The sequence below is a fragment of the Centruroides vittatus genome, unplaced genomic scaffold, assembly GCF_030686945.1.
Source record: "Centruroides vittatus isolate TY-2023 unplaced genomic scaffold, ASM3068694v2 contig_1450, whole genome shotgun sequence".
NCBI lineage: Eukaryota > Metazoa > Arthropoda > Arachnida > Scorpiones > Buthidae > Centruroides > Centruroides vittatus.
In genome coordinates, this window is record NW_027120902.1 from 635,342 (window position 1) to 779,520 (window position 144,179).

Consider the following 144,179-nt stretch of genomic DNA (forward strand, 5'->3'; position numbering starts at 1 on the left):
GGCACAGGAGATTGGTGTTTTTGAATGTTGAAATTTTGGTCTATATTGTAAATTTTTAAGGAAAAATTATATTTTATTGTAGTGTAAAGTAAATTATATTGAAATGCTTTTGGGGGTGTTCGTGGTGGCTGTCGAAAGGAATAATTATTCTTTACGAAAACAATGATTTGTCTGAGGAGAAACCACAGCCGAAATGCGCAACCAAAGTGCTAAAAAGAAAGCTATGAAAACTTTGAAAATTTTTTGGCACTGATACACTTCTATAGAATCCATTTATTTAATGTTTCTTTAGAGTATTACTATACAATTTAATGTATCCTCTAGTGAATTGTCTTCTTAAGTTTGTTCAGATTATATTGCATTAACTTGAAGATTACGTAAGCTAATTGACTAAGAGTCTCAAGTTATTAGATTATTAAAAACGTAATAAACATTAAAAAAATAAAAACAAGAAAGAAAAAAGAAACTATACAGCTGTTGTAAATGACAAATTATGTAAGAACTGAAAAATTCCTATTTACTGTTTCATTATTTCACTTAACTAATTAATAATTTTTGAATATTAATATATTTCGTTTTTTAATGAATATGTTGGAGGATTTTTATACAGTTAAATGGCGCAAAGCATAGAAAAATATAACTGAAATTTTATGAGTCGGAAAACCTGTACAAAGCTGTGTACATTGCAACGTGACGTATAGGAAAAGATTTTTCCTCGCTGAATTCCGGCTTAAAATTCACATTTGACGTACAAATAAACAAAATTTAAAGTAAACAATGTCGAATTTACAGAAAAATAACTTGTTCAAACAACAAAAATTCACATTAAAGTCTCAATAAAGGGAATAAAGTTATAATCGCGTAATTAAAAAATAATAATAAAATAAAAAGAAAACTTAAAAGTTATTTACCAAAATAGAAAAATTCGATACTTAAGTAATTTAACACGTTAATAACTTTAATAATCAACAATTTTAATATTTATTAGTTTAATATGTATTCAGTCAATATAGTAAATAATTAATCTTATATATAAATGTATCTCACGTAGAGTCAAAGTAAGGAGTGAAATCTTCATACTTCTTTTAGACTTTAATAGCTAGCTTATGTTATAAATTGGTAAGATGTTTGGGTAATTTCAACGTCGGAGATACGTTGCAACGATTGTGCAGAACTTAATGATGTTAACGTAGCAGCAGGTAAGGTTCACATCGATTAGTTGGTAACAAGTCGCCTGGTTAATGCAATAGTGAACAAAGAAGCGACTAATAGCCCGGGGTACAATCAAACTTTACGGCTAGAACTAACCATTGATTAGATAGAAGGAATTACCGAAACTACGTCCCCGGATGTGGCACCAACGTTAAAATTAGGACTGCAGTTGTAGAAGGTAACGAATCGTAAATATGATGTCATCTGTAATAACATCATTCCTCCAAAATGTTTCCATAAGTTGTAACCTTTTCGATGATGTCTCGTGACGTAATTCAGTTAAATATATATATATATATATATATATATATATATATATATATATTCATTTTACTTTTTTCCTATCTTTTTCTCAGTTTTTTCACCATTCACTTTCTCTCTCTTATACCCATTATGATAATTAAAGAGATAGAATATAAAACTCTGGGTTATATAAGATATAGAAAAAGTCAGAATTAATTAATTACGGAATGGAAAACACACGACAAGAAGCTTATTCTAACGAGAAGAGAAAAAAAGTCTATCTTGTGACAAGGTGAAAAATGTATTTTTTCCTCCTTTTTTCAGCGCTTAAATCGGGTTAAAAAGTCGAAAGAACCTCGATGTAAGACAAGACAAATTCGCGTGCGACTGAAGATAAATAAAACAACCTGTGTAGAATTTCAAGAAAATGCATATAAATAGAGGAAATTTTCAAAATTCCGAAATAAATCAAATCTCTGAGATTTTTCTAAGCAGTTCCTTCCAATCTAAAAAAAAAGAAAAGAAAAAGAAAACTAAAATAAATCTAGACAAATTAAGATAAATTCCCTTTTCGAAAAGTTGAACGAAAGGCAAAAATAAATTGATGAAATAAATAAAACACAAGCTTTATTTATTTAAGGCTACTCTATCTACTAAAAGATGATAGTGGAATATTTTCATAATAAATACCCTAAGAAGGGAAAAAAATTTCTTGTGGATACAACTGGAAGCATCGTTTAGGATAAAGACGAATTCGAAATAATTTAGAACGAGTTTACACATATTTGATAATTATCCTTAATTTAATGATTTATTTATAAAATATTTCCATTAATTTCTATTTGCTTGATTGAATTTTCCTGCTGTTTATTAATTGAAATTTCCAGAGATAGGATATTGTTTGTTTAATGTTTATCTCCATTCATCCGTAATCAGCTCCAGAGCATTTATTAAAATCAACGAAAGATATACTGTATTTATTATTTATAAATTTACTAACTTCGTAATTATAATTGCTAAATCCATTTTAAAGTTAAAATACGTAGTTGAAAGCTATATAAATTCAGTAAATATAACTTGACCACTTATACCGATATTTTCTTACCGAAAATCCTTTTCTAGACGATCTTTCTTTCATTAAATATTTACTTTTATTTAAATAAATAAAACTTACCTCATTTTTGATTTATTTTGGAATTTATAACGTCCTAATCGCACGAAAAGATGCTCAAGTTTTTGTTTGTTTTTTAAAAATCATCTTTAAGAATTGTTATTTTAAAATTTTATTGAATTTGTAACACGTAAAATGCCCACCCATCCCCCAAAATATATTGAATTTCGAGAAAAATGAATAATTTAGATTTCATGCTTGTTTGAAAAGGATTTCGATGAGATTTTTAAGGATTTATAGAAGAATTTCTAGATTTAAACGTAATAACTAAATTGAATTAATCCAAATTGATGTAAAATTTTAAAAAATCTTTAAAAGTTTTCAGTTTTGAATATTTAAGTATTTTTTCTTGCTTCTGCGGCACAACTTTACTATCATTTACGAGATTTTATGTTTTATTTTCTTTAATTCTTATATAAAATTTAATAAATGTATGATCTTATAAAACCATTTTTGATTTTTTTCCATCGAAAAATAATCTTATTAAATATTAATTTTAATTTAATAAGTTTATAGAGTTTGATAGACAATTTTAATTTTAAACTTAATTCTTTATTCCATTAAAAGTTTCATTTTAAATGTCAAAATTTATTCGTGGTAAAGAAGATGAAAGAAAATAAAAATGTAGAAAAATATGTACTTTTATGAAATGTCGATATATTTGTAAAGGAAAGTATCTCTTCCACCAATTCCGACAACTATGACAAGCAGACAACTGTGTCACTTTGAGCTTCCTGCAAGAATGCTTTAACTTAACTGACGCCATTGCAGCCATTCTATCAGAAATTTTTTCACTCGACGATAACAAACAGTATATCACTTTTAAGTGAAAAAACGGGAGAAACTATATTAAATCATCCGAAAAATTTATCAATAATTTGATTTTATGAATTTCGATCTAAAGTATAACAACCGAAACCTATAATCGAAGAAAGTAAAAAACAATACATATCGATTTAAATATCACGGAAGATGCAAGATGCCCTATAATTACTGACAAACTTGTAAGCAATTTCTGAAACTTTGAAACTTTCTACCTGTTCTAACAGATAACAAGTTTAAGGTTGATTTTTTTTTCAAAAAAATCGAATTTTTCAAAGAAGAAGAAGAAAAAAAAGAAAGTGAAAGTAGTATAAGAACCCTTTCTTTTCGAGCGGAAAATTAACTTTTAGTAGAAACAAGTGAAAGTTTCATCACTAAGTAATATCGATAGAATTCTGTATTTCGCATCTTGCGCAATCTGTCGGAAATTGTGGTAGAGATGATCGGAAAACAATCCATCTTCAGCAGTCCGTTTCTGACCAGAAATTCCTTCAGGGTAAATTGTTTGCTGCCTACTGGTTCTTTACCTTCTTCGTCCCATCCATCATTTCGGCACGAAGCTCTGCTTCTTCTCAACCCGTCCATTATGGGTCGATCGTTTTAAAATCGTTTTCACTCCATTGACCAACTGCATGTGTCCGAGAACATTGTTCCTCTTTGTGGGAACAACCTGAAATTCACCAAACGCGACTGCACTTCTATATAACAAGCTTACACTTCCTGGTAAATTAATATCATTTTAACGCTTGATCTCTCTTGCGATTTCTATAAAAAAACAGATATAAAAAAGTTAGAAAATATGCTTGGCTTTGGAATTCTGTTTAAGTTATGCAACGATATAGGTATTATAATTTTCTATTAAACAAATAAAATTTATTTGGGATCATCGCGCTTGCGTGATTCATCGGTCGTGACCTGGTGTATGTGTTATAGTTGCTAGGCAACTATAACAGTACAAATCTGATAATGGAAAAGCAGTGTTGATAAAAAGTAAGGTGGCTTGACATTATTCTCCATTTCTCTACGATTTTTATACCTTGGGAATATTTTTACTTTACGATTTTTCCTTTGGTTGAGTTTTGAAGAAGAAAACATCTAAAGAAAGAAAATCTTTAACTCGCTCCTCATCAATTGATAACAATAAAGAATTGATGAAAGTGCGGCAATCATTAACCTTATCACTCCGATTTGAAAGATTTAATTAAAGAAAACATATATCTTAAGAGCGTATGGATGACATTCGTAACTTTTTAATCACCCAAGTTAATTAACTTGTCGTTGTCACTTGGGGTTAGAGTAATTATGATCGTGTCTTTAAATACATCATTATTGTCTCGGTTAACTCAATTTAAAAATGCATACAAATATTTTAAAATGATCTGCGTATATAAAATTAATTGAAATTTTTTAAATCCCTATAAATGTGTCTTCACTGCGCGACGAGAAGTCACGCAGTGAAAGCTGATTTATGGGGAAAATATATTCATAAATATAAAACGGATAAAGAAAATCATTATTAAGTGATTTATTTCCTTGTATAATATAGGAAATATAACCTTCTGTCTTATTGGTATCAGTTGACCTATACTTGGAGGTGCAATATTTGTTCATGTGCTCTGTATGTTGACTTAAACGTAAACCCGTGCCAATATTTCGAGATGTATGTTGACGTTCTGTGCCTACTGTATTGCTTCAGGCCGTGTTTATTCACGGAGAGATTCCCAGAAACGATTAACGGGAATACAATTTGACGTTAGTATTGCATTATAATGATGCACCAAATTGTTTCGGAATGATACACGTAAAATCGATCAGATCATTATAATTTTACAATTCAACAGAAAAGCGATCCTCTACAACATTATTTTTTGCCTATTCTTCAATTCTTTATATATATAAAAATATATAATTTATTCCTGCCAAGCGCTAACTATGTATATTTTATGCGAATTTAAAATTTTCTTGCAAGATACGAATATCGGTTTGTGAACAGTAGGAAATAATTGGATGTGTCCACTTTAGTATTCTGACGAATCAGCAGAAGTAAGTCATCGATCTGGTTTCTAGAAGTCAGAACGGACACACATTAGATGGCTGAGGATGTCGACTGTAGATGTTCAACGTACCACTAAACATCATGTTGTCGTCTTTATTGATCCAATGCATTCACCTTCACACGCGACTATCAAACGCATTCGTAAGTGTTACATAGGCAGACCGTTAAAGAAAATCATTAAGAAGTATTGCTATACATTAAAATTATACCAACCAATATAGATAAAACAGAGAAAAAAAAGCTTATTATCTATCCGAAAATATTAATTCGTTATCGTTCGCTATCTCCACAAAACTCCTAAGATTTTTTTCCTCAACTTGTCCATTAAGTAAAACAAGCAAATTCCACCAAAATTACCCAAGAGAAGGAAGTTGTATCAAGGGAAAAAATTCTTTAATTGAAATCGCCAAATTCATTTCCTTAGTTATTTAAATGACGTCATTGGTTCGAATGATGTGGTTAATGAGAAATCGATGCAGTAGCCATCATTAACTGTCTGTAGTCTGCCGATTTAATTTATCATTCAATTCCGACTTTTGTTAGGTAACCTATCTTACTCTTGCTCACCTTTTACCCAATGAAAACGGATAAATCTCTATCCAATCTACGTAAGCTGATAATTCCCAAATTGCAGGTTATCTATGCAATTAGTGCGATTTTTTCCCGATAAATTGCTGTTTGTGCATGTTCAAAAAGTATGTTTCGGCAAACTTTATATTTGGCGAAAATTATTATAGAAAAACTTTTAAATTTTGTAAAAAGAATTTGAGTTTTTGTTCTCTAAAAATTCAAAAATGTTGATCGGATATTCTAAAGACGTACAGAAGAATGAATCTTATCTAAAGTTGATGGTAAAGGTTTTCTACCACGTTATGTAAATTTTAAATCCGATCCTTCAGCTTTTTTCCAAAATGGTTGATGACGTTCTGACGGGTAAATCCTTTATAACGTCAAGTTATAACGCAAAAATTTTATAATTCATCACCTAAAGGAATCGTTAGAAGCAGGTCAGACATCACTTCCACAACTTAAACACCACACGTGACACGGAAATATCCGGAATTCCGGGACGCAGACACGTTGTGACCACGTGATTAATAGTGTTTCGGGTTAGATTTCAGTTAGAAGTGGAAGATCACAGCAAATGTTATTAATGGGATGTCAGAGTTATGCTGGTCTCCCGAAAGTTTTCATGATAAACGATTCTCGAATGGGGTCGGTTAGATTTTACAAACGTCATTTGCCACTTTTCATAATTTGCACTTTAATGATCCAATATGTCAATTTTTTAATTTAGAAATAATTTTTTTAAATAATAATTATTATTAAAAATAAATTTAAATATCTGTCGAAACTTCATATTTTTAAATCAAATATCTACGTTAAAATTTACATTTATCAAAATTTTATTTCAAATTTTCCTTAAATTTAATATTTATTTTTATATTAAAAAAGAAACTTCTTTAAGTAATTATCTAATCATTTAGGTTTCTGAAAGTGTAGAATTTTTTACGTTTTTCTCTAGAATTTTTCAAGTTTTTCACCAAAAAAATAATAAAATAAACAGTGAATAAATTCTTAGATTTTTTTATATAAATAAAAACTTTTAACGGATTTATTTATATCAATTTTTTAATAAAATCAATCAGAAATGTCTCAAAAAACACAAGACGGCACAAAGAAAATTCATTTTATTATTAAAATTTTAATTTCATTTTAATCTATGTGAGATAATAAAAATGATTATAGGTTATAAAAAATACTGCAAAGTAAATTTATTCTTGTTAAATGTATAAAATGCTCTTTTTCTGCTCTAACATAAGCCGGTTGAGAACGAACGACAAATAAAAGAAAAATAAAATAAAAGAGAGAGAGAGAGAGAGAGAGAGAGAGACGAAGCAACATTCACTGCAATCAAACGTGGGTTATATATTGATCAACGAGTTGCAACTCTCAATTTCCATTTTGTCTGTAAGAAGATGTTCTTCCACTCCTAATTCATCCATCACTAATTTGTTTAGTCTGTCTAACGTCTTTTTTCTTTACAGTTTTCTCAAGGATGAAAAGAAAACTGAAGGAAAAAATAACTGTTCTCTGGCACCACTAGCCCATTGTTTGCACCGAACAAACACATCTTCTTTGTGTTGCCATCAATAGATGTCACTAGATGTCACCAACAGCTGACTTTGCTTGAACATTTGTTCTTTAATTAAAAAAATATAATCATACTTTCTTCTAGTATCGGTTAAAAAATACGGATAATGACTAGCATAAAAACAAAAAAAGGTAGATATATATTTATACATACGTAAACACAATTTAAAAATCGATTTAAAATAATACTTTTCCTATCGGAATTTCAAAGTGAAACTCAAATATTGAACAATGTTATATTTTGTTAGTAATTATGGATAATTAACAGAGGAAAGGATTCCTCCCACGTATCGAAAACCGATTTGTCACCAGCACTCTGGCCACTCCTGCTAAACTCACTCAATTAGATGTCTGACTATCTTACTCTCCATCATTAATGTTGGTGTTGTATGGTTTCCAAGTTTCTTTCGATTGTTCAACACCCTTGAGCATTCTTGATTCATCAAATGATCCTGAAGGAGTAGATGGATTTCTCCAAATGATGGAGAGTATTGATTGTAGACATTCGTTCTTTGCAATTATCATTTCGTAATCTTATAGATTGTTATTCTTTTCTTAGCTCCTTTTTTTATATTAGTCTGCTCTCGAGTTTGATTGTTTTCTTTTCTTATTTCGTTTGCATTTTTTTCTCTCCATTTCTGAAAGCGCATTTTAAGATTTTTTTTTTTATTTTTACTTTTAAGATTATTTTGGTTAAAATGAGGTATCGTCTTCCAGCTGTAAAATGCTAAATAGTTTTGAAATTCCTCGTCTTTTAATGAAATTTACATTGCTTCATTCTTGCTCCGAAAGAAAGTATTCAACGTTTTGAGAATAGAAAAAAAATCTTTTTTAGCTTGCCTTACAGTTGATGCTTTTCAATTTTTCAAGTCGGGAGGATCTTCTTAAGAACAATTGAAGCTGGATGATAGTTCTTCTTGAAAGAATCTTCTGCATCTTTAAGATGCTGAATTTTGTTTATAGCCCAATGTTGAAGAGAAACAATTTTTAATTTTACTAAAGAAAATATAAGCTGAAAGACACATCTCTAGAGCAATCAGGAGGCGAACAGTATCAAAATAAATTTATAATTATATAAACATATTTTTAATATGAACATTTAAAGTGTTTACTCTTTAAGGTAAAGATTATAACGAGAAATAAAGAATGTTTTCAAGACGTGTCTTTGCTAGTTAAACGTTGACTTTACATCCAAACGATAAATGTAGATTCATGAAACCGAACCAGGGATTGAAAAATCAGTTGTCTGACATATTTTAAGTTAAGTAAATTGTATTATAGCTACATTTGGTTGACAATTAGTGTCAGCACTCGGTGTTTAGAACTTGTGGTTAGGGAAAGAGAAGAGGACAAGCATTTGATGGATGAGAGACTACACAAACAGATTAGTGGCCCAGGGACAATCTTATCTGTTGCAACTTTCGGCCCAAGACACTTTCTCTAATGATGGATGGTTGGATTGCTCTGCTCTCGCGTGATTTTGCGAGATTGAACGATAGTGACTGTAATAATAGAGGTGCATCGTTCGTTCCCACTTTGTTCGGATGCATCCTCGCGAGAGAGTAGAAAGAATGGAAAAACTAAACGGTTCTTTTATCTTTTTTTTCACCTTACAAACAAGTCGGTAGTTTCTTATTCGGTTGCAACAAATTATTCCTCCTTTTTCTTGACAAAAACTATTCTACTTATTTAAGAAAAAGCAAATACAAATCGTGATTTTCCAGTTTTACAATTGTTTTTTTCCCTTCCTCCCGCTTGTATAAGATTTAGCATTGCGAGAATTACAAGTGGTAGGATTTTATGAAAATTTATTGAGATTATTATAAAGTAATAGAGAATATATTAAAAAGAGCGACTTTCTTTGTCAATATCATTCACTTCTGAAGCATCTAGTGGAACAGGAAACATCAGCGGCAAAACGAAAGCAATTACTTCTTCCTAGAAGAGACTGGGAACACCAATTCGATGCAGTTCGTTGAACGTCGAGGATTGCCTCTGGCTAGTTCTATCTTATTGCCGCCTGTTACAGTATTGACAGAAAAAGCAGTAGAAATCTAACATTCAGCATGACATGTTTGGTCAGAGAACATCAACCGAGTTATTTTTGATTTGTGATATCGAATGTTTCTAGTATACTCTAAATAAACGAATAATAAACAAAAGATTTTTCGACACTACGGGATTAAACATGTTTATAGGAGAATTATGCATATACTTAACGCAATATTGTTTCTTTATAATCGCTTTTTTTATGAATTCTTTATTGTTTGAGACTACTAGAACCTTCTTAAATACCGAGTATCAGTTTTAATCCGAAGAGTTAGAAGAATAGCCTTTTTATACTGTCTGGAACGGAAACTTGTAAATAAATGCAAATCCTTCCTTTTCAGATGAAACTATTGTGTTTTTACTAAGGATTCTTGTTAAAGTTTACACTTCCAGTAAAGTTTTCTAGGAGGAAAAAAAATCTTTTATCCATTCTACTTAGAAATGGAAAGAGAATTATTATAAAAGTCCATCTTCTTTCTGAAAAAAAGTATTTCGCTAGGAATTCTAACTTAAATTCTTAAAATTATTATAATACATTCCTATATATATATATATATATATATATATATATTTTTTTTTTAAAGTAGAATTAATTTCAACTAGTTAATTAAGAATTAAATTCGACGACAGTCGAACAACTTGTAAGAATCTATTGTATAATCAATTGAGATAAGAAAATAGCTGAAAGAGTCTAATTCGAGAAAGATTTAAACGAATTAGCCTTTGGCAATCACTATTTCGATGTTGTTAGCTGAACAAAGAAAGACTTGGTAAACAAATTATTATTTAGTTGGCTTACTTCTATTTCATTAGTGAAAGGATGCAGAAGGAGACTGTATTGCCATACGAAGAGGAGAGTATTTTATCCGCGGGATAATGCATTTAACAAATTATTTATTTCCAGTTTATTTAGTAAGTTATAATTAAAGATAATTCAAACACCAGATCAAGTTGTAGTTTCTACAACAATCACCATAAATGCATGCAATTTTTTTGTTTTGTTTTGTTTTTACCATTCGAAAAAATTTCTTTTATGTGTGTTAGAATTTTATTTAATACCCTTAAAACGCTCTAAACAATTAAATTCGAAAATTTAAATACTTATTCAGGACATAAATCGCTCGTTCTCGGTGAATTTTATCGAAAGTATCCCTTAAGGTTAATTTGTTACGAAGATTTTTTATTTTTACTTCCATCTTTAAAATTGCCTGAAGTCTATAACTTCATTAAACTTAGCGCAAAATTTTTAATTAAATTAATTATAATTAATATGTAAATAAAATTAATATTTGATTTCTATTATTTTTTTTCTTTTTTTTTTCTTTTCGATTTATTTTTCTTATTTCTTTTTAGATTTTTATATAAGATACATTATCCTTATTTTATATAAAAATATATATTTTTGAGGATAAAATATCGGTTATAAATGTTAATTTTAATCCAAGAACAGAAGTTTTTCAAGAAGAAAAGCTTAAAAAGAATGCAAATCCTCTCTTCTAGTTAGTTTTCGACGAGGATGATAAAAGGAAAGAAACTTTTCTACTTTAAATACATTTGCTACTCTAATATTATCATATTGATTTCGTCTCTATTTTTAGTTACTGGTTTCAGAATTCCATTTTTTGACATTTATCTGGGAAATCATAAAACCCCACAGAATTAGGAAGACGAAAGAGGACATATTCCTTACTGGATCACATTCACAAATGCTAAAACTGATACCTAAACCTGAAAGAAATAATAATAATATTATTATTATTTTCACTGTTTATAAAATAATCTTATTAAAAATTCATGTAAAATTGTTTTGAATCTCGTTTAAACTGTAACGTTTTTATGAGATATAAATCGTATTGTAAGTTCTCATAGGGTCATTCGATATTAAAGGATAAATCCTTTGTTGAGGGTTTTCTTTAAAGCGGCACTCAAAACTGGTAATAAAAACACTGTTTTGTAATTAATTACTAATTTTAATTAACAACACATTGACACTTTTCATCTTCTCGTAGCGGCCAGGCAGCTGCTTTATTCAAGTAAAATGAGCTGCTTAAAAACACTGTGGTCCTCTTAGGATCGGTTTTATCACACCATGAAACTCATTTTACGACACAAATTTATGCTAGAAATGAAACAATAGTAAGAGCTTTTAAAGAACCGTTCTAGAAGACTTTAACTGCCTGTTTACCCACACTGTGACGTTGTCCCTGGCAATTTCCACATCTTTTATTTCGAATGGTGATCGAAGATAGCAGAAATTGCTTTTATTATTTTAAAAAATAACCGTTTTAACTACCCTATATAATTTTTTAAAAATTGTTTAATATGATATAATACATCAGGGATTTTTCTCCCTTCCTTTGTCGAGATTCATCTTCGGTATCTTTTCATCACAATTTAAAATTGAAAATGCTATTTATAATGCTTAATAAAAAAAAATCTGTTTTATTCTTGATATTAATGACTCAGAATGTTGAAAATTAATTATTTTTATATATAAAAAGTAATTTAATCTTTTAAAATAATAAGGAAGTGATCTTTTAAAATATTTTTTCCCCATTTTATTAATATAAAAATAATTCATAAAATACATAAATTTTATAAAATTTCACTTATTTATGAACTTAATAAAATAAAAGTCTAACACTAAAGTCCATAATTTAACATATTAGAGCCTAAAAGGAAGAAACTTTGTCCTTTAGACGATATTAACTTTCCGAAAAATTGCATTTATTAGAAATCTCAACCTATAGGTAAGCATCAATGTATATATAGAACATATATATATATATATATATATTTTATTACATACAATATGTATTTTTCAATAAAAACACAAATAGATTGAATTTTAAAAATTGAAAAGAAATAAGAAATTTCTTGGCATTTTTTTTCCTATTCTTAGTGAATAGAATGTGCCAAAGGACACAACATCCACACAAGTCGGCTCATGCCATCGACCCATCCCAGAGACCGTTTAAGTCAATAAGTTTGAGGGCAAAGCTGTTGCGGAGAAGCGAAGTCATGATGGATGGCAGTGTGACTCCCATATGTCTGTTCCCGGACAGAGCACGCGAGATCACGTGTGACTGTATTTCTACAGTAGGAAGTTGATGCAGAAGGTTACACTCCTTCTCTTGCAATTTTCTCCACCCTCCTGATGAACATTATTATTTGTGTCATCAGATATAATGATGTTCTTTTTTGGTGATGTAGATAATTGAGTTTATCTTTTTTTGTTGTTGTTTTTTTTCCTCCTTCTTGTGTACCTGATTTCGTTCTGCAACATCGATAAATAAATATAATGTTATATCATCATCTTTACACGCACATTCTTCTAGAAGTGACAATGTTTTTTTAGTAAATCTCGTGGATTATTTTTATATAAATTGAATGAAAATGTTTATACGCTAATCTTTAAAACAGAACTTTAATATTATTTTAAGAAATGAGAGCAATTAAATAATTTGAATGGCGTTTAAAATATTGTTTAATTTATTCGTGTGTATTTTGTGGATTATTCTATAAATTTATTCAAATAATTAAGCTTATATTATATTAATTTATAGGTGTTTATTTAAGATGTATGAAGCTGTACGGGTATAATATTTATTTACACGCATCAGATGTAGTTAACTTGCATACAAACGTCACTTCAATCCAAGAGAATAAAGATATTCGTAGAAAAATAGTAAAATAAAAAAGAAAATTGTTAAATTTAAAGCATTTGCGAAGAGAATTTGCATCAATATATATATATATATATATATTTTTAAGGAAAATAAAAATTTATAATTTATTCAAAAATATGTAAACCGTAAACTTCAGCTATGCTCACTTCTCGGAGTAAAAATAATATAAATGTTTCATGTTTCTGGACTCTATCAGATATTTTCAATAAATATTTAAAGATTTATTTTCCTATCTATATAAAAGTGTTAGAGTGATATAAAAGATGCCACACTAGATGTTTTAAGAAGGGAAATATAAATAAAATATTATATAAAATATTAAATTAATCAATTTTTGATTTATCTTTTTAGAAATTGAAATAAAAATATGCTCGTGTTAAAAATTTAATTTTAATATTGAAAGTAGTGAGAAAAATAAAATTTTATTTATTTAATATATTTTCCCTTCCCTTCTTATACTTTCAAAATAATGTATCAGGTTAAAATGAAGATTTTCATCTTATATTGTAAATTTATTTATATTTTTAATATTTCTTAGTTGAATACATGTAAATAAATTACAAATACTATAATAAATTTTAAAAAAAGAATAAAATACGTTTCCGTAGGTCTTTTTTTATTTTTTTATTTTAAAAGTAGCTTTCTTTGAATACATTTTCAAATGTTTGTGTTTATTAAAATAAAAATTTTAAAGATATTTTCTCTGATATTTTCCACACAAAAGATAGAAAATAAAATTACTTATAAACAGAATTCTGTATGTTTAGAAAATTCACGAGTTATAAGAACTTCTTCCATAAGTAATTATAATCCTGTTAAACTTATCTAGTTAAACAAATTATTTATTTTGAAAACAATTTATTAAACAGCTTTTGATAATACAAATACATCTTTAGTACTTTTCTTATTTATTAATTAATTAGTTAGTTTGTAATTATTTTTGACGCAAGTGCCCTATTAATGTAAACGTTAGTGATAATGTAAATAAATAAATATATAACAAATAAATATAAGAACAAGACTTGAAAATACAAATTAATGATGAAGATATAAATACGTGCATACACTGTACGAGTGCTTAAGGCCTTTACCGTCGATCTATAAAGGGAATCAGTAATTGTAAAACTGATATAGTGTGCTGATCACCAGGCAATTTTCACAGATGTAAATGGTCTTCAGAGGAATAAATAATTATAAACTCTCAAACGTAGAAATCACTTTCCGAAAAACTTCTTAAAGGTTACGTCCTTCTTCCAAGATAGTTTTTACACCTATTGATACTTTTATAGTGTTGTTTCCTATCGTTACAGTATACACGATGTTCGCTTTAACGTTTTTTACGCCTGGATAAATGTTAAATCGAACACTTTGTATAATGTAGAGATCTTTTCAGTATTGTACAAGTATATGCAGACGAGCATTAGTTTTATTGCGATGTTTATAGTAAAACAAATTAACTGATTTAAGAAAAAGATGTGTCAGTTCTATAGAAATACGTAAATCTTTCTATCGTAAAAACTAGATGTAAATCGAAAACGCCATCTTGACAAATCACACGATGCCGATAATTTTATTAAAAAGCTAACATTACGCTTCTGATCATTGGTAAAGTACTGGTACAACGCTTTACACTCACACTACTGCGAATACTGATTGTACTTTCACGATTGCACGAGCAATACACACATACTCGTGCAATGCTAGAAAGGTCTCTTGTGCTCCTGGATAAACGTTAAAGTGAACACCCTATTATAGTAATATAGATTAGTGCAGAACACAGATAATTTCCTCGGATCTTTAGAGAAGAGAAAGGAAATAGTTATAAATTCCCAAATGAGAATAGCTGTTAGAAAGAAGGTTTATAAGAGGTTATCTTCTTCCAAGATCATTTTTATATCTAAATTAGTTCCTTTAAAATTCTTTTTTAAATATTATTTTACGTATTTATTAGTTGAATGAATATGTTGAAAGAGCAAAAAAATATAAAAAAATGTTATAAATGTTAAAAATCTTATACTCAACAATGTTTTTTTTTATAAATCTGTAGATTTTCAAAAGTTTTTGAGCGAAAAATGTATTGACGTACTGCCAAACTTTATATCAAGTAAAAATTTGACAGGAGAAACATTAATATAAAGATATTATTGAATTTTGTTCAATATTTTAAAGAAATGAAGGTTTGGAAGAATATTATAAATAACTTTTTTAAAAATATACATTAAATAATAAATAATCAATAAAAATATTTCTTAAAAAATATTTTTTATTTTATTACATGAAGCACGATACAAGTGAAGCTCGTACGATTATAATATTAATGAAGACTGCTTAATATTTAAATACTGTGACTTTCGCAACTTCTTTTTATAATGTTAATAAAATTTTATCATTGGCTCAATAAATAAACATCATGTAAATCTTTTTAAAGGCGTTTATTAAATAATAAATATTAACTTAAAAGAATTTTAAGTTAACTCATGTATATTTAAGCAAGCAAAGTAAAATAAACGGTAAACTTTACGTACAGATTTAAGATCAAAGATAAAAATATTAATAAAGACTAAGAAAAATTTTTAAACATGTAAACATTATTAACCAATTTTAAAACCATTTTTCCTTATAATATATTGTTTAAAAGTGTTAAACTTTACAAGTTATAGATCACTAGCTGCTAATAGATAGAAGTTGTAGCTAATTCTGTGGTTATTTGCACTGTGTCACCCTCACTTAATCTGGCCACCAAGTTTTCCTGTCACCTCCCTTTTAATTGCCTGCCCATACACTAGGGGTTAGGTAATTCAATAATCCTTAACCAAGGTGCACACTCACGTGCATTTCCTGCTTATCCAATATCGAAGCGGTAAAAATATTTTTCGTGAGTCCAGTACACTTTTAGGGATTTTCTTTAAGTATTTCTCACCTTTTTTTTAAATTTAGAAACATATGGATTAAGTAGTTGTTGAATTTTCTTTATAAGTTTACACAGAATCCAATGGATTACATTAGTTTACATTACGTTTTTTATGTATTATCTATTATTTATTTATATAAATTTTCGTTGTATTTATATACATATTTTTATGTAATAAATAAATAAAATTATAAATAAAAATTGTTGAATATACAGCATTTTGTAGAGGATTAAGATAGAGTGAAAAGGTATACATTACTTAAAAATATAAATAAAAAATTTCCTTTCAAACTTTATATAATTTAAAAATATTATAGTATGAAGAAAAATAAATAAATTATTATAAATTTAATTTTAATTATCAAACGAAATTAAAATTATTATAGCTGTATTTAATTAAAAAAGCGTATTGTATTTAATGCCTTATTAAACGGTAAAAATACTTTAATATGTTTAAAAATATTTTTAAAAATTATTTTATTATTAAAATAGAACGAAATTTCGATAATAAAATTAAAGTAACGAAATTAAATAACACGAGTTTGATGTAATTTAATCTTTTGTTAATTTTATTTATTTATGTAGAAAATTAATCACTTGGTAGTTTTATGGTATTTTAAATGTAAGTTTAATCCTATTGGATTAAAAATTGATTATTTATTTAAATTATATAATTCTAATCTTTCGCTAATTGATAAGATTTTAATATTCGTTAAAATTAATCAATAAATCAAGCAGTTTTTAAAAATTATTCTACTTTCCGATGACAAAACATTTTTCTTTCCCTTCAATTTAATTTAAAAAATAATTAAATTTAAATAACTTAAATCGTTTCAAATTCAAAATAAATGCATTCTTTCCTTATTACTTTATGAAGAATAAATATGAATAAATATACAATTTACAAATACGCGTTCAATTTTATTGGAAATGATTTTTTTTTCTTTTTTGTACATTTGACAACCTTAGTCAAGGAAAAAACGTGGAAAAACGACCACGGTTGCCTTATATATTACAATAACTATCACAAAAATAGTTACCAGGACACAAATAATTGATACTTCTACACTTGTCCATGTCTTATCTATGATCATTATTCTTCATATCTATCACAATGTGTCATTTAGGGTATCCCAATTAATTAATATTTTTAAGAATTTCACAGAAAATTAGAGATGGGAAAGAGGTTAAACAACTTTTTTTTTCCTTCTTTCAAAATTCGACAATTTTACTGTCTTTTTTTTCTTTGAAGAACCATTCTACAAGAGTACAGTATGAACTGGCACCGATACAATCTAATAAAAATCCATAAATAAATGAATGTGTTTACTGATTGAAAGATAAAGTTATTGAATTATAGAGGAATTTAAATTCTCCGGACCTAAAACTTCACCTTTCCGAGCTACAAAGGTATTAAATATTGAATTGGGCCATGATCCACGCTTAATCATGAAATTTAGATGTTTTAATGTCACAGTTCCGTAACGGGAGTAAGTTTCAATGGAAGCTGTCCGGATGGAAGAACTGTTGTTTCTTCTTCACCATTAGTTTTCTGATATTGAGGTTCTTTTCTTCCACCGTTCCATTTGTTCTTTAGAAGTCCAGCTACTCTATCCCTGCATCTTATTGCTAGCATGACTAGGCAAGCTCCAGCCACAGCAGCAGCCGCTACAATGCCGATCAATAGTCTTCTTCGAGCTTCGACATCATAACAACCGAGTCCGTCAACTGTAACTTCTGTTAAAATTTTTCCTCTTACTTCCTCCGGTGCTAGACATAAAATTCTTGAAGAATCTGCTTTGAAGCGATCGGTGAAGTTTTTCGTATGGAGGAGGTTCCAAAGCCACAAAAGACTGCAGTTGCATGTTAATGGATTGTCTCGTACATCAAAGTATTCTAGTTCGTCCCAGGCTAATAATCTGGAATCGAACGTCCTGAAGGCGTTTCCACGAAAGCTTAAATGTCGAAGATTTGGCAATCCGTCGAAAGCTCCGTGATCTATAATTTTAAGATTTTTGTTATGATTAAATATGGCCCTTTCTAAGTTCACGTTGTCTGCAAAGGCTTGAGTCTCAATTCTTTCGAATAATTGAGCTCCGTTGGCTTCAATCTTTCTTAAATATCTAAGTCCTCTAAAACTGAAAGGTTTCAAGATTTTGAACGGATTTTGTCCAAAATGGAGCTCTTCCAATCTCACAGCTTCTGACAAGCAATCTGTGGGTATATCGCTAAGTTCATTGTCGTGAAGTCTTAAGACAAGTAGAGAATTCAGCCACTTTAATGCTCCTTTGTCCAGTGCCCTGATACCACAACCGTCTAAAATCAATTCCTCCAAGTTGTTAAGCGAAATAAACGAAGTTTCCGGAAGAGTTCTGAAGGAATTAAGTCCTAGATCTAATTTAAGCAAACTTTCAAGTTTGTAGAAAGATTGAGTGGGCACCACACCTAACTTATTATCACGTAGAAGTAACGTTTTAAGGTTTTTTAATCCGTGGAAAGCATGATCGGTAATTCGGGAGATCCTATTTTGTGATAAATCCAATTTTTCAAGTCTGGATAAAGGAGCAAAAACACCAGATGGAATCTCTTCTAAGAAATTTTCATTCAGATGTAAGACTTCGAGAGATAAAAGTCCGCGAAATGTTTCATTTTGTAAAGAAGAAATCATATTTCTATGTAATAGAAGAACTTTTAAATGTCTCTGCAATTCAAAATTGTTTCTTCCGAGTGTCACAAGTTGGTTATGAGACATGTCGAGATAATCTAGTTTACGATATACGGCAAACGAAGCCATAATTCCTTTGATATGATTGTTACTTAAATGGAGTTCGCGAAGTTCAGGATTTAGAGTTATTGGAACCACATCTAAACTGGAGGAATCACAGATCACTCGAAGATTGTCGTCATCACATTTACATCGAAGAGGACAAAGAGCTGTGACATCTCTCCAAAACGTGCTTATATGTAGAATGAAGATAAAGGCCGAAGGAGTCTTCTCAGAGAAATGCATAGTTGAGTCAATTCTTCGTTATTTTGATATCTTATTCAATCTGAAATTAATAATAATAAATTTAATTTATTATTTAATCTTTTAAAAACTTTCACAATTAAATTTTCAATTAATCACGAATAAAACTTTATCATTTCACATACCGCATATTAAACTGCATAGAGTTTGTGAATAAAAAATTATAAATGAAATTTAAATTCAATGTTTAATTGGAAAATTCATTATTAAATTAATAATAATAATAATAAAATTTAAAATTAATATTTTAAAAATTAAGCTATTATATCAAGGTTTACTTACAAAAAAGTTTTTGAATTATTTTAAAATTCATGATTTTTTTATCTCGTAATAAAAAGATGCAAACACTAGTTTTAGGGAAAAGAAATCCTTATATCTAGAGAAAGATTCTGTAATTTCGTTCTCTTGTCACTAACGTGGAATTTAGACTCCTGAGAGAGGATCCCAGACTACGTCTATATTGCCATACAATAGGCTAGATTGCCCAGAGGGACAGAAGAATAGCTCCTAGTCTTTCGACAAAGATGTTGCATTTGGACAAAGATATCGGCACCAGGATAAAAATGGAGCTTATCCAATGGAAAAACACTCCAGAAAACTAATAACAATTACATATAAGCAATGTCTTTAATAATTTATAAGGAACATGAAACAAAAGAAAGATTCGAGAAAAGAAGGAAAGCATAAAACCATACAGAAAGAGGGAAGATGAAACGGAAAATGAGGAAAAACCAGTAAAAGGATGAAAAAATCTTTAGTAATACATTTTAAAGTTTTAAAAACCCTTCCCTGTTATGACTTTAGTTAATGTTAGCCTGGACCAATCCCATAAAATTCCCTTAAGGCTGTACAGATCGAGTAGCAAAAAATTGGCACAAGTTCCTCAGTTTTTACTGATTTTCGAAAGAATTTCGTTTGTAAAAACCAATCCAAGTATTTTATTTTTATTTTATTTTTTTCAAAATAGTTTCTGAAAATTCTCTTTATTTACAGAAGTTCAGAAATTCGATCACTTTCTTTAAGATATATTTTTAAAAATACTATTTATCTGAGATGATTCAATATATACGATTGGTTCTAATATTGGATATATCTATATTTAGTGTACAAGGTGAATTATTTAGTTTTCTTATAAATGGCAAAAGTACTTCCTTTTATTTTTACACGAAAATATTTTTCCTAAATCCAAAATTTTTATCTGATTATATAACGTAGACATGTCACAGTTTTAAAAAATATTCTTCCAGAATTTTTACATACGCCAAATATCAAGATTGAATGCGTACATTTGGGAAATTCTGTTGAAAAAGTTTTTAAAAAAACAACAAAAAATTTTGTATTTTACTAAAAAAAAATACCATTTCATTCAAAAATAATAATTACTTTATTTAGTAATAATGTTCTTCTGTGAATTAAATTATACATTTTTCTCTGTAATTTTTTTTGTATAAAATTACATCATTTTTTTAAATATTTCGATTAATATTTTTTGTGGAATTATAGAAAAGCTTTTAGTTATTTTTAGGGGTCAGGACAGTTATTTTTATTCTCGAGTTACTTTTTTTTCCTTCCTTAAAGTCGGTCAGATTGGATAACAAACTAGCAAAGACCTCTTCCGTTGCAGCGACAGAAGACATCATTAGCGAAAATCGATGCAGAAGGGTCAGGTGACGAGGACCAAAGTCAGAACAATGAGAAAGTTGAGACGTGATGCGTCCATTTACCCGAAATCTCTAAATTCTCTCGATGAAATGTGTTCTCTCTTTGGAGACACTCAATGAACCGGTGTACTACCGAACATTCTTCAAAGTTTATCCATTAGATTATAAGTAAGGGGCCCCTGAGCAGAAATATTAACCTCTTCTTTCTTCTTTTCATCTGATAAGTCAAGGAAACTTCGCACAAATTTTTTTTTTCTTCTTTTCTCTGTTTTGTTATCTCTTTAAGTAATTTCGTCTGGTTAATCTCGATTAATCGTGAATTGAGAACTGTTGGATTTAGTAGTAACAGTTCCAATTAATCGGGATTTGTCAAAAGAAAGAGTCTTCAACGCTAATTTGTGTTTAAAGATCTTCGGGGGTTTTTCCTTTTAAGTCCATTTAGGTTGGCTACAGTCTGATGAAATGACTTTATATCCCTTTTGTGGAATTGAACAAAGAATCCCTTTTACACGAAAAGGTGATGAAGCTGCCTAAAGGAATGATTAAAATGGATTTAATCCTTGATAAAGCAACTTCACAGATTGGCTCCCTATTACTTTTTTATAATACATGTACAAATCTCTTATGAAAGTTTGCATTTTTAATTTTAACTTTCATACTTACTTTCCACTGATTATAAAGCAAAGTTTTATTTTATATTTAATTATTTTAATATTATATTTTTTTCATTTTTATTACAGAAATTTCTAAATTTAAATATATACATTTTTTTTTTTTTAGAATTAAATGTTAATAAATTCCTAAAATTCATTATTTATTAGAATAAAATAATTATATTTCTGATTTAAAAAGTATTTATTTTTATAAATTATATCTAGGATTAGAAGCAGTTTTCTCTTGATCTAGATATTTTAATCATGTAAAATAATAGAATCGTAGATTTTTTCCACCATAAAATATTAATTTTAATAAATTGTTTTTATAAAGTAAACATAAAATAATTTATTTTTAATTTAAAAATGACTTTTTAAATAAATTATAATTAAATAAATTTATATTTCGACTCAATAAATTTTAATTTTATAGAATTTTCTCTCTTATATCTCGACTCGGACGAGGGGTTTCTCGTGTAATTATTAAACATTTATCTGTCTTTTATATTAAATTTTAATTTAATATAATTTAAAAAATGATTTTATAAATTTTTAAATTAATTTAATTTTATAACTTTGTTTTTATTCCTATAAAATTATATTTTTAATTTTATTTTTTTACATTTTATCCTCATCATTATATTATGAAATAATAATAAATAAGATTTAAAAAATTTTAAATTTAAATTACTTATTTAAGCAATAATATGGCTTATAAAATTATTTCTTAATCTTTATAAGTAGCTTAATTAGTTAGACATATTAACAAAATTCTCTTTAATAAAAAATTCAAAAAATATTCCAATATAAAAGTTTTAATTAGAAAAAAAAAACAAAATATTATTTATAAAAATCTATTAATTATTTTTCGATTTAGAGAAGAAAAAATAATTTTTTAGCATCTCTTTTAACAGTTAATTTATATTTATTACCTTTCAATAAAATTATATAAAAAAGATTAATTTAATAAATTTTTCTTAATATTTAAATTTCAAAAAATATTTTAAAAGAGGGAAAAAATATTAGAAAAAAAATATAATAAATTTAACATCCTTTAGAAGATTTATGAAGAAATTAAATCCTAAAATCTTTCAGTGACTTAATTGATTTTAGAAAATCATTATGCTTCTCTCTTTAATCTTCTTTAAAATGAAATATCACTAACTAAAATTAGGATTTAAGACGAGAAAATTTCTATTATAAAGAACTTCTAAAGTCAAAAACGCATTATTCTTTTCTTTTCTGGTGTTTTTTTATATTTGTAAGTAGGCATCATTCGTTACAATTTATTCAAAGGAAATTGTATGTAAGACAGATAAACATGATTTTAATTCAACTAAAACTTAGTTAAATTTTTACATATTTATACAACGTACACTTCTCATTAGTTAAAATGAAATTTTCTACTTTTAATAAGTACCAAAGTATGACTCGCTATTCATTAAAGAAGATTTTAACGGATAGACAAATGATGTTAAGAAAAAATAAAGAAGGAAATCATTGTCATGCATTGTTAAATCTTCTCACATGATATTGCATGATATGAACTTTCTCATTTCTAGAATTCTCCCTTCAGGATAGCCAACTTAATTTAAAGATGTTTCTTCTTATTATTTCACGGTGTAATTTTTTCTTTTCTTTTGACTCAAAGGCTGCAATCTGCAGTAATTGGATCAAACACAACTTCGTCCCTTTAATTGCGCTCCTATAACCATTCCCAGAGGCTTAAATTTAAAAAAAAATTGTACAAAAATATATATTTTCTTCTACTTTATTTAGTTTTTGTTCATTCGGGAAAACTACTTTTTCTTTTTTCCACTTTTTCTTTTTCTTTTTTTAGTGTATAGATAGAAGATATGGCATTAGACAAGTGTAGACAGTGGAAAATTATTTTTCCAATGTCGTGTTCATACTTTGGTTTTCGTTTTACGAACATCTACGGAAAGCAAAGAGAATTTTTATCACTCTTTACAACTTCTCATCCGACAAGCGAAGCGATTTTCTCTTACGAATCAATGGTCCATCTCTATGTCTGGGTCCATTGAGTACAAGCAAAGCATCCTTTCTCCACTAGCTTCTAGTCTATTAGGCGCTAAGTTACTGACTGTGTACATCACCTCCCACTTCTGTACTAAGTTTGAATTTATCCAAGCGTTAAGTTTGTGATAATGGGTTTAAACTTAAGTAGATCGAGTTATAACATTTTAGGAGATGAAGATAGAAAATTTCTTGCAATTTTTTCTCTCTGTTGAAAAATTACTTATTTTTAAAGAAATGAATAAGATAACATAAACAAAAATCTATATGAAAAAATTAAATCTTAATAAAAAATATTTTTTTAGAAGAAAAAGAGAGAAGCTTCCAAGAAAATAATGATGTTACTAAATGAAATTTAATGTTATAAAATGAAAGTTTGTAGTGATTTTGATCATTTCCAATCTGAAAATTTCAGAAGGTTGTAATTTAAATGATTCAATTTAATTCAAATTAAATTTGTTTAATTGAAAATTTAGTCGATTCGTCTCGAATGAAACTTTAAAAGATGATTTTCATCAAATGCTAAAGATAAATAATGTTTAATTGGAAATTAAAAGAAAATTTTCTCTTCATATTTTAGAAAGTACATTTAATTTCATTTATTTAAATAATAAATAATATAAATGTCTAAATCAACATTTACTTTATTTATTCTAGTTTCAGTTGCATTTTAGAATAAGATTCTGATCAAATACTAATGATTGTTGCATTAAATTAGTCATTTATCTCCGTTTTTTTCAATAAATTTAATTTAATTTTTGAGTTAGATCATAAAGAAATAACAAAAATTCTTAATTAATTGATGAGAATCGCATTACAGGATTGAATATTATTATATGAAAGGAATCATCCAAGTTTAATGACGATGAATTTCTATAATTTGAACTGGAGTAATCATATAAATTTGAAGGAAGTATCTTTGAATTTTTTACTTTAAATTTAATGATTCGAAATAGGAATCAATTAAAGGTGATATAAAATTTAAATTAAAAAAAAGCCGAATTGAATCGATTTATCAAAGGATCATTCATTTCGATTAACACCTTAAACGATCTTCAATTTAAATTTAAAAGGTGATATTTTTCTCTACTTCAAATTACCTTATATTTAGTCTTTATTAAGTCAAATTTAAACGATTTTTAGGCAAATTTGGGCCAATTTCTCCTTTCAAATTCTCGTTAGATAATTTTTAATCCGTAGCTCTTCATTTAATTAAGAATTTTGCACTTTTTTTTATATTTTATCCTTAAAATATATTAAAAAAAGTAAACTTAATTTATTAAAAAAAAATGAAAAATTTACCAATTTAATAAATACTTCGATGATAAGCGTGACAGTTTTATTCAACATTTTATTTATTGAAAAAAATTTTTTTTCTGTATTCAAACTTAATAAAGATTGAAAAGCGGAAGTTTTATTACATTCTGAAAGATCTAAACAGAAAAGAAAGATTGAACACCATTCTGAGTAAGACGATTTTGTTCAAAACGAATTGAAGTTTAGTTTATTGATATATAAACATTTATTTATTTATATAATATATATGCATATAAAAGTCTTATTGTCAATATTGAAATTATCGTTTATTTTTTATATGTTTATTCTTTACATATTAAAAATGCAAAACATCTAAAAAAATACACGATTATTTAATATTTCTTAATAAAAGTTCTGATTTACAATATAGACAAACCTCTGAACGACGAACACTGACCGGGCCGTCGTTCGAAAGTTATTTTGTATGCATTTTTTATGAATAAAAAGGTTCTTGGCCGTTGTATACAGGTGAACGTTATTGGAAGTTCAATAACGTATTTTATTAAGAGAAAATTATTTATTATTATTATTAAAATTGAAATAATTACCATTTTTAAATATTTAACAAAAAAAGGGTGAAAATTATTTAAAATTTTTGTTATTTATTTATTTTTCTTATCTTTAAAAAATTTATTAAATAATACATTTGTTTTGTCGAGAGAATTGAAATTATTGTTTTTTATGTATTTATTTTTCTTATATATTAAAAAAATGAATGAAGATTATTTAATCTTTTTTTTATTATAAATATCCGTTTGTTAAATAACATATTTTACTCTTTTCTCAACAAAAAATTCTATTTTATTATTAAAAAAATATATAAACATAAATAAAACAATACAGTTTTGTTGGAGAATTGAAATTATCATTTTTTACGTACTTAAATCAAAGGAAAAAAAGAGCATAAAATGAGAAGAGATTATTTAAAATTTTTTGGTATTTTACTATAAAAATTCTGATTATTAAATAATATATTTACTGATATAAAATATATAAGTATAATATATTTACTTATTTTCCTTAAGAGAATTGAAATTATTATACTTATATATTTACTCTTTACATATTAAAAAAAGGCAGAAAAATACACCAAAATACTTAAGAATATTTCTAATAAAAATCTAATAATTAAATAATTAAATAATAAATAATAATTAAAGGTAAAAATACGATTTTTAAAAATTAAAACGTACATAAATATATAGTTTATGTAACAGAAAAATCCATCGTCATAATACCAGACTACAATTTTTAATCATTATTAAATTTAAATAAAAATTTTGAATTAAAATCACATGACTTCCGGTCCAAACCGAAAGTTCGTATATAGTTAATAGGGGCCTCTGAGCCCTAATCTTTTCATATCTGGTCTCGATTCACATCTATCTAACTCTATTATTGAGGTTAACAAAGGACAGACGGACAGACAAGCAGACGGGCGTGTTTGAAAATTGCAGCCTAATTAAAATGATAATTTTTATATATTTAAAACAAGAGAAAAAAAGTTTATATAGGTTTATATATATATATTTAATATTATGATTATTAAATAATACATTTTACATTTTTCTTAACAGAAAAGCATTGTTTTATTATTATTATTATTATTAAAATATATGTAAACGTAGATGAAACAATATAGCTATATTGCAAGCAATATCATAATGATAAACTCAAGTTATATATTTATAATTGTTATATGTTATACATAATAATGATACTTTGTTGCAATTATTGTTATAGATATCAATCAGCATTTTGACAACATAATCATCATTATTACCCCTATAATAATAACAATCACGGTTATTGACTATTTGTAAACAACATAATCATCATCATCAAATAATTAATTTAATTGCGTTTCCTTAATATTATTTAAGTCATTACGTAACAGTTTTTTTTCTGTATATTTTTATTGAGTTAATAATAATAGTCATGAAGTTTCGTTACACCTCTGCATGATTTATTTTTCTTTTATTTACTTGATTAAAAATGAAAATTTTAATTCTACATAATTTAAAGTAATTAAAAATGTCTTTTATGCATACAGGAATATATGAGTTATTTTGTAAATAAAATATTTCATAATGTTTTAATTAAAATTCGCAAAAATTAATATTAATTTTTACAAATTAATTAATTTAATTATCTACAGATGGCGCTATGCAAATATTTTGCTGGGTTTTTTTTAAATTTAAATATGTAAATTTTTATTAATAATAAATAAAAATTTTAAAGATTTATATGCGATTTTTTCTCTTTTTAAATTAATTTTAAAGTTAAAAATGCATATAGATATTTTTCTTTTGTAATATTGGCCTTACACGAGGTGAACTAGAAACTGTATTTGTAAGGGGTTATAATAAACACGAGAGTGACAGAAAATCCCTTTAAACAAGGTCTACAGAGAAACTGATGATAGACTGCAGTAAACCTATGCCCAATTACGTACATATAGGGCCTAATGACACGTACAACTCGACTGTACTGTTCAAAGTGGTCTGATAGAATGCTTAATTGGTTTGTTTCCTATCCACAGCTTAAGTCTAATTGCACTAACAATGTAATATTTGGGCATAAAGAGTGCCTTTTATCTCTTCGTTTTCGATATGATAAACGAGTTAAGCATCTTATACAGGAAACCATAACTTTCCTTAAAAATACCCCACTAAAGTGATAAAATTTGCTATTTTTTTCCTGAATTTTCAACTGTGTTACATACATCATAAATTAAATTAAGTTTACGATATGAAAGTTAATTGCTTTAAATATGCCTTAACAAAAATATTAAATTTTGTAAATTAAGATTTGAATATTTAAATCGATGTTATAATCGCTAATTAAGTCAAATTGTAGAAAATTAAGGATTAATGGAAATTAAGTTTTGATTATTATTTGTTTTCATTTCTGCGAATTTAAATGCTGTAATTAGATTTTTATTAAGTTTGATTTTAATTATTTTTCTTCCATTTTTGAAAAATAAAACTGAATTTTCCATTTATAGAGAGCCGTAAAGGCGATTTCCGTCTCTTAAATTCGAGTATTCGATACCTTCGGTTAACCTTTAAACATAAATTTTGATAAATCTGTCGTGTTTATTTCCGTATATAATGCATTAGTAATAAAAATATATAGAATATAAACGTGTCAAAATAACAATTAAGCAGAAATTTCCACGTTCTGATACACAAGATATTAGTAATAAAATGTAATTTGGTAAACTGGAACACGTGTTTTGCTAAGAATATATCGTTTAAATGTCATAAAACATCTGATAAAGTTTTATTTTCCGGCAATTAGTCGACATTAAACTTACGAAAAGAACAACTATTACTTTAGTAGAGTTTCTTAGTGCTTAATTATTCCACTTAATTAGCACGTTAATTGGATTCATTTAAATGCTAAACTACGGCGTTAATTATATGCGAACGGACCTAAAATTCCCTTAAATCGGATCTTTACTAAATATTTCAAATCACATATAATACGTTAAAACGACAAATGAATTCCGAGTAATAACTAGTAACTCATTAATTACGTTACAAATCACATAGAAGGAATTTTTAAACCCTGTAATGCACATATCACTTAATTCTGCACTGTACAAATAGTATATATAAAGTTGGTTTGACACGATAATTCTACTTTATGAGGGGACTAAACGAGAGACACTTCATCGTTCTCAACCTTATCTTATATTAATAAATTATCGTGAATTTATACGTTGGAAATTCTCGATTTTTAAAATAAAAATTCCTTCGTAAATATTACTAAAATAGAATATTCTTCTACTAATGAAAGAACGATGATTCCACACGAGAAACAATGCTATTAGAGGATAACAAAAAGATTTTATGGCTAAATAATATCTAGGTCAAACGTGCTGAGCTTGTATAGTTATATCCAAAACATCATAAATCTACAAGAAAGATAGTGAGGAAATTCCATCATCGATATATCTTTGCTTTAAGGAAATACTAAGAAATAGAATGGAATATAGGAAGAGTTCGAGTCGATTCGAAAATCTCAAATGTAAAGAATTCCATTCTGTGGCTTGATGTAAAAATTGAAGAATAATAATATTGAAACCTCGCTGTTCATCTACCGTATAAAAATTTAAAACCGAATATATTTATATTTTTCGATCTTGCCATATTTTTCTAACTTATCCTATAACCCTCTCTATCTTTACCTTCTTGGTTATTTCTTTCCATCCCTATCATCTCTACTATTTTTATACTTTTATTCCCATCTTTATCTAACTGAGCAGGAAGAGATATTACACCTTTTCCTTATGTATTTTGACCTTCGGTTCATATCTCATCATTAACTATTATTTTTTTTAGACGGCAATAGAAAAGAAAGAATGCAGAAGAAACACTTTTTCCCTTCCTTAGCTCCATCAATTCTTTCCTTTATTTTTTTTTTCTCAGAATTTCTCTAGAAAGGAGCGAACAGTATGTGGAAATGAAGAAATTACATCTGTTCTCATTATGAGAAAGTTCCATCAATCTGTTTTCTTCGGTTCTGTATCTCTTTTTTTATATGTATTTTCTTCTTTTTTACTGAGTTTTACCTCTTTAAACTGATTCTAAAACAGATTCGAAGCTAAAGCTATTCTGTTTTAATCAAATAAATAGCATTCTGTAAATGCTATTTAAGGTTACATATACAAACACACATTTAATATGATGAGGTTATTTGTATGCACCGGACTAGCAAAGACATTTATGTGATATTTACATAACACATACAACTTTATCGTAATTATACGAGTGGGACATGATTCTATACAACAATTAAAGAGCTTTAATTATAAACTGTAACATGTGTACGTATAATACAATTTTACAGCTTCACATGGATAAGCAGAGAATGTATTATAACATAGTAAAGTAATATAATTGATAATGTAGAGTGGATAAAGGATAAATTTATTAATATTATTCTAAGGAAAATACCCTGTAAAATTTTTTTTAATTATAAAGATCTTTCGCACAAATATATGCAAGTTGGAGAATATTTTCTTCTTTGTTTCTTCTTTTCCAATTTAAATATCTACATCTCTCTCTCTGTTCTTTTTTTTATTTCCTCTTCTTTAAATTTCTTCTATCTTGAAAGGAAATTTTCTATTATTTTCGTGGAATTTGTAATGATTTTAATGAAAAATTCGTTTCCAATTTTATCTTTAAATTAAAATAATTTTATTATTTAACTGCTAATTAATCCAAACTATTGATAATTAATTCAAATTTTGAAATACCAAAAAAATCGAGGGATTTTTTTCGGATAATCGAAAAGCCTTTTTTTTCTCTTTTTCTTTTAATATCCAGGGATTTTTTAAAGATGAGTTTAATTCCCTATTGCATCGTTGTCATGGATACAACGGGGAAATTTCAGGAATTTCTTTATAGTCGCTTGACTTATATAAGTATAAAAATAAAGAAGTTAAAGTGATTTCAAGAAAATTAAGTTGTTCATCATTACTATTTTTAGATTTTGAAGAATTTTTTGTAGTAATAATAATTACCAAATTTATTTATTTATTTTTTAATATTGAATTACTCAGGATCAATAAAATCTCCTTAAATTTTTTCTTTATCAACAGAATTTTCTTTCTATTTTTTACATCAATTTTTTTATAAAAGAAACTAAACAATTTGAAAGAAGAAGAAAAAAAATTATTTCTGATTTATTACATTTTTAAAAATCATCTCCTAAGCAAAATTTTAAATATTTTATATTAAAAAATATATAAATTTTTAATTAATTTAAATTTTCAAGCTTTTCTGTAGAAAACTTTAAGGATTTTATTACAAATATTGTAAAAAATATTATAAAGAACTACACCAGATTTAGACTTCTTAAGTTCTACGTTATAATATAAAAGAGGACTTTTTAATAATAAATTTAAGAGCCAGTTCTTAATATTTATAAAATTTTTCCTTCAAAATTCTCGTATTCTTCCACTAATTTATTAAAATAACTATAATAATAATTACTGTTTACTGTAAAACTTTAATAATCTCTATATGATTTTAAGGATAATAGGATAAATTATTATTCGAGGAATTCCTGAATTAAGAAAATATTGAAATATTTATACAATATTTCAATATTTAATTATAAAATAAAGCATAAATCTTTACCGATTGCAAAATTAATCACTGAAATTTGCAAATTAAATTGTGTAAAATAATGTATAATGATTAGTAATATATTCTATAATAATTTTAATTAATCCATAAAACTTAATAAGAGTAATCAATTAAAATTTTTGTAGGATGAAGAACTTTTTAAGCGAAGATTCTATATTTTAACACACATTAACATTACTTAATAATTAAAAATTCAAGTAAATTTAAAGGTTTTTATCATTAAAATATTCGAACTCATTGTTAGGAGAGATGATTTCTATATTTAAGAAATTTTTATTGAAATTTTTAACGATTAAATTTGAAAATTTCAGGATTAAATAAGCAATTTTGACTCTAAAGGAAAAACCTTTAATACAAAACTTAAACAAAGAAATAAATCTTACATTGAAGAAAACAAGTAAAAAAGCTTACAAGAGCCAAAGAACTTATAATGCGATTAATAAAACGAGACGGAGGGGAGGGAAGATTTTTTAATATATTCGAGATTTAAAATACGAAATTATGTAATAAAGGCATTTAGTTTTTTTCTCGAGGAGTTTATATGATTTATTTTAATAACGTATAAAACTTGGGTCTTATCTGACTGCAACGTTGTTTAAGTTGCCTGCTATCGACCTAAATAGTGTCCCTATTGGATAGCATTAATGTTTTGCAATCTGGACAAACCAATACCGCAGGCTTTGCACCGTCAGCTATCGAGAATCTATGTCTAACGCCATTTGCGAGGCCTATTCCTATAACGTTTACACAAGGATCGTATCCACTACTTATCCCAGGCTACCTCTTTTACGTCCACACCATCTGCTGTATTTCCTATAGACTTAGTGTGTTTAGATGTTTTACGATCAGTTCCAACAATTTGGTTGCTTTTCCCACAAAAGCCAATTATTTCTTTTGGGCATCACGCGTTGTCCCACTTCTCTTCATCTCCATTCATAAAAATACAAAAAACAAAAAAAAAAATTGCACTTTATTTATTTTATTTAACAGTTTGAATATTTTTAGAACGTTTTCTTTCTTTTTTATGCATATAAAAATAGTTTTAAAACGTTATTTTTGCTTTAGGATTTTGCGTTTTAACGTATTCCTTGTAAAAACTTGAAGGAATTTGAAGAAATTTTAGGAATCTCTTCACGATTTTACGTGGAAAAAATCTTGAAATTGTACATTTTTTTTTGGGTAATAATTTTTAGAAAATTCTCCTTAGTAGCAATTTCTTAAAAAAATCCTCTTTAAATTTTTTTAACATTTAACATTATAATATTGTATAGTAAATATATTATAATCCTTAAATAGAAGGTTTTTATTTTTGTATATTTTACGTTTTAAAATATGGGAATTTAAAATCCTATAATATTTTCTATGCTTTCTCATGCATTGTTTCCTTAGAAAGCATTTTTAAAAAATCGTTACGGCGAATTTTTCTTTTAGAATACATAATATCAAGTCAGAAACGAAGTTATAAATCTTTTAAAAATATATAAAAAGCATTAAATTTTTTTGTATATAAACTGTTTATATATATATATATAAAACCCGCATTCCTTATATTCGATGCATCGCCTATTATCAGATAAGTAGTGACGAAAGAATTTGTTTTTATTATAATGAACTAAAACGAAAAATGTGTAGGGCACAAAAATTAAATTTAAGACAAAGAACTTTATATAATTTAATACAACAACAACTTTTTTTTTGGTATTATAAGACGGGGAATTACTTTAAAAACTCGAAGTTCTTTGAGAAGAAGAAGGGAAAAAAACTTGAAAATGAAAGAGCAACAAGCTATGAAAATACTAAAAACAATTCAGTTTATAAGGGGAAAAAACAACTAATATCTAAATTTAAGTGAAGTTTTTTTTTCTATGTTTTTCATATTAAGTAGATTGGAATTCTACCAAAATACTGAATCACGAAATTGCATTTTTTTTGCTGTTTGTTAGGTATCCAAACACCCCAAGTAATATCATTAATGCCGTATTTGATATATCTAATGGAAGCTTCTTATAATTGGTACCATAAATCATTATTTCTCCAATCATGTCGATTCTAACAATATACAAAAGTAAACAGTAATACTATCTTTCACAATTGTTAAATTTCTTTATTTAAGTTTACGTATTTTAATTAAAATCTACGAACCTTCTCACGGACGTACTCTGAAGAATTTTATAAACTTTTCCAAGCAATATACTGTTTATTAAAAATGGAAAAGAGTAGAAAATGAACTCATAAATTGTATAGAAGAGTAAAGAGAAAAATAATAATTTCAACTAAGAAAAAAAATATATATATATATTTTTAATTTGAACCGAAACTTCAATTTTTTTCTTATGAGTAAAAATTTCATTTCTAGAAAAATTTAAAATTTCGTAATAAAATTTATAAAGTTTTTTTATTTATTATTTGAATTTTTTTGTTTAGTGAAATTTCTTTTTTGTTAATTATGAATCTTATGCACTCTCGCGGAGTTTCATATTTATAATTATTAGCATCAATCATCTGGAGAAAATTTCCTTCGTGTCTTTCATATAAAATTATTCATGTTTTAAGATTCATTTTGTTATAAATCGGAAGAAAAACGGTGTTTTCTGAATCTATTTTTTCAGATCTACTTCAATTTTCGTTCATTTTTCCGGTGACAATTTTTTTCCTTGATATTTTCGCATATTATTTCCCATTTTCTACAAATTTGCTTTTTAAAAATATTTCCTCTAGACGATTTCTTTTACAAGGAAGTTTTCAATATCGTGCTTCAGAGAATCTTGTTTTCTCTTAATTTCTCCTGCAGAATATCTCTATTTTTCCTTGACTGGAACATCTCTCAAGTTATCCACTTTAGGACATGGCATAGACTATATATAAGTTATATATATATTTTATTCATCCCTTCTGATTTTATCTCGGAAGCATCTTTCAAACTTTCTTTATTAATAAATCTTAAACTTCTACAGAAAAATCTTTTAAAATCTATCGTCTGAAGCATCTTTTCTACATTATTCCTTTAAAACATTCTCTTTTTGTTTTTCTGTTTTAATTTATCCTCAAGAGTATCTTTCAAAACTGTCTTCGGCATATCTAAACCGCTTTCTCAAGAGCATCTTTAGTATCGACGACTTAAAAGTAACAGGAAAAAAGAAGAGGAAGAAGAGGAAGAAGAAGAAGAAGCAGAGAGAGAGAGAGAGAGCTTTTATAATTATTATACAATAACTTCCAGACATTAAAAAAGTCGCATTTTATAAGTTATCTCTTAGTTTTCTCTCAAGAAAAACCTAAAGTTGTCTTCTTGGAACAAAAGTCGTTTTCGGAGTGTCAAACTCAATGATTTATGGAGGTGTCTCCCTACAGACATTATAAACGTTAACTGGATAAATGTACAAAAGGAAAACAAAAACCCTGAAGTTGAAAATTTCTTATTTTATTACAGAAAATAACAAATCGACTAATATAATAACATGAAATTTTTAAGGGTGCATCAAACAGAACAGGGAGGATGTGTCGCGCGCTTATATACAATGATAAAGCTAGGAAGATGGTGGATGGAAAGGCGAGTTCCATTCACTAATTAGCGAGCTGTCTTGATCGTACTTACTTGTTAAGCTTAGCACTTCAGAAGTGGAAAATTAACGCTCTATTGATCGTAGAAACACGAAACCTCGACACCACGGAAACCAATTTCCGGATTTTCCAAGTTTCCATCGACAATCTGATTTTCCGTCGATGGAGTCTATGGCTATTATTTCCTTCACCAAATAGAAATCGGGAATTCTACTTTTGTATTTTTCACTCCATTAAGTACGACTTGCTGCTTTGCACTTATTTCTCCTACTTATTGCAGGTTTTTTCCCCTCCTATAACTTTTTTTTAATCAAAGGAAAATCTATCAAATACATTTTATATATAGAAATTAATTAAAATAAAGTGTGTTTTTTGATCTATAAAATTTACATTTTGATGAAATTTTATCTATCTTGTTTCTTTATAATCGTTTTATATCAATTTCGATTTAGAACAGGGATTAATAGTCCTTTATTCCGATAAGATTGGATGGTTTTTGGATAATAAAACAACATTTAAATGAATAAGAAAATGAGAAAATGATTGAAAAATTTGAAAAATCTTTGCTCTTCAATCAATAATATTAAGAGAAGGTAAAACAATCAATGATCAATAAGAAAGAATTGAATTGTAACCGTACGAAAATTGCTTAAATCAATTGATTTTTCGTTTTAAATTTAAAAAATAAATGTTAAAACTAAGCAATTTTTTATGAGGAAGATAAACGAAGAATTAGAAATGGAAAAAAAAATCGAAAAATTGGATAGAAACGATCCAATTAACATGAGTGGTCTATAACTAAGGAACGTTATAAGATCCTAAATGCTTTTAACACTGTCGTTAATCTGATTGGTTGGAAGAACACAGTAACTGTTCTATCTCTATCAACCAATCAGATTAAGGAAAAACTGTCTTTGCGTATTAGAACATATCTAAATACTTTCGTGATAGGTCGTCCTCTTCTAACTGCTGAAGAAATTGGTAATTTTTTTGGTATATCATTAAATTTTACTAGACTTAAATGAACAAGAAATTCATTAAAATGAAAATGAGTGGAAAAATAATCGAACTTTTCATATAAATTTACTCAAAAATTGTATAATTATCTATAAAAACCCTTTTATATGAATGTAAATTAAGATTCAACGAACATTTCTAGACAACTGCATCGAGATTCGATGGATTTTTTATTTATTTATTAATGCGTTCAAATTAATTTTTCCATTATAAACTTATCATTTGACTAATTTAAAATGAAAGATTAAAGTAAAAATTCCATGAAAATAATTTAATTTGTTAGAAAATTTTAAAAAATAAATGAACAAATATAAATAAAAATAAACAGGAGAATGAAAATGAAAATATTTTTATATTATTCTAATAGAAATATAAAGAGAAATGATGTAAAAATGTGAAATGATAAATTATCTAAAGAATTTCTCTCATTACAAATTGAGTTTAATAAATTATTCAATTTAAATTTTAATTATTTAAATAATAAAAAAAATAAATAAATAAAATATTTCACTGAAAATTCTTAAATTTTTAAGAATATTTTTGAATTTTAAGTGGTAGTGAAGCGTAAATTCTAGGCATTTCTTGGATTTTTACCAACAATACCTACACGTTTGAGGACGTTTTTAATCGATTATTTATGTATAAGGATAGATCTACATGCTGATAATGGATGAATGTACTGTACAGTAAGTTGTGTGTAGTTTATATATAAACACCTATAGGCGTTTTTTTAATAGTAGAGATACATTCAATCATCTTGGACGTCGAAGTTAAAACTAATGTTATAGTCAGCAATTGAATTTTAAGAAAGATAATATATATTTTTTATTTTATTGTTGTTACCATCTGTCAGTCTATATTGTATATAAAATCAAATAGACTATACTAAATTCGATTTTGTGGTACTTTGTTTAAACTCTTGGATATACTCGAGGGAATATTACATTTTATTGTTGACTTCTTGACGTCATTTTATTGGAAAAAGTTTAGCAAAATGGAAAAAATGGTTTAAAGAGAAAATAAACAATTAAATATAAAGACAATAACAAAAATATAATAATAATAATGCTTTAAGTTAGTTCAAATATCATTCTTCTGTAGTTATTAAAAATTCTTTAAGCAAGAGTTAAGAAAATTATATGAAATTTTTCGTTGAGTATGCAAGTTTTTAAGGAGGAATGCGCTTGTGGAAGTAAAGACGGGGACATTGATAATTTTATCAATTAAATAAATTGATTATTTGAAAGGTGAATTGGAAAAATAACTTTCAATTTGAAAAATTTATCTAGAAAATATCCATTTATATTAAAATTGTAAAGAAGAAAACAGTAATAGAAGAGAGAAACATCAGGTATGTGAACAATTTTTTGAAGTAAATTCATGGAAGAAATAGTAAGTTAAATTGCTGTGATTTCAAGTCATTTCTCAAGTGTGCCACTCTTTATCCTAAGTCTACTTTATTTCTCCTTATCTGAAAATAAGGACTGATTTGTCTAGCAAAGTGCGATTCCATTGATCCTACGTCACCCGATAGCAATTACTGGAAATATTATCATGGGACTTATTCAAAGAGCTTTTAAAATTCTTCACGTTTCACTCCGTTAGCGTAATCTGAGCTATGGTCTCATGGGTGAGATAGGAAGGTAACGAGTTGAACGTGACGTGACGTCTCGTGACAGATCAAGCAACTCTTTTCCGATTCCGTGACACTAAGATATTGTTTGCAATAGATTGTAGTTTTGAAAGCACTGTCAGAAGATATCAAAAAAAATGAAAAAGAGTGAAATATGTCAGAATGCGTTTTCTAAAGAAAAAAATTGAAAGCTAAATCGTCAGTTCGCTTGGGCAAGAATCACCAGTTTTTCCACCCCTTACAGGAAGTCACGTGATCGTGAATAAAAAAAAGGAACGTTCGGTAGAAAGCCACCTCCATTTACAGTGGACGTTGCGATTGTCATTGGGCGACACATCTCTAGCCTCCGGTTGCTATAGCAACCGGAGGCTGGAGATAAACCCACTCACAGTCGGTGAAATTGACCAGAATTTGGTATTTCGTGAAGAGAATGTAAAACCTGTAAAATTTAAACAGTCCCTAGACATATTTATCCCTTATCAGTGTAGATAGATGTATAAATACATGTATAACTTTTATTCTTTGTAGTTATATATATATGTATAACTGAATATCATCAGCTATTATTTGAATACTGCAACCATACTCGAGTCGCTTCACAATATATTAAATGCGGAAAAAGATAAAAAAAAAGGAAAAAAAGTAGAAAAATGATATTCAGATGAATAAGGAATTCTATTTGTTAGGCATGTCGAATCGAAAATTTGAAAAGATTAGTTTTTTTTTTTTTTTTTTGGTTATGTACAATAATATATAGAAAAATATAGTTTGGAGTCGGGTAAAGCTGACTTCTATAAAGGAAAACGTACATTAATTAAAGGTAAATGTATTTTGTGTGGAAAAATATGAAGAGAAAAGAATTTTTGTAAATTAAAAATAAATAGAAAGGGAAAAAAATTATATGAAAGAAAAGCTTTAAGTAGATTAAACAGTATAAAAACATATAGGATATTATTTTTGCGGAACGATTGTGGGATAAGAGAGATCTTGAGATTTACAAGATTTTAAAAGTTATAATCTAAAAAAAAGAAGAAAAACAAAAAAATCTGTAAATTCTTCGTCTGTTTTTGTCTGAAGTTTAAAAATAACAAGCCATAAAGAATACAAGAAAAATAATTATTTTTATTGTTGAACGAAGGATAATTATAAATAAAATAACATTAAGTTAAAAAATAATTTTGCTTTAATGCTAATTAGCATTGAACTATTCGATTATTAACTACGCTTAACGCTTCTTTTGTCGTTTCTGGATGAATTTTTAATGATTTGAAGTGTTTTAGATGTCTAAAAGATGATGATCGCCTTAAGGAAAGACAAAAATATTTTCTGATTGAAAATTGCTTTACGGCTATAAAGAAAAAGAAATTACAAGACAAAAGTATGTAATAAAAATGCACATGTTTAAGAAGTACGGTTAGTTTATCTTGTTAGCATTTTTCTAACTATTCTTTACGAATTCTACGTTCCAAATAATTTTTTTTATAGAAAAGTAGAGAGAGAATGAAGCAGATGCTGATAATGCACTCAAAACCATTCTATAAATCGAATAGTTTCAGTAAATTCACCTCGAGTCGAATACAGTATGAAAATTAAGACAGATGCGAATTCTTTAAGAGTATTTGTTGGAGGGTTAACTCTCTTCCACTATGGTCCATTCGAAGGTGTTATACTCCACTTCATGCGTTTAATATTAATGGAAATATATTATTTCTATGGTATTAATGTTATCCATGCTTTTACCGTGACATTAACTATTTATATTATAAGATTTATAACGCTTTAAAGGTTAAAAAAGTTAAAATATAAAGTAAAAAACGCAAAAGAAATTCAAGATATTAATATTAAACTTACACAATTTTAATGCGGAACGTTATACTCCTATGAAAATATATTAAAACATATTTTTATGGCATGTCATTCATCATTTTCCAAATATATATAAACGATATCATGTCTATATATAAAAATTTAATTATTATACAAATATAAAATCATTTTATCATCATTATTGTCAAAAAATAATAATATATAACTTATACAAATATATATAATATATATATATATACTTAACATAACTATCAAGCTAGAAACATTAATCTTTTTTATTTATTATTATTTTTTTCGTTTGTCGTTTCTCCTTGAAAGGATTTCCACGGTAAATCGAGTTTCCAACATTGACATACAGTAAGATAATGTAAAGCCAATACCGTAATGTGGATGGTGCATATCATTTTGTACACTTCTAATCGATAAATACAATACGAATTTGGAGAGAATAAAAAGAAAATAAAGTAGCTTTTGATGTTAAAGATTCAATTCGTGGGTAAAAATTGTCTTTCGAGTAAGGAGAAATTATTTAACATTCGATTTGTTATTTGATATTTGCCTTTTTCTTTACTCTTAAGCATTTAATGATCGCCTTTCTGATCTCTCGACTCTTGCCATATAACGTGTGATGAAAGAGAAGATGTGGAAACAAAAGACAGTCCAGCTTTCAAGAAATGAAGAGGGGGGAGTGAAAAATGGAACATAAAATCTCCAACAGCATTTTCTATCCAACAAATAGCTTCACTACGTCAGCGCCTATCGTATAGGCCGTTCTTGCAGGTTTTTTTCGTTAATAAATTACTTAAATATATTTATAAATTCTTCATCGTGATAAAAATATTAATTGTAATTTTTAATGATAATAAACTTTATTAAAACTTAATTAAATTAAAGAAAAATATTGATGATTTTTTTAAAGCGTCGAATTAATTTGTTTTAAGTGAAATTCGAATTCTTTTTGTTCTTATAGATCAATAAAATATGTTACTTTGCTACAGAGACTATGTAAATTTAGTATGAAGTTATGATAAAATATTAAAAATTTTTCCGGATTTTCAATTCATATAATGCGTATGCAGTAAAACATGCATAAAACGGAAAAATAATTCCGGTTTACACAGGTTTTACTTAATATTAAGATAAAATTTAATATTTTACTTATAAATAATGATTTATTAAATATATTTTATTAATTTTAAGGCATTTATGATTCATAAATTGTTTTTTTAATAGATTTTTAAACATCTTATAAGAAACTAAAACATTTAAAGCATAAACGAGTTTTCAAATTAATTTTTAAAAAATTAAATTAAAAATTAAATTATTTTAAAAATATATAAACTTTTATAAACTATAAAAATCAAAATGTTTATTTTTTTAACGATAAAATCCACAAAAACGACCTTATTAAATTTAAATTTTATTCGTTTTTAGTGTTTAAAAATCATTAAAAATAAGTTTAAAAAAATTATAATTTAAATAATATTTTTATTATTTATATTTAAAAATCATAATTTTGGTTATTATAATAAATAATTTTAATACTTATTTACATTTTTATCTAAAAATTTACGATATAATATAAAATTATACATAAAAATTAAGCCAGAAGTGCTTGTTATTCGTGCAATAACTAAGAAAATTTTATGATAAGAAATAACAAAAAATATATATATATATATATATATATTTATCATTTATTTTTATATATTTTTTAAGCAAAAAGAATTTCTTTCTTTCAATTGAGAAAAAGACAAAATTGAAATTAGTGACCCAGTTGAAGAATTGAAGATGATAATCAAATTATCTTTGTAGGATATGATAGACACAGGATGATTGACAAAGGATATGAGGATAACACAACGTATAAAAAGATAAAAATCAATGGAAATTTAATTATAGAATTTTTCTTTTTCTGAAAATAGAATTTTATTTGTAACTAGTCAAATAAAGTCACTTTATTTTTTGGAGTGAATAGAGATAATAACAGCAGCAGCAGCAGCAGGAAAAGACGAAGAAGATGAAAAATTCTCAATACATTTACACGAATAAAAATATATTTAAAAAATAGAAACTGAAGTAAATTTTAATTTAAACAATACTTAAAACAGTTTTCTAACTAAATTTATAAGAATAATTAAACTTTTCTAAAAATGGCAAGGAATGATGCCAAAATGAGCTCATTTAAATTAGTTAAAATCTGTTTATCATATAAATTTGAGCCAAAATTAGTGATAATTTCAGCGAAAGTTTTAATTTACTCAAGACGTGATTTGAATAAACAATTAAATGCAAAGTAGAAGATAAAGCAGCATGATAACACTTAAAATTTAAGTTTAATTTCGTTTAAAAATCACGAAAATAAAATATAGATTTAAAATAATAATCAGAATTGAGCGATAGGTTAGGATAATAATCCGGTAAGTATTAAATAAAACTCTTGGGATTGTAGTTATAGAGAGGAAACCCCAAAAGAGGAATGCTACAAGGAATAAGCAATGTTAGATTCTCTCGATTTCTTTGCTTCGTTGCTTATTGTGGCCAGTTTGAAGAGCGGATAGAGAACCATAAGCAAAGAATTATTATTCCCAATTACACTTTAATGGTAGGCTTAATTAAAATTGTACTAGATGATAATTCATTTACACTTCATTAAATGTTAAATATATTCTAATAGTTTTATTTAAATGTTAGAGAAGTTTGTGTTAAGTAAGTTTCGGCAGAACTCAGAAATGTATTAAAAAGGACATCTTCGTGTCGCTCTCAAAAGAAAAGCAATCAATTGAATGTACTTAGATTTCAACAGCATGCTTTAAAAGCAGTATTTTGAATATAAATTCCAACATTGATAGTTTATTACTCGTGTCGCGTGTCATATAGTTGGTAATTTTAATGAGGCACACTGTTATTACCACCTTTATACAGTTTATCGTCTATGCATTCTCTGTCACTATGGATACGATTAACATCTGAAATTGTTTTACCACGGTTTAGTTAGATTTTTATTAAACTTAAATGCGGTAGACATATCAGAGAAAAAAAAAACAGTTATATCTAAAGCGAAAACCAAACGGAACAGCATGCAAAGATCTAAAATTAAATAAGAAATCAACGAAACGAGATAATTTTTCTCAAATTTCACTTTCTCAAAACTGAATTTTATAAGAAAATATCCACTCGGATAACTTTAAAATTTACGAATATTTTTTTATTTTATTTCTTATAAAAATAAAATCTAGAAACTCTTAAGCAATTACTTGAAAACTTATCCAAGAAATCGATTTTTGAATAAAATTATTAAAAAAATCTGTAAATTTATCATATATAAAATATAATTTAGTTTGCTTAAAGCTTATTAAATTGTATAAAAGTTTACAGTAATCCAATTTAAATTTAAACATCTATTATAATGCATATTTATATCAATTTTCTTTAAGGAAAATTATCGCGCTTCTGTAATGTTTGCTACTGTTTGCAACAATACGAAGATTGATTAAATATTAAATTTGCAAACAAATAGCCGAATGCAAAACAAAAATTTTATAAAATCGTCAAATGTATCAAGTTTAATTTTAAGTCGAATGTGACCCAGAGGAAGAGATCTTCAGAGATGAAGCAAGAAGAGTTGATGCCTTCGTCAGTTCAATATATTCCAATTTATTGCGGAAAGCTAATCTAGATGGCAAGAGTACTCAACAAAATTAAAAGCAGCCATTGCTTTTCAGTCATAGCGTTAACCCACGGGAACTTCCTGCATCCAAATGTGTTGATTATATCCATGTTGAAGAGTAAATTCTCAATTTTTTAGTAACCCCTAGCACTAGCAGTTCCTATTTAACACCTTCATTGTATTTTAGGAAATTTGTTTGGAAGTTTAAGGTGACATGTTCCTTAATCTACGAGCTGACACAAATTTCCACAAATTGCCATCTAATTTTATCTTCTTAACGGGTATTCTTAAATCGTTTAGATAGTATAAAAGAACTTTTTCAACCGTTCTACCCCTGAAAATTCGATTTTTCAACATAGAATAAGTGTATATTACTTTATCAATACGTTGATTTTATGGTAACACGATACATTTCGTATTATATTTTGTTTATTTAACAGATTTTTTTATGCACGTAAAGTCTAGAAAACGAAAATTGTTTAAGAAATTCCAAGAAAAATTGTACAATTACGCATTGAAATTTGCTTAATAGTAGTATTTTTTTATTTATTACAAATTGTTTAAAACAACGAAAATTTTAGTAAAAGATATTCAAGACCATCTCTAGAGAAATATTCTAGAGAAATTTATTGTTGAAATACATTAAAATGATGTTTTTCTATAGCGAAACTTCATTACAACATTATACTACTCTACAGCAAGACAAGAAAAATATTTTCTAGTAAATTTATAAAAAAAAACTTTTCGTAAAAATTTCTTCCAATATAGAAAATTTAACATTTTATTCTACGTGATATACTCAGATATTGAAGAATTGACAGTAAAAATATTCAACAAACAATATCAGAAAGAGTAACCCAAATCGAATTTCTGATATCCGATATAAATGTAGAAGATAATGAAGGAAATGTCTGGATGTTAATATGAAAAGATTGTGAATCTAAATGAAATCTTTTCTTAGAGGATTTGAAATGCTTCTGATATATTTTTTTCACTTTTACAAAGTCTCTATACTAATATCGTAATGTACCTTAATCGGATATACTTATAGACTGTCCGATGTTTTACAGAAGCCAATTGCAACTGTCACTAAAATATATCTAATCTCGGAGGAAAGTACAAACCGACTTTTATATATTTCTTGCCCTGAAGTACCTTGGCTAATGGTATGATTTGGTCACATTTTTGGTTGGAAATACTCTGTACAGAGGATTTACTACTAATATCATAAGTAACTTACTTCCCCGTCAAAGTAGGGATTGAATAAGATAAAAGTATATATTGTGTACAGCGCGAAGAAGGAGAAAGGGGAAAAAATATCATATTAGTTATGATTAATTTATTCATGAAAGTTTTAAGAAAATATAATTTTTTTACTGCATCTTAATGTCTTTAAATCACTAGAACCGAAGGAAACTAAGAAAAGTAATCTGCTAACTTGTATAAAGATTAAGAAAAACTAACATAAATTATTAAAAATTCAAGTTGTAATCCTCTAACATTAAAATTAATTTGGCGACAGAGAAAAATAATTTAGTAATTAAAAGATGAAGATAATTTTACATTAACAGATTCCTTGATATATATATATATTAAAAATAATTTATCCAAGTTAATTATTTTACACGTTGATGATGAAATGTATTTTACGAGTCGTATAATAAAATATTATTTATTTATTTAATTTCTTCTTAAAAGTCTTATATATAGAAATTAAAACATTTAATTTATTTAATTATTTTTCTTTAAAAAAATAATTTTATGAATTTAATAAAATATTTATTCTGTTGAATTTTTGAAATACAAAGTAAAAATTTCTGAAAAATTTATCTAAATATTGACAAGATAATGAAAAGTTTCAGTTGAAAAAATAATAAAAAGAATTTTAATTTAATTAGTTTATCTTCTTCTGTCCGGCTGAAGAAATGTGAAATTCATTTGTTCTGATTTATTTTTTCTTCTTTTTTCTTGTTATTAAGGTAGCATAAACAATGTCGTATTAATATATATCAATTTTGTTGCTGTAACAGTAATTATTTTTCTTATTATCGCTTAAATACATTATTTATTAATTTAATTAATTTACGACAATGATACTGTACGAAATTAAAATAATATATATATTTCTTATTAAATATTTTCATGATGCTAATATATATTTTATATATATAAATGTATGATCAGAGTAAATTGAAAAAGCTTTTTGACAACATTATAAATGATTTTACAGCAAACAATTTTATTTTTACTGCTATGTTAGCCGATTTTGTTTCTATAATAATATATAGAGTGGCCTAAAAATCGTGATATCGGTTGAAGATTAGGGTCGTTTAAAGGATTTAAAATGTTTCAAAAAGTTGTGTAATTTGTAATAGAATAGAGAGAATTTTACTTTAAACTAAAAAGTATTTAACTGACTAACATAAAAACTATCTACTAAATCCTACTAAAACTGATTCTAGAAGAATCTATTGTGTACAAGTTTCTATAATGTTTTAAATTAAAATTAACATTTTTTTCTCTGTAAAAACAGATCAAATTTCATATATTACAGTGCTAAAAACATAATAAAATTATACGTTAACAGGTTACAACTAGGAGTATAATTAGTGGCATCTTTCTTATATAAGATGCTTCATTTAAAGAAGAGCTAGATTAATATATAATTATTTTTCAAACCAAAATTATTTTCCATTAAAAGAAAGAAATTTAAATTTATATATTCGTGTAGAATATTGAATATTTTGTTTTATATACTGGTATATACATACAAAAGAATATTTTTAAAGCTTTCATGGAAGATGCCTGAACAAAAGAAAGTTTGTTTTGCATATTCTTCTAATTATTAGTCGATATAGTAAAAATAAAAGTATCTTTTGCTAGAAGCTATATTTAATCCTGAATACACGCAACTAATTAAAAGAAAAATGACTTTAAACTTATTTAAATAAGACTGATAGAATTTTAGTAAACAAAATGATAATTAATTCTTTGTTAGATTTGTACATTTAATGTCCTTTATTATTATCAACTGAAAAACAGAATTTTTCTTTTACATCTTGTTTTTCTTTATTTTCAAGTATTTGTATAAAAGTATTTTGCATATTTCTGTATATTTAAGATTGTTAATATTGTAAAAGAGAAACTAATCATCAATGGATAATTTGCTTGGAGTAATGAGTCATTCTGAAGAGTCGATGTTGAGGAGTTCGGATAATTGGATGAATTATCAAGTTAGAGTGGTATATTGTTCAATTGATTAATAGAAGAGGGATGAGGATGCTGTAGTGATGCTAAATTTGGAAGTTTTTCGAGTTAGAAGAATGCTAAAGCTTATGAAGTGGAGTAGAAGCTATAATTTAATTTCGAATGAATGACGGTTTAGCTTATTTATTTTCTATCATTAATCTTACATCTCGTATCGGTTTCTATTTATTCATTTCGAATTAAATGATAAAAATTCTAATCGTAATTTTGTTTTTCTTTTTCTTTTCGAAATTTATTCAATGTAATACAGAAATAATGTCTTAATTCTAAAGCAATAACACGTGGAACGTCGGAAATAAGAGAAAATCTGGAAGCAATTCAGCATAGTAAATATCTCGATAATATAAGGTTAGTAGCTATTTTTGTCTCTGTATGGTATCGTATGGCAGAAAGACTGACAAGTAATGACGTGTAAAAAAATAATCGGAAACGTAACTCGAACCCATAGCTTGATGATGTCAACGCTTGGTAATATAGGTAGCTATTGAAGATAACTAGAACGATTGAATATGGAAATTATTCCAGTGAGGATAATCGGAAGAGATGGACACATAAAATATTCAGAAGAGAGCAATTGATAGAGATGGTCACAAGTCAGATAATATTAAATTATCCTTCAGTGAGGATAATTGAATATGAAGAATTTTTATGATTGTTTTATTGGATGAATCTTTAATCAAACTGTAGCTTTTTTTTCTAAATAATATTAATGCTTTTATCTGATGATTTAAATATCTAAAAAAATTATTTTTATAAAATTTAAATAATGTAATACATATAACAATTTTTTTAAATCTCATTAAATCGGACATGTAGAGTTATTAATGATTCTGAAAGAGCTTATTGAATTCCATCAGAAACAGAAAATTACATCTGGATATTTCCATGAAAATTTCATTCTTTTGAAAATATTTCTTTGAAATTTTAATGTAAAAAATAATAATAATTTTGATTTTTTTAAGGAAAAACATTCAAATCTAGTAAAAAGTTATTAAAAGTAATAGTTTCTTTTAATCATCTTTCTGACTTGATATGTAATTTTTTCCTATTTTACTTTATTATTTTTTTCTTTATAAGTCAGAAAATACTTTGGAAAAATCAAGAATTACTTTTGATGAATGAGTGGAATTATAATAGTTTCCTACACATGTTATAAAAAAAAGGAGGATGAAAAATAAAACTCTTTAATTACCTAACTTTCGTATGTCACAGAAACGAGAAGTCGAGTGACAGCTAAAGTAGAGAATAATCGATATACTTTAATCACAAACAAAATTTAAAACAAAGTAAAGCCAGAGTAGACAATGATATATGTAAAAATTTGGTTCATTTTAATGATCAATCTCTCTCATTCTAACGCGCTGCTCGATCTTCGGATGGATTTTATTGATCCATAAAAAATAAATTAGACTTTACAAAAATATTATTGTAAAATAAAAGAGAATGTAGATAGTCTTTTAAAAATATATTTATATACAGTATAAAAAATAGATATGTATTAATATATAGATTATTTTTGAAGATGATAGTAAATATTTGAAGATGCGATGTGCGTGTCTGTATGTGTGATCCTAGGATTTTTATATTAAAAAAACTTTTTTCCCCTCTTTATTTTTTAAATTGCTGGAGATAGACGATTTATAAAGCGTATGTGTAAAGAAATGCGTTACTGGGATGTAATTTAGTTTCTGTGTAGAGATTGAAGTTTTATCAATAGAAGTAGAAATGTAGGATTTTCTATTCCTAGCTGGTTCTCTGCTTGTGATATATGGTGTGTATTGATTGGCACTGAAACTAACTTTCTGGATAAGAAAAATGGTTATTACATAAATCATATCACGGTTAGATCCATTGTCTAAATTTATATTGATTCATTATACAGTTTTTTATTCTTATATATCATATTTATGTATTATATAAAGTTTTGTTTCGAGATAATTAACTTAATAACTACATCCTAAAAGATCTTACTGTCTCATTTTTTTTTCTAATTTAATTGTATTTAAAGATGAAATTTCAAGATATGAAATGTGGAAAAATTAATTTAATTTAATCTTTTCCTTATCTTTGATTGTTTGAAAATAAAATTTGTTAATTAATTCTGGAAGAAAAATATGTAATTTTTTAAAAAATTGAATGTTTTTAATGATTACTATCTATATAAACCTTGTTAATATAATAGATAATGATCTCTTAATTGTTATGTTTGTGAAAATGAAAAATAATTAAAAAACTGTAAAGATATATTTTTTAAAGTGTTTTTTATAATATATTTTAATTTTATCTTTTAGATAATCAATCAAATAATCACCAGTTGTATATATTTAAGTGTAACGAGATGTAAATATACAATAAATTCTCTATAAAAAATGAAATTAATAATTTATTTTTCTTACTTTTCTCCTAAGAAATTAAGTGAAATGTATTTACATTTAATTTTTAACATTAATTTATTTAATTAGAATTATAAAATTTAATCATTTTAATTGATGATGATAAAAAAATTGTAATTTATCTTTTTTTAATGCTTATATAAGCGTTAACGAGATTTAATTATTATTTTAAATATTGTAACAGTTTTTGTGTGTGAATATGAAGATACTTTCATTAATTTGAAACAATATATTTACGTTAATGTAATTTTCAATATAAAAATAATCAGAATTATTTTTTTTCATAATTTATTTGTATACGTTCGAAGAAATAAAGAAAATAAAAATCCATAAAATTAAATTAGTAAATAGAAAGTATTGACAGAGTATTCTTGATACTTTTTAACTAAATATGAACAAAATCTTCAAATAGGATTAACACAGGAAGGAAGGGAAGGGGAAAAAAAAGGCTTTAGTCCATGTTAATGAGATTGAAGTTATCCATGAGAGGGTAAGAAAATAATTAATTAAAACTGATAAAACTGGAATAAAATCAGCTTTTAATTAAGGAAAAATCCTTTAATATAAATAATTAAAAAAAAACTTACCAGTCACGAAAAAAATATAATTATCCAAGAGAGTAATTATGAAAAAAACTGTATTTATAAAGGTACTGTACCTTTTGACGTTAGCTATGTTTTTATATTCTGTTTCTTTTTTATGATATTATTTTATTTATAAATAGCAATGCTGAAAATTGGAAATGTTTGACATCTGAGCAGTTAAAGAGAACCTATACATGTCACAGACAACGACGTATTTCTTATACTAAGCTGAGAAAGTTGACATTGAATGAGGAAAAATGTTATGTGAATTGAAGCTGGGAATAAACACTCATATCTCACACATACTAATTCTAAATTATTACCCCAAATAACAAGCGAAACAGCAAATTGTGTTTGTGTTATCAACTTTATCTGAAGAATAAAAAGAAGATAAGCATTTATATCTTATCGCTAGATTAAAAAAATTTTTCTTGAAGCATTTATTAATACTCGGTTTTAATTTTTTAATGCCTTTTATTAAAAGATAACATTCTAAATAACGCCCAATTTTTAAAATTTAATTATATATATTTTTGCGAAATTATCAAATATGTTTGAAAAATCTCTGTTTTTATTAATAATGCAATAGTTTTTTAATATATAATTTCATTTTTTTTATTAAATATTGAAGGAGTTAAGAGATCCGCATCTTGCTGTTTCTCTTCAATTTATCCATAAAAAATTATATTATTACATTAAAGTATTTATTCCCCTGAGAAAAGAAATTTAACTCTTTTTATAATTTTCCATTTTTACATTACTGTAGCAACACATTGACAAAATTTCGAAGAAAAATAATCAAATTTTCGAAAAATTTGAATAAAATTAAAGAATGGGTTATTAACACTTTACGAAGAAAAAAATGTTTTTTATTATATTGTAAGAATTTTACATTAATGTATAATAAACTATTAAATTTATTTGTGATAAAAATATTCTTTCAAAATATGTTTTTGCCTTCAGGTGATGAGCGCATAGAAAAATATAAATGTGTAATTCCTGCGAGTGCTTTCGTATCAGTTTACTCCATCATAATTCATTCTGAAAATGCATTTGTAGATAAAAATACTTTAGGAAAATCATACCTATGCAATTCTGTGTTTAATGATCGTGTAATTAATCAGGGAAACGATAAAAATTTTATTTGATGTAACAATTATCAAATATTAAATTCGTTGAAATGTATAAATGAGACCATTTAATGGCTTAAAAATCTAGAAATATTTTGTAATAATTGTCTACAATAATTTATGCCCTAGATGCAATTGTAGATAAAAATATTTTCTAAATTATATCTAGGCAATTGTATATAATTTTATCAGGAAGATGAGATATACTTTTTATGATATGATTTTTAAATACTTTAAATGTATAAATGGAAGTTTTAATGATTGATAAATGTAAAGAATATCTTCAATTATTCTTGTTAATTCTCTAAAATAATGTTTATTTAGTATTTTACTAGAAATATTCTTTAAAAAATAGCTTAAAAAACTTACGATTTTTAGATGAGTAAGTTTGTTTGGAAGAGATGAAGATTGTTAAAACGAATATATTGTTTTTACAAATATTTAAAAAAATTAATAATATGATAGCTTAAACCATTTTAAAATGATAAATTTATGAAATATCTTGAATTACAGCAATAATTCTTTAAACACGAAGAGAAAAATCTTTAAAGATGTGCAATTCTAGATTTAATAAATTTCATAATTTTATGAGTGAGTGCGAAGATAATAAAGTAATAATCTTAATTACAGCAATTATAATAAAATATTAAGCAAATTTTATGCTTAAATATACCATTCATTTATTAAAATATATTTCTTACGCTTGATGATAATTTTATAAAAATTTATTGAAGAAAATCGGAAATAATTTTTAAGATTTTTTTTTTACTCGTTAAAAATATTTATTTGCAGATTTCTTTCACTTGAATATCTTACATTGATTGAGCCAAAATTTCTTTTTTTCATTCAATACATTGAAAGATTCTTATAAAGAAGCACAGTGCAAAGCTTCATAAAATATGAATGTAGTTTATTCAGGGCTTTGGCTCTAAGAAAACTTGAAAGCCTTTTGCTACTAAACTTCTAAAAATGTATAATAATAAATAAATTTAAACACTTGAAAAACTGCTAAATGTTAGGACATGAAGTAATTTTCTAATCAGACAATTAATTAAATAATTATTCTTATAACTCAGATTAATTTATTATTACACACATTATCTGATCAATTATAAATTACATTTACTGAAAGAAAATGTTAAAAAAAACACAGCTTCAATGGCAAAATTGATTGATACAATGATAATATTTTACTAGAAAAATAAATTATTGAAAATATTTACAGTAAAAATTTAAATATCGTGCCATTAATTATTCGAAACAAAGTAAAAAATATAACTGTTTCTGTGTTATATATTAAGTGGTTATCGGTGAAAGATTAGGGAAAAAAGCATATCTGTGGAATTTTAAATTTAACAATCCTATAATTTCATCAAGAAATCGAGTAGATGATAAATTAAAAAGCTTCTTGCAGCAACAATTATAAAATATTAAACGATTTAAATGTATAAATGAAGGACTTAATGGTTGAAAGATCTAGAGAATAACTTCAGTTGACTAGTAAAGTAATTAATGTGTAGTAAAATGTGTTAAAGAGAAGCGAGCTTCCTTTTTCTTTCTTTATTCTACTTCTGCTTCAGAGATTCATTAAGAAAGATTTAAGAAGAAAAGGAGAATTCACTACATTTGTCAATTAACTCCAAAATCCTTTGAAGTGGAATAAGATGCTGGAAAATACATAGAAAGAAAATGTGATTTTTTCAGAAAAAAAAAATTAAAATATAATAATTTTTTTTCGATTCTTCCTCTCTAATATCTGGAGGATTTACAGAGGATATAAAACGTAGCAATTTTCATGTCTTAGTTGTATGATATATAAACGATATATCTCTCTCTCTTCTATGTGATATACAAGCTATATAAACACTTCTTGTATGTCGATTTGATGTATAAGTTACATTTTTTGAAGTTATATACGCGCTCTTGATGTTCTATTTTAAACTGATAAACTATGCACTTATATGATATATTAACTGAAGTATGTTTACAACTTTTATAAGTTTCCCCCTATTTTTTTTTCTTAAGGAAATTTATATCATAACGTCATTTGTTAGACTTTAAGAGTGAAGCAGCGAAATTTTTTCTAAATAAAATTGTGAAAATATTATTATTGAATCTACAGATTTATCTTTTATTTGGTACTTTAGCATATATATATATATATATATATATTTTTTTCTGAAGTTTGTAGCTAAATTATGATAATTTGATATGCAAATATTTATTTATTTAAGCCTTTTTCTGAAAGAAAAAAAAATCATTTTAACGATTTTTCTTGATATGTGACATAAACTTTCGTGTAGTTTTATAGGAGAATCGAGGAAATAAATAACTCAAAATATCATCATTAAAATTTTTATAAATAAATAAAATGTAAATATGAATACGAATCACAAAAAATTCTTTATTTTTTACTTTTATTATTTATTCTTAAAAATTTGAAAAAAATTATTTTTATAGAAATATTTATATAAAATTTATAATATTTCTTATTTATATTTTACTGTATATCTAAACTTTTCTGTATAAATAAAATTATAGAATTTTATATTTTTTATTCGTTAAAATTTGAAACGTAGAAAGCAATTTTTAGCCAGGAAAAAATAAATTTCGCCTCTCTAAAAATTAAAATTTAAAATATTGAACATAATTTTTAAATTTTTCAGTATATCCTTCACGGAAATCCTTAATAAGTTTCTTAATTATAATTTTTAAAGTTTAAGTAATAATTTTTATTGCAATATATTTTAAAAGAGAGGCGTAAAAATCACTCCATTAGAAAAACTTAATTGATAAAAGAATGAATTAATTTTTAAAAAATTACCGAAACAATCAAGCAACTTTCGAAATTTTTAATATTGTCACAGGTAAAGATAACTGTAAGATCGATTAAAATTTTATAACCTCATTTCATTTTTTGAATAAAAAAGAAAAATAATAATAAAATAAAATAAAAATGCAATTTACTTTGCCAGCTTAATTAACTGCTGCTACCACAAAAATCTTTAAAAGTCATAAAAAAACTGTATTTACATAAACGTAAAAATGATAAAAATAAATCGAAGAATAAAATTTTATCATAATTAAATTATTTTAAACATAAATAAATCATAAAAAGTACATCACGTTAGCGGAATCTATTCGCAATGTTCATTAGAAAGTAATCGAAGTTTATATTAAATTATAAGCTATTAAGTTAAATATGATTGTTTAATTCTTTTACATGGAGATTATGTGCACTTTATTTACATTATAATTCAGAAATTTACGGTATAACACGCAATGAAAAAATGGCACTTTCCCTAACATTAATAAGATCCAACACAATAATCCTTTCTTAAACAATTTACTCTTCAGAAAAGATTATAATGACATTAAAAGTCAACTTTATTTATCACCGGGTCATAATTTTATTAGTGTAAAAGTAAAGAATAATCCCATAGAAATATCCCATTAAGTGTTTTTTTTAAATTAAAAAATAATTCTAAAAAAATTATATATTAATAACATGAAATATTCAGTTCACACGAAGATGGAAAAATTTTTGTTTCGTCTAATTTTAGGATTTATGGATGCAAATATATATACATATATATATGCTCTTAAATAAAGTTAATTTATAAAACATGAATCTTTTCACAATTAAGTTAATTTGCTCATTAAAGCGTTAATCCCTTCGTCTATGAGTCAATCCTCCTTATCTACTTAAAATATTTGTTTTATATCTACAGGGAACAGCAAGTACAGTATTAATTGTGTAATAAGACTACTCTGATTCGGTTAGTAATTATAAAACTCTAATTACTTCACGTTGAACCGATAATCGTACTTTGATTGGGTGTCTAATGGAAATACTGTTATCTTTAGTTACAGTTTTGACAAGATATTATCCACCATATCTACAAAGAATCCCCCAAAACCCATATTTCTTCACACTTTGACGACGTCCTCCTAAACAGTTTGTCGTTAACTTTGATTAGTTCACTTAAAATATTCTATAAATTGTAAAGAAAATTGAGAAGATTATCATGAAATGAAGTTATTGATTAGTGATTTATAAATTACATTTTTAAATTTATATATGTTGTAGGTTACCTTATCAAAAGATGCCTTTAAATATTTTATAATTAAGTCGACTCCTTTAGTATATCGACGTTTAACCGCTTATAATTGATGACAGAATAACTTTTGATGGTTTAAATGATGATTTATGCTTAAAAATTATGTAAAACTTCCAGTTATAAGCAATTATTAAGTAGCTGCAACTAATTGACTAATATTATAATAACAACCAAGGCTTACTTTATTATTTGAGGAATTTATTGTGCGTATATATTAATATTTTTCTTATATAAAATTTATATAAGAAATTAAATTTTAATTGTAATTCTTTAAGTAAAATTACTAGTTGTAAACTAAAATAAATATATATATACATTATAAAGACTTCTGCTGTAGGCAATTTAATAAATAAACTACATAATTTTTAATTATATTGATACTTAATACAATTGTACATAATACAATAAAATATAAATTAAATTACTATTATATATTTAACATTAAGATAATAAATGATAATGAAATCTGAATAAATATTTAATATGGCTTGCTATTGTTATTTTTCTGTTGAATTATAAGATATTGTATATATATATATATATATATATATATATATAATATAATTTAATTAATAAATAAATAAATTTAATGTTAAAAATCCCAAAAAATTAAATTATTATTTTAGATAAAAGATAAATTTTTAATATATATAAATAATTACCATTGATTAAATATTTAATTTTATAGGGAAATCGTATTAATTTACATTTATATAAAATGTAAGGTTTACGTAACGTCTGTTATAATGTAATTTTCGTTTTTATTAATTAATTTCTCTTTTTAATAATAAAAAATAATTTAATATAAATTTATTTAAACTTTTTTATTATAATGAAATCTTTTAATTGATATTAAAATATTTTAATACACGTTTGCTTATATTTAAATATAAAAGACTTTTGCTCTTATAGCAGTTTTTTTATATTGATTTTAATAAAAATTTTATAAAATAAAAAATAAATTAAGCCAATTTCCTAGCGTATTCAAAACATTGAATTCATTCATTTATTATTTTTTTTAATAATAATTTTTTTACACTCTAAATAATGTCATTTATTTAAGATTATTGAAAAATATAATTATACAATTTATATAGTATCATCAATATTTATTTACAAAAATATTTAAGATAAAGTCAGTATTAAATAACTTAATTAAATTTATATATTTAAAAAATAATTTTGAATGTTATAAACATTTAAAAATAATAAATTAAATAGAAAAGCAATTTATTTACATGTATAATATTATTATTAAACATTAGGAGTAGAGCTTACTCAAAGATATAGGCTGAAGAAAGGACGAAGGGGAATGAGGATGATAATACGTTAAATAAATTTGTATTAATTATCATTAAATCGTAATCTAAAAATATCAAAACTTTGCCCGGGGTAATTTTTAACAATTCTTTTAACATAATGACCGATTTAAAGTTAATTTTAAGTATTTTCCACCGAGGCATCGCTTATCATCTTTTCACTCCAAGCGTAAGTGGATGGAAACTAACTACTCGAAACTTGGTTTTCTTTCTTTGAAGCACGCAAAATGTGTTCAAAAGAATGTATATATATATAAAAAAATCAAAGTGAATATAAGAAACTCTTGCACGCTACGTGGATATCATTTATGAATTTGTATGATCGAAATAACAGTTGTATCGATTATTGCTACTTTTCGTGATCTGCTAGGACATATAACGTTTCCTTCCACATAATATTTGCTTAAATGAATGTTTTGTTTAATTATTAAAGCAATTTTTAACAAAAATTAACAATTTAATTTGTATTATTGTTATTTAAATGTATAAAATTTCATTAAAGTTTACCTTGCGTTAAATTAACTAAACGCTATTTCATCCTAAAGTAAAAATTAAATATTGAATAAAATGTATAACGTTTTAAAAATTTAATTTATACTGTATTTTTAATTTTTAAATTTAGTTAAACACACACACACACACACACTCTCTCTGATAATTAATTTTTAATAACGTTTTGAAAAGTTTTAGTTTAGAAGTTAATTAAAATTATTTTTCTGTTGCTGTGCAAGCGTTTACAATTTATCTCAATGGCATAATTCTTCTAAAGAATAAATTGCTTAAGCCAACCAAACTGTTGAATATTTCTGAAGATGTTATTAGTATAAAATATTTAATCTTCCTTTAACTAAAATTTAAAAAAAATTAATTACTTAATTAGTTTCTTAATATCCAACTTAAGAGGGGGATTTCTCCTATAAATTATGGATAATAAGTTAGTAGAAGTAGCAATATACGTAAGGAATAGCAATTTTTTGATATTTTTCTAAGCTAAAATAGCTTGCTTCATCATACAACATGAGTCAAGTTCGTTTTGCATCAACAAGATCGGGAGGAAGTTGAAGTCTATTGGATATATCTAGTGTGAGTCACAGGGTCTAATTTAATAGTATTAAGTTTAGATAGACTAATCGATCAATCCCTAGTTGATTTGACATAAAAATGCGACAAATGAGAACATTTAACTTTTTAAATTAATAAGAAGTTATTGATTAAAAAAATGATTAAAAAACCACACAATTTTCCTCCCATATATCATTTAAGAGACATTAACTTCAAAGTTTAAGAGCTGATTTTAAATTTAAACCGTGCTAAGTGATCATAAATGAATAATTCTTTAATAAATTCAATTAATTCGGGATTCCTCTTGGAATCATTATAAATAATGGTGATAAGTGCTTATCAACTATTTGATTTTACAATTCATTTTTAGAAAAATTAGGATATAAAATTTATAGATGATGGATTTAAATTTAATTTAACAGTTAATGTAGTTAATATGTAAAAAATTATTAAATGTCTTTTATATATAATTATAAAGAAAAATTACTATTTTAAGATAGAACTTATGAATTATTGAATTATATATTAACACATTTGCACTGCAATTTTGATCATACTTTCTTCGATAAATCTACAATGCAAACATTAATTCTTAGTATATAAAATTTAAATTTCTTCAAGAAATATTTTCTTGTTTAACATATGGAAAAGAAGGATTAAATATAAAAATTTCCGAGAATTTTTTGAAGTAAAAATTGTTTCGGTTTTCAAGATTTTTACTTTATACTTTTTCTTTTCTATCTTTTCAAAGCTACCGAAATAACGAAAAAAGTTTCTTGAGAAGAAAAACACAAGAAAAATCTACTTAATTTAATAAGATTTTCTTTAAAAAATATGAGAAAATATTACTAAAAAGTGATGCTTTTAAAATTCAATTCTTTTTAGAAATCGTGTTTTTTAAGAGATGCTTTAATGACATAGATTCATTTAATGTAACATCAATAAAATTTTGATTAAAGTTCACTTAATCGCGAAATTTTAGTGAGCAGAAAAAGGTCATTTTTAATTATTATAAGCCTAATTTAAAGAAGAGATAAAAGACATAACCGATTTTCTTCATTGTCACTCGAAGCAAAAATAAAATATTGACAAAATAAGTATAAAACAATGCCTTTAGCATAGAATAGATATGATATAATGCATATCGATCCAACTAATTTCTTAAATGATAATTTTTCAGCTCAAAACGTGTAATTTTTTTTTACTTTTATCCTCTCGATAATTGCTTTCTTAACATTTGTAACCTTATTTTAAATAGATTATAGAGGTGTGTATATCTAGATTTGAGGGATTTTTGTAGATAAACTGATAAATAAATAAAAATTCAAATCTTCTGTTGTGGGATGAGGACAAAAGGATAAGGAATAATATTCCTTTTGTGTTCTTATCACCAGATTAGAGGGTTGGATAAAGCATTAACAAATATTCCATCTTTTTCACCCCCGTGCATGTTTCATGAATAATACAATCTGGCCCGCTCTGCAGTTAGCTTAACATCAATCTCCTGGTCACCGGGACCAGATCTTTGGTGTTTGTGCACACACCAACTTGGCTTTGTCATTCTCAACCTATCACTCCTTGTCACAATGCTTCTTATTACAACAGCAACGATAAGAGGAGGCTCACGTTTTGATTTTCTCATTAGAAATGGCACGACGAATTTTCGTTATATAAAGTAGAGAAAAATCCATTATGTTCGAAAGATCATTAAAGGAAAATTCATTTATTAAAAATAGTAAAATATTTAAACCCTTATCGGATTTACAGTATAATTTCTAACATAAATCACAGCAATGTCATAAGCAGGACTTTAGAGTAATGGAATGCTTACAGGTTTCAAAACTCGGCTAAATGATACCTAATGTTGGATACAGATGTTGCATCAATTCCCTTTTCGGATCACGTGACTAGCATGTGATAAATGACACGTCATGGACCGGCCACCGAGGTCGTTCCCCCACCTACCACCCGGGTTACACTTTCCAACCAGGTAACAGATGTTTCTCTAACCTCAAATGATGCTCATATACCGATTCTGTCTTCAAGTTTAAAAGACGCTCTATATTGCTTTTTCTTTCACTACTTTTATTTATTAAAGTTTCGTTTCAGCTTTAGTTTATCCTTAAACTTGTTCCCCCCCTTTTTTTTTGTTAAAAACGTAATGGATTTTTTCTGAGGAAATTACAAACATGACTTGAAATTTAAAGAAAGGAAATGTTTTTTTAAACTTCTTTTAATTATTATCCGGTAAAGTTGATCAACAAAATCGTAAAATCGTTAATGAATAAAAACATAAGAATAAATGTAATTAGCATACATTTTTAATAATTAATTTTCTTATATATAAATGAAAAATAAAGTGAAAAATATATTATATTTTAGCGAACGAGTTACTTAATTTAAAATATTTAATAATAATAAAGTATTATATAATATTGAATATTTATGAATTTATAACCAAATATTTAAAATAGCTTTAAGGAATGTCTTGAAGTTCACCGACATTCATATCTAATGTTTAAAACTTCATCAAAGTTTTACAATAATATTTTTAAATTTATAAAACTTTATTATCATAAAATTAATAAATGAATATTTTGTAGAATTCTAGTAAATATGCTCTAGAGTAAATAGGAATAAAATAACTTATATTAGAATTTCTTCATGTAATAAGTTAATTATCAATTATAAAATCATAAAATTTACTAATAAATGTTACGTTGTTTGATATATTAATATTTAAATGTACAAATAATTTAATTTAATTAATAATTTAAGTGATTTATAACAGCATATCAGTGACAGAAAAGATAATTTTATCAGTAAAAGTATATAATTTATAATGTTATTAATTTGAAACCGAATTTATTTAAATTATTAAATGTACTCAAAACTTAATGTACAGTACGTTATTGAAAACTAGGTATGTTAAAAATAAACAAAATAATTATTAAATATTAAGCATTCTTCTTGCGTGGTTTCTCTTCCATCAGTGTAAATTAATATAAATGAACTGATAAACATCCACGTTAAATATTTAGGCATGTAAGCAATATTATATTTGCTCTTTCAAGATTTAATCTTATCAATATTCTGTTGGAGAACACAAGAAATTAATAAATTCTTAAGCATTATGCTTAAGTATTTATTAATTTCTTATAAAAATAACTTTAAGATTTTTCAGAGACGTGAAACTGATGAAAGAAACGAACAACAAAAAGTTTGGAGAGAAATTTAAAATAAAAAGTAAATTCTCTGTGACGTTGGACATTTTAAAGAGTACTACGAGTCGTCTCTATAGTATTACAAAGTCTTTACAATATTACAAAGGACATTAAAGATCATCCTGATAATATATGTATACATTGAACTTCCCACGAAGGCATAATTCTCATTTATCCAGCAACATAGACTCGTAATATTAACAATATTATTATCAAGATAATCGTTAATATTATGAGCTTATATGTAGCTAGATAAATAAGAATTATGTCTCTATATGAAGTTTAATATATTATTGAGGTAATTTATATATTATAAGGATAATCGATAAACAGCATTAATAGTATTACAAAGCAGGATATTCGTTATACATCCTAGGGTATATAACAATATCCTGCTTTGTAATTTGTTATTCGTTATATATTCTAGGATACATACGAGTAGAATTAAATATATTATATATTTTAATTCAAAAAATTAAATAATTATCAAAAGCACGTTTAAATGCCTCATTCAAAATATATTGTCAGCATGTTTCTCATATAACAGATTGAGAAAGAATCAATTAGTTATTTAAATAAATTGTTTTTATTTAAAAATTAACAATTATAAACATTATAGGGATTCAAATAAATACTTTTAATACGAAAATAATATAAGAAAATGTACTCATTTAAATGTCATATTGTATTTTAATAATTAAAACTTAAAAATTAAGATAACAGTTACGAGCTTACGAGCAATCAAGAATTAATAATAATTACATAAAATATTAAACCATGAATACAGTAACGTTGAATTAATCTTAAATAATGGTAATTTTTGGTTATTTGCATATAAAATAATTAAAATTTTATAATTTATATATGAATAATTTACTATTGACTTAGAATGAAATAGCTTTAGTGATGAGTGCAAAACCTTTAATTATTTTTAATTAATATTACTAGGTAAAATATAAAATATCTTAATAAATAATTAAAATTATCAAAGAATATTTTATTTGGAAATAGTTTCTCTTGCAGTTAATTCAGTCTTTAAAACTTCAATTAAGAAAAATAAAAGCCTCTTCTGATTAGGAAAAACAGCATTTAAAAACGGTCGTTAACTTGTAATAGAACTCATTTAGCAAATCAAAATTCAGTAATAAAAAAATATTCAATCTACTTTACAAATATTAAAATTAATATTTTAATTAACTAATGATGTCAGTAATTTATCCAGATTAAAACTCATCATAAGTTATTGTAACGTCCTACACAAATGGGACAATAAACAAATCCAGTTAAAGCAAATATAAAAAAATCACAAACACACAAACCATAATTACGATAAGTCTCATCAGCGGGGTCCTCTCTAATTAATTAAGTACGTCAGATGCAGACAAACACATCATCACTCACATCACGAAGAGAAGAGACACAGTTAACAGACATGATGCTACAATGTCATGAAAATATTTCCACAAACAAAGGATTATTATAAAGAGAGATAGAGAGCATGTTTATTAATGTACGTTTCTAGTAAAAATAATCGTTTTCCATTAATGTTATTAAGCAATAATTAACGATTAGTTATAAAAATTGGAAAATTTTAAATGTGAAGAATTCATTAGGAACTAACAGCGGATATCAAGAGTAAATTCAATTTCAGGAAATGAATTTTCCTTTATTTTTATATATTTTACAAAATTAAAGTAATTTTAAAATATATTAAGAGGTAAAACAGCAAAAATATTTTATACAAAATTAATTTTTAATGTAATTATATATTATTTATATTTAAAAAATAAACTATTAAAAATACGTAAAGGAAAGGAAAAGGAGGAAGGAAAAGAAGAAAATTTTTAATAAAAGTCTTTATATATAAAATTTTTAAATGAATATATTATTTTTAAAATATTAAAATTTCAAGACAATTCATAAATAAATTACAAACTTTCATCTTCCTTATTGATATTTACAAAGAGAGGGATAATTAAATAAAACTAAACTAAATTCTTTTTTGTTTTTTTAAATTTAAAAATTATTTTAAAAGTTAAATAAGAAAAAATAACATTGTTGAGTTTATTATAAAAATTAAGGTAAGTAAAATAAATCCGTAAATTGTTTTAAGTTATAAGAATAACATTTTAAATGGAATAATCAGATTATTTAATTAAAATCAAGAGAATTTTTTAAATGATTAATGAATTGTTTGTAATAAAATTTAAAGCAATGTTTATTTATAAATATCACTGAGTAAAAATTAGAAAGGAAAAGTGGAAAGAATTAGAAATAATCCCAATGGAATAAAAGCACATTTGTCTTTTTTTTCCTAATTTTTTTTTTTTTAGAAAAAGGCGATTTGTATAAAAAATTTCCCATATAAAAAAGACTTTTTTGTTACTTTATATAGGCAATCTCATTTGCATGATCATTTATTTACATCACTTCCAATGTAATTCAAAACTGCTGAGATACACAAAATTTTCTAATATCCACACTTAGCTAATAGTTGTCACATTAATTCAAAGAAAACAAAATTTTTTCCCCCTTCTTTTCTGTTGTAAACTTATATTTTATGTAAGATTAGAATAGATACGTTTGACAAGAGTTAGATATTATTAAAATTAACGTGCATAATTAATTGTAACAATTTTTGCTTAATTTGTTATAATTAAGAATTAGAATATTTAAAGATAGTGTATCGAATTTACATTTGGCATGTATTCAGATATACAATAAGTTTGTTAGTTATATTAATCTTTTCTTCTTCAGTAATTTTACTTATATTTAATGAGGTTAATAACCTTTAAATGATAATATAAGACGGTTTTAAATATTAAGAATAGACTTAAAATTGTTTTCATGTCAGAGAATTTAAACCTTTTTCTTTATTAATTTTTTATTGGTATTTTATTGCAGTTATTTGAAGTTAATGTATAAATTTATCAACTGTAAAATTTTTATTTTTTATTTATTTCTTGATAAAAATAGTTTTCTTTTCTAAAGAAATATAAACATCACTTTAACACAATGGAGGAGCAAAGACTCAGGTGCCAGTAAAAGTTTTATATACAGTCTCAATCTGTTGTTGTGATAAATTCCTGAAAGTTTTAACATGGATTTATCGATTTTAAAGAAAGTTCAAAAGGCTAAAAGCCCAAGAAAACTTATGTTTGTTAATTCTATGTTGGATGAAAGGAACGAAGGAAATTTATCCTTTTATTTCTTACATCCGAGAAACGTCTTATTTTGAAAATCATAAATAATTCTATTTTGTATTAACTTTAGATTAATATTTAAAAAAATAGTGATTTTTAGTGATTCTAAACTGATTTCTGGCGTTATAAATAATCATTTAAAGATTTTGTACGTATCTAAATGTAATATGAACCGATCATCATTTCTCAATTTAAATCAAATATAATGTTTATTAGCGGGTTAGGAACTAGAAATTGAGGTAGTAAAATCAATAAAAATCGAGAGAGAAAGGCTGAAAAACCATTTCCACGACCTCCAGAACAAAAGTTAATAGTTGCATTTTATTTAAACTAGTTATAAAATTTAAAAGCATTCTTTTAGTGAAGTCTGTAACTGCTTTTTTAATGGCTGATAAATATTATACAAATATAAAAGTAAGAAAGTAAACAACCTTGTCATCATTTTCTACTAAATGCACTTCTCAACTATAAAAATGAAAAGATGTTTCTTTATTATTGTTTGGGATTTTGAGAATCTGTGGCGATTCCCACAAAGAAAGATGCAACAAGACTTTCATTTTCTTTCACAAAGATGTTACATTTAACAACATCAACAAAGTTATGAAAGTAAATTTATATTTATTATTACAGTTTTACTAAATAATCTTATTTACGAAATAATTTTCACCTAACTTACTTTAAAATTTCTTTCCAAATGATTGAAATGATGTTATTGGCAATATCCATCTTCCAGAATGAGCACATTTTTCTGATATGACAAAAAATTTTTCTTCATTGGTTACATTTTCAGTTATCAAATAGTTCAATCTAAAAAAATGGAAAATAAATTAAATATCTATTTAGCAAAATTAAAAATTTAAATATAACATTCGTAACAATAGATAAAACAACAATTTTAAAATGTATTTTATTTGCATAAATTATATTACATCGCAAGTTAGCGATTATTTTTAATAAAATAATCAAAGTTTGAAAAGAAAATTTTACTAATTAGTGTCTTTAAAGTATTATAATTATCAACAAACTTAGAATTCTCATTAGTATTTTTATTAATTATTCAAAAATTCATAATTTAAGAAAGGAAAGAATTTAACTGAAAAATTATTTTATTTCAATCTCAGTGTGAAAATTTTAATGAGAAGTTTATGTTGTTATTTTATCAGATTTCATTTACTTGTTTGCACGTATAATATAAAAAGCAGTTGGCATTATCTCAAAACAAGCCAGAGAGGATTAGAATGCAGTAAAGTTTTAATTATCCCTTTTCCTTGTACGGACTGTATTCACAAGAAAAAATGAAAAAAAAAATTCTTTACTGAGTATAATTGATTTCTGTTGACTGAAGCACAGAGAAGGGATAAGTTGGGAGTTAATTAGGGTTTTCAGTGTACTTCACCATTGCCAAACTATCTGATAAGCTACACATTAAGTTAAGAATATAAAGAAAGTTTACGGGAGATAAAGCAGTGGGTTTTTTATAAGTTAACGAAATTTTTTTACAAAAAAATTAAATGTCAACTTACATAATTATCGTCATCCGTTGACACTATGATGATTTTAAAAGTGTAATAGATCACGTGATCAGTAGCAGGATCTGCACAGCTCGATCGAATAATGAGCAACAAACATTTCGTGAAGTTGCTGAACTTGCACTGAAATGATTTAACCCCACACTGGGAAAATTGTCTTGCGATTCTGCCGTCGACAAGCTCGCTACTGCCGCAGACCGTGACCGAGCGAGGCCCACCAACCATGGTATCGACCAATCTTTAGCAAAGGGGAGGAAGGTATGCCGAAATCTGTCGTTCGGCTATTAACGGTTATTCTGAGCGGATAAACTGCGATAAATGATCATTTGGCCAATCCAAATAAAAGCGAAAATCATTTTAATTAAAAAAACATTAATTATCAACTTTTAATTTTTAATTAAGGGAAAAAATTCTCTTTTGTTTACTTTATTGATTTTAATTTTCAATTATAAAAATAACCACCAAACATAACGAGAATAAACAATTTTTAAAAAGAGCTATTTTTAATCTTTCGCCTGTAAATGCATCTTTTCCTTATTATTACTTGTCGTGCAGAGAAGTCTCCATACAGTAAGCGCTAAAGTTTAGAAGTAATTTTTATTTTTTAATTTCAAAAGTTCGTTTTATAATAATATTGAAAGCAAAGGCCCTGGATTAAAATTAAAACTAAATTAAAAAACATACTAATTTAAATATTTAAAAAATCTAATTTAATTTCTAGAACAGGATCAAGCCAATGCTAATGTCATTCTAAGTTATAATCTGTTGCTGTGTCTTCTGCTAATTTCATTTCCATATTCTTACTTCTAATTAAACATTGTAACAGCAATTATACTTTGCTTGTTTTATACCAAATTACAATCGAAAATTACGTGGCTTTCTTAAGATTTTTCATTACTAGTTAAATGTGTTCTTTGCATTATTCATTACAAAATGTCCGATTTAAATAATACTGCCATTTTCCACTTGCTTAATTTGTCCAGTTTTAATACAGTCTGGTATATTAAATTATAAATTATATATATCATTGTATAAAATAAATCTCAGAACAATAAATTTTACTGTAGAAAACAATTTAAAATATTATCTACTGTATTTAATTAACATTTTCCTTCTGTTTGAAATCTAAATATATAGATATATCTCGTTTGCATTGATAAAAAAATAAATTATATTGATCAGATTTTTGCATCTCTTTAACTTATGTTTAGATTTAAAAATACATTTCTCCTTATAATAATAACAAATATTTAATCTAACAGTAACAATCATATTAAAAATTAGCATTTTTTAAAATGTACATGTATATGCATATATATTTATTCCGTTTTTACTTCGTCTCAAGTTTTCTAATCTACATAACACTCCAACCGCTTCATCTGTTGTCATGGAAACTTATGATGAAAATCATGTAAAGTAAATGATAAGTTTTCTTTCCTCACTTCGATGCAATTATGAGAGGATGGTAGTCGAGTTTTCTTTGGTAGCAGCAAAGTTTTCTTGTAATAAAGATCATTAATCTGAAGGACCATCGGAAGAGATGCGCCTCTCCCAATGGCATATTACTTTGTACAGGTGACGTGATAGGTACAGTGACGTAAAAATGAACGCCGAAACGATAGCGTAATCAGAAAAGTACGTTTAGAAAAACGGAAAAAATGCGTTTTTATGGCAAGAAATGTCACTTTTATGATGACTAATACATTTTTTGCTTAGACAAGAAGTGATAAAAATGGTTTATGGTTTTGATTAATAAAGAATATTTTTCCTGATTGAAAATTAAATAATGTCTCCTCATATAATATTAAAATACATAACATAATAATAAATATTTTTGCTAGACGAACTAAAGGATAGTTACAATATAGAGAGAGGACCAATTTGTGTTATTTTTTGATGACGTAAAGTATTGTAGGGCTCTCTATAATGTGACGTCGAAGTGTTTTTTTATCTTTGAAAGGTATCATTTCGCATTCTGTGACGTAATGGCGATCTTTTCTCTCAATGACGACGCGATGGTAAGGAAGAAGTGACGTTAAGAGTAATGGAGATCTTATATGATATAACAGGAAATGAAAACCCTTATGACACAATATATACTTTTTATATATATATTTTTTTATCAGTAGTGATGTAATAAGATTGAAAACGTCCAGTGACAAAAATAGGTTGTATAGTTTAATTATAGGATTTTTTTTACCTTAAAAGAAAATGTTTTTTTACCCCCTTTTCTGCTCCATGATCTTGTTCTTGAAGCTTCAAAACAAAATAGGAAACGTAATTTCGTGGGTACTTAACGAGATGTTCGGAGAAAATAGAGTGAGTGAACACTGAGTAAATATCTTGAGGGAGGAAAACTCATTTATTAATGGCGGAATGCCTTAAAGAATAAAACAATCTGAAAATTGATAATTTTGCATGCATATGCAGAATTTATAAGAATTAAAGCACGCCATCTGTTATGAAACTTTGTAACTTCGTTCCTGATCTTCTCTAACTCGATTGAAACGAATTGTATAAGGGCAACTTTTTTCGTTATAAAAAAATTGTAAACTGCTCTTTCGAGAAGGGAAAAAAATTAAAAAAATAATAATAAAGGATAGAAGTCGTATAAAAGGAAACATTAAGGGAAGTAACCGCTGAGCTGTCTTAATTTCCTGTCTTGCTGACTTCTCAGAAGTCTTCCTTTTTTATTATTTAATAATCAACCAGCAATTTCCTTTCATCACCGGCATCTAGTTATTGGCAATTGAACCAAGAGTAGTTAATCATTTTTGAGAAATTAAATACTCAATTTGTCTTATTTTTTTAATCTAGATGATAACTTATAAAATTTCAAGATTTCAAAATAAAATTTTTCAATTTATTTTCTATTTATATATATATATATATATATATTATTAGTCAATTTAATTAATATATTTATAATAGAAAATTCCTTTATTTCGAATCTATAAATTAAATAAAAATAAATTAATTTTTTTTTCTTGTTAGATGGAGTTTAATTATTTTGAGAATTATATCGTTACTCTCCAACCTTTATATATAATAAATACTGTGACATTATCAAGTAATGTAAGCCGAGACGTCTCGGAAATCGCGAACTACAGGTTGGGAAATGAAAATTGACAAGATTTCTAATTATATTTTTGTAAAATTTGCGATGAGTTATTATAATTTTATGTCTTTTGATGTTTAGGTTATTACGTAAAGTTGCTTACTTGATAAAATAATGAAGGGTTATAATTAAACTTATCGGGATCATTTCAATTAACCACAAAGTGATAGTTAATGCGACAATTTAATCCATAGAACGTTTCTTTTTCTGTATAAACTGACATAATGACTTCCGCTTTGATTTCCATTAATGTATGAATAGGAGAAAGATCAGTATTATCGGTGACGTAACGACCAGTATCGTTTTGATCTGGCCTGACATGATGGCAACTGCTATCTCGCTTGATGAAAACATAATCGCGGAGGAAACGGGGTTGTTCCTACTGATCAGAGGTAGTGAACATCGGTGATTCGACCGGATGACGTAATGAAAGCGTGATAATATAGGGATGATGATGTTGGAAGTGACGTAATAGTGTATTATCATTTTGTTTCCAATAACTAATTGTCAAAACGATGCTGGAACCATTCAATCTTAGATGAATAGGATAAAATTACCAGTAATCTTCACAAATTTATGAATGAAAACTGTTTGTTTTAAGCTCTCTTGACACTTTTAACAGCATCGAATAATTAAAATTGCTATTCTGTAGCAAAGCAGCAAAGTCTAGAATTAACCTGTGATGTAATAATTAAAGTTATATTATCTGTGAAATGGAAAGTTTCTCAATTCTTTATCACTCTTTAAACATAAATGAATGGAAAATGGTTATCATTAAAAATCTTTAATTAATTATTACAGCAACTGATGAAAGAATTAAAACTTAATAATTATTCTCTAAATTACGCTCTAGCATATAAAAATGTTAAGTCACTCGATTAACTATACAATATTAAATAAATTTAATGCAAATGTTGATGATTTCCTATGAATTTAAGAGTTTCTTTTTTTTTTGTTCTTTTCTTAAACAGAATTTAAAATTAATATTTTAAAGTTTTGATAATGCTGTTTTAGATACAAGAGGATTTTACCTTCTAGTAAATTAATGATTTATTGATTATATAGCATTATAGAAAATCTTAATGAATGAGTAATGCATGAATTATGAATTAAACATTATTCAGCTATATAATTAATGCCCATTCACTAATATATATCTGTATGCAAAGCTAAACTTGTCTAATCTTTAATATTATGCTGTTAAATTAACATTACATAGCCTTAAAATAGGAGCAAGAGTTTAAAATAACGTTTTGAGAGAAAAAACCTCATCCAGATGTTCCTCAGCCACTAGTTACCATAGAAAAATACAGATTAATTTAAAAAATGAACATCGAGGAGAAATATAATGCATTAATTTTATTTTAAGTTGAAACAACATTAATTTGTTATTTTCGTGTTTGTTATTTTCAAAAATAAATAAAGTAAGTAATTACTTCTTTAAAAATTCAAAGAAAATATAAAGAGAAAAGTATGCTTAAAATGCGGTAATAAAGAATTCTTTAAAGTAATAATAATTACTTTTAAAATCCAATATAAAGTTTTGTAAATTTGATTAGATCAAAAATTAAAAAAAAAGTTATTTATCTTGGTAATATTTTAATTATTTGCAGTCGTCTTGTTTCAGATTGAAAAAGATAGAAATAAGATGTTTCTTGTAGTTTTTATGGCTCTTTTAAAGCTTTAGATAGCGGCACTTTGGCTATCTTTTCAGTTTTTGAGAGATTACTTAGATATTCGCTTTTAGGAGATCTAAAAATAATAATATCAAAGCGTTAAATATATTCTAAGAGATCATTGAATGAAATCTAAGAGATCCATTCAATAATTATGAGAGATATAATTGAATTATTCTATCAAATGAAATTTTTATCACTTTTAGAAGGAGAAGATAACAGATTCCAGAGGGATTTTAAGTCATATTTAAAATTTTAGCTTATAATTGATCTGATATCATATTGTGACATCTTAATAGAGCTTAAGAACGTATTCTTTCCTTCGGGTTATCATCTCGAAAATCAAGTCAATTGAAAACTATCTACTATTGTCCTGTAAGAACCTAATTATTTCTATATGACCAGTTTAGAAATACTAAAAGACCCGAGGCTTTAATAAAGAGATCTTGAATAAATTCTAAAATATCAAATGAATAAATTAAAGCTTTGTACTAAAAATTACATTTATATCAAGTTTTGTAGTTAATTTAAATACATATATATTTTCCACAAAAGAATTTTTTTATAAAACAAAATTATACATTTACTTTCCTGGGTTCAGTTGACTCGCAAGTTATAACTTAATGATACAGTCATACGTCCATAAGGTTAGAATATTATCTTAGGAACGATATTACTAAACAACAAAAGAGTCGAATCTGTTTGGATGTTGTATTCTCTGCTGCTCCCATTTTCATTATACTTGGCATCTGTATATAACAGGTAGCCATTGTAGTCTACCCAGATAGAATACTTTATCCAGGGTTTATACACATTTTGAATTATGTATACAGTATCTGTAATAAATAAGCCAGACAATAAGGTCTACCTTTGATGATTCCATATTAAAATTTCTTTTATATATTTATATAAATTCTTATTATTTATTAAAACGTAATTATGAATAAAAAATGATGATAATATTATTTATTAAATTAAAAACTCGATTAATTTTTCTAGAAAAGTAGAATTTTTATTTCAAAATTTTAAAATTAATAATAAAAACTTAAAAATAGTTTTTTTTTCCTAATTTATAAAGTTTTAAGGAAACGATTTTACAAAAGTTATTTTTTTAAAAATGTTATAACGAGGGAAAATGTAATTAAAATCTAAAAATTTAAAAAAATAAATTTCATTTTTAAAATGAAAATTAAAATATTTATTTTTATATTTAATTAATATATATATTTTTTCTTTTTAGGAATAAAAAATTTCAGTTTTTCGTAAAAAGTTTTCTAGAATTTTTAATGTTTTTATGCAAATTTTATTAAAATATTGTCTTAAAAATTTAAAAAAACTATAGGCTTATTTAATATTAATAACAATATTTTATTGTTTGTATTTTATTTATAATTTAATATTCTTTATCAATTTTACTGTAATTTAGTCGTTTTTTTCCTCGCTAATCATTTTACCACATCACTCTGTGATGCTGTTTATAATTATTTTTATAATTATAAATACGATCATACTAACGTGTTTCAAATTGATAATTCTAACCAAAAAAAAAAAATTAAATAAATAAATAAATAACACTAAAATACAATTATCGTGTTTTGTTTAGTAATAAATACTGAATCTGGAAATTCTCAATCATATCTCATGAATTTAAATTATAAGTTATTTTCATTAATTATTTAGCTTCATCTTAAAAAACAAATGATTTTCTTAAGTTAATTTTATAGATTACTATATAATATTCTGATCTCATCATATATATATATATATATATATATATATATATATATATTATTCGATATTTTTAATTATTTTACTTATTAATACTACTACGATAGAGTAAGAATAATAGTAGTGGTATTAATAATTAAAGGAATTAAAAATGACAAAATTTGAATAAAATAATTATTGACAACACAAATTTTATAGAGGTAATAGGAGTTTTGATTTAGGGGAATCCCCTAATATATTAGAGAAAAAACTTGGGGGCCTTAGTGGTTACTACTATTATAAATGAATATTATTTTTTATAAGAGAAAATAAACTTTTAAGATTGATTTTTATTAATAATCTACGTATCTCGTTTGAAAACAATGGCGAAAGGGCACACTAATAAGGAAAATGGTGCGCTCTACTCCGGGCTCCACGCAAGCTCTCGAAGGCCCTAATTGTTGCCACTACTACTACTATACTGCTATTTTTATTCACACTTATTTCTTTAAGATATATTAAAAAATTTCTTCGAAGACAGGGAAATTTTTTATAAATAAATTCCTATTCTATAATAAAAAAAATCAGAGAATATTCTAACCATTCTGTCTCATTTTATCAAACTATAAAGAAGCAAATTACTTTAAAAAAATTAGTAATGTAAGAATAAACAAATCTATAATATGAAAAGAAAATAAATTACCCATTTAGAAGTACAAAACAAACAAAATTTTATATATACTTTTTTGCATTTTAGAGAAAGATCTAACTTGTTTCTAGTCCGAGCTGGTGTTTTAATGAGCAAATTTATTTTCTGTCAATTTAAACAGATATATTTAGTTTATCTGAAGATAATAAATTTATTTGTCATTATATGTGTTCAATGATAATGCATTTTGGTTATATATTCAAAGCAGTGATAGTTCAAACCTATCTCCCAACTGACTTAGTAATGAAGATGTGTTAAGATTAATTAGCCACTTAAAGCAAGCAGCGTCACAACTCGATACTTTATCTACTCCTGATTCTATAATTATTTTCCTCGACTTTTAAATAGGATTTTCTTATCCATGACCTAATCACTTGCCTCTGAAAACCTGCTCTTTTGTCAAACTTTATTGCTAATGTTCTATTCTAGTCACGAAAATGTCAAATACTTGATAAGCCATTTTAATTCATCTTTCATTAAATTCCCTTTTTATTAGGTTAAATAATCACACTAATTATCATTTTTTTCCATTAAAAAATATTTCTAAACTCTTATTAAATTTCGTTATATAAATCTAATTAATTATTTTAATTAATTTGTAAAAGTTTAAATATTATTTTAATCTTTATTATTATGCATTAAATATTAATATATTTTATTCGAAATTTATTTTAATTTTTACTTATTTAAATACAGTAATAAATTTTAAATTTAAAATAAGTTTTTCTTTATTTTTAAATGAATTTTAAATTATTTTTTAAAACATTTTTAAAAATTTTTATTCGATTTCTTATTTTTAAATAAATGATTCAGTATAAAAGTAATAAAATTACAATAAAATGCGTTTAAAACTTTCATGCTTTTTATTTTTTAATTTAATTTATGCAAAATATTATATTTTATAATCTTAAGAATAAAAAGAAAATTGTTAAAAATTATTCACAAATATTTTAATATTAAATATTCATATTTTATTCGATATTTCGTAGCAAAAATATAATTTTATACCATAAAAATAACAATAAATAAATTAAATTTATTCACTGTATTTTTCTTTTAATTTTCTAAAATCTTCGATTATAAAAACAGATTTTTAATATTTTTATATTTAAATTTTCATCTCTTATTACTTTAAACACACAAAAAAATATTTAAAATCGATTTTTCATCACTTCTAAACATAAATATTTAATTAAGAAAAGTTTAGTTTGCTACATATTAATTGCGCTCGGTTGTTTTAAAAACAATAAATTGCATAAAATTAATTTTGAGATAAAAAAATAAATAAAAACTTGGATACAAGAACATATAAAAGGAGAAGATAATATATTCAACTAATACAAATATTAACAGATCGTAAATATAGAAAATCTAGCAGGGAAAAAAAGCATTATCTCTTTAGAATTCTATCTTTTTACTAGCCGAAAGGAATCGCAATCTGCAAATTCTATTAAAGAACATGAGCTAAATCAACATGTTAACAATAATCTATTCCTCTTTTCTACAAATATGTGTATATTAATGGGATTTTTTAAAGCAAATAACGCTCCTTTAAATATAAACATCATCCCTTTAATATATGGGATAAATATATAATTGTGTTGTGAGAGGCCTTTTTTCTATATAAATTTGTAGATTAAATATAATTATCTTACAGCAAAAATTTAATTATATAAACTACATTTAAAAACATGTTTAATTTCTCTAAAACTTTCAGCATTAATTCTATAGGAGTGCATACTTTATATATATTTTCATTTTAAGTTTGCTTGATGGTGCAAAATGATCCCATATTATCCCATCGTGAGTTATGTTTATATTTAGTCAATTCGTTAGATAATTCATTAAAATTTATGAAATTATTTATAATAATTTCGTATGAATCTGACTCTTAATTTTTATGTTTAAGAACAATAATTTTATAAATTAATTGAGGATAAAACTCTAGTAAAATGATAAGTATAAGGCAGAAGACATTGAGTTTATAATTACTATGAACATAGAGAGTGTAAGTAAGAACTAATTGTCTGAAAAACAGATTTCTAGTTCAATAGAAGGATGTTCTTACATTCTTAGATTTTGTCTACTTGATTTTAGATGTCGATTGACCTATAAACTGAATCTTTCTTCAGTGCGATTGAATATAAAAAATGCTATAAAAAGTTAAAACTTTTACAATTTTATGGTTCCTAAATATATTTATTAGTTTTTTACTATTAAAACTCTTATAAAATATTAATAAAGCTTTAATATATAACCTGAGGATCTTGTGTATCCTGAGGATGATCTTCTAAAGTCGGAAGTACTAGAAATTAAAATATATTTTGCTAGTTTAAAAAATGATATATTTATCATAAGATATTTAACTAGTTAAGAGATTTTTGTTGATATATATTCATAATTGATATATAACGTAAATATGAGTTTTACAAATAAAATTCTTTATAAATATATCAAAATCCTTCAAAATTACTTGCTTAACATTACATTATTATAAAGATTTATTTGTCTAGTAATTTTTTATAATAAAATAAGAATATATACAATTTAATTTGTAACTTTTTAAATTTAATTAAACACTTATAAATGTTTTTATTTTATATAACTTAATTAAGTTATATAAAATGAAATAAAATTTAATTAGACTATAATATAAATACAAGGTCTAAAGTATAAAATAATTTGTAAATTTTATATAACAACTGAAGGATAAGAATTTAACAATAACGAATTAAATAATCAATACGTTTAATAGAAAATAAGAGTGATTATAATGTAGCACAAAGCATTAATATACTGAAAACATTTTTAAATAAAAAAATAATAGTTAAGTTAGCTTAATAAGTCAAAATAAGGCAAAATATTCTTATATAATGCATTAAAAATAAAAAGAGAAAAGCTTTTGTAACGTTTAACGAGTCATACGGGAAAAGCTCTTTTACAGGGGCCACAGTGATTTATGTTTGAATCATTATATTATTGTTTACTACTCATTTAATATTATTGTTACATAGGACCAAGAATTATTTTATTTTAGCCATTAAAATTTAAAACTAACATAAATATACATATATGTATGTCCTCATTATTTATATTAAAAATTAAAAAATGCAATCATATTAATTAGTTTAAAGATAGCATAGAAAAATTACGAATAATTAATTTTTGTTTATTTAAACATGAAAACATTATAAAATATAAATTTAAACTTATTAATATTTAAGTTTGTAAATTACATTAGTAAAACCAACATAATTAAATAAAATCTTTTTCTTAATTTAATTAGTAGAAATGGAGATGCAACATGAAGTTTTTTTTTATTTTGTTTAATTTATTTATATATTTTTTTTCTTTAAAAATTATATCTATTATAATTATTCTTGAGAAAAATCGAATAAAAATAAAAATTCATTTTAGAATTAAGTAATTAACGATGTAAATTGTTATATAATTATCTTGAATTTTGTTGTAAATATTTTGTAATTAATTAATGGTAAGAGTAATTAAAATAATTTGCAAGTTGTGGAGAGATTCTGAACATATAGCTACACTTCCTATTATAGAATCTTTCGATAAATAGGCATTATAAAGAATTATCCTTAACCTTTTCTTTATTTTTTAATATAATAAAGAAAATTAATTAGCATATTATTAATAGAAACAGATTAAACATCAGAAAAATAATTTTATCACCTAATATTTAAGCTTACATTCTGTATATATGGATTTACTTTAAATTTTTTAAATTTTAATAAACGATAACGACTTTAATTACAAAATATGAAATATTTTATTTATGAATTAATTTTAAAAATTTAAAATATAGAAATTTTCCATTTTAAAAGTATGCATAAATATTCACACAAAATCTATTTAAAAAAATACATTTCTAACATCGAAAAGTCAGAAATTTTTATATTTATGTATATAAAAAACCGCAAATAGAACCAATCTTAAATAAATTTTAACACATTTTTTTTTCTTTAAAGACATAAATTTCAACTGTTTTCTAGCATGTTTTAGCGTGAAATTTATTAAAATTATATTGTTATTTTTAACAGCTTGTTCAGAAATTACTGTTTAAGTTAGAATTGAACAGACAGAATTTCATCTTAAGCAATAAGAAAACATCTCGAAGGATAGAAATGATATCAATAACATCTATTTATTAAGAGTGTTCTCTTCAGATATAGAAAAACTAACAAGTAGAAAAGAAATGATACAAGAATCCTGCAATTCTCTACAAAAAATCTTACATTTTATCCAGAAAATACATTAATTTAATTAATTAAATAAATAAATGTATATATGTCTGTGTGTGTGTGTACGCAGAAGAGATTTTAAAGAACTATTTTCGTATAAAGTGAAGATTTAACCTTTTGAAAGACGAAAAGCGGAAAAAAATTCAAGCTATAATTTCAACAAAGTATTTGTACCAAACTGTTATTGTTGTATTATGAGTAAGTTGCGATGAGAGAGGAAGGCAGCAGCGGAATTTTCATGCTTCACTGCCAAGATAAATTGTTTCTCTGTGGAGTCACTGTGGCGATACTTCTTGTAAAGTTCAATACTCTAGAAACCGAGGTAGCGGTTAGAGAATTCTACTTTTGCCTCCAATCTGGTAACACTCTCACGAATAAATGCTTAAAAAAATTTTCCCCCCTTCTTATTTTTAGCTTTTTCGGATTTATAATAAAGAGTTAAAAGTAAAGAGTGCAGACAATCCACAGTGGTACTCCATTAAGGCTCTCAGAGGAGCGTGTGGAACTCGGTTGCTTCTATGCCTGCAGGCAACAAAAGACCAAATGGCTTTGTGTCAGTGAGCGGTCCCAGCGGTAGTGCTGATAACATCATCCACTAGAGGCTCCTTGCTAATAACGAAGTTTGTCTTTGTTCTCATTAACGAGTGAATTTGTTCTATGCACCTGATACATACTTCCTTACACATTTTGTCTTTTATGCGGTTTGGTAACACTATTTTTAATGAGTTGATGCAGGTTTTGTTAACTACCCGACCATTTAACTATTCCACTTCCATGTTTTTTGGCTATTATTTTCACTCCAGTGACTATTATGCGCTCAGAATGACCAAAAAATATGTTGCTAATTTAAAAAATCTATATAAATCACATAGATTTGATAGGCTCTAAATCATAAAATATAGCTTTGACATCGGCCAAAAAACCTTGATATATATCTATGAATAAATAAATTTCAATTTAAGAAATCATAAAAATGTTTTCAGTTTAATTTTTTTTTTCTTTTTTAATTTAAGTTAAGAAAAAAGAGAGAAGAGGAGAGGATGGAGAGTGGAAGATTCTTAAAAATTTATTTTACAAAAACACAATTTATTTTATTACTTTATTTTATATTTAATAAATATTAAAATTTAAAAAATATATTTGTTATAATTTTTTATTATTATTAAAAATAACTGAACTTTATTATTACGTCACTGTTTAACTCGGAGTTAAATTTAAAGAAATAAAGATTTTATCGACCAAAAAAATATTATATATAAGTATTTTTCTATGAGTAGAAATAAACCTTCTTCTAGAAATATTTGTAATTCTATAGTGGTGTTCTGTCGATCGTACAAAAACAAAATTCGGTCTTTTTTCCCTCCCTCTTCTTTTTTTTTTTATTCTTTATTTTTCCCCTACGTTTTCCTGCTCTTTCACCCAAGGCGCCTAGGGCGATTTACAAAATCGTGGATGGCTTTTGTAAAATTCTAAGTGATTTTTGCGGTCCATAAGTAAATTTCCCGAAAAAATTATAACAATAATTTTCATTTAAATTAAATTCTTTTTTAAAATTTTAATAAATTAGGAGGAAGAGGAAAAAAATAATAAAAACAGAATCAATTCTTACGAGTGCTATTTAATATGTTAATCCTGTAGTAGCGTTAATGTAATGATTTCTTAATTAGTTTATTTAAATTTATATAAATGGCCTCTTATTACGTTTAAAGGGGATTACAAAAAGGCCAATAATCCAACCATAACCTATAAGTATCGTTAAATGTTATTACAGTAACAATTTAGCAAAATTGCTACTTTACTAGTATTTGGGATTAAAAACGATTTACTTCTTCTTCTTCTTCTTCTTATTTTGTTTTTTAATAAAATAAATTTTAAAATTAAATAAATTTCTCTTCTAAAATTATTATTATTATTTAAAATTTAACCATCAATAAAAATAATTCTTTTACTGATTGTCGTTTAAAGGGGATTAATGTTAGAAAATATCAGACAATAGTTTTGTGTTTGCACATTGATCTTTTGTTGCTACGAAAATGCAATCAAATAAGACAAGAATAATAGTTAATGGTTGTAAAAGTTGTTAAACATGATAAAAGCTGTTGAAACAAGTCATGTGAGATTTAAAACTCGGTATCGACTATGCTTACAACAATTTAAAATTCATTGGAGTATATTTATAGCTGAAAAATTGGATTTTTCTTTGGATTAGCAAGCATTTTGTTACAAACTTTACAATAACCTAAGTGCAATGTCAATAAATGTCCATGTGATGTTTTAAAGCAGAATAAATTTTATTAAATGGCCCAGAGAACAATTCTTTTATAATATATAGTTCCTTCTGCATTTGTCTGAATACATTTTTGATTACTAAGAAAAGTGTTGAATCTTTTTATTTTTTCTCCTGTTCTTGATTTAATGTACATTATTTCAATATTTAAAAATTGAGAGTTATGTGTAGATTGTGTTTCGCATCTTACGAAACACAATCTGCATTTATAAAGGTAGAGCAAGTAGGAATTTACATAGAAAATCATGGAAAATGCTGTAGAATTAAATATTTATCGTCGAGTAATGTTAAAGGATCGAAATGTTTTATGCAATTTTTATGCTATTCCGTTTTCATTAAGACACCTTAATGGAAACGGGTTTAAAAATTTTATGTTCTAATGGAAAATTAAATTAAATTAAAAGCGAAATTTATTAAGTTTGAATAGAAGAATAAGTGTAAAAATTTCCCTACTTTTTTATTTTTATAGCTTTTATTTACTGGAGAATTTGTCTTATAACCTCTCAACGACATAAATTCCTGCAACAAAACACAGAAAGAAAAAATATTATAATGTTTTCGCATAAAGCTTTTTGATGATTATTGACTTAAGACTCATAAATTAAATTATATATATATAATATTTTATGAGTTTAATATATTCTAAATTTATTTTCTGCATCAATTTAAGGCAAAATACAATATAAACATATTTGGAATCCATCTTATAAAGTGCTACACACTAGAATTCATAAATAAATGAGAGCTCATTTACGAGTTATAACAATATATTTTCTAATATATTAAATTCTCATCTTTTGGCGAAATTTGTATCTTCCATCACCATCCAACCGTCCAAATTTAATACTTTGCTGACATCGATATATAAAGATTCATTCTACAACAAAATAAATCTTAATCAAACTATTGTGAGAAAATGATCGATATAAACATCGTTTAATCAAGCGGATTATAAGATTAATTAACACAGTAAACAATTTATATATAAGATAGTAAATGCGCAAACATCAAGACGAATAGAAATCGTTGTTCCATTTGTCTGATTTTAGACTGGAGACAGTTAATGGGCATAGTTAATAAACACTGTCCATTTAACTTGCTCCTATTCTAATTTACGCATTATATAGTTGTATGTTAATCACATCACTCTTCACAGATCTCCAGGGACGAACTCACTGACCTGCTCTTCTCCATTTCAGTAAAATATAAGGTATCATCTCTGTTCCAGGTGCAGACGTATCTATAATGATGCTTTCAAATGATGACAAATGGACACCGAGTTAACTTGTCACAAATGTTTACATTCGAGTGAATTATTGACTCACAACTAGTGTGATTTACTCTATGTAAATCTCCCTAACACTCGATCCAATCACACCGCCTTCCAATCACAACAAGAGAAGAAAGACACGAAATCCTAGGGGTTAAGTGCTATTGCCATGATTACACAAACTGCTATCAATCCAGGTATCTACTGACAACTACCTCCTACGACAATTTTGCTTTATTGTTCTTATAAGAAAAAGTTAGAGAGTGGTAGACAATTCCAATCGAAGAATCTTTGTTATAGGCCGACTACCCTGACCTCCAAGTTTTTATTTATTTTTTTGATTTTTTTCTTTCCCTTTCCTATCTTTCTCTACGAGAGCTGAAGAATGATGTGACCGCTCCTAATCTGATTTAGAAAGTTGCATTGGATCGCTATTGGATAAAATTCTTCCTAGTTTAGTCATTAATGTTGACGTATCGGAGAAGAAAACAACTTGTCTCTATTTTTAATCATAAACGAAGAGAGATTATTATTTTTTTAAATCATTTGAGCGATAGTAAACAGTCCTCTTATCTGATTATTTATCGAAGTTATACAACTAACTAAAATGTATTCCATATACTTTTTTAATCCGTAAAGATTTTCTGATAATTTAAATAACTTTTAATTTTATTTTAAAGTTATTAAACCAGCCAATGAATTTGCTTAAATAAGTTAAAAACAAATTACTTCATCTCGTTGAATAATTATAGCATAGATAAAACATCAATTATCTAAGCGATTTTCATTATAATATCTCATCAACTAAAGTCCCACTTTTTTCTCTCCTCTTCAATGAATTTTTCCCTCTCTCTCTCTCTCTCTCTCTCTCTGTTTCCAGTAGAAAATAAGAGTAATTTTCTTTTAGTTAATAACTTTTGCAATTTTTGAACAATTATCTTTTTGTCATATTTTCATTCGTTTTCAGCAACGTTATTCACATCTGGAGAAAAATGATACTTGTGAACCTTTCAAAAGACATTTGACTTATAGGAAGGCGTCAGAGCAAAATAGAAAACAATCTGTCACAATCGAAGTCATAAATCTTAGTCCTTTTCTGAACAGTATTTCTAATGAGAACCTTTCTTTTTTGAAGAATGGACTGGATAAAAATTAGAGTTTTGTTTCTAAAGACAGCGATCTCTGTTCAATGCACACAGTCATTTTTAATCTTGAATGTTATGTAATCAATACTATTCATTGGAAACTTCTCTTTATAAAGAGTCCGAAACCATTTATATCTTTTGGAACGTTTCCTTTTTTTTCCTTTTAATTTTCTTAAGTTGTATTGTATGCATGCATTTTAAAAAAACGGCCAAAATATCCCGAGGATAATTGTATACTGGAGAAGTAACATCATTTATCCAGCCACACTATTAATATAACATTCCTAAAGCATAGTTTATCTTTTTGTAAAAGAAGTTAATACATGAGACAAACTTGTTTATACAGAAGAAAAAAGTAAGAGAAATGTAAAATATTTTTTATATTTTTGATAGATTTTAAGCCAAAACCTTTTATTTAATTTAATTTTTTTTAATTCTAAATTTAGATTTGTAATTTCTTTTTTGTTTTTAATTTTAACGAGTGCAAAAGGGATCATCTCGATTTGTTTTATTTAATAAACTTTCCATCTCGTGTCGATCTTTTATAACTTAATAATAATAATAAATAATTTTTATTAGACAAAAGGGATTTCCATATGATTAAGGAAAAACAAAGTATTACATTTTTTTCCCTGTTTATTTCTAATTTAATCTATTTTTACTCTTCTTAAGGAGGATTTTGTATATCAATGTTGTTCAATTACTTACTGTTTCCTTGTATAAATTTTTAACTTTATTTATTTTTAATTTATTTATTTTCATTCTATTACATTAGAATTTAAAACATTTTAATCTCTCTACAACATATTTATAATTTTCCTTTAATTTTTTCTATAATTCTACAACAAATTTAATATAAATTATTAAATAATATATTTATATTTAACTTTCATAATTACGTTGTCTTTATGTTATTTTTCGATTAATTTTTTAGTTTCTGGCAAGAATTTTTATTTTATTTATTTCATTATAATTAATTTTTATTAAATATTTTCATGTAATAAAACATATAATTAATTATAAGTCTCCTTTTTTCATGTAAATTGTGATTTTTACAGTAAAGTTTGCACTGGATGTCATTACTTTATTAAATAGATTATTCATTCAGTTGCTTCATGATGACAAAACCTTAATATAATTTATTTTTTAATCATATAATAAGGATTTTTTCGTATTTTCTTTCGCTATATTAACGTGATTTTTATTTTAAAAATGCATGATATATTGTTTTCCTCTTGTTAATTTTTCAAATTTCAACTCTTTTACTATAGAAATATTTTAAATTATTTTATTGAAATTATAAATTATATTTTTCGACATTTTCAATTCAAATTTATTTTATGTTCCTTTCCTTTAGGAATTTTTTCCCTATTCATTTCATCATTTAAATTGTATTGCTCCATAACAAAATTTCCAATGTAATACGATGAAAAATCTCCAGAGATAATAATTACAAACACAGATTATATTTTAAAATAGAAAATTTTTAAACTAATTAATTAATATTTGCTTCTAGCAACAAATAAAAATTCTAATTAATTTTTCATTCTCTCCAACATTAAAGATCATTAAAGTATATATATATATATCTAAATAAAATAATAATAATAAAATGAATTAATAAATAATAAAAACAGTAAAGAAATCTATATTTTTGACAGTATAAATTATTAATAAAAGGAGAAAAATCCAACAAGTGAGCAGTTTCTAAACGTCATCAAATTGCCATCTCTCCTTTCTTTCCATGTTTTTCACTTATTTATTTAGCATATTGCTAGATACAAATATATATATATATATTTTCTGTAGAAAAGAGTAAAGAAAGGAAAAAAAAAACCTTTCAAATTGTCAACGATTTTAGTATCTTGTATATCGGAAGCGGAGAAAGCGAAATATACTTCAGGATATCCCATATCTAGTAAGTATTTTCTAGGAATAAGCAATATCCCCAGAAAAGAGCTATGATGTAGCAAATAAAATCCTAAATAAAAGAAACAGAAAAACGTGTATTGCACTGCCTATGGCAATGTTCTCAGAACGCAAATCATTTCCTTTCTCAAGAGATGAAGACCAAAAATATTCTTTTGGCCAAGGGGTGTACTTTAACAAGAAGGATCTGAAGTTACCTTAAGGCTATATGTGAAAATTGGAAGTGTATTGAAAAACCGATGGAGGTAAAAAAAAGAACCTTGAACAAATCTAGAAAGGATTCTACTGATTTTCTTTTCTGAGTATATTCACTATTATTGACATTGCAGAGGCAAACATGATTTCTTTTTATGATTGTTTCCATATCATCTTTATCAGATTTCACCATTGAGAATTATATCTTTTGTATCGTTTATTCAAAATGATGTTTACTTATTTTATATAAATTTAAACTTCATTATCTTATTTAAATAGTCATAGTGAATTTATCATTTAAATTTAAATGAAATATAATTAAATAATTCTACATAAATTTACTAGAAATTTCTTAATTAGTTTATCATTGTTCTTTTATTTGTATAAGAGTTTGCATCCTTTAAGAGAATTTTCTTTCTCTTTTATACATTCAATACCGAGTTGCATCTCATTCATTTGTTTTTTTAAACATAAAAAGAAATGTACATAAAAAACAATTAAAAAATTTTAATTCTTTTATTAATAAACAAACAAAAAAAACCATATAAAATAATTAAAAATTAAATAAGTTAATTTAAATTAAAGCTATTATAATAATTACATAAATGCTAATTTAAATTAAAAAGTAATTCTATTAATTGAATTTTAATATATATATATATATATATATTTAAAAATCAGATTTTTAAAGAGAGGGGGGAAATATAATAATTGTAATATTTAAAAAAATAAATTTAGTCTGTGGAAGAAATTTAATAAAATTGTTGAAAGCGTTAAAGATAAATAATAAAGAACTTTTTACTTTCTTTATTTTAAATATTTAATCTTAAAAAAATGACGAGTGGAAATCAGTTTTACAATATAAGTAGTTGCTTTTTTGGTGATATTATTACAATTTTTAGATAAGTTGACTTGAATATCTCTCATAATATTCCAACGTAATAATCTTTTTATGCACACTTTTGTTATCGTATCCATCTCTTGAGCTACAAGTTGAAGATTCTTTACAAAATTTTTGTTTTTCCCCGTGAAAAAATAAAAAAATTTTTGATTCAGTTTTATGTTTCTTTGAAAAATTCCATTTAATTTTGTTGCATACTATACCCAAGTGTATTATACACCATTCGAATAGAATATTTAAAAGTAAAAGTATTTTACAGCGCATCCTTCACACTAAAAATAATTCAATTTTAAGGAAAAAAAAACAAAAATTATTAATCATACAAAAGTAAATAATAATAATAATAATTGCTTTTTTAATTTATTAATAGTAATTTATTTTATTATTTACTCCTTTTTAAAAAAAATAATTATTAAATATTAATTAAAAACTTGTTAATGGAATTATAAAAATGATTTATTAAATTATTATCATTTTTTTAAACAAAGTAATAATTATTAATTAAATATAAAACATTAAAAAAATTTTTTAAAGTGGATAAACATCCAAATTACAAGAATATTAATGGTTATTTAGCAAATTTTAACATTTATATATTAATTATTCGGTTGAAAAAAATTTACAGTTACTCATATCTAGCTGATCTCAACATATTTATCTTTAGTTCTATTCAGCCAAAGGACCTGCCTCATAATTTATCTTTCTTTATAACTTTTAAGGTGAAGAATAGATTTAAAACAAGATAAATATAAGTTAAAAATACAATTTTTCTCTTTTATAAATATTAAAGAATGTACAGAAATTCATTACTTACAAGTTCTTGAATGTTTTAATGGTGAATAAACATTTTCTTTGTACAGATATTTAAACGATTAGAAGATTATTATGTGGTGTATGATAGATTATATTGAATAAATTTCGAAATTTAAAGGTGAACAAAAGATTTTTCTATTTTATATAAAAGTAGCTTCAATTCTTTTGAGGTGAGAAAGAAGTCATAGATTGAAGATCTATTGAACGAAAACAATCACAAATAGGTAGGAAAATAAAAAAAGAAACAAGATGGAACTGTTTCCATTCTTTAGAATGTAACCTAATCGATTGACTAAAAACTGTTACGTTTAAAGATAAATTGAAAGCAATCTGTGTAATGTAATGCAGAGGCATTATACAGCTAATTGAATTTCTTCTCAATGTTTTTTTTTCTCCCTTTCTTTTTACTTTCTTCTTTCTCTTTCATATCAACATTGATCATTATGCAGGAATATAAAAATTAACACATTTTTCATTAATTCAACACATCCTTTCTTAATTAAAGCAAGATAATTGAAAAATTGGAAAGTGTTTCGTCATTGACGACTTAATTTGGGATTAATAAATGGAGAAAATATCTGATTAAAAAGATCATGTAACGCTTTCTTGTATCTTTGGTAATTTGATTGTGTTTGTGGACGAAGAGCGACTGACCAAGACAGTTACTGACAGGGTTTCCTACAGATCAATGTAGATGTCATGTGACCGCATCGACACACCCCAGTAGATCAATTAGGTCCTATAGTAGTAGTAATGGAGGGAAACCATCCAAACATCCATCAATCAAGAGAAAGTGGGCGTTTTCTCCGACCCAAAGCAATGAAAATTGAAAAGTTTTCCCGAATCACGTGATAACTTGAGCCCCGGTTTTCTACTTTTTTTTATACTCTTCTATATATATATAACTTCTTTTTCACTGCTTAACACGGTTACTTTGACCCATTTGTTACTGGCTTATTAGATTTTAAACTGTCCAGTATCGATTGGTTCTACATCATCAGTTTAGCTCGAAGGAGCGAGGAAACATTCACTTATTCAATTAGATAATTGGAGTGATTACAAACCATTAATAACTAGAGTGTAAATTTGATTTGATTTGTCAAAAATTAAATATTCATTTTTATATATGAAGATTAATGTAAGTTGTACTAAAAATAGATCATTGAAAAATGATATTAAGTGATCTTTGATCTGGATAAAGTTTTGGCAATGCTGGCAGGCAACACCGAGTGCAATCTCTTGAGTATAGGCATTTAATGGCCTTTCATTCCCTCCGAGCAATGTCTTTCTATTACTTTAAGCTGGTCATATACTGAAAATATTTAAATACTACCTTGTCAACTGTTTTAATATGTAAATGAGATTTAAAAAAATTCTTAATGATAATGACTCGGACAGATGAATTTCAGATAATGATTATGTTTGTATTCTGGCTTCAATTTTGTATACAGCGTGTCCAACTTTTTCTAGTAGTTTTTATTATATTTTTTGCCATTTTTATCAAAAGTTATTGCGGTACTTGTTGGGGCAATTGCTTTTTTCCCCATTTTTTTAAGAAGAATTTTTATTCAGGACTGTTTGTTGTCAAGAAATTTATTTTATTTTTTTAAAATTTCGAAGCCAATAAATGGAAGATAGATAATAAAATTTAGCAATTCGTGTTAAAATTTTATATCGTCATTAAAGTAATTTATTCTCATTAAGATATTTTACGCTAATCATGATAATTTTAATTAATTTTGATAAGTTCCTTATGTGAGCATTGTACTGTTTAATTTAAAAAAATAAAAGATAAACATTAATAACGGATTTAGTTATATTGATTAATTACTTTTACATATTTCATAATAAATATTAAATTATTTTAACCCCCTAAAAACATAAATTTTCTGAAAAAAAGATGGATAATATTTAAAAAATATCATTGACACACATCATTTATACTAAAAATAAAATGATAAATTATTAATTATTTAATATACTATGTATATTAATTTAATAATTACTTAAAAAACGCTTATTTGTAAACGTTCTCGTATACATTTTAAGCTAAATTTAAACGTTTAAAACAAAGTTTAATTAAGAAAACCTTTGAAAAATATTATTAATCATTTATAAACATTTTAATAATAATAATATTTATCGAACATAAGACAAATTAAATTGAGAGAAATTGAACTTTTTATAGAATTAATACAACACTTAAAGAAAGGAAAGGATGATGAATGAGCTATGTATAAACAGATTAGTTTCCATTTCTGAGTGAGATTTACAAATCCATTGGTCAGATAGTCGTCAATCTTTAAAGAGAAGTCAAGAAAACTTTCGACAAGTGACAAATTTCTTCACTTTTCAGACCGACTTTTGTGTTGTGAAGATCTCCTTAAGGTTCACTGTGCTTCTCAAGGGACGAGAAACTGATTCTAACTTCTTTTAAAAGATCTGCTAGGTTGGCAATCTGACAAGACTTCTAAGAACTCTTACAAAACTAGAAATAACGTCAAAAATCTCCAAATTTCATTCTGAAACATCCAAACTTAAATCTTGCATTTCTTCCTCTTAATTTAATTTTCTTAGCACCAAACACTATAAATAATCGATGTTAACTTTATATAAGATGACACACGAAGTAGATGTTTGTTTTAAAATTGTCAAAAAACGTTTATGTAACTGGCATCATTCTTATAAAATTATATATTTTCTTAATTATCTAATTGGATGAGATTTTTTCGTGAAAAACAACAATATGAATAATTTCGAGAGGTCTGCTATTGTATAAGATGTATGGATGGCATTTGATAGATTATTTTATATATCTAGGTTAGATAAGTGCATTAATAAGATTAAAAGCTATATAACTTATAGATTTGACCGTAAAATGTAAATTTAAATTAAATTTCAAGTACCTCGCCATTCAGGCGCACCATTTTAGGCCTAGTCGAACTGACGATGGGCCTGAAAAAAGGCCCTCTTAATGCCTACCCACAGGGAAGAGTAAAAAAAAGAAATATTCTGAAGTATAATAATAAATATTTTACAATTCTACAGAGATATAAAGAATAAAATTCGTATTCATCTAGAAATTTTCCCGTTTTAATTAAATTATATAAATAAATTTAATGTATAGATCCACTGAATAATATCAATTAATTAAATGACTTATATTATTGAATTTTAAGAAAGTTTATACATTATTAAAATTCAATTTTACATGTCAAATAAATGGAATTTTATATATGTTAATCGTTTGAGACATTTATAAATTTAAAGGTTAAAATAAACGCGATACTTTCATAAAAATGACTGTAGAATGACGTGTGTATTTCAAGTTGGACGTCTGATTACATATTCATAGCCAGACATCACTTTAGCTACTGGATCCATTAACACCTGAATGGTCCGCATCACTTTCGCTTTTCCTTAATTATCATCAGAATGATGAAAAGGAAAGAGAAACTTACGACTTTTAACAATTGTAAATGTTCTGTTATACGACCAGAACTTTTTTTGTTAAATCTAAAGAAAACAGGGAGAGAGAAAAAATAGAAATTATTTTAATATCTTAACCGTTTGGAGAGTTTTTGAATGAATAAAGTCTCTTTCTGGTGATCATATTGTTGAATAATAAATGAGTTCTTTCCCTTATGGGGCCTCAACGTTACGCCCTAAGGAGAATCCATTATCCCTATTCGGAAATCGATATATACAGTATTTTGCTTTAGAAAAAAAAGTAGTGAAGGAAAAAGGTTTGTTTTCAGAAATTCACCTCTCAAGAGAAGTTAAAAAAATTTTATTTTTGAAAATAAACGAAATTTTCCGATGTTGCAAGCCTTTCTTAAAGGAAACTAAAGTTTCTGATAATGTGCCTTGCGATACAACTCAATAAATGATCCATTGAGAGAACCTTTCTATATCTACTAAAAATTTAAAAAAAATAAAGGAAATAAGAACTTTTAGACTGCAAAATTCTGTTACACTTTGAAAAACATTGCCTTCAAATTTCTCTATAAAGCAAAATAAATCCAGTATATTTTTAAAATAAAAAAATAGAAATCGGGATAAAAATGTGCGCTGCAACATCATTAAGTATCACTAGACAATAATGGCTTTAAAAGCTATCAAATAGAAAACATTGATTGATAACCACTAACTGAAAAGACATCTGCATCTGTCAGTAGTCACAAAAGAAAAAAAAGGAATAGAAAATTACTATTTTTTCTTCCATTTTTTTTAGTCATATCATCGGAATATAATTTATATCCGAGTTGTCATCAGAATTTAACATATTTTGTTGTTTTCTATTTGTACATCATATCTATTGTGATAGAACATCATCTACGGTTATTGTCTTGGTTGCAGACGTCTAAAGCAGCTGACCCATCATCAACCATACACATCATTTTGTCGTCAATTCAATTTCCTGCTAGCTGACTCTCCATCCTCTCCTCATTCCTGTTAGATTTACCGCCTATGGCTAAGGTTATCATAATGTGCAATGGTTTGAGAATATTTTGCACTTCTGCACTTTTATTTCATGTTTCTATACACCATTTGTCCAGAATATCTTCTCTGCAATGGAAATTGTACGTTTCCTGAATCCTTATTTTCCTTCCATAGATATTATATGTATGAATGATTCTCGTAAACTCGGTTGAATTTTAAGATATTATAACTAGAAAACTCAATAGTTTATATTATTTAAGTGATATAAAACTTTTAACCCCATTTCAACCTACTAAACTATGAGTTTATTTGGTCGTACATTATTTAAAATAGGGTTAAAAGTTGATTTTCAATGTTTTTACATGCACTAACACTTATCATCCAACTTAATTTTACACTCAAAACAATAATAATGTATCGTATAAGGTTGGAATAAATCTTAATAACGGAATTGTATAGAGAGAAGGAGAGAGAATCTTCCTTCCTCTTAACTTACAATATATAAGATTTGAATTGTAACTTCCTAAGTTTAACGCCAGCTAAACATTAATATGAATTTATAACTGTTTAATGTACGATGATTTAATGAAAAAATACCGGATCTTTAATCACAATTAACGAAATTTTAAGTAGAAAATGGAAGAATGAGAAGATGCGAGGTCGAAACGGATGCTGATAGAGTTGGAAAGAAAATATTACTGAGTTGATTCTAACAGAAGTGATGTCGTTCTGAGAAAATTTACTTGACAATATTAGCTAGAAAGTATAGCGTACTGAATACTCAGGCGAATCGATGGCACATCTATCAGAGATAGGAGAGAAACTTATACGACTCCCAGATGACTTCCATGATGCGATTTCTAATGTAGTCCTGATATACAAAACAACATTTTGCCATCCGCACGTTGGTCCAAATGACCGACTAGGGATTTTCAGACATTGTAACATTGATAATGTCGAAGAAAACAAACATCAGCACACCTTGTATCCTCACCTGTAGATGGTTTTGTCAATTTTGCAAGCAACGATGATTATATAGTCCTGAATCAAGTTGGTCAGATTTATTCTTTACTTATCCGATTGTAAATCCCTAAGAAATTTTATATAGGCTATATATATATATATGGCAAAAAAGAAGAAGAGAAAAATTGAAATTTTGGAAAATATCCAGTCACATCTTAGTCGCTTTATACGGGTATATGTCAAAATAATATCAATTTTACCGTCGAAAGTTTTCAAAGTAAAAAAAAAATATAAAAAAATTGGTTTATTGTTGACCACATATTGGAGATCGAAGTCATACTTTCAAACATTTTCTTTCTTTTATTTTTCTTTGAATGTACAGCACATTTTCAATATGATTTGTAGCAAATAACTCGGGATTTACAGATAAAACATAGAAAATATTTATTCTGTTTTTGATTATAATTCTTAACAAAACATCGATTTACTGTTGTAAATTTTCAGAAATAGAATGTTTTAAGAATGATTTATACAAAATAACTATAATTTAAAACTTTATATAAAACATAATCATGTGAATAACATTCTTAAATCATTATTATATCATTTTAAGAAAAAAGTTTAATATTTAAACAACGTTTTTCTATAATTTATAATAATAATAATAGAGCTATTAAAGTACACAGTATTTTAAAATTCTTATCAACAAAAATAATAATAAATTTGCTAGACAATAGAGCACTTTATAAGCTTTTAAAATTAATTTTTTTAATATACATTTAACGATCGAAGTAATTTAAAAACATTAAAATTTAATATTAAAAAATAATAATAATAACAAATATTAAACACATGTGTCACAAATGTATCTTCAAAGTTTTACAGATTGCTGCACTAGTTAAAGAGCTTTTAGTAGCAAACAATTCAGCTCTTTTTCTGCTTTCATCTTATGGAATATTCTTCTATGAGGAAAAAAAAAGAAATAAGCGCATAAAAAACTCCATGTTGAAAACATTAAACTGTGTCTGATGTTTTTAAAGTATAAAAGTAAAAATTAAAAATCTATAGAGAATTATTTTCCCCTCCATTTATTTTATTTATTGCTTTCTTTATATTAAATTTAAAATTGTTATAAATATTTTAAATCTTTTCAAAAATCTAAAACAAAAAGAATTTAAAAGATCGATTATTAACTTATAAATTTAAAAAATAATAAATAAATAAATAAAAATTTATAACAAAATTGATATTAATATATTTATAAATTCTCCCGTTTAAAGTTTTTCCTCTTTAAAAAAAGGAATTTATATACGTTGAATTACTATTACATTTTTTTATTGGTGCGGGTTATACATAAGAGAAATAAAATTTTAATAAGTGACAACAATTTAATCTACTAGAATATGAAAAAATGTGATGTTAAAAACATCAAAGAATTATTTTTTTTTAGTTTTAAAATTTAAAATAAAATTTTTACTTAAGATTAGAAATTTCTGGTCTCAAACTAACTCAATTTTCAAAGACTTACCAATGCACATTTCCGCATCTCCGGGGAAGACGTTTGCACAATTGAAAAACAAAGCTTATGCGTTTCTCGTTATAGTTTCTGGTATTCCTACGGGAAGACTGCAGTTACTTTTGAAGGAAATTTCTCAAAAAAGAAAGCTTCACTATCACTTATGTGACACACGTGCCTAAAGTACATAAATAATTGAGGATGAATAAATTAAATTTCTTTAGCAATTACTACCAATGAAGGATATTATTACTAAAATATTTGCTTTGAAGATTAAGTTGATTGGTTGTCTCATACTTTCAAAAACCTTTTTATCTTATCAGAAGTGTTTTTGAAAGGAATTTTTACGAGTTTTAAAGCTATAAAGTATTAATAATTATATAAATCCGTAAAGTACTTCCGAATCTTGAAAGGAAAGCTTTGAAAAAGGGAATTTTTATTATATAAAGTCATCTAAAAATAATTAAAAATTGATATCTTATGTAGTAATTTATTCGTTATATAATGTTTATTTAAGTGAGTGCAAAGTAATTTGGTAAATTAAAATATTTTTTAACGAAGAAATCTTTTACTTTTCGTTTAATTCGAGTATTGATTTAACTTCTTTCAATGCTATTTCTATCATGAAATATTAATAACATATATTTACTTGATTATCAGAGGAAATGTAAGTGGATATGTGCAACAAGTAAGGAGCAATAAACGTAAGAATAATTGCAATTACGAACTGTAAGCTTTCAGGAATTCGTTTCTAGAAGAAAACTGCAGTCCTTTCTAAACAGAATTACTGGAAATTGCATGAGTTTGTAGATGTCAAAAGCCGAAAACGTGAAGATTACATCTAATAATCCTTTTAAAAATTAAAGCGTAAATTTCTCCAAACTCGTAACTTTTATTTTCTGATAAGTGAAGAAGTTTATACTCAACATAAATTATCATAAAATTGGCAGTTGTGAAAGAAATATGGACAATTCAGACAGGTTGACTAAGTCGTCGGAGTTCTAGATGAAGGGAGGATTTTAAGGTGAATCTTTTGCTATTTTAATACATAGACTAGAAAAGCTGTAGAGAGGAAAAGGATATGAGACGATTGAAGTCGCCACTTTACGGACATAAAAATAAATTGAAATGCAAAAAACCATTTGATGAGGTCAAAATACATCCCCCTTTTCTCTTTTTTTCCTTTTTATACGACTATTGGAATAACTAAATTTACTTTTTAGTTAAATTTTAAATGAGATTGTATGATAATTTCTTTGTCTCTGTGTGTTTAAATTTCAATCTCCTTTGGAAAACTCACCTATCTTACCGAATCCCTTCAGAATAATAATAAGATTTTAAGTATTCTACCTTTTGGTCTAATGTTTTGAAGTAAATTTTGTATGCCGTACGTCCGCAGTGGAAAACTATGGGTCACAAACCTTTGGTTGTTCCATTAAGTGGTCTTCAGAATCATGTTAGAGAATTGGAATTTTTGCAGGAGATTAAATAGTTAGAATTGCAGTAGCCAATAAGACAGAATGTTTATAAAGACTATTTCGAAAAGTAAAGTTTATCCGTGCGGTCTTAGTTTATCTGAAAATCTTCCACAGACTGCATCTATTCTTTTTCCTAGCAATGAATGAAATATAGAATATATTTCATACCAAAAGGTAAATAACTCAGGAAGAGAAATCGTCGTCTAAGAATAGCGCTTGTTTAAAGTTATATATGCGCCACTATACAAAAAATATTCATAAAATAATCTTTGAAAATAAATTTTATCATTCTGTATTATAATTTCATATAAGAGCAGTAGCACTTTGTTGTTTGTAAAGGCAAAAATTCTGCCTTGGATATATGAAAAATCTAGCACTTAATCGTAGAAACAAACGTTAAAAATCATAGAAAATACATTAAAATATATTAAAATAGAAAAAAAACGTTAAATAAACACGTGATAAAATGTTTAATCACAAGTATAAACGTATAAAACGTTATAAAATATTATCAAGTCTATAATAGCTACATTTTTCCAAACGTAAAATAAATACTGAGAAGCTTAAAAAATATTCTTAAATAAATAATAAATAAATAAATATTAAAATTTAAAATTTTACATAATTTTATTATAGTTATATTTCCAATAATAATATTTATTATTACAACGCTAAAGAACAACCTTGCTTTATTATGATGTCTCCCTTGACACCTCGGAGAATTTCACGAAACGGTGCCAATTTTTTTCTTTTAAATAAAAAAAAGAAAAAAATTAAGAATAATGTATTTAACACAAAACAAACCTAGAAATTTAGCTGTATTGTCTGTTATTTTCTCTGTTTCTTTCAATCAAGGCTGTCTTCTTAGTAAAAACAGCATCAATTGTACCGTAGGGACAATTCTGCACAGAACATGCTCTTCGCCTTCAACAGTAATAGCTGGACTGGCATCTTTCCAGATTTTCCTTGACACACTCTTTTAACACAGTAGACAGATACTCCCAATTTGGAAGAACGAAGAGTATGAGTGGAGAAAAAGCGATGGAATATCTGACTCTTTGCCGAAAGAATCATTGTCCATCAACTTTAATCTTTGCGTGACTGAAAAACATAGCTAAAAGCTAAGTGTAGTTAGAAGTTTTCTCGGTCTATACGACTCAACAACATTCTTTTCTCATTATTTTTGTAATCAGCTTTTGGATCGTGAGGTATTTTTTCCAAACAATCTTGCACTTCACACTTAGTCTTGGTTTTTTGTCGCCACTCTGTCATGCCGTTTTTTATTCTGAAATTTTTTTCTTCCTTCAAAATCTTATAACTTTGATGTCTAACAAGACATTTTTTCCTCTCTTCTCTACCAATTTACCATCTGTTTAAAATAGAGGATTCGTCATTTCCTATCTTTGATTTTTCTTCTTAAGTGAATACATTTTTTTTTCTTCTTCCTTTTTCACTTTTTCTTTATTTTTTATAAAGGAGTAAAAATTATTTAAAGATGTAAATTTAATATTCGTTTAATAGCGTTGAAATTTTAGATAAATTAAAATTTCATAAAGTAAAATACAGTTAAAGCTCATTAATTTTAATGTTTAGTATTTTATTGCATGCCGGCGATAAATAATGCACAGATTTCATTTAATATGTTTAGAGAGCAGGAAAACGTTTTAAGTTTATATAAATATACTGTACTTTAGAGATGAGTATTACAGACGTAGATAAATTGGTTTTTAATTAAAATTTATAATTATGACTTAGTTAAAACGTGAAAAGTGGCGTTTCATATCATAGATAAAACATTAAGAAAAGAGAAAAAAGAAAAGCAGAAGAGAGCATTTACGCACCTAGAGATAGTCCAACATGAACGATTGGTTTTAGGCCCCTCTGCGGATACTACAGAGAGAACTGTTAGATTTAGTTCTTTGGCATGGATAAATCAACGCCAAAGAAAAAGGGGATAAAGGACAAAGCTATCCCATTCATTCCCATGTCTTCTTTGCTAACTCTAAAGATACCGTTAGATTTTTTCTTAACTTTTTCTTCGTTGTTTCTCGTCATTTGCAGACCATTCATTCTTACCAATCTCTGTTTTATAAAGGCAGGTATCATGTGAAGTTTTGTACAACATGCCTCCTAGCTGTTTATTTATCTTCCAAGATTGACGTTTTCCCATTTATATAGTTTTATGGAGTCGATTTCTATTATTCTGTTTGATCTTTGAACACGGTCCATTTGAACTTCCTTCAATAAAATGGTAAAAAACATGTTTCATTTTGTTCTTTTTTTTCTGACATTAAATATGAACCTTTACAAAATAATAAACGAAAGTAAATAATAAAAAAATCTGTAATAGGATTTAGATTATTAGAAAAGGATTAGTAAGTTTAAATTAAAGTTTTCATTTATTTATAAAAACTTGCTATAGGATTTGATACATTTTTAAATAAAAAATATCACTTATTGCGCTACTATTGTAGGATTATATAAATACAAATATATAAATGGTGTTAGAAAATGAATTTTAGAAGAGACGTACATAAAAAATTAGATATTTTCTATCACGTAAGAAAATATTCTAAGATATCTCAAGTGCGCAGAGAGTAGAATGTATTATTGAAGTAAAGTTTCAAAACTTTAGCATTAAAAATGGCTAATTAAAGATATATGATGATGAAAAATCCTGTCTATCCTCAGGGACGGCAGGCTAATAAAAGAGTCAAGTAAGCAGTAATAATAGGAAAGGATTTGATACTCATCCTTAAGTTCTTTCTCGAGACTCTTTCTTTCCTTTTTGCTTTAACATTCTCATAACAATCTCAATCGACTCTTTTGAAGACGATTGAAAGGAAAAATACCTTCTTTTCTCTATCTTATTTCTAGCTTTGAATTCAATCAATCCACTATCCACTTCAATCCAATAAACATAAGGCATTTTTGATTGAATCGGCGAAATAAAAGACTAGAATCTTTATATAATTATATCAGAAAATTAACTTTTTTTACTAATACAACTTTTAATAAAATTCTCCTTCCTTTATTAGTTTAATTTTAATACTCAGAAAACGAGAAAGTACTACCAACCTTATTTAATTAATTAATCTGGATCTAATTACGTTTCAGGTTCTTAATCTAAATTAAGATCTTGTGATGTATATTTAAAAACTAAGGAAAAATTGAAAGTATAGAATAGTGAACAGTTGAACCGAAAAATAATGTTTGAAGGAGATTAAAGAAGGAAGGGGGAAAAAAAGAGTATTGGCACCACATGAATCACGTTTGGAGCTTAAACCAAACAGGATCTAAATTTTATAGAAGAATTTTTAACTTTATCACTTTTCAACATTTTTTAAATTAAAATCTATATCCCAGTTTACATTTTCCTTCTATTTTCTAAGATTTTTAAACATAATTTAGGAAGTTTTTTTACTACTTACATTTAAGAGTTTGGCATTGTGACATTGGCATCAGGCATTTTCCAATTGAAGAGTATATGTTTTTCATTCTTTACACCTGACAATAAGATTAAAACTTAAAACTGCTTCCAGCGTTATCTAATGGACAAATTAGTTTTGGCCCGTCTTACTTTCTACTATCCCGATCACGTAGGGAGTAAATTCGATAGAACTAAACCAATGTTTCTGTCGTGTTTGGTGTAACTTCTTAGCAACCCAACAAGATACCAAGTGTACACGTCGATCCGTTAGTTACATCGAATACGGAATGGAAAAACTTTTCTTCCATTAGTATAAATGGCGAAGAAAATTACTGATATTTCTCCACTCTCTCATGGCGGATAAATGAGAAATGTTTACATCCAGTGCTACTTTATGCTTATATTTGCCATTATAAATACTGAAAGTGTTCTGAGTGATAACTTTCTCTTTTATAACATCTGTACAGTTTTATTTCATAACAACAAAGTTACTATATTTCTTTTTCTATATGTTTTATATATCTATAAATAAAAATTCTATATGTAATATTAATTATTCCCTAAGATTAGAGCCATCAAAAAGTCATATTCTTGTTATTCGCCTCATATTTTTTAAATAATTAATTTGTATTGAATTCTACGAAAATAAGACTTTTATAGATTTATTATCAATTAAATAAATGCATTTCTTTTATTAAATTATTAATTGTATAATAACACTTAAATGCTTATCACCATTGCCCCATTTTACTCTATGCAATATAAAAAAATAAATGATAAATGTATAACGCGTACAATAATTTACAAGTAAATATAAATATTTTAAATATGTAAGAATTGTATAGAAAATAATACATTTATTTAAAAAATTATAAACTTTGTATCACATTTATCACGAACGTTTCCATTTTACCCCTTATCTAAGAAGAACAGTAAAAATAAAATAAAATAAAATAAATGAAAAATAATGCCTCTACATACAATAAAACTTTCAGAATTTAAAATGAAATTTTATTTTTAAAATAATATATATAAATATTTAAATACCTGTAGCAGTTACAATTTTTCATTAGGTTTATAGCCTATTAAAGTTTAAGTTTTATTCTTTCTCATACATTTGAACTTTTATGACGGTCATTGAAATGAAGGGGAAGTTCTCTAGGAAAAATAAAAAAATAAAAAAAAGGAAGAAAATTTCTTATTTGTGAACGACTAGATCAATACCAAAACTGAAATTGCATCAAAAGACGAGAAATAAATGTAGTGATATTACTTCAATCGATTGAAACTTAAGTCTGCCATTTCCTTTAAATGCATTTGAAGCAGGTAAATAAATCTGCGGATATTACTGTCATTGATTTCACATTTTCAATGTTCCTTCTATCCCGTTTCAAATATTGATATAGGTAAATAAATATGATATAGATTACTATATTTTAATATTTGGAATTTCACGAAATGCTATCATAAAGTTTTCTCACATGGGAAGAACCATTAAGTTTAATATCAAAGTTTATAACTATATAAACATGTTCTTTGTATTCTTTAAATCTCTCATATTAGCTTAAGATATTTCCATTTCAGTATTTACTATTAAATAAATATAAACTATTCATACTTTATAAAGCTCAGAATGTGTAGTACATTAATGCATAAAATTAAATTATTAATAAGTAAAATTTAAGTTTTTCTGTCTTAAAAGTTGTATTCTACGTCTCTTAAAGTTGGATTGGATATAAAATATAACAGTAATTAATATAATTTCAGTGTAATTAATGTACAGTAAAATTATATGATTGATATTATGGTAATTATGACAAAATTTAATGTGATTGATATAAAATATAATTAATATAATTTCAATATAATTAATGTTTATTACAGTTAATCAAATTTTAATATAATTGTTGTTTAATGTAATTAACTTAAAAATTTACTTGTAAATTTATCGCATAAACAGAATTCTGTACGCGTTTTTTGGTAGCTGAAAACACGATAAAATGACAGAATTGAACATTTTACATTCGATAAAAATAGTAAAAAATTTTTTAGTATACAAAATAATTACAGAAAAAAATTTTATAAGAATAAGTCTACATTATAAAAAAGAGGAACCTTTTAAATCATTATTTCTACGGGGGGGAATGGGAAAGAAAGAAAAAGATGGCGGACGAGGAAAGAATAAAAAATATTTCAGTTTAATATTCTTTACCAGTGAGCTGTCGCTTCTGTTTGCTGATGGTTTCTCGATAGTGGGCCTATGTGGATAGAATGTAGCTCCCCTTGCCATATTTGGTATGCAGAGTATACTTTACTCCTTCACAGTTTAAACTTTGCTTTTACTCGCAGACAAAGAGTGTTTTTCTTAAATATTCTTTACTATTTCCATTTTTGCATTAATGATAAAGAATAAAAAAACATTCAAAAGCAAATGTTCTGATCGAAACAGTTTTGACAACTTATTAAAGTTCTTCTCTTGAGTATTAAAAATATAACTAAGAGTTCTGCTAGTATCTTAGAGTACGTATATCTCAGAATTTCGACGATTTATCATCATTTGAGATGCACCAGTGTTTTAGTACAATATATCTTCTTTACCATCCAACCATATCATCTGTCATCAGGAGCTTGTTTGTAGCACACCTCCAGATTTTAGCTAATTTTCTTTCAAAAAGTGCTATCCAATCTTCACTTTACTGAAAAATGTTAGAAGCATTTTCCGCTTTCCCAAAATGTTCCAAAAATTCGCTTTTTATACTACAAAAAATATTAAAAAATTGTATTTTCCTTCCTTGATAAAGTTCCAACTCTAAATTTAACCTTATTTTATTTCCTGAATAGTTCTACATAATTTTTTTTTATTGTAAAAGTCAGGTACAGTACATTGAATAGAAGACGTAAAGAAAGACAAATGAATAAAGCGAGTCAACCGATCCAACCCCATTAAATTTTATCAATCAATTCAATTCAATTAGTTTAAATAAATCATTATTAAACAACGTAGAAGAAAACAAATTCAAATAATTAAATTTTATATAAGTTTGTTGAGAAAACTGCAATTTCTAACTAATATAAATGGCTCTGGATGTAATTTCGTAACTCTCTCTAACAGCTACAATGCTACAAACACAATTTTAAGAGTCTGACTCTCCTTTATTGTCAAGCAGAAGAGGAAGTCTCCTTAATTAATCTTTTCTTTACAAGATACACTGAAGCAAACCCATTGAGACTAAGATATTACATTTAATCAATATATAAATATATATATATATATATATATATATATTTATATATTGTATATGTTTTAGGACGTTCTCATTTGGGATATGACGTGATGGCTTTATTTTATTCCTGATTAGAATCGCAATTTACTCTGTCTACAAGAATTCACATAATTTTGTTTACTTAATCACATAAACTGTGCAAAATCTAAAAACTTTTTTAACACCTAATTTATCATTAAAAACTATTTTCTAGGTTGTTTCTAGCTTAAACTTCTCTTCATTTAGTCACGTATATGCATTAGTTTATTACATAAATTATGGATAATAAAGAGATTAAACATTTTCGCGTGCCAAATTATCCTTTAAGAAAGTCATAGTGTTCAAAACTACTATCATTTGGGTATACTGGGGATAACATAAGAGCAATTAACCATGGAAAATGTCTTCTCGGGTTTGAAGATGATGTTTGGTCTCCCTTTGGAGTATTGGAGAAGATACATGACCACAGACATAACTAAGCGATCCTAATAATGTTTCTAACCAGGAAATGTCACTTCCTTAACGGAAGCCAACCTACTTCCGATGGCACATCCGGGATGCCAGCTTCGGTCTGAAGATAAGGAGGCACACAGCATCACTTCCGAAGGCCGTAAAATTCTCTACGCCATTTTGTTTTATCTTATCGGACTCTCTGTCGTTAGGGTCACTCCCGAGAGTCCTTAAGAATGTTCGCTCCACCTTAATGACGTCATAGGAAGTAAAGGAGTTTATTGTCCATAAATTGGTTTGCAGATAAGAATAGTATTGTTCGCAAATGCGTTTATTGGCCCATGGGATATCTTATAAGGGTACATACATACAATTCACGGTCCCATTATTATGTGGTGTTTTTTTTTTAGGGAATTTTTCAACAATCCAAATGTTGATGTAAAAAATCTCTTATTGACTTGATTGCTCATCGTTCAGCCACAGTACGAGGAAGCTTAGATAAAATATGAATTCGGAAGAAGTGTCTTTAGGGGTTAATTTTGTAGTTATGACCCATAAAGTTTAATAAAGAGAATTTTTATATAAAAAAAATCACAGATAAATTATTAAATTAAGTTATTAAAGATTGAGAATGAGTAGTAACTACATTCGATTTAAGTAGACATAACTTTGTTGCCCAATCTACCAGAAAGAATTAAGACTTAATTAAGAAGAAAAAAATGTATCGATAACACATCTAACGGATATTAAGCACAAAACTTGCCAAAAAAATGGCTTATCAACTTCCCATTTAGGGATAAACAACATCTCCAACAGCGCAAGAGATTAAGCTTTAACTGTTCTGTATTATTTATATAGAATCTATCTTTATTCTCTTTCGGCTTTGTAACAAAAGCACCATTTCCAGTGTTTTTATTGCTAAAGTAGTACAGCCATTACGTGACTTAAGCAATATACTAATTGTTTTTTCAGGCGAAGCAGTATCGTAATATGTTATGTTCGTGACACGACTGTTTTTATAGCTGAAGCAGTAAATTGACAGAAATTATTATTATCATCAAAGCAACATTACAGTCCTTTTTATTGCCAAAGCAGCATTGAAATTATAAGCAGTTACGTAGATATTTTACTTATAAAAAAACAAACTTCAGTAGTTTTCTAATGCTAAAAAATTCCTATAAATTATTGCTTAGCAAAGAAAGAAAATGTCTTGACAATAAAAACAATGACAGAGTTATAAAGCAACTTTAGAACATTTTATCGAAATTGTTATAGCATTGGCTTAATGTTAAAATCATAACACAATTACATAGCATTAATTTTCTTGCTAAATCAGCTAAATTAGTATCGCAGCCATTTTATAACAGTTTATTTTTTTATATTGTTGCCATAAACATGTTAATATTTTATATAAAAACAATAATTAAAGCTTTAAAATTAGTGAATAAATCTGAATAAATAGTTTGAGATTACAAAAATCATACTATACAGTATATACTTATGAGAGCATACACTGATTGTAAAATCTGTATGAACATATTTTGATATAGGCTATATAATCAGTGTGTAATCATTGTAATATATATATATATATATATATATATATATATATAATAGAAATAAATAAATTATACCTCACGTATACTATACAGTATTACATTATGTATAGGTTGTGTATAATTTACAGTAAATATACTGTATATATATTACAATCTCTATATATGTGAAATGTTCTAATATATATGTTTATAATTGTTTTCTACATTTCATTTTACATATAATGTAAATAAGGGTGAGATGGTGAACTGGGTTAGATGGTGAACACGTGTAATAACCGTATAAAGTAGTGCCTCATATTAATATATTGTGGTAGTTGAAAGCCATGCTTGCTATGTGTGATGTTTACGCGCAATTGCTATAAAAAGTAAGTGAAAAAATCAAGTGTTTCTGTTTCTGACTTGCAGACTGTTTTACCCAAGCTTATGTTTACTGTATCCCCGAAAATCATAAGTTAAGATCAGCATTATAGTATTATATACAAGAAACAACATTCGTCCTAGCGGTAGACTTTTGTTTCTTGTATAAAAGTTTTGTATATTTCTTTCGTTTCTTGTAATAGCATTATATACTGTAATATATTATTGAAGCTTGAATAATGAGTCTAACTTGTAATCGGTCAAAAATAACAGAGTAGACTGGTAGAGGGCTTATCCATATACTGTTCACCAACTAACCCACACCTCTAAGGGTGTGATGGCAAATTAGCAGAAAATTATATTTTGTTTTTTCGAATTTGTGTTTTTATTTTTACAATTACAGTAGCTTCCAGAACTTTTCTCATCATCTCATCTTCATTTATCCTATATAAAACACACACACACACACACACACACACACACACACACACACACACACACACACACACACACACACACACAGGCCGTGGGGAGCGATTGCAGACCCTAAAACTAGGGCCTCCCGGACCCTTCTATCTCTTTTTCTGATGCGGCACTCTCGGATTATTACATTTCTCTTCTCTCCCTTCATACACTTGAGATTACATAAATTGTTTTTTTAGACTATATAATTAAAATTTTATTATATAGATTCCAGCTCAGGTCTCTGTAGAGATTTAGAACCAGGACAACAGCCCCTGCTACTTTTCCTCCCTTTCGTCAACTCTATACATATATAATTTATAGAATAGAATATAGAGAGCTGTTATATGCGTATAAATACTAACAATGTTTAAAAACTTATAATATATTTTATTTATATTTACGCGAGTTAGCAGAGTATAAGACAGAAATATATTAATATCTGTAGAGTAGTTCTGTAATGTATAGGTCTATAATGTTTCCTTATATTTAAATGATTCATTAAAATTTAAAATAAAAAAATGTATAACAAAAATTTAATATAAAAAAGGATTAATATTTAATTATCACGGATAAAATTTACTGTAGAATTAATCATTCAAATTTTCTATTTTTATTTTCGTAAGTTTTTCTTTCGTGTGATTTAAAATGACATTAATTGGTGAAGTCGAGAGGTTATTAATTTGTTTCTCTTTCATTTATTTAATTAATTTACGAATATACAATTATTAGTAATATCTTTTTTACCTTTTCTTTCGTCCAGACAAATGGAAAGACAATTATTAATTCAGTATTATCTCGGGAAGAAAGCAATTAGAAAAACTTGATGATGCCTAATCAAAAATTAAAAAAAAGTTTAGTTTTCTTTTTCACAAGGTAATGTGCTATTACAGTAGTAAAGTTAATTGCTTTATTGTTACGGTTACAGAAATAATGATTAAATTAAAGGTAAAGCCAATCGTCAAGCCAGACAATGATATGAGATTATGTTGTTGCCAAAGAAATAAATAAGTTTGTAATTAGCTTCGATAACATGATAATGTAAAAACAATACGAAGTTAACTTTTACAAACAATTTCATTTTTTAAAGGACAATTTAAGTAGTTATTTACGTAAATTGAAGTTTAATCGCCTTTAAAAATTATGTAAGTGCATTAATTCTGTAACAAAATTACATGTTTTTAATGTAACATTTCTTTTAAAAAATTTAATAAATTAATTGTATAAAAATAATGTACATTCCATTATTAAAATAATATTAAATACATATGTAACGTTTTTATAAAATCATAAAACAATAAATACTATTATAAATTTTATTTATCATTTTTAGAAATTTTAAATGTTAAAAATCAATAGGAATTATTTATTTGCTTCCACTTGAGTAGATTATATATATATATAACTTTAATACTTATAATAAATTATTTTGGATGAATTACATTAATAAAACACGTTAAACAGAATTCTAAAACAGAAAAATTTAAAAATTTTATTATATTTATTGAATAGGAGAATTAATAGAAGAAAGAAGATTAAAAAATAATCCGTAAATTGTATTTATTATACGTCTTTTGAATATGGAAACTATTAAATCTATTTAATTTATATTATAATCTTATTAAAATTAAATCACACATCAAATACATTTATTGATATCATATATATGTTATCAATAAATGCATTTGATGTGTGATTTAATCTTAATAAGATTATAATGGGTTGGCTAGCTGTATATATATATATATATATATGCAGCGAGACAATCCATTATCCACATAAAACTTTCTATCTAAAAAACTAATTACTTATAGTTCCACCCTTCCGTATATTTATTTAGCATAAATATTATACGCTAAAACAAACATACAATAAAAATTAATTGTTTTTTTTTCATTTAAAGCTATTTGTTATTTTGAAAATGAAGAATAATCAATAATGTTAATATATTATTTCGAAGAATTTTTATTAATTATTAAATATTATTTTTTATTAATCGAATATTTACCATTTATTATGTAAGAAATATAAAAAGAAGCTTTATTTGAAACTTAATATCCAGTAAAAAATCAATTGTAATGTTCATGACTCTTGAAATAAATTCATATTTAGCAATTTGTCAAAGACATTTTTCAACTTTCATATTGAATAATTCAATATTTTATAACAATTTATTTTTATTTTCTTTATAAAATCCAAGAAAATGAAATCTATCTTTTATGTCTTAACTGTAAAAATCGATTCGTATCGAGAATTATATATAGTAAGTCATACAACCATCACAAATATATTTTATAGATTAGTGTCAAATGCATTGTTGAAGCTCAAATGTAGCATACAAGGTATTGAAATTCAATTTAATTTTGTTATTATCTAACCATATATTTACGAAGCTTAATTATTTAATATTACATAAAATTAATTTTTTTTACTTAACAAAAAATTGTAATTTATGAGGCCTCTATTAAAATAATAACTTATAATTACGAAAAATCTATAAATAAAAGATTTATTGTGAAATTTTAAAGTAGTTAGGGCATTTAATATAAAATATTCTTTTATATATTATATCTCCAATATTATCTTTCAGAAAAATTTGTATGTAAATAGATTAATTTTACTGGCAGGAAAAAAATATTAATCTCAAAATTCCTGTCAACGTAAGCAATATCCACATAAACGCAATAAATCAATAAAAAATATTATAATAAAGTTTAAATAAAATTCTGCTTATTTGAACGACTACTAGCGGATTAATAGAAAGAAACGTTTTAATTTTTAGCCAATCACTGTTAAGATCGGTTCGATTTCAATTGTAATCAATATTACAAATATCGCAGAGGACAACCTATGTTTGTAGATACGTTTTAAATTAAATTTTTGCATTTTTTTCAAAATGAACGGGTTGTATATTTTATAGCACGTTACAAAGTTTGAATAAGAGCAAAAATTTAATTACATTTAAATATATTTATCGTATATTTAAGATAAGTAATTAAATAAATATTGGAATTATTTGGAGCAGTTTTATAACCGATTTTTCCTATATACATAATTGATTTAAATTATAAATATTTAAACTATTCTAAGAAAATATAAACACAGTAAAAATGCTATTGTAGTAACGAAATAAAAATATTTAAACAAGCAATGTACACAGAAGTTAAAGTACATGTTTTCATGTGTTTTTGGTTTTTTTATTTTCTCAAAAAAAAACTTGTAAACAAAATTCAAACATCATTTGTCTGGATGCTATTAAGATCTCAAAAGTCGTTATGTATCTTACAGATTTTTAAAATATTATTGTAATTTACTTTTGCTTAACAGATAAGATAATGTTCTATGCTATTCTAGTTTATTCGTAACGTAATTTATTTATGAATTTAATTAAATAAATATATAATTAAACAACTCTTCTGTAATAAAACTTTTAAATAATTGTATGCATACAATAATAATTTAACAGAAACTTATTTAATACGATTTATTTGTTACTTATTATCGACAAATACGAAGAAAAATGAATATTAAATTTTGTTAATATACTCGCACTCATTTGTACTTTATAAAAATAATAATAAAAATAAAATTAATTTTCCTTTAGGGATTTTGTTAGAAAATCTCGACGTAAAGACAATTTTTTATTAATGTTTACAAGTTTCCAACAAGATCTCCAAATCCCTCAGGTATTCTCCAAACCGCATTTATTTAGTATTATACTAACAATAAAGATGAATGAGACAGAGACACTTTCTTTTAACTATTACTATTAGAACAATATCCTACAACTGCTATCAAGTGTTATAGACACTTTCATACTCGTCAGAAGGCACAACAATAACTAACAACAAAGGGAAAACAATATATACACTGTATATAATAATAGAATTTGTCTAGAAGCCGAAAACTTTTCAATAAATTCATTTTTAAAAATGCTACTCGATAAATTTTAAAGAATATATATATATATATAAATTTTGTTTTTTTGAAATTAGAAGACAATAATTCATTAATTTATCTTAAAATAAAAGGAAGAATATTGTTTAACTCAACTTTCGGTAATTGATGGGACCTCCTGCAAGTTTGCTTTTCAGCAAGCGAGTGATCCTGCGGAGCTAAAGTTTATACGAAACTTTTATAACATTGTCACATAAACCTTTTTAACAATTCCATTACCTGTAAGAAGCATTTTTTTCACTAACAATTACTCCGGGGTATAGGAGGAGTTTTCCCAAGTGTCGTCCATCAATGCCATGTTTTCCTTGCTTAGATACCCTGACAGGTGGCTAGCCTGAGATAAGGTTTGTGAACAAATGATGTAGTCCCTAGGTGATGACTGACATTGGCTTGAGATTAGTTTAGTCTTCAGTGAAGTATTGAAAAAAATTTTCCCACTATTTTTTTACTAAAAATAAACCGTATCTCCAAAACTTTTCGTAAGGTGTGATTGATGGTTAGTAAATTTACAGTTTGAAATGTTTATTGGATATATAGAGCATTTTTACTCGTTTGTTTATTTTTAGAAGGCTTCTATAACAAGATTTTACAATGAAAGTTTACAGTAACTATAGTAATATTTCGAATTGTTAAAATGTCACGATGTTCTAAATAATAAATATTTCCGAGAAATTTTAATTATCTTTTAAAAATTTATTTATTCAATAAAAATTTAATAATTAAAAAAAGTACTTTCATTTTTCATTTTCTTCAAGCGTGACTCAAACTAGTAAAAATTTATAAAATTTTCTATTAGAAACATGATGAAAAGTCTTCTTTTTTTATAAATATATAATAACAAAATTGCTGTTTGGTATATCATCTAATCTACTTTATAAAGTCACTTGAAAGTTTGTATAGTGAAGAACTTAACACAATAAAACTTTGATTTAGTGCCATCGTTTCTGACAATGACACTAAATTGAGTGTAGCGCTAAACCGGAATACCTCATACAATAAGAATTATATATAATAATGAAGTCTACACACAACTTTGGGAGTTTGAGTCATTTTACGGGGTCATAACGATGTCGTTTGCAATGAAAAAATTCACAATCATCAATGATTAATTTGTGTGTGGAAGATTCGTGTATAAGAATTGCCGCTTTACGAGGGTAGCGTTATTTAGAAGTTCACTACATCGAGGCTTGACTGTATTTTGTTCAGACCTATTAAAAATATGTAAATAATTAATATAATTTACATTTTTATTATTATTATATTTCTGTATACCTCATTAAATTTATGTATTTAAGAAAATTTGCTTTTTTCTACAGCAGAAAGAAATCTAATAATTTTATTTGATTAATGTAAAGAAATGCTGATAATTAGTATAACTTTAATGAACTAATCCAACAAATTTCTTCCAATAAATATTTTATTAGTTATGATTTATGTTTTAATTATTTTAATGGAGTAATTTCACTAATTTGCTAAAGCAAATTTCAAAGTTTTATATATATATATATATAAATAATAAAATTTTAAACATTTTTTTTCAACTGTAAAGTATTTTACGACTTCATAACTTCTAATAAACGTAGGTTTTTGAAAGGGATTCGAACCCAGAATCATAAAAGTATAGTAAATGTTGAAAATAAAATTTATACAGTTTCAAGACTACATGAATTTTTCGGCTATAACTGAAATATATTGATGTTGTTTTATATAATAAACTTTGTAAGACATTTGTAGTCTTTACCAATACTTCTAAATCATGATTTATGATATCACGTAGAAAAGTGTGATGTATATTGAATATGAATATGATTTTTCTTATAAGAATACTATTTTATAAGATTTGCCGCATCTGTGACCACATGCCTCATGTTAAACAAGTTGAAATCCAATGAAGAACGGAATCTAGTGAATGAGTAATAGTGTAAATCTGTTTTGAACTTCTTATCCTTTGTAAAGTGCAGTAAATTTTTTAAAAAAATAATAAAATATAGTGAGTTAATGCAGTTATAAATGGATTATTCTAAGCAGATAAAGCTGTATAAAATTAATTTACAAATTGTTTTTTATGCTTTTATTTTTTATGTGAAAGAAGTGAATATATTTAAATTTTTAAACATTTTTTATGCTTCCTTTTAATAAAAATTATATTTTTATCTGTTGTTTTTATGTAGAAAAAATAAGATCTCTGGGTTGATATATATTACAGTATGTTAGTGTACTTACGTATCAAGTAACTAAATGTAAATATTTCTTTACTCATTCATCTTAAGCATCTTATCCTTTTAAAATAATATTCAAAAATAATGAGAAATTTTCAATTTTTAGAAGATTATCAGACTTTTTTTACGAGAAATTTTTACACGGTTGTGTTTTTCATCTAATTATGACTTCCTTGAGATAGGCAATCTCGTCTGATAGAAAAACATAATAATATCATAAATATATTTTGAGTGATGACACGAAGTAAATTGCGTCCAGAATTCATTTTCGTTAATTTATTTTTAAAAGTGAAAAATTTAGAAGGGGGTGGTTAATGTAAATTAACAGTAGATTTATTATTTGCCTACACAACAGCTGATTTTTCTCAGAAAGGGATGTTATGCACGTCAGAAGGTGCACAAAAGGTTGCTGTACTTTATCAGTGAAGCAGAAAAGACAACACAATAGAGAGGACTTAGCGAGATCGCCAAATGTTCTCATTCAAGCATCCTGATAAACTGACCGTTTGATAAGACATCAATTTATCACTTCACTTCTTCAAGATCAAAAATTGGATTCGAAACTGACGTCATGAATTGTAGTTTTCCATTTTAGATAAACACTTTTATAATTTTTAATGGGTTGAGTTGGATTTATAGCAATTTTAACTGACGTCGATGTTATTGCTCCTTCCAGGATAAAGATACCATACAGTCTATTGCTTTGGTGTCTTGATAAAGTTGTATAGATGATTGATCATGGTCATCGTTGTTGTCTTGTCATCAGACATAAGAATTGCTTGTACTGACCATCTGACATTTTGTAAGAACGACGTTTGATCAATATCTTTGATATTTTAAACGAAATAAAGATAAAGTAAAACGAAATCATGCATATGGATGAATCGTGTTCGCTTGTGGAGTTTTTTTATAATAAAATTCATATTCATCAGAGTTTTTTTTCATTAATATTAAATCGTTTTAACATTGTTTACATAATTCACTTCATTTTCAACCGTTTACGAATGAATGAATGAATAAATATCTAGCAGATAATTTTCCTTGATATATTTAAACACGCACTTGATAATAATATTCGGATATAAATTTAAAATAATGTTAGATATAAATAAAATTAATAAGCAATAACATAATTTGTATATCTTTCAAACAATTCCAAAAAGAAACGTAGGGAAAAATATATTTTTTTAACTTTAAAATGTAGCAGATGAAAAATAATAATGTATATTTTTTTTGCTTATTCTTCACATAATCGAAAATAGGAGAAGTGTAATTGAGCCCAGTCACGAAAAGAAAAATTGTGAAAATTTTCTTCAACACTAATGTAAGTGAAAATAATACACAGAAGAAATATAAAACTGACCAAGAAAAGGGTAGATTTTAAAACTGCTGATTCAGTTGGAAGTGTCATATTCGATACCATTTTGCTCTCGATTTTAGTTCCTTTCAGTTATAATCTAGAATTGAAATCGTTTTACCGGTAAGTATATCTGAACGTGGATAGAAGAAAGTGTTCCTTTATTAACCGACTCTACTGTTGGTCCGTATGTCACTTCTGGTAGAGTGGGGATCAGGAAAAAAGCTAAAATTGACGCTTCTGCTGTCTCCACGACTGTTGGTGAATGGAGAGTTGAAAAATCCCTAAATCTCCCAACTATTTTTTTATTCTCACAGTAAGGATTAACAGATGTCGAATGGTACAGATCAAATTTTGGGTGTCATCAAGATTTTGAAGGAGAAGCACATATGACATCATGGTCACATTTAGGTGTAACTACCGAGCATTTTAAGTTAAAATGGGATAAAGAAAGATTCCTTTTCATAAGTCTGTTTCGAGATGAAAACTTTTCTGATAAATTTTTCATCAGCTTCAAAAAAAAAAAAAAAAAAAAAAACAAAATGGCGATAGAAAGCAAAGACTCGATCAAAAGTGCTGTAAATAAATTAATTTTTAATGAGTTAAAACAACGCAGCAATTACTTATTAATTAATTCTGTACTTATATGGGATGAAAGACTTTATAAATATTATTAATGTTAAAATTTTATAGTTCTATATAATCTTTATGAGATCTAGAGCTATACTGTATTAATTTTAATTCGAGACATTCGACTTTATTTTATGTATTTGCTGACCTTCAGAAAAAATTTTATTAGTAGAAAATGTCTGTCAAGATTTTCAAAAAGTTCCATTGTCACAAATATATCTAGCATTACGCCATAAGAAAAAAAGTATAATTTTCGATATCTTCTGGAAAAATAACGAGGGATGTTAACAATCTGTCTATAAGGACAAAGGTCGTATCATTTGTCAGATGAGGTCGTGGCAAGTGTCCAGAAACCACGTCATTTCCTAACCTTAACGGCCACATACTGTCCATCAGTACCCTGGCGAGATCGTTAGTACATTGAACGAGATCCCTCCCCATAAGGGTACCCTGACATCAGGGACAGAGAAGAAAGATCAACGACCAAGAAAACTGCTGACAGTTCACAGAAAAATCTGCCAAAATCCAATTGGAGAAACCAATTTTGAACATAACGAGTTAGAGATTTTATTCCTTATCTTTTTTTCCCTCCACTTCTAAAATCCAAACTTTTACTTCAAAAATTGAGAATTATATTATTATTATTATTATTTAATAATAATTATTACACATATTATTATAGTTTTTTAAAATTTTAAGTAGATACATTCAGATTTATTTTAATCAAACAAAAATTCGCATTAAACTAATACAAATTTTATTTTGTATAAAATTTATTTACGATTTCAGGAACATAAAACTTGGACATTTTAAAACAGGTGAATGGTTTACGTTATCAACTTAACAGTTTTACATAGCAAGTTACTTATATATTTAAAGTAACCCATGTACAGGAGATACTGTATTTAACAGAAGTGTAAAGTATACAACAACCAATCAAATGAAGAGAAGGTTAAAGAGAACCCTTCCTAAAGACCCAGGAGAGAAGATACACCAAATTCAATTCCCTTCTCTTTCGTCGGCCATTGTCACAGATTTTTTTCTCCTGGAAGGAAGCTTACTAGCAGACCGCATCTTGCCTTTCCCTAGAGACGGTCCTCCTCATGCACTGACGGTTGCTGATTACGTTTCATTGAAAACATGGTCTTCTTCGTCGCACCTCCTTTCCTCGAAATGTCTTTCATCCCCATATTCTCCCCCAAACATCCTCTCTTTACGGGCTAAATAACTCGAGCTTTCTTGTATCGATTCCTAGATAAATTTCATACTTCTTATCCACTGGTATACTTATCCTCAAAAATATGTTAGTCAATTAAAACTTAGACTCTCATTCAAATTTCCTACTGATGTTGAAGTATTCTAATCAATACAACCCACTAATTTAGGGATAAAAAAGAAAAAAAGGAAGAAAAATCGTAACTAATGGGATGATTGTGAAAATCGAAGTTCTTATCTCGTACGGAATAAACATGGAGTAATAAATTTTAACTTTTGATTAATTCCTAATTAATAAAATTCCTGTCAGAATAGAAGAGGGTTATGAAGGATGACATCATAATATTATGAGGGTTAATTATTCTTCTTTTTTTGGATCGAATACGATTGGAAAACTTAAAAATGGAAAAAATTGTATTCTTTAATGACTCTTGCTTGAGGCAAATTGGAAGTAGACGAAAAACTTTTGGGAATTCCATTAGTTGTGTTCACATGTCGCCGTAATCGCTCGCTAATGGCTAGCAGTGCGATGAAGTACTGACTATAATTACTGGCTAGAAAAACAACTTTTATTCTTTGTGATACTATTAAATGTTTGAGCAACAATAGATACCTTCAAAATATGTTATGTGCACTGCTAATGCAGTAATTAGTTGCAAATACAACTTTGAATGAATCTCTTTTTCTCTCAGCAGAATTTTTCGCCAACTTTCTTTCGTAATTTTTATTGAATGCCACAAAAATTCCTTCCAACTTAATTTACAACCTCTTAGATAATTTACAAATTGCAATAGTTACATATAAATATTACAAAATATTAAGATTTCACTAACAAATAGTCTTAGAATATAACTCTCCACTTAATATAATAAAGATTTTATCCATTAATAATGAAAAAAATAATATAATTTAATAAATTATAAACTGAAATTTTTATAAACGGATTATATTTTAAACATTTCAAAGTAAATGAACGGAAAACGTGATATCGTTTTATTGCTGTTAATTATACATAATGGGCGGTGACATTTAATAGTACAGAATTAAACACAAAGGAATATCATAAATCCCATATGAAGAATAAAAATCACGATATTAATCATTACATTTATTTAATTTCCATTTATCTAATTGACTTTTTACACTATTGATCCTAGCAACACCAAGAACATTTCCAAAACAAAAGAAAAGTTTATAATATTGATAATGCATCTTTTTTATTTATTTTAACATCTTTTAGAAAGTTTTTCTTTTGTTTATTGCTCTTTTTAATAATACATTCTATATATTACCTAGCAGAGTGCTGTATTTTAGAATATTGATAGACTATAAAATCAGTGAGAGACTTTATGCACGAGGAACTGGTAAATGGCGATAAGGAAGATAAGTGCTTATATCTCATAACAACAAAAAAGTTGTTAAAGTATTATATCTTTAATATTTATATTAAATGGAATCATTTTTATGTATTGAACAATTATTAAAAGGACAGTTAAAGATTACCCTCAGCTGGACTGCATAAAATACAATGTATAGTCAATATATTAAATATAAATAATTTAATGACTTATATTAATATTTTAGAATGTGCAGAATCTAAAGAAATTTTATTAATATTTTATATATTAAAACGAAAAATTGTTACTTTTATAGCCGAATATTTTAATAGCGAATGAGATGACTTATAATGAATTGTAAGAAGAGTAAATATAAGTTTGAAAAATTTAAAAGAGCAGATTACTTCTAATCTTGGACTAGCTACAATATAACAGATTTCTTTAAAAAATTTTTTTACGATATCCGGACGGAATTAAAACCTTTCAGCAATATTTACTTAATCTGGAATAGCAGAAGTTGGAGAAGAAAATAAATTCCTTCAACCTGTTACATCTAAAATATTTTAGAAAGAAACTTTAAAAGGAACCTAACTTAAATAAACACGATTCGAGATGACAATAGATGCGGGTCCCTTTTTAGGAAGAGGCTCAATTTCACACCAGGAGTTCTTTTGCTGACCTCTTCCGCTCCAATCGTCTTCTTCTTCAAGATGTAATGACTTTGGTCCGAAATAGGAACAAATCCTCAGCTATTTCATTCCTTCTGATTTTACTGGCAGTAAAGAAGGACAACCAACGTTTACGACTAGAAAAAGGTTCAAGACGTGTTTCGGCATACTGTCGAAGACAGACGAAATTAAGTTCTGTCTTTCTCAACCCCAATGGGACATCTGCCATCCTATACTCTAGTTATAGTCTAGAAGGAGAAAGAGTAGCTTTTGTTTTACTGTTCCAGATCAGAACAGGAGAAGAAAGCTTCAATCACTCAACAATCAATGATGACAACTTTTCTCTTAACAATTTTCCTTTCTTCATCTTTTTCTTTATTTTCTTAGAGCAAACATTTCAAGTCAAATCGACTATATTTACATTTATAGAAGCTCAACTTATTTACTGATTTTTAAGCGTGTTTATCTATCAAGGAGTTTAAATCGGCTCAGAAATGGAAGGTTAGGTAAATTTGCTTTCCTCTATCCTAGAATATTTTAATTTTTAAGGGGGAAAAAAATTTAAATTGTATAGAAATTTCTTTTATGTTCTACTTTTTTAACTTTAGAAAGATACAGATCATGAGGCTTTTATTAACTTATCGTGAGGGGTTTTGTTATTTTTTTGGAGGAAATGGAAGTTTTGCTATTTTTCTGAAAGGGTCCAGTATACCCAAAGGGACTATCTGCAACTGTCTGATAGACTGCCTTGACTCAGAAGTCTTTTTTTATCTGGAAAATGTGAAGATTCTTCATCCTTTCTTTGTGTTTTTTTTCAACGTCGCGTTGTATTTCAAAATCTTTAAAAATAAAAAAACACAATTCAATAAATAATTTGAAAAATAATTATAATTTCTGCTACCACCATTTTAATAAATATATTTTAATAATATGTAAAACAATATAATGTTTTTTTTTTTCTTTTAATTCTTAAAATATTTTAAATGGTCTTAATTGGAAATTTCTTCGTTAAGAAGCTTACAAAATAAGATTATATTAAACATAATAGTAGACATAGGTTATAAAATATTTAATTTACTTTACTTTAATTAAATATCATTAATTATTAATTAGTTAGAAATTTATTAAAACACTTTAATAATTAATTATTTACAACATTTGAAATAAGCTATTTAATCTCATTCTGTATTACTTATATAGTATTAATAATAACTTTAAAAATATAAATAAACTGATGAAGTTTAAAACGTGAATATTTTTATATATATTTTTAATAATTTAAAAAATATATATAAAGTTGTATCCAAGGTTTTAAAACTTTTGTTTTCCTAAAAGTGCTTTTCTTATTCAAGTTTGAAAATTTTACAAATCTTTAGAACGTCATTGTGATGTCCTGAAGATGACATACGTCACTAACGAAGTCCCTCCAGTGATGAAGCCATGTAACTAGACAAAAGACATGACAGAAATCTCCTCCCTTGTCCTATCCTGAGGGATGTAAGAGTTTCCTTTTTATGTCACTTCTAAAATATCTTAAACAGTGTTAAGGTTTTGGGAGTTTTTAAATTTAAGACTTTTTCGGATTTTAAATAATATTTTTTTAAAGAAAACAACAATAAATTCATCGCTTAAAAACTAAATTAACAATTTAATTTTTAAAACTAAAAATAAAAATAAAAAAATCATTAAATTATTAAAATAAAAGAAATAAAAATTTAGCAGAGAAATAAATACTTATCTCAAATTTATTTTTAAATAAAAATAAATAGTAAAATTTATTATAGAGATAACGACTTTAACTTATAAAATATTAAACAATTCACAGATTGATAGTGTTTAGTTGTAGCAATGGCAATTAAAATAAAATATTTTAGTTCTTATCTATTAAATTTATTTTTAAATATTATCGTAATAGGTTTTTGAAATTTAATAAAATGTACTATTGTGATTTTATCATAAATACTTTAACATTCTACAATCATTTAATTTCTGTTTTGTCTAATAGCTGTAATGAAAATAATAATAAAAAAAATTATATAACAAAATCAAATGAGATATGAATTTTTAAGACCAGTTTTAAGCAATAAAAACGGGTGTTATGAAACAAATCTCTGCTGATTTAGCAAAAATGTTTATTATTCTCACCCTTTTATAATATTTATTTTAAATAAATTTGCTTTTTTATAACGTATATATTCGAAAGTGGGCGAGTTACTGATGAATATACTAACACTGAGAGGTGACAGATGAAACATAATTAAATTAATTATAATTACTCGAATGTAGATCATTTTGAAACTATGAGTGAAAGAAATCCTTAAAGATGTTATGGTTTTAATTAAAATTAAATAAGAAGTAAAACGAGTGATAAATCTACTCGTATTTTTTTATTTTTCAAAAATTATCATTCGGATCAATTTTTATTGTATTGAAGGAATTCTTACGAGGAGATGGCAATAGCAATTACAACGAGATATAACACAATATACAAATTAATTATCATCCTGTAAATGTTATTAATTAATAATTTTACACAATTCATAGGTATTTTTCCGAATTTCTCATAAGCATCAACTACATTTCATTTCTTACTCAATTTTTCTTTCTCATCCCTTTCCAAAGCTACTGAATTTATTATTTATTCATATATATTTATGATTATATCATAAGAACGAATGTATATATATATTTCTAGAAGTTAATTTAAAATATATATGGAAGATATAAACAAATAAATATTCCTGCTATAAAATTTATAGCAGCAAACTCCTTGTATATTTTAATTTCATAATACATGTAGTATATATAAATTTTTAGATAAATGTAAATAAATGTATCAAATAAATAATATACTCTATTATTATTGTTTTTAATTAAACCTATCATCTTTACATAAAACTAATAAATATTTAGAAATGTATATAAATTTTTAATATTTAAGTAAAAATAAAATTTGTTATATATCATATAAATATTATGATTTGATTTGTAGTATGATTTGATTGTGTTTTATAAATATTATGCATTATTTATATCGTAGTTATATCTATGTAATTATTATAATATATAATATATATAGGATATTGTATAAGTTAGTCAGCCTTATTTATTTTTGTCGATATTTAAGATATTTGATTATATTTAGATTTGTTTACATAGATTTTTTAAAAATATAGAAAAATTAGATAAGAAAATGCATTTGTTTTCAGTAGTCAGTGTTCTAAACGTTTTATTTCTCTAACATATGCTACATCCAATGAATATGTAAATTGCAATTTCACTAATTGTTACTCTTCCTATCCAAGTAGCGATTGCCCATCGCTACAATACCCAGTTTATTCATCCTATCTCAAACATTTATACCTTTATACATTTTCAAATTGCATGACGTAAAAATTTTTAACTTTACGAATGAAAATTTAACCAATTATAAACTACAGAAGACGGGGGGAGAGGGGAAATCTACAAAAGGATGCTCCGTAATTTCTAACAAACCACCAATTAAATAGAAAATAACAACTAGGGAATATTTTTAAAAGAGAGAATTGGAAACAATAGAGTAACCATACGTGTATTTTAATTATACACATAATGGTCAAACTATATATAGAATCAAATGATAGTTGAGAAGGGTTAGTTTTGCGTGCTATCTCCGCAACAATGCTATTTAGTTGTTTCCAACTACAAGAGAGTTGTTATTCTCAACAGAACTCATCAGATGCCAAAGGGATTCTAGATATTTGTTCCTGAGAGATACAAAAGTGATTTTACAAACAATATATTACGTAAAGTAATTATAACTTCGAATTTACTAATGGGAAGAGTTACGCAATAACATATGGCAATGACATAAAGAGTATCGGTTATTTTATACTAGAATAAATAAATTTGCATTTTTCATTATTATTCTTAATATTTTAACGAGAAATCATTTCGTGTGACAATTTAATTAAATTTTCTCCGCCCAATTTATAAATTATTGCTCTTGGTTATTGTGTTGGGAGGAGTCACTCGTTTCCAGGATTTTTTCCATAGGATAAACCTTGCATCAAATTATACAAACGACGAGATGTTATGCCCTTTTAATATTAATTATTTCATTGAAATTTATAAGAAGAAAAAAAACATTAAAAGTAATTACCGTTTAATTACTTAATTAAATGATAATTACCATTATTTAAATAAATATAATAAACTAATAATATTTTTTAATTATTATCCCGCGAGAGTATGAAATTTTATAAATAATTCATATAATTATTCATATAAAATGATTAAATTTTCAAAATGTATTCGTTATTAAAAGAGATTAAAGCTTTTTTTCTTTTCTTTTTACTCTACTTAAATTAAGAAAAATCTGTTTATTATTTTTTAATTAACCTTTCAGATATTTGATGTAATTACGCAAAGAAGTAAAATGAATAATTTATATTTTATTCGAAAATAATCAAAAAATATGATAGGAGAAAAAAAATTATAAAAACATTATAAACATATCGATTTTCTTCATCTGATACATTACTGGATGACCTTTTTACTCAAAAAAATAGCTCGAAATATCAATTTGATATCCGGATAAGTATGGATAAAGATTTTTCAATATTGATATTATTCTATAAACTCTCAATTACCGATCAAAACTTCCAAAACATTTTCAAAATTGCCTGCATTTTTCATTTATCGAACGGACTAAAATTTCTCTATAAGTCACTATTGGATACGGATCAATATCAAAGAATTGTTATTGAATTACATTCGTCCACTTAAGTTAATAACAATTACTTCCATAAGGTAAACAAAATATTATTTATTAGTTTATTTGTTTACTTTTACTGATTTATATACGAAAATATTAAAATATTTACCGACATTTTCATTCATGACATTCATTTTTTTTTTTTTTATATTTAAGTTTTGACTCTTTAAATCAATTATTATTGATCTAACTAGAATAATGTTTTAACTTATTTATAGCGCATAATAAGAAGGATTAAGTTTCTAATTTGCAAGTATTTTATCGACAAAATTTTATATTCTCGATTATCCGGTTCAAAATTATCTGTATCCGAGATATTATTTAATAAATAATTTTTTTCACTTATCTTCCGAATTATCCGGAATTCGTGTTTTAACATACAGCACGTAATAAGAAGGATTAAATTTCTAATTTGTACACATTAATATAATACTTTACCTACAAAATTTTATAGCTTCGATTATCCGTATCCGTGATTATTTAATAAAAATAAAATAAGGTACAGAACATTATATATATATATATTTTTTTTCTTTATCTTGTAAATTATACTGTAATTTCGATTATCCGGAATTCTCTAATGTTTCTAGGACATGTTTTATATTTTATAACTTTGTAAAACTATTTAATTTAAAAATTGTTATATTAAACTAATTATAAATAATTAACAATTTACAATTAATTTAATATATTATATAGTAAAAGAATTGGTTACAGTTTCTATCTATTAACAAATAAATAATAAAAAAGACATTTATTTAAAATTAATTATAACGAAATTAGATATAATAACTTCGTACATTCTTTATAATAAATATATAAGTTTTAAAGATTATTTAAAAAAAAAAAAAATAGAAAAACTTTCCTGTCTGTCTGTTTGTCTGTTTTCAATGTTTCTCGAAATCTAAAAAAGTTTTGAAAAATCTTAGGAGTTATGATAGATGTGGATATTTTTGTATTATTTGAACCATTCCTAGCAACCATAAATGTAAAATTTAGATTTTTTTTTTTTGGAAACTAAAGGCGTACAGAATTGAAGTTTTGTATTCTCTTTTTCTGTTCATATCCATCCTTTCGTCTGTCCACCTGGTTGTTTGTCGTCAAGATTTCCTGGAAAATAAAAGAGCTCAACTGATGGAATTGGTGGGTGGTAACTTGGAGAACAGTCATCTCATATCATCAAATTTATATAAAATTTCAAAGAACTGATTGCCATAAATTCAACCTCTTTATATATATATATATATATATATATAAAATTAATATCATTGTAATGTTATTTATTATAAAAATACTCGTTATTTTTAAAATTTTACTGAAAAAGAAAGTAATTTATATTCGTAAAATTTTAAGTTTATTCTTAATTCTTATTTAATAATATTAAAACATTCAAAATTATTATTTTTTCTTTAAAAAAAAAGTCACAAAAATTCGAATATATCTTGTTATTTTTTTTGTTATTAAAAATGTTACAAAAATAATTATTTGTGAAAAATAAAATAAATAAGCGGATTATTATCTGCTATTGGGATTACATTTAAAGATCTGTTAGACATAAACAGAAATTGTAAAATTAATAAAACTAGCCTGTTTCTTATTTTATTATTTTTCTATTAATTTTATATAATGTGTTAAAGTATGTTCAAATTTATATATATAATAAGCGCTTTAAAACTTTTATGTATGTAATCTAATTATAAACACAGTTAAAACTCGATATAGCGCCACTCTCGTAAAGCATCAACGAACACTCGCTTCTTAAATATTAAATAAAGAATACTTTAGTGTGCGATTTTGCATTGAAAAAGGTATTTCTATCCCCTCAAATCACGCTAATTTCAAACTCTCATACTTCAAACTCGTGTGTAGACCTCATTGCTTTACATAGAATAACTCTTACTGTTCGAGATTCTTCGGTTTAGTGCCAATTTTGGAGTCGCTATATTGAGGTTTGACTGTATATATTTGTTTAATCGAATTTATAATATAAAGCATAAAGAATTTTAAATATTTATATAAATTCGTAATAGAATTCTAAATTATATACGATTAAATATTATATTTAAGCTGACGATTTTATGCTATTTACGACGTTTAAAAAATGATTTTCAAATTAATTAAATACTAATTTTGTATTACTTATCGTATTTACATTTACGAATTATCTTTTATAATTCCTCTTTTATCAGTACATCAATTAAAAAAAACTGTATATAAATTATTACGATTTTTCACGAGATAAAGGAGTTGTGATTGATTATTAACATTCACTAAGAAAGAGAAGAAAGAAGAGAGAAGACTATAAAATGCACTAAAATATAAATTATCAGTAAAAAAGAAAACAATGATCTCCTCCCTTCGATGAAATATGAGGTTCAATAGATGATAAAAATACACCAAAAAAAAAAGGCATTTTGTTCCCCACCCTATCATCATCTGTTTTCAATCTGTTGAATAAAACAATGTTTCGTTATCATTTTGAAGATAAACAGTTACTTAATTTTTTGAGAAATTGCTCTCCTCTATACCAATGGAGGAAGAACGAAAAGAGGAAGAAAATAAAAAAAAAGTGGGGGAAATATTCCAGCGATAACTAGTCATGATATATGGATTTCTGAAAAATAAAATAGAATTTGTGCATTTCTTTTGGAAATCCACTTCCGTATTATAAACATTTATCAAATGTTGCCAAGTTGTATGATTTATTAAATTGCGAGCTGTTCTTCTATCATTGATGATAAATATCTTTTATAGGGAAAAAAAACATGTAAATACTTCATTTAATAATATAAATAAACACATTTATGTTTTCTCATGCCTCACAAAATTGAAATATTCTGACGTTCTATAGAAAATTATACGCCCGGAATGAATTACTCGAACGGATTCTGAATCCATAATCAACTCAATGGAATACTTATAATTGTGAGAATTATGTAAATATCCATAATAAACAGCGTATGATAACTGATAATTGTTTCTAAAGCCATCAATAGATTGAATGATAGCTATAGAAATTAACTATAACTGATATTTATGGTTTAACAATAGGGAAAAATCTACTTACATATATAAAATACTTCAATTTTTAATTTAATTAATTTGTTATAAAATTAACTAATAATTAACAATTATTAATTTTTATTAGTGATTTAATTAATTAAATTTGTTTAAATGGGTGTATCTATAATGTATATTATTATATTATAATAAAATTTTTTATTTAATTATAAATTCATTTCTTTTCTTGATAAAAGTATATTTATTAATTTTTTTTAAATTAAATTTTAATACAGATTTAATTTTAAGCCTACGTAAGCGCGTATTTATAATATAATAAAGAAGTTTAAGTGTGGATAGTCACAGTAAAGACTTCGATTTAACGGATTAACTGGGGTGATCGCTGTTGCCGGATAGTACGTTAAATCGAATTTATTTTAAAAACAAGGCAAAGAATGTATTAAAATATTATTATAATGTACATTAAGTAAAATTTATACTCATTAACTCAATCTTTTATAGCGAATTAAGAAAAGAGTTGTAAATTTTTTTTTTAGGACAGAAATTTCCTTGTAAAATATAGGGCCTGTTGTACTGTACTTCCATTTAATTATAAATTAATATCTTTTCTTATAAAAAGTATACTTATTCATTGTATACGGTCCATATTATTCAGTTAAGGATATTTTTTCTGTTAATGATAGATACCTTGTGAAGAAATTTAATAATGATTCCTGGAATTCCATTCCTATAATTATAAAAAGTGTTATCGATTGCTGTTCTCAAGATAACTACTTTTTTATTTTTATTTTTTGTAATTTAAATTTAAGTAGTATAATTCATTTTAATTATACATATTTTAAATTGAAAAAATATTAATTAAAAAAATATTTTTAAAAATTAATAATATTTATTTTTAAAATAAGAATAAAATTAAATTTAAATTTTCGTTAACAATATTAATAATTAAAGTTAATTCAAATTATTCATATTAGCACGTTTATATTTAGTTAAATATTAAAGTTTTATGTACACTACGGATGTTTATTTAAGTAAATTTAAATTAGTAAATTTAATTCTACTAACTAAAATTAAATTATACGTAATATTCACTTTTCAACACACAAGGAAGCATAAATAATTTTATATTGTACGCTATACAAGAGATATTTTAAAATCTAGATAAATTGCTACTTGTAGATAAATCCTTAAAGTATTTATTTACCGTACTGCTTGTAAATACTTAACGATTTTTGTATATATAAAATGGCAGAAATATCTGATAACTTATTATAATCTGATATATTTTAGAGTTTGACTGTTCAAATCTAGTCGCTGATATTCTAAAAAATTTAAAATTTATGTTTTGCCTGCATATATCATCCCTTTCTTCACTATTTTACGCAAATACTAAGTTATGCTAGATGCATAAAACAGCCATCACGCTAATTTGTAAGTCAAATAAAATTCTTGACAGATATAAAATCAGGTAAGTTTCAAAATTTCTGTACTTTTCTTTTAAGTTTAAATTCAAGCATTTTAATGTTTGTTTTTAAAGTGACAATCGTGGGCGTAGGAGCCAGAGGAATAAGGGGCAATGGCCCTCCAAAATTCAGGCAAATCAACAAAAATAAAAATAAAAGAAAAGATAGAGAACTTTTTCACGTGTTTATACGAGTAAAATCACGTGAAAAAGTTTAATTTGGCACGTGTAAGATATATAATTTCTGGAGAATTAACCCCCTTAACCATATTGTCCCACACGCTCATGGTGATGATAGTAATAATTATTAATTATACAATAAATCTATATCTTTATATAATTATAGAATTAATTTTTCGAGATTTTTAATTGGATCTCTGTTTTATTTTATAGGAAAAAAGCGCTAAATTAGCTATAAATACGTTTATAAATTCATTAAATGGTTTAGCAATATCTATAAATCCACAAAATGAACTTTTATTACGTTGTCTTTACAGCCAACCTTAGATAAATATAAGAGGTATACAAGTGTAACAACATCCGTGGGCAAATATAAATAGATCTATATTGAAGTAAATCGTCTTTGATGATTAAATCGATCTCATATAAAAAGAGAGAAAGAAGAAAACTAAAAAAAGTTTCAAAAAAAAATTAAGGCGGCATGCAAAGAAGTAGAATACACGCTTCAAATAAAGAACATGCTGTATAGTCGGTCGCTTTGCAGTATAAATACCGCCATTAAAATATTTGTTCCGTTGGTTTACCGCTTTTTCAATATCCCTGTAGTAAAATTTGGTATGTGCCTGTCGTAGCCATGCATTTCATGTTTAAATAGCATAGTACCAATGCATTTCTTTGGTTATCCGATGAGATATTTGTTTACTTTACTGGTTTCCGTTCCAACTAACATAGATTTTCTACTCAAATAACCACTTAAACTTTATTCCAATCTAAGCTCTCTTTAGATAAAACACAACTAGACATAATTTCTTCATATATTTAACTGAATAAACGCAGTGGAGTTTGGAAATCTTTATGTTTTTTTTTTATTATTGGATAGTTTTTTTCTCCGATTTAATAAAAAGTCATTTTCATTCTATTTTTAAATTACAGCTTTCTATTAAAAATCTTGATGGTGTTTCACCCTCATTTTAACAGGACGTCATCTTCATTATAATGTTTACATTCTTAAAATGAACAATTTTCTTAACAGACAACAATTGAATCTATTAATAAACAAAAATCAAGTCATTTACTAGAAAAAGTTTGATTGCTGTGTTTCGTCTAATGCAATAAATCCACATTTGTTCATTCAAAATGCATGCAGAATTAAGTAAAATATATAACATATTCATTTGTTTCTCAAAAAAAAAAAAATATATATATATATTATATTCGAGTTTTTACACACTGATTAATCAGATATTAAATCTTACTGGACATTTAAAATTTTTCTAATGGACATTGATTATCTTACGAAGAATAAAAGTTTAAAAGCCTTACATAAACATATTTTAGATAAATATTTAGAAAAATTATCCTTATTTTGTCTGCAAAAGCGCAAAATACATATAGAAAATACTGGAAGAGATTTAAAGATATCGGTAAATAAATTATATTAAATATAATGATGATAAAACAGGTAAAAACAGATATAAATCTTTATATAAATTATATAATTAATTTTATTATAGTTTATTTAAATTAAATTCGAAACGTTATGTTTATTACTCTTATAAAGTGTATCGGATTATAATAATACACGAAAAGATCGCTTACAATTGTGCGTTAAAGATGTAATTTTCGTTTAGAAGTTTGTTTAAATTGAACTTTTAAATTTAGTAAATAATTACATATAATACATTTGAATATTTCTTTATTTTCTGATCGTTTCAGATAACAGATAATTGTATATTCGCCTTAATAATCGAATTTTAATGCGAAGAGAGAAGACTCTAGAGATGTATAAGATTGAAAGGATGCAAGAATGTATGCTATCAGACAAGATACAAGTATCAGCAAAGTGTTTCTCGGAATAAATCCTTAGTGCCAAGTTTTATATTGCCTATACTCATAAAAATCTTAACAACAGAAAATGAGTGCTTGTAATGATTGACATAACGTATTACTCAACAATTCCATCAGGTGTAGAGCAAAGGGCTGAGAAAAGCTCACAAGTGGGGTATGGTAACGAATCTCACAATGTAATCCCCCCGCAGAGAGACCAACTTCACTTAATACTCGACCACTTCTGATTGTGTCATATCATTAATTTTCACCATCTCCATTCTCCCACCATTGCTTCATCCGGTTAGCGGAAGAGGGTGTCCTCAAGAGATATTCTTCGTTAGAAAATTAATCCGGCTGCGTTTCACTTCACTAGTCCACCATATGACGCATGGGACGAAAGTAATTGTGGTTTGTAATCTTTATTTGGTATCCAGCCATCAGTTTAATAAAACTTTGTCAGGTTTCTCACTTATTCTGAGGATTTATAATATTTCAATCTACTTACGTACAGTATTACCGACGTTGTTTCGCTTGATTAGAAATAATCCAATTAAAATTACTTATATGTTTTATATAATTTAATAGAAGGTAGTAGAAAGATTATCATTTCTATAATTATTCAATTAGTTAAATGCTCAGTTTTAAATTTTATTTAATAGGTTTTCATTAGACGATAGTATATAATTAAATAGATAATTGTATATATACGCTATTAAAGTTTATTTTCGAAAGGAATTAAAGATAAATATTTTATTAAAATGATTTACAAGAGTCGGGAAAGGATTTCTTTCACAAACTACACGAATAAATCTTCACTTATTTATTCAGATTTGCCTAATTAAATGAAGAAACATATAATTTATCAAGCAGTAAAACTTTCTACCTTCTGAAGTACCGTAAAGAGCATCTGGAAGTTATTCAAGCAGTAATATAGTTTTAATTTAAGCGTGACTCTCCTAAATTGTTACTACGGTAGCACAATACCATTCTCTTAAGTATAAATTAAGTTTATTCAAAGTCTACAACGTTTCTGTTTCAAGAAGAATATTCGTAAATTATGATCCTTTCTGTGCATTTTAAATATTATTAAATGCATTCTTCAACTAAACAAAACTTTATGCAAGTTTTACTTTGATACACAGAATGTCATTTTGAGAATTATTTTGACAGTTTATACAGATTAATTATCTCGATGACAAATATTCTTCAATTAAAATGGACCATGATTTTTCCTTTAATTTAACAAGCTTTAAAAGATCATATTGACTGAGGATGCGGTTCAATTGTTAAATTGCAGATGTACGTCACTCAGATTGTCCAAACTAGCTCCTTGAAACTCATTAGCTCTCTCTTTTGTGCGAATCAAGAACTTATTTCTCTGTAGTCTGATTAATACTTGTTTCTAATTAACTCAAGTGGTTTGTAACGGTGAGATCAAAGGAACCCACTCCTTACTCTGTCAATAAATACTTCTTTATTAGAGTAATGTTAGTGCTTTCATCAATATTATTTTTCTTTTCAATTCTGCACAATATTTTTAAAAAATATTAAATAATTTTTTAAAATTAATTTTATTATATTTTTAAATAAAAGAATTGTTTGTTTTCATGCTAAATTTAATTTACGTAAAATTAATATAATTTTAATTAATTTAGACTTTTATTTCTTAATATAATTACATAATTTACAAAGAAAAAAAAAACTCCGTAGAATCTTATTTATCTTTTATTGTAAATAAATAGAAACATTTTCCTATTTTATTAAAAAAATGTTTTTTAAATTTGACTAGTTATTTATTAATTTAGTTAATGATAAATTAACAATAAAATTGTAATTAAATTTAATGATCAAAATAGAAAAAAAATTATTTTTTTTACATCTTAAAAATAGTTTTTAAAATTGAATATTTAATAAAACATTATAAATAAACAAATAGAAAATTAATTATATTTACAACATTATCGAAAGCTATACATAATTTATAAACAAATTAAATATGTTCATAATAAAACAGTAATTATATTATACAGTTTATAAACGAAACGGAAATAATCAAGAAAGTTTAAAGCAATTAACCGTTTAAGTTTAAACAGGATGATGATAATTAAAGTCAGTTTTAAATAAAGCGACATGTTGACAATAATTAAATCTACTTTAAATAATATTCAAGGATTTTTCTCCAAGTGAATAGAGATGACAGGCGGAGTGTTTATTGGAATGAGGTAATACGTATAGCAGAAGTCTGTATCTCAGAACAAATGTGAGCTTGGGAATGACTACAGCCTTCTGGATTGCATCCATTCAGGATGAATGATCTAGCAGGATATCGGATATTTGCACGGTTTGCTATTGTCCAGACTGTTCGATAGTTCTGCACAAGATAATTCTGAGTGACTCATTGTCTGCTTTGAGTTGGTAGATTTGTTCTATGGGTTTAAGAATAACTAAATTAATGAGCTTTTCAGAATCGAGTAGCGTGAAGAGCCTGAGAATGATTAAGAGATATAGCATTTGTTTTCAGCTGATAACGACACGCATTACCTTATAAAATGGCCCGTACGTTATTCTATAAATTGAATTAGTGGGTGGAAGAAATGTTAATCGCATAGAAAATAATTAAAACATTTCTATAGTTCTCATATCCTTAGTCACTAACGTAAAGAGAGTTTGGTATTTAGATCCACAGATTGCATATAATACCTACTTGAACGGAAATAATATAAATTTGATAAAGTTCAGATGGATCTTCTGCCATCTATTGATGATTTAATAATCATTTTTAAGTAATTTTATCAAGGATAATTGTCAAATTAATCCAGAATAAATATTACTTCATGCATTGCAAGTTTGATTTAACTAATCCAATAATTGCGAGTAAGAAAAATTAAAATTTACAAAATTCATCCATTAAGATAAATTTAAGTAAAAATTGAGTAAGGATAATTAATAATAGTACATTTAAAATTTGTTAAATCACATAATTGTACAATAATTTCTAGAAAATTTTACAAACTTTTGACCATACAAATGTCAAATTTAACTCAATGAATTATCTTAAAACCTTAACAGATGGGTTTAGTGGTCCTAACTTGTTCTGAAATCGCTTAATGATGTGAATTTGTCATTTGTCAACTTAACTGCATAATTCTGTCAAGTCAACCTGTCATTAATAACTTAAATCTTGTGTTCTATCCTAAATAACTTTATTAGAGTAATTATATCGAGAGGACTAATCATCTAGCAATACTCAGGTTCAAGTGTCGATTTAGTTTAAAAATCGAATCAATCAACTAAACCATAGCAAGATAATAATAGGGTTGAAGTGGCACCATCTTTTATCGTACGAAATAACTAACGAAATACCTTTTAAATAATAATTTAATAATTGTTAATTAATTTAAACAGGTTTCGTAGACAATTATATTAAAAATTTTGTTTAATCTTTCGTTTCATTTATAAAATTTTTCTATGAAAACTTTTGCTAAAATGAAGATAATTTTATTAATCTATTAATGTTGTCAAAAACAAATTTCCCTTTCTGACATTAATTTTATTATTGAAAGTGCATACAATTAATTCTTATCTTTTAATTTTTATCTTGTTTATGTATTAAATTTATACTTTCATTAATTGCTTTAGTCTTATGTACTTAATTAAATATTTAAGAGAGTGTTTGCTTTTATTATATTATTTTCATCGCCTCGTAATTCACCAATTTTTATTATTTATGGTAAATGATTATTCAGTAATTTGGAAAGATTTTATAAATAAAAAATATATATATATATAAATTTTTTAAATATATATTGTGGCGCTATCTGTTGAGAAGTTTTAACATTAAAAAGTAAATCAACCAAAAAAAAAGATTTATCATAATTTAATTATAAATAAAATTATGAACAGGTTTTTTTTAATTAAAAATTGAAATACATTTTAAAAATTTTAACATAATTCATTTTTTATATTAAAAATGAATTATTATATTTATTTATAATAATTAAGTAATGTACTGTACAGTATAGTTTCTTAAAGATATTTATAAAATAAATTAAAGTTATAGAAAAATAAATATGTTATTAAGTAGTTTTAAATACACAAATAAATTTATCTACAATAATATGTTTATCTATAATTATTTTTTGTTATTTAAAATAGCATTTAAAGAAATAAATGCCTGAAGCTGATTTTATGTAAATTAAATTGTAATTAAAATATATATGAATTAAATATATTAAAATATTATTTTTTTAAATATTCTTTACAAGTTTCTATATAATAAGAATGTTTTTCTTTATTTAAAAAGTCTTTTATCATTTTATTTATGAAAAAACTCATTATAGGGCTTATGCCAAATATATTATGCCCAATAATCTGAAAAAATTGCCCAAACGTTATAAACTTATCCCACAATTTTAAAATTAAGAGTGAAATTATATTTTAATTTAATGTTCTAATATAAATACACGAAGAGTAATGTAACTGGGAAGGGCTCCCTTACCTTTATAAATAAATAAAGAAAGAAAAAACTCACAAATAAGTCCAGGAAAATATTGAATGTGACGAATGCACTTACACACATGTATATATACAATAGCATAAGAGTTTACTCCGTCCACAGCGCTAGTGGCTACATCCACAGTGGTATAGGGGTTAATGTAGGCTTGCACGTTCTAATTTAGGCCCTCTCTAATAGAGGTTCTAGTTACATAACTGTACATGAAACGCAGTTCTCAGCATAATGATAAAATTATAGTTTGGTATACATTAAATGTTATACAGAAAAAAAATGATTTACTTTTATGTGATAAAATTTTCTTTAAAAATTTAATGAAGATAAAGAATTGATTTATATTTAAACATAAATAAAATTTCATTATTTTTATGCTAAAAAATGTCTGTCCGCCTGTCCGTCTAAAGGAGTTAAATAGATGACCTGCACGATTCCATTGCTAAAGGAAAAGTATGATGTACAGGGGCAAGACACTACTAATTTCAGGTGGAGAGCATATATTTTAAATTAAATAAATTTAAAAAAAAGATTAAAAATTGCAGCCCGGCATTGTGAGATGTCACAATAAAATAATTGCTCGTTATTTATTATTCATTAATGTAACAGTTTAGTTAAATTAGATTTTAAGAATTTTCTAAACATTTTCTTCTTCGAGTATTAAAGTTGCTGGTTTTTTAAATTAGGAAGGTAATTTTTTTTTTCGGTTTTTTCCACAGACTTGGATCCTGTATACTATTTTCGGAATTATACAAAAGAAGTTCTGGTAATAATAGTGTTCCGAAACACTGCGATTGTCGGAAGACTTATTGACTTATTATGTTGTTCATATTACTGGTCTTTGATTTCAAGACATAAGTATATCTGGAAATCTTTTCTGAATCTAGCCTATAAATTTTCTATGTTAAGAATAGTTATGTTTGTTAAGTATGTTATTTTATTCTCATCAATCAATTTAATATCTATACTACAATGATAGATTGCCACATTGTGAGAGCTGCTCTTTTTTTAGTGTTGGAGATATTCCGACAGATGTTTATATTTAATTAATACAATACTTGTTTGGAGAGTGAGAGCTCCGATTTCTGTTTTTGTCTTCTCCACTATTGTCTGCTCGGACAGTGTACCAGTACACTGTAATTCTTTCGTTCTTATCCTGATAACTTAACAAAAGGTTTTTATTAAGAGAACGTAACTTTGTGTGTGTAAGAAGCTAACACAGAGTAGTATCTTATGCATTTAATTCTTTAATTATATATTTTGAGATATACTTGCCTTATGAGGAATATCAGATACTTATCATATGAAACTGAAATTATTTTTGGATCTTTCTATGGGCACTAAGAAAGCCTTTTCCCGTATGCATTGCAGATTTGGCCAGGCCTACAACGGGCAGCCAGATAGTAAGAGACGGTACCCGACATTTCAAGGACAGACTGTTCATTAAGAATTTTTCCTCTCCCGGATTCTATCCCGGATTGCCAGAGTGGCTGATTCCTTAACCGCCTCGGTCACTCGGTCGTCTTTTTTTATTTTTTATTTTAATGGTGCATTCATTTATACATTTGAAGATAACATTTAAAGTTAATTATTTGGTACTAGTGCACTGCAGTATATAAATCGCTCTGGGTGACCCGGGACGGAATCCTGGGGGTCGAAAAACCCCAGGAATTTTTCGGGGTTTCAGTCCGGATATGTGGGCTCCTCCCTCACCACTCGGCCGCCTCATCGTAGGCTTGAACGAACCCATAATTAGCTTACTGATAAAAGGCACCCTTAGTGTCTACAGGGCGGGAAGATTTTTAAAAAATCGGCTTACCCACTTATCTTAGGCATTTCTTAGTGTGGTCGAAACGTACTGTACAGCAGATTCGTCAAGATCAAGTTTCATTTTTCTAATGCTCAATCAGCTTCGATTCTCAAATTTATAGTATTTTTGCCAATCCACCAGAGGCACAAGTGCACTGTTCTAAAATGACCCAAAAATTTTCAATATGTCAGCATTGGAGCAGATTTTCAAGATTAATCCTCTGTCCGGGATATGTCGAGCTTTGTCCCTCACCACCTGCCGGCCACGTTGTGGGCCTAGCCGAACACACGTTGGGTATGATTAAAAGGCCTTCTTACTGCCCGTAGGACAGAAAGAGCAAAAGAAGTAACGTTGAGTATATAATAATACTGTTACTCATTGCATTCACACCAAAACACTTCTCATCATCCAACACCAGAAGTTCCCCATGAAAATTGTGGGCAAGAGCTGGACACTGCTTTTCGATAGTAATCTCTTGTAGATATGTAATAGGTAGTTTTTTTTTATTTTGAAATGAGAAGTGATGCCACATTTTGCCTTCAATACGTAGCTGAAATTTCTAGTCAATCTCAAATTTGCAATTTATTTAATGTCTTTATGATCAAATATGCCGGCCAAATTTTTGACATTTTCGTAGTGAAAATCACAAGTTTGCGATCTCTATCTTGTTTTCTTTCGACCGACCCTAGTTGGCCGAATTATTGAATAAATCGTCCGCTTTCTGCCAGTTTTCTTCCATAATATGTTGGTCAAATCCAATCATATTATCTCACTATTTGCTTGCTTATATGATGCTTACTCTTCTAACTGTTTAAAAAAATTCAGCAACGAGTTGTGTAAGTTTCTCGGCTGTTATGAAATTTTATTTAAAAATATAATTTTTATATTATTAATTAACTAGCGGGTGGGCCCGGCGTTGCTCGGGTAAAAGTAACAATACCGAAGATTAAGATTATTACCTTACCCGTTTTCACAGAATGCAAGAATTGGGTCATCCCTGTTTCCAGACTAATTACAGAATTTTTAGATAGGTCTAAAAATATGTTCGATTTTCCGCAAAAACGAAAAAAAAAACTGCATCTGCATCTTGCACGTCACTTTCTCTTAGCACTTCCATTGTTACGTATCACTTCCATCAACGATGGAAGTGTTAAGACTTAATCCTGCCCTCTTCCCCGTGGGGAGGAATTTCGAAAAATCCCTTCTTAGTGTGCGTTCTCGTGACGTACCCTTTTTTTTTTTTTTTTTTTTTTTTTTTTTTTTTTTTTTTTAACTCTTTCCGCCCTGTGGGCACTAAGAGGGCCTCTTTTAGAAGGCCCATTATGGGTTCGGCCAGGCCCACAATGGGGCGACCGGGTGGTGAGGGACGGGGCCCGACATATCCGAACGGACCACCCCCCGAAAAATTCCTGGGGATTTTCGACCCGTTCGGATTCGATCCCGGGTCCCCCAGAGCGGTAGGTTGCCACCTTGACCGCTCGGCCATCCGGCCGTCGTGACGTACCCTATGTACCAAATTTCAACTTTCAACTCCTAACCGTTTGAGCTCTGCGCTGATTATTATTATTATTATTATGTTGGGTTAAGTTAGATATACTCGGTTAACACCGGTGGCTGTGTACTATGCCGGACCAAAGTCAAGGCATAGTAACCAAAACAGAAATTAAAGAAGTGTATCAGTGTGTGTGTCTGTATTCAGGAATTTTCTCACAATATGACATGTATTCAATATAGTGGCCTTCTGTAGAGTGATATATGTGTTTCTATTCAATTCTAATGTGCCTAGGCTTTTGTGTAGTGTGTGTGGTATGACACCTGTAGAGGAGAGAACAACAGGTACAATAAGCACCCTATCCATCCTCCACAGATGCCTTATTTCCTGGGCGAGTTCTGTGTACTTGCTAATTTTTTCAGTGCATGCGTTTTGTATATTGTGAGTGTTTGGAATGGGTATGTCTATAATGTATGTGATTTTATTGTGTTTGTCAATGAGTGTAATGTCTGGTCTGTTGTGGTAAATTGTTTTATCTGTGATTATGGCTCTGTCGTAGTACATTTTGTGCGTGTTGTTTTCCAATACTGTCTGTGGAATGTACTTGTAGTATGGCTCATGGATGTCTAATAATTTGTGTTTCTTTGCAAGCTCTTGGTGTATTATATTTGCTACTTGGTTATGTCTGTGTAAATAATCTGTCTGTGCCAAGAGCTTGCAACCAGAGGTGATGTGTTGTATAGTTTCTGGCATGATGTGACATTTTCTGCATGTGTCATTTGTGAGTGTTGCATCTTTGAGTATGTGTTTTCTGTAGTTTTTAGTATTTATGACCTGATCCTGTATGGCGATCATGAACCCTTCCGTCTCCCCAAAGAGGCATCCTCGAGCTAACCAGCTGTTTGACGCAGTTTTGTCAACAAAATCCTGGGCCAGGTCGTAAGGATGCCTGCCATGGAGTGCCTTTCGAGCCCACGATTGCTTAATGGTGTCTATGCCTTTTATATGTTGTGTTGTGTCCATATGATGTGAGTGTAAGTTTAATGGTGTGTTATTCGAATCTGCTAGAGTTACTGCTTTATGTAATTGTGATGTTTCTTGTTTCTTGTAGAAAAACTCTCGCAGCGACTGTATTTGTTTGTAGTGAAGGTTAACTATGTCAATCAGGCCACGTCCGCCATCTTTACGTGGAAGGGTTAATCTTTCTGTGGCGGATTTAGGATGATGTTGTTTATGCTTAGTAAGTGTTGTTCTTGTTTTCCTTTGGAGTTGCTCAAGATCTGTGTGAGTCCAATGTATAACTCCAAAAGAATATGTGAGTACTGGGATGACATATGTATTTATTGCTTTAACTGTGTGTTTTGCATTTAACTGTGTTCTGAGAATAGCATTTAGCCTACTTTGGTATTCTTTAATTAATCTTTGCTTTATTTGTGTATGTTCTGTTAGTTTGGCCTGTTGGAATCCTAAATACTTGTAGAACTCACCCTCTTCCATGGATTCAATAACGTCTCCATTTCCAAGCGCAAAATCTTCTTTCTTCAGGATTCCTTTTTCTATGTGAAGTGTTTTGCATTTATCTAGGCCAAATTCCATTTGTATGTCCTTGGTGTATGAATGTGTGATTTGTAGGAGTTGATGAAGTTGTTTTTGTGTGGATGCATAAAGTTTTATGTCATCCATGTACATGAGATGTGACAGTGTATACTGTGTTGTTTTTTCATGCCTGATATTGTAGCCATATTGTGTGTTGTTTAACATGTTGGATAATGGATTCAAGGCTAGGCAGAACCAGAGAGGACTCAAGGAATCTCCTTGAAAAATTCCTCGCCTAATAAAAATTTGGTTTGTTTGTATGAAAGTGTTATGAACCCTGAGATGTAGTGTTGTTCTCCAGTGCTGCATAGTGTTTTGAAAGAATGCAATGAGTGATGGATGTATTTTGTACATGTGTAGGATATGTAGCAGCCAACTGTGTGGAACACTGTCGAATGCTTTTCTGTAGTCTATATATGCCATGTGTATGTTTCTGTGTTGTCTGTGTGCTTGCCGTAGAATGACTGAATCTATGAGTAACTGTTCTTTGCATCCCCTGTGGTTTCTACGACAACCTTTTTGTTGTTCTGTTAGAATGTCGTGTTCTTCAATATGTTTGTATATTTTGTTTGTGATACAGGATGTCAATAATTTGTAGAGTGTTGGAAGACATGTAATTGGTCTGTATTGTGTGGGGTCTGTGGTATTGTTGTTTTTAGGTTTCATGTAGGTGATGCCCTGAGTAAGAAAATTTGGCATGTCTTGTGGATTGATGATGATGTGTGTTAGATGTTTAGCTAGTTCCTGGTGCAGTGATGTAAACTTTTTGTACCAGAAATTGTGAATGTTGTCTACACCAGGTGTCTTCCAGTTGTGTGTTCTGTTAACAGTGTATTGGAAATCATGTATGTTTATTTCAACACAGGGCATAGTTGGTATGTTGTGCAAGTTTCTGTTCTCCTCCTCGATCCAGCCTGCATCAGCATTGTGCGTGACAGCACTGGACCAAAGAGAAGACCAATATGTTGTGAGTTCTTCTTCTGTTGGTGTGCCACTGTGCTGTGTATCAGTGTTTGCTTTGTTATTAATTTGTCTGTAAAAGAGTTTTTCATTGTTTGTAAATAATTTATTTTGTTGTTTTCGTAGTGTACATGTTTTGTATCGTTTGAGTCTACGTGCTTTGGCAGCAAGTTTTTGTTTTAGTGTATCAATGTATTCTGTAATGCGTGTGTTGTGATGTTCGTGTTTTGTGTGTGTTTTTATTTTCTTGAAAATGTTTTTGAGCTGTTTCCTTAATTTGGGTGTTATGTTGTTTTTAGTGTATTGTGTTAGCCTGCCTAATTGCTGTCTAATGTCATTTATTTGTGTTTCTATTCTTCTCTGCCAGGCAGGCTTGTGATAGAATTGTGTTTTCTGTGTATTTGTCTGTGATTGTACTTTCAGTCCATGGTGTGTCACTACTGTGACTGCCCCAGCATAAACTAATGTATGAATGTCTGCGAGTGTAGAAATTGAATGAATGTAGTGTGGTAGTAAGTGAGTGTTTACATAATTTAGTGTTTTTCCTACTTTCTTTGACGTGTTGATTTTTGGTATTCGTGGTCGTTGTGTGGGATCTGTACCTGTATATTTAGTGAGTGTTTCCTGAAATATAAGTGAGAGCGTATTAACTAAATCCAAGTCTATGTTATCAGTGATGAATGAGGAAGTGTCTGTAGTATCATTAGTGGTAATTGTTGTATGTGTGTTATTTTCAATGCTTGTTGCTGGATTATCCTGACAGGTTACATGATCTTCATTAATGTTAGATGTTTCTGTCTGTTGATGTATTTGATCAGCAACCTGTTGTTTGATAAGTTCAAGTGTTGTTTGTGGAATAAGGTTGTTGTGTATAATTGTTCTTTTTTGATCAACAACCCTTTGTTCGGTGACAGTGAGATGAGGATACTGTTGTGTGAATCTATGGTGTAGTTGTTGTCTGTATGCTGTCATGTTTGTTTCGAGTTTTGTGATGGTGTAATAAGTACGGATGATAAACTCGTTCATTTCTACTGTCCATTTCATCCGTTGGCGTGGTTTTCCAGCCTTTGTGGTCTGTGGATGAATTGCCACAGAAACACCAAGGCTGGGTTGGTTCCTCACATCTGTTGAGGGCATTGCAGTAGCCATGCTTGGGCCGGTGCTGCTTTCGCCACCGGTAACCAAGGGAGACTGTGACCTATTTTTCGAACGTGAGCCTCTGCCTAACCCACGAACGCGGACCTTGTTAACCCGGGCGACGTCCGAGCCGGTATCACACTTTGATCTAGTTATTACCATGATGAATATCTCCACAGAATGTGGGTGTGGTCACTCTTAGCTTCATTTCTCCCCATAGACCTTACTGGCATGGGTGTCCCTACCAGGAGCTTGTGCTCCAGCCTGCATTGCCCTATGGATCAGTAAAATTACTGGGCTCTCCCACCACGACCAGGTGGTGACCACGGGAGAGTTATTATTATTATTATTATTATGTTGGGTTAAGTGAGATATACTCGGTTAACACCGGTGGCTGTGTACTATGCCGGACCAAAGTCAAGGCATAGTAACCAAAACAGAAATTAAAGAAGTGTATCAGTGTGTGTGTCTGTATTCAGGAATTTTCTCACAATATGACATGTATTCAATATAGTGGCCTTCTGTAGTGTGATGTATATGTTTCTATTCAATTGTAATGTGCCCAGGCTTATGTGTAGTGTGTGTGGTATGACACCTGTAGAGGAGAGAACAACAGGTACAATAAGCACCCTATCCATCTTCCACAGATGCCTTATTTCCTGGGCGAGTTCTGTGTACTTGCTAATTTTTTCAGTGCATGCGTTTTGTATATTGTGAGTGTTTGGAATGGATATGTCTATAATGTATGTGATTTTATTGTGTTTGTCAATGAGTGTGATGTCTGGTCTGTTGTGGTAAATTGTTTTATCTGTGATTATGGCTCTGTCGTAGTACATTTTGTGCGTGTTGTTTTCCAATACTGTCTGCGGAATGTATTTGTAGTATGGTTCATGGATGTCTACTAATTTGTGTTTCTTTGCAAGCTCTTGGTGTATTATATTTGCTACTTGGTTATGTCTGTGTAAATAATCTGTTTGTGCCAAGAGCTTGCAACCGGAGGTGATGTGTTGTATAGTTTCTGGCATGATGTGACATTTTCTGCATGTGTCATTTGTGAGTGTTGCATCTTTGAGTATGTGTTTTCTGTAGTTTTTAGTATTTATGACCTGATCCTGTATGGCAATCATGAATCCTTCCGTCTCCCCAAAGAGGCATCCCCGAGCTAACCAGCTGTTTGACGCAGTTTTGTCAACAAAATCCTGGGCCAGATCATAAGGATGCCTGCCATGGAGTGCCTTTTGAGCCCACGATTGCTTAATGGTGTCTATGCTTTTTATATGTTGCGTTGTGTCCATATGATGCGAGTGTAAGTTTAATGGTGTGTTATTCGAGTCTGCTAGAGTTACTGATTTATGTAATTGTGATGTTTCTTGTTTTTTGTAGAAAAACTCTCGCAGTGACTGTATTTGTTTGTAGTGAAGGTTAACTATGTCAATCAGGCCACGTCCGCCATCTTTACGTGGAAGGGTTAATCTTTCTGTGGCAGATTTAGGATGATGTTGTTTATGCTTAGTAAGTGTAGTTCTTGTTTTCCTTTGGAGTTGCTCGAGATCTGTGTGAGTCCAATGTATAACTCCAAAAGAATATGTGAGTACTGGGATGACATATGTGTTTATTGCTTTAACTGTGTGTTTTGCATTTAACTGTGTTCTGAGAATAGCATTTAACCTACTTTGGTATTCTTTAATCAATCTTTGCTTTATTTGTGCATGTTCTGTTAGTTTGGCCTGTTGGAATCCTAAATACTTGTAGAGCTCACCCTCTTCCATGGATTCAATAATGTCTCCATTTCCAAGTGCAAAATCTTCTTTCTTCAGGATTCCTTTTTCTATGTGAAGTGTTTTGCATTTATCTAGGCCAAATTCCATTTGTATGTCCTTGGTGTATGAATGTGTGATTTGTAGGAGTTGATGAAGTTGTTTTTGTGTGGATGCATAAAGTTTTATGTCATCCATGTACATGAGATGTGACAGTGTATACTGTGTTGTTTTTTCGTGTCTGATATTGTAACCATATTGCATGTTGTTTAACATGTTGGATAATGGATTCAGGGCTAGGCAGAACCAGAGAGGACTCAAGGAATCTCCTTGAAAAATTCCTCGCCTAATAAAAATTTGGTTTGTTTGTATGGAAGTGTTATGGGCCCTGAGATGTAGTGTTGTTCTCCAGTGCTGCATAGTGTTTTGAAAGAATGCAATGAGTGATGGATGTATTTTGTACATGTGTAGGATATGTAGCAGCCAACTGTGTGGAACACTGTCGAATGCTTTTCTGTAGTCTATATATGCCATGTGTATGTTTCTGTGTTGTCTGTGTGCCTGCCGTAGAATGACTGAATCTATGAGTAACTGTTCTTTGCATCCCCTGTGGTTTCTACGACAACCTTTTTGTTGTTCTGTTAGAATGTCGTGTTCTTCAACATGTTTGTATATTTTGTTTGCAATACAGGATGTCAATAATTTGTAGAGTGTTGGAAGACATGTAATTGGTCTGTATTGTGTGGGGTCTGTGGTATTGTTGTTTTTAGGTTTCATGTAGGTGATGCCCTGAGTAAGAAAATTTGGCATGTCTTGTGGATTGATGATGATGTGTGTTAGATGTTTAGCTAGTTCCTGGTGCAGTGATGTAAACTTTTTGTACCAGAAATTGTGAATGTTGTCTACACCAGGTGTCTTCCAGTTGTGTGTTCTGTTAACAGTGTATTGGAAATCATGTATGTTTATTTCAACACAGGGCATAGTTGGTATGTTGTGCAAGTTTCTGTTCTCCTCCTCGATCCAGCCTGCATCAGCATTGTGCGTGACAGCACTGGACCAAAGAGAAGACCAATATGTTGTGAGTTCTTCTTCTGTTGGTGTGCCACTGTGCTGTGTATCAGTGTTTGCTTTGTTATTAATTTGTCTGTAAAAGAGTTTTTCATTGTTTGTAAATAATTTATTTTGTTGTTTTCGTAGTGTACATGTTTTGTATCGTTTGAGTCTATGTGCTTTGGCAGCAAGTTTTTGTTTTAGTGTATCAATGTATTCTGTAATGCGTGTGTTGTGATGTTCATGTTTTGTGTGTGTTTTTATTTTCTTGAAAATGTTTTTGAGCTGTTTCCTTAATTTGGGTGTTATGTTGTTTTTAGTGTATTGTGTTAGCCTGCCTAATTGCTGTCTAATGTCATTTATTTGTGTTTCTATTCTTCTCTGCCAGGCAGGCTTGTGATAGTATTGTGTTTTCTGTGTATTTGTCTGTGACTGTATTTTCAGTCCATGGTGTGTCACTACTGTGACTGCCCCAGCATAAACTAATGTATGAATGTCTGCGAGTGTAGAAATTGAATGAATGTAGTGTGGTAGTAAGTGAGTGTTTACATAATTTAGTGTTTTTCCTACTTCCTTTGACGTGTTGATTTTTGGTATTCGTGGTCGTTGTGTGGGATCTGTGCCTGTATATTTAGTGAGTGTTTCCTGAAATATAAGTGAGAGCGTATTAACTAAATTCATGTCTATGTTATCAGTGATGGATGAAGAAGTGTCTGTAGTATCATTAGTGGTAATTGTTGTATGTGTGTTATTATCAATGCTTGTTGCTGGATTATCCTGACAGGTTACATGATCTTCATTAATGTTAGATGTTTCTGTCTGTTGATGTATTTGATCAGCAACCTGTTGTTTGATAAGTTCAAGTGTTGTTTGTGGAATAAGGTTGTTGTGTATAATTGTTCTTTTTTGATCAACAACCCTTTGTTCGGTGACAGTGAGATGAGGATACTGTTGTGTGAATCTATGGTGTAGTTGTTGTCTGTATGCTGTCATGTTTGTTTCGAGTTTTGTGATGGTGTAATAAGTACGGATGATAAACTCGTTCATTTCTACTGTCCATTTCATCCGTTGGCGTGGTTTTCCAGCCTTTGTGGTCTGTGGATGCATTGCCACAGAAACACCAAGGCTGGGTTGGTTCCTCACATCTGTTGAGGGCATTGCAGTAGCCATGCTTGGGCCGGTGCTGCTTTCGCCACCGGTAACCAAGGGAGACTGTGACCTATTTTTCGAACGTGAGCCTCTGCCTAACCCACGAACGCGGACCTTGTTAACCCGGGCGACGTCCGAGCCGGTATCACACTTTGATCTAGTTATTACCATGATGAATATCTCCACAGAATGTGGGCGTGGTCACTCTTAGCTTCATTTCTCCCCATAGACCTTACTGGCATGGGTGTCCCTACCAGGAGCTTATGCTCCAGCCTGCATTGCCCTATGGATCAGTAAAATTACTGGGCTCTCCCACCACGACCAGGTGGTGACCACGGGAGAGTTATTATTATTATTATTATTATTATTATTATTATCAACTCGTCTCGATTATATATTATATAGATTAATAATAATAATAAATAAAATTATTGTGGCGCCATCTGTTATGAGACTTTATTATTATAAAAAAAAAAACTTTTATTTTATTAATTATATATAATTATAACGGCAAAAGGCTTAATTTTGAAGGTAGGGATGAGTTTTTAAAAAACTTTGTAAATGTCAATAATGGTTAAAATTTTCATTATGCCCGATCCCATTTGAGATAAGACACGCGACTATCTTTATCTCCTTACTCCCTCGATCTTAACCACCAAAATTTAATAGCATCAATGCCCTTATGCACAAGTTATCACACCAAATTTAACTCACCCTGCAATACTAAATGAAATAGATGCCACACACACACACACACACACACTTCCTGATGTAAGTTTTTTTTTTTTTACTTTTTTGGGGTTCAGAGGTGACAACATCAGGATTCCAAAAACCCGGAGGGTCAAATGTGACACGATTTTAATATTACAACGTCCGGAACGTCGCAACGTCGCAAAAGCTTTATAATTCGTAGCACTAAGATGCGCCAAACGTGAGGTCAGGAAGGAGAGAGCGTTTTGAACAAGTTTTTTTTTTTTTAACTGAAAAAATCGCTGCGATCCCAAGAATTTTCTCGTTTAGGCAGGTTTCCGGTTAAAACGGAAACCCATCAAACAATAAAATAATACAGTAAAACAAAACTTTAATAAAATAGAAACTTACCTAAACGAGAAAAATTCTTAGGAACACAGCCATTTTCTATGTTAAAAAACCTGTTTAAAAGGGAAATCTGCGAAACCAGAAAAAATGTACGAGTCCAGTTTACTCAGATCTACTCAGGTTACACTGTAATTAAAACTCTGGCTTTAACACTAAAACCGAAACCAAAACTAAAATTTGTGTGCGGCGGTGAAGGAACATTTTCTTTTTAATATAAGTACAGATAAGACCAACCAGAGATCAAAGTCCAACAGACTAAGCAATTTCGACGACGTTACAGCGTGCCGAAATATAACGGCACACGGAGAGATATGACGGTTACAAAACCGGCACAGTACTCGGAACAGTTCCAAAGTTCAGCGGAATTGGATTTTCTCATTTAGTATATAGCAAGTCAGCACCGTCAAGTCATTCGGAGGATCTCATCGACCAATTGGCCAACGTATTGACCAATGAGATGCTCTTTCTTACTTACCAGCTAGCTATGTAAACACAAGTACTGTACTGTACCTATTCTATGGTACGTGTTTCTTTGCTTTAATCGTTTCGACGTTTTAAGTAAAAGAGACTAATCTGGAATTTTGTTCTGGCCGCGACAAGTTAAGGAAGCGATGAAAGAGAATATTTTATCAAACTTGCGGACATAAATAGCGAAGCCGATTATTTAGATGAAGGAATTGAAATAACAGTGAATCGTGAAGAATATGAAGAATTTCTAAAAGATATCGCTGAAGACACGAGTGACGAACAGAGTGTTGATGTTTTCGAATGCGAAACTATAAAAGCCATACTGAGGGAATTGGAAGAATTACAATTTCCTCATATGGCTTTTTACAGGAAAAGTTAAAACAAGTGTATAGTGACATTAAGAAAATATTGCCTTGGTTACTTGGTTTATCACTTAAAGAAAAATGTAAGTTGATGGAGGGTCAGTTTTTGTAGGTAATGTTGATTATGGAACTACTACTACAGACTTGATAGAACATTTTCATGTCTATGGTTCTATAAATCGTGTGACAACTTTACGTGATAAGTATTCTGGTCATCCTAAAGGCTTTTTTAAAAACTCTTTCCGCCCTGTGGGAACTAAGAGGGCCTCATTTAGCAAGCCCATTATGGATTCGGTCAGGCCTATATGGGGCGGCGAGGTACGGGGCCGGCATATCCAAACGGACCAACCCCCGAAAAATTCCTGGGAATTTTATCAACCCGTCCGGATTCGATCCCGGTCCCCCCAGAGAGGTAGGCTGCCACATTGACTGCTCGGCATACGGCCGTCTATTCTAATATGTTGAATTTGCCGAAAAACATTCTGTTCAGGAAACAATGGAATTAGATCAATCACTTTTTAGAGAAAGACAAATTAAAGCGATATCGAAATGATCGAATCGACAAGGAATTTGTATCACAAATAGATCACCAATATGATATATCGAGAAGGTGGAAGACTATCTACTCGAGAGACTTACAGTATTTTAGATATCGTCTATCTGGAACTCTATACAGAAGTCGGAGAGCACAGGATCACCCTTATTGACAATGGATTAAATATAAATTCAGGCACGATTCTAGTACGGGTATCGGCAAACTTTTGAGAAGGAAGAGCAAAATTTGTCCGTCACAAGAATTGAAAAATTATTCGCGAGCCATAAATATATTTTTACAAATAAGGAAAATTTAAAGTAATATTATAAGAAGTTATAATCACAAAAAATCACAAAAAATTGCTTTCATTAGTTTTAATCAGTGTAAGCAATGAGCTTCAATTTATTTAGAAAGTTTCTGTATGCTTTGTTTGTATCTAGCCGTTTTTAATTTAAAAAGACACGATTCCATGTTGCCATCAGTACTTCGGCTCCTCAATTTACATTTAATGAAATTCATGTTAGAAAACGATCGCTCACATAAATACGTAGACTCGAAGATACTGAAAACACCAAATGTAAATTTTTGAACTCATGATATGATTCCACAAGACTATTCTAAGTAATGAAAATCACCGATTCTTCCTTTTATAGGTCTTTTATAGCAGTCTGCTTGTGCTGTGAAATCAGACTGCATTTTTCTTTTTCCAGTTCTTCTATTTCAATACCAAAACGTACAGATTTAGAGCTCCACAAGTCTTTGTTTGTCAAGTCCAGCAATTGTATTTCAAATTTAGCTTTGTCAAATCCCCAGGAATTTTTCGGGGGGTGGTCCGTTCGGATATGTCGGGCCCCGTCCCTCACCACCCGGTCGCCCCATTGTGGGCCTGGCCGAACCCATAATGGGCCTACTAAAAGAGGCCCTCTTAGTGCCCACAGGGCGGAAAGAGTTAAAAAAAAAAAATTTAGCTTTGTCAATATCAAATGAAGAAA

The 144,179-nt window shown here is 26.9% G+C and overlaps 1 protein-coding gene across 1 annotated transcript; it reads right to left on the bottom strand.

Moving 5' to 3' along the window:
• Positions 1 to 17,207: 17,207 nt before the first annotated feature.
• On the bottom strand, positions 17,208 to 64,875 carry LOC136968353 (leucine-rich repeat and immunoglobulin-like domain-containing nogo receptor-interacting protein 1). Its single transcript, XM_067262362.1, has 3 exons — positions 64,696 to 64,875; positions 63,849 to 63,979; positions 17,208 to 19,357 (listed from the first exon to the last, which is right to left on the bottom strand). Exon 3 carries the CDS (start codon positions 19,315 to 19,317, stop codon positions 17,779 to 17,781), a length of 1,539 nt encoding a protein of 512 aa, XP_067118463.1. The 5' UTR covers positions 19,318 to 19,357; positions 63,849 to 63,979; positions 64,696 to 64,875; the 3' UTR covers positions 17,208 to 17,778.
• Between the last annotated feature and the right edge of the window lie 79,304 nt (positions 64,876 to 144,179).

What these genes read in the sequence shown, in the direction of transcription:
- LOC136968353 (XM_067262362.1), bottom strand. Translation starts at nt 19,317, where the DNA reads ATGCATTTCTCTGAGAAGACTCCTTCGGCCTTTATCTTCATTCTACAT.